The 142899-nt window shown below is 45.1% G+C and overlaps 4 protein-coding genes across 6 annotated transcripts; 2 read left to right on the forward strand and 2 right to left on the reverse strand.

Annotated features, from left to right (window-relative positions):
* Positions 1-2487: 2487 nt before the first annotated feature.
* WNT8B (Wnt family member 8B) lies at positions 2488-23263 on the forward strand. 2 transcript variants are annotated; one of them, XM_521584.7, is made up of 6 exons: positions 2488-2715; positions 18557-18590; positions 19375-19513; positions 20515-20640; positions 21431-21573; positions 21790-23263. In XM_521584.7, the coding sequence occupies exons 1-6, from the start codon at positions 2648-2650 to the stop codon at positions 22333-22335; spliced, it is 1056 nt and encodes a 351-aa protein (XP_521584.2). In that variant the 5' UTR covers positions 2488-2647; the 3' UTR covers positions 22336-23263. The 2 variants fall into 2 exon arrangements, with proteins under 2 accessions (XP_521584.2, XP_024202308.1); XM_024346540.3 differs by lacking the exon at positions 20515-20640 and having other exon boundaries at positions 2632-2715; positions 21790-22422.
* Positions 23264-26166: 2903 nt separating this feature from the next.
* On the reverse strand, positions 26167-58952 carry SEC31B (SEC31 homolog B, COPII coat complex component). Its single transcript, XM_063782072.1, is given in 27 exon segments — positions 26167-27310; positions 27542-27613; positions 28399-28515; positions 28793-28939; positions 29246-29304; positions 29551-29865; positions 30248-30425; positions 34908-35069; positions 35782-35955; positions 36659-36804; positions 37191-37317; positions 37553-37731; positions 38229-38328; positions 38684-38782; positions 39048-39122; positions 41773-42003; positions 44868-45002; positions 45547-45708; positions 45828-45927; positions 46932-47074; positions 47415-47460; positions 47462-47550; positions 48507-48602; positions 48816-49011; positions 55601-55724; positions 56376-56462; positions 58834-58952. Coding segments are annotated over 26 exon segments (3531 nt in total). The 5' UTR covers positions 56455-56462; positions 58834-58952; the 3' UTR covers positions 26167-27130.
* A 4387-nt stretch (positions 58953-63339) lies between these two features.
* On the reverse strand, positions 63340-69253 carry NDUFB8 (NADH:ubiquinone oxidoreductase subunit B8). The gene is made up of 5 exons (NM_001144864.1): positions 69169-69253; positions 68782-68908; positions 66376-66475; positions 65800-65955; positions 63340-63432 (listed from the first exon to the last, which is right to left on the reverse strand). Exons 1-5 carry the CDS (start codon positions 69251-69253, stop codon positions 63340-63342), a joined length of 561 nt encoding a protein of 186 aa, NP_001138336.1.
* A 6042-nt stretch (positions 69254-75295) lies between these two features.
* Positions 75296-93266, forward strand: HIF1AN (hypoxia inducible factor 1 subunit alpha inhibitor). Of its 2 annotated transcripts, none has more exons than XM_521585.6 (8): positions 75296-75517; positions 75794-76044; positions 80013-80161; positions 84321-84466; positions 85321-85427; positions 85896-85959; positions 86518-86628; positions 87473-93266. In XM_521585.6, exons 1-8 carry the CDS (start codon positions 75341-75343, stop codon positions 87515-87517), a joined length of 1050 nt encoding a protein of 349 aa, XP_521585.4. In that variant the 5' UTR covers positions 75296-75340; the 3' UTR covers positions 87518-93266. The 2 variants fall into 2 exon arrangements, with proteins under 2 accessions (XP_521585.4, XP_009457360.1); XM_009459085.5 differs by having other exon boundaries at positions 75306-75577.
* The last annotated feature ends 49633 nt before the right edge of the window (positions 93267-142899 follow it).

The raw sequence follows: 142899 nt of genomic DNA on the forward strand, positions 1-142899 counted from the left end.
GCACATGTATACATATGTAACAAACCTGCACGTTGTGCACATGTACCCTAGAACTTAAAGTATAATTTAAAAAATTTAAAAATTAAAAAAATTAAAAAAAGAAAGTTGCATATTACTAAATGAGAAAAGCAATTTGCAAAATATAATTTATATAATCTCATTTTTGTGGAAAATGTTTATATACATATTTACATATGCATATAAAACCTCTTGAAAGACCATCTAAAACTTAACTGCTGTTATCCTAGAGGGGAGAAGGCGGGTCATCAAAGGGGATTTGCACTATTTATCTCTGTCATGTTTAAGTTTTTATTATAAGAATGTATTAATTTTGTGCAAAACAATAAAAGTAGGCCAGGCATGGTGGCTCACGCCTGTAATCCCAGCACATTGGGAGACCAAGGCTGGATGATCTCGCCAAGCCAGGAGTATGAGACCAGCCTGGACAGAATAGCGAGACCCTGTCTCTAAAAATAAATAGATAGATAGATTAGATAGATAGATAGATAGATAGATAGATAGATAGATAGATAGATTAGATAGATAGATAGATAAACAAACAATAAAAGTCTTAACTTTCTCCTTTGTGGAAGAAATTCTAAGGGGATAGGACAGTGCCTCAATGAACTCATTTTAAATTAGCTCTCCCTTTTTACACAAAAACTGCCCAAATCTGCTCTACCTCCCAATGAATTTTTGCATCCCTTAGGAGTTCTCTAGTCAAGTAAATGGCAAAAACTGTAGTCAGGGAAGAAGTCAAGGCTGAAATCCAGGAGTCATTGCTCTTTATCTTCCTAGAACCTGACTCTTGGCCTCAAATAGACTCTACTGCTCCCTTTCTGAATGAAGAGAGAGGAGGACCTAAAGCTGTTTGTGTAGGAGCCACAACTGACCAAGCTCATCTCACAATAAGGTTTGGAGCCCCAAATAAAGACTTGGTCTAGAAGATTCCATGTGGACAACAAAATTACACAGTTAAGATACTGAGGTGAAGACCCCCTAAATTGTCTGGCCTAAGTAATGGAGAAAGTGAATTTGTGTATTAATTCTTTATTTTCTGGTTCAGTCTAGCCAGAGAGGGTTTTGGAGCAAGAGGAACAAGGTTAAAAGAAAAGAACAAAAACCATTGTCTCAGGGAGACCTTAAGAAAGGTGATGTGGATGCTAAAGTAGAAGGTGTGAAAATAGTTAGAAAGAATGAAGAAGACCTAGTATTCAATAGCACAACAGGGTGACTATCGTCAATAATAATTTCATTGTACGTGGTAACTAAAAGTATAATTAGACTGTTTGTAACACAAAGGATTAATGCTTGAGGTGATGGATACTCATTTACCCTGATGTGATTATCATGCATTCATTGTATGCCTGTATCAAAATATCTCATGTACATGTACTCCATAAATATATATACCTACTATGTACCCACAAAAGTTAATTGAAATTTTTTAAAAAAGATGGGGCTATATGGCCACATAGACATCAGTCTGGAGCCCTTTGAGGAACCCCAGTGCTGTGGCTGAGGCCACCCTCCTCCCTAGGGAACAGAAGGAGCAGAGTCCCAGAGAAGTGTGAGCGAGGGCCTGGGTGCCCTCCTGGCTCCGCCACCTGAGTTTAAGAAAGTAGGGATTTTGAGATCACCTTTGTGTGCCTATTGAAATCTCTTCCCTTCTTCGAAACTCAAATTCTACCTTCTTCAGAAAACCTCCCCTAAATAAGCCTACACTATTATAGGCAGCTTGTAGCTATTTAATACTTTATTAAACTGCATTATTTTATTGTCACCTTACTAGGCTGTAAATGTTGTTAGGGCAGAAATCATGTTTTGGTTTTTAAAAATTTCCACAATGCCTCGGGTGGTGTCGAGAATAAAATAGGCATTTGGTAAGTAATTGTGTGATGAAAAAGTTGAAAGGAAGAAAAAACCATCGGGCTTCCTGAAGTTTCTAGCCTTTCTAACTTAGACAGAGAATACACTAGATGGTAGGACTGCATCCCCACATTCTCAAATCAGAGGGTGGAGGTTCACCTGCACCTGGTGTATTTTTTTCTGAAAAAACAAAACAAACAAAAAAATGCTATCCTGAATGCAAATTCAGTCTCAAAGTGCTACAGAGGACAACCAGGAAAGCACAGTCCTTTCTGGATCCCTTTTGGGGACCAGGCTGTGTGTGTGTGTGTGTCTGTGTGTAAGTGTGCATAGGTGGGGAAAGGTTGTGGTGTGATGGGAGGGGATAGGCAAGAGGGAGGAAAGAGACTCCATGCAGTGATTATGTGGAGGGGATTTGCTATGTCTCTTCCCCCCGCTTCTTTCTTTGTCCTCTTTCTCCTGGTCCCCTTCTTCTGCATTTGTCTGGGAGGATCCTGGAGTGTTCTTTTGATCGACTCAATCTTTCTCTGGCACTTGAGTTCTGATTGGCTGAAGGACTTAGAGGGGAAAAAAAACTTTAATTAAGTAGATAATCTCTTCTTTGGACGTTTGGCAGCTCCATTTCACCTCCCCTTAACTCTGTTTGGGATCGCTTACACACCAAGGAAGTTGGGCTTTGAGAATTCCATCCCACTGGCACTGAGGAGAATATTTCTCTGTCTTGCTCACCCATCTCCCAGTTTTTTGGAATTTTCTCTAGCTGTTACTCCAGAGGATTATGTTTCTTTCAAAGCCTTCTGTGTACATCTCTCTTTTCACCTGTGTCCTCCAACTCAGCCACAGCTGGTAAGTAACCTGGACTCTTACCTGGAGCTGGGAATAGGTAAGTGTATGTAATGTGTTGGGTAAAGCTCATTTCATTTCCAGAAATGTAGGAAGCCTTGAGATCTCTCCTAGGAAAAACTGTTCTATGGGGTAGGGCTCTTCCTAAATTTATGGCTGATTTTAGTGAATCTTTAGGACCCCTACCAATAAAGGACTAAATGATGGGAGCGGGGGTTCCTATTTTTATAAATTGCTATTCCACAAATATTCCCCCAAAGTGATTTGGGGGTAAATGGACAGCAGCCCTTTTCATGAAATCCTGATGTCAGCATTGTAGAGAGGAGGAAGGTAGTTCAAAGCAAGTTCTACCGTGTGTTGAATCTGATCTTGAGGTAAAGTCTGGAGACAAAATTCAATGGGATCTTACTTTGTACTTTCTGACTTTATTTTTTTTTTCAGGATATTCTAAGTAATTGCTCAAATTATCATTTCCTAGACATAAAAAATTTTATTTGAACCACTAAGCAGGCATTGGGTTAACAAACATATTTGAAACCAGATATTTTAGAAATCTAAATGTCTCGAGAAATGTATTTAATTTGTTCAATTTACAAATATTTCTAAATTGTTCAGAAAATCAGATAATGTATATGAAAGTGCTTTGTAAATTATAAACACAAATGCTAAAGAATATCATCACCATTCTCATTTAGCTCTTGGAAACCACATAAACTATCTATACATGCAACTGTTCATTAGCAAATACACCAGTACACAATAACATACAGAATGCAGGTTGCTAGGGTGTTCGGAGTTTCTCTCCAGTTCAGATATGAGCTCAGTCTCTCTCTTCATCAGCTCTCGTTTTGACCATCTATTTAACAAAGATATAAATCCAATTGCTACATAAACTGTTGAGGAAGCAGGAAAAGAAATTTCTTTGCTGAGATAAGCTTCCTTTGAGAATTGAAAATACATTTTTATCATAAATGAGTGTAGCCGTCTTTATTGGAGTGTTGATAGGAAGTATGCCAACTTCATAAAACTATTTGCAAGTTAATACAATAATTTGCAACATTTCTGATTATAAGCAGAGCCACCAATTAGTCCATTTTTAATTGGCATTTTAATTAAATATTTCAACGTTAAAAAAAAAGGTCTCTCTTCTCTCCCCCTCATGAGAACAAAAAGACAAAAGGGAGAGGAGACTATTTCAGAGCATTTCTACTGATGTTCATGGTATTCTTCAGCTGATTCAGTATCAGCAAAAGAGAAACACGAGATTCCCTTCCCTAGTCACCAGGGTGGTGTGAAGAATTGTTCTATAAAAAATACCTTTACTGTGTGTTCCCTTCCCTGCTGGAGGGGGTCATGTTCATTTCATTCCGATACTGACACAGCCACACTGAAAGGTGGCTGGGTTGCTTGTCTGTCCAAATTCAAGTGTCTGGATTCAAAAAGAAAAAAGGAAAAAGAGATGTGAAAGAAAGTTCTAATTTAAAAAAACAGGGTTTAAGAGCCCTTCTCGCCTTGCCTGACTTTGAGGAGAAAATGTACAAATCTCCTTTATAATACAATTAGATTTTAATTGCTTTTTCCTATAAGCCCGAATTTAAATTAAACATTTGTACTTCACCAAGAATCTGTTTGTGGTGGCATTTGAAAAGTGATTTTTAAATTTAACATTAAACGTTGATTATGCTTCTAATGAAACTATCAGGGTTTTGCATAAGGTCATCTTCCCCTTTATGCCATGCAGAGAAATTTGACCAACCACAGCCTTTGAAATGTTTCTCTTAATACTTCATTATCAACCTTTTATGTAAGGACCTCAAAAGCATTTAACAAATAGAGAACCACAATTTCTGCTTGGCTGTTCAATTGTAGGCCTGCCTGAAATTACTATCTAAAAGAGTCCATCTGCAGAAATTCCTGGGCTTGAAAAGGAGAGAATAATGATGACATTCACCTATAATATGCAGTTTTACTAGGTAAATCAGTACAAGATGATTTCTTTGAAAAGTATTTGCCACAGTTTTTTATAGTTGGGACACTTCCAAGGAGAACTGTCTTTTAGTAACTTGAGAAAATTATTTTCTTTGAATTTGTTTGTCTTAATCCTTATGGCTCCAAAGATAGAGAATGAGAATGCATGATAAGCCAAGCAGATGATGATGATTATAATGGTGGCCAGAGATGAACCAATTTGATTTTCCTTCCAATGCACTTACTCATCTGGAATGAGCAGGCCTAGAAAGTGTTTTACCTTAACTGGTTGGCCCCATTTTACTCCAAATGATATGTCATAATGACAGTGGGTCTTACCCAGTTCTGTTCATTTCTCACTCTCTCCCCACCTAACTCAGTCACCAAATCAGAAGGATGCCCTGGGATACAGAAGTAAACTATAGCTCTGCTCTCATTCTTCAACAGAAGTCACCACCTCTACTTCTTTCCAAAGGTCTGCAGCAGGAATTTAAACAGGGTCCATTTCTCTTCTGCAGTAGGGCAAGAATTTACCTAAAATCTTTGGATTTTATGGCAGCTTTTGAAAAACATCATCTTTTGGTCCTCTACATGCATCTTATAGAGTAACCTTTCTATGGCTCTTGAAATCTCATCTGATGATGACATGTGGGACTCCTGACTGGCAAAGGAATCAGTTATTGGAGGAGGGTCTTTGAATCCATATTCTCACCAAGCACTGCATAAAGCTGAAATTATTGATCTCCACACTATGTTCTACTACTTTTAGGTGTATTTTATGAACAATAAAATACAAACTCACTTAAAAATTACTGAATTCATACTGGGGTTCTGTCATAAGTTTTTGCCATGTTGAATTTTTCCCACTAACAGATTAAAAAAAACCATATATGATCAAGTGAAGATCCACTAAAACTGTCATGATAGGGGAGGATTCTCATCCTCAAAGATGCTGGGAATCCCTGAAGTTAAAGAAATAAAAAGTAAGGTGTGAGGAACTGCTTTGGAATCTGGAAAAAAAAATACCAGTATAAAAGAGTGACTTAATAGCATTCTTGGTTCATAAAAAAAAAAAAGTGCCTGATCCATTAAAAAAAAGCTGGGATTTGTGGAGTAGCTCTGAGGTGGGCTAGATCAGCAGCTGCACTGTAGGAAGGTCTGAGGGCTCTGAGACATAACCAGAGAAGTTTAATTCCCAGGTTTATCATTGAAGGCCTCCACAACTTGAGCCCTAGGTGTTTCTTTCCAGAATCTCTATTTCTCTTGTCATGAAAGACAATAACTATTATTATTATAATTATTAATAACAACAAAGGCTGTGAGTATCCTGGGAAAAGACACTTCATTACAGCTCTTGTTATGAAACCAGTTTGTGTGAGTGACAAGAAGGATGCTCTAAGATGCATCTTTGTTTTAGTTTTAGTTTTTGGTGGATGACAACATGACACAAAGAAGGGTCTCCTTTGTGTGCTATTACATAGTGACAAATGAGGCATTAAAAAAGGACCAGAAGAAAAGGAGTTTTAATCTAAACCCTCTCCTTCCATGGAAAGATATTCCTTTTTTTTTTTCTTTTTCCCAGCTGGGAAAATTGGTTTAATGCTGCTCTATATTGGGTGATACTATTATCTCTTGGGACTATTAATAAAATTCCTTTTTTTCTGGGCTCCAACGATGCTTGTCTATTTCCAACAGAAAAGTGGGGGAGAATTCATATGGCTTAGAGAACGAGGTCAATATAATTTTTCTTAGGATAAATCTTTATTTTTCAGAAAGTGGATTTTTTTTTTCTTACTCGGTAAAAGATCAGGCTAGGTTAACAGCTGAGGGAAACACTGAGCTTGGGTCACATAAATAAGATTCCCTATTGCCTCCCACTTGAAATATACCTGCACTCCCAGGACCTCTCAATGGAAACTACCATCCACTTTGGACAGATGCTTCAGTCTCATTATGAGCCAAACTTTTATCGTTTGTTTTTCTCAACCTTTATTGTAAGCCCCTGTTATTGATCATTTCATTTCTCTGTATGCTTCTTAGGTTAGAGTTTTCTCCAAGCCAAGAGAAAATCAGATCATAAGGGGATCATTTAAATTCACCATCATCTGACCAGTCCAAACTCGCTTTTTAAAAATAAACCTATTTTTCGCAACTTCAGCATCCTATGGTACCAGCATATTATGGGGCTATATTCCAGTAGTCCCAATAAGACCCTATAAGAGGGCTAATAGGTCAGTCTTTCTATGCAGCTCCATAGATGAAATTCTTATACTCTCCAGGCCAAATTTACACCACCCTACATTAGGAGGAATTTCCCCTTTATTCAAAACTGCAATTAGCATTTGCTGCTCTAAATCTCAGTCCTTTTTCTGTAGTCAGGTTCTTTAGGTTTATCGTATCACACTTTGAAGGTTCCATTATCCAGGACACTAAGTAGTGAATCAATAGATTGTCCACATTATCCTGTCTGGTATTTCCTCACCTTAATCCAAGGCATCTGGTGGAGCCCAGATTCCATAGATTATTGCTTTTCAGAATAATTGGTTTTGTCTTAAAATTTTCATATTATGGGAAAAACATGTTTTTACAAAGGTTGAGAACAGCATGTATAACAAACCCCAATTACTCAGCTTCAACCATTATCAATCTCTGACCAATCATGTTTCACCTATACTTTCTGTAGCATTTTTAACTGCATATTCTCTTAGTCTAAATCTTCCAAGTACTACCATGGTTCAAAACAGGAAGAAGAGGGATAGCAAAAGGATTATCTGTCCTGTGTCTGAGAGATTCAGGCCAGTAATTAGAATGAAGTTTGGGGAACATTGTACATTTCTCCCATTGCCCTTAGGAGAAGATCAAGAATACAAATTAGCAAAAGGGAATAAGTCATTCAAATACATGTTTGTGTTTATTTCTATTGGAGCTGTAAAAAGGCAGTAGAAATTGACGGTTGGATCAGATTGAGGAGAGAACATTTTACCATCTATTTGGATTTAATTCCATTAAGCAGTAAAAATGGCACTAAAGTGCCAAAGCCTGTCAATTTTCCAACCTTAAGCTGTTCACCTAGTTATTTTACAGGATAATTCTTGGAGTTACCATGTACACCCACCTTCTTGATACTGATATAAACTGGTATTGTTTCCATCGATGCAACTGAGAACATAAATGTTTTCTAAAGTCTATACTGCAGGGACCAAGGCAACAAGATCAGAAAACAAAATGGAATTATCTGCCTCCATAACGACTGTGGAAAAAGTTCCCGTGATCCCAGGCTTTCTGGGAATGGTGGCTTGAGCTGTTCCTTAGCAGCTCTCACTTAGAGACCAAGGAAAGGAGCGTGAGTATAGCTTATTCCTGCCACAGTCCTCATTTAGATGCTAAGTGCTGAAGTGCTTTTCTGTAGCTTAGTGTTTCTCAGCAGCGCTTGCTACAATACATAAAGAAGGAAAGAAATGAGGACAGGGAAGATAGCCTACCACTCTATAAAATATCCTGGAATACAAATGACATATCAGTTGCAGGGAAAAAGATGATCCCCTGAACATTTGTGCTTTGCTTGTGAAGGAATCTGCCTGAGCTTCTTTTGCAAAGATCCATGGTACAGAGTTGTCCTGTGGGCCATTACATGGCCTTTGCTAACAATCGTTTGGCAAGGGCTGGATTTGCGATAATGTGGGATTTTAATATACATTTTAATATAAGGACTACTGCTAAGATTGTCACATCTGTTTAACTTTAAAAAAATTTTTTTGTCAATTGGCTTACAAGACTTGTTTTCTCTTTTCATATTTTAGGGCACTGCATCATTATATAAAAAATTCACATTTATAAAAAACATTTTTAGAATGATTTACAGGGCTGAACTCCCTTTGAAGAAAGAAATGGACTTTAATTTGGTGAAATAGTTATGGGAATATGACCAAAAGCTACGCATTCCTGAATTTTTCTTTCTATACTCATCTTGAAAAATACCTTCCTCTGGCCCCAATCTCCACTGCAATCATTTCTCCTTTCACTTTTTTCTTTCAATGCTGTCCTCCCCAAACCAGTCAGCACTAGCTACTATCATGTCATAACTCTTCACTCTCTGCAATCTGGCTTGTGTTCTATTGCCATACTTAAATAGATCCCTCCACTGATACCAGCTTTGTTCCCTCTTGACATATTTTTAAGTAGGAGGAAATCTGATTTTGAAAGTCTGAATACTTCTCTTCCCTTTAAGACTTCAGATACCTTGTAACTTCTACCTCCTAATCCCTTCCCCTAGTTAAATAGGAAAGCCTGATTTCAATACTTTGGAATAGGTAAGAATTAGTCATGCTTTTCACCCTTGAAAAATATTTGCATTTTAAACTTAACTCTCTCAAATTGTACAGTGAATAGTTCCAAGTTCAATACCCTCAAGTATTATCAGATAAGGTAGTGAAGAAAATTTGGGGACCAACGGGATATTATTTCACAGTTATTAGTAAGACCTACTTTCTGTGTAACTGTGTGTGTGGGCACACGTGTGAACATACCTTTGTGTCTGCTCGTGCACGTGTTCTACAGGTCAGATGTGTGGATGCTGTGGAACAGAGACAGTCACAAGGAAACTCACTCAGAAGAGCTATCTTTAGGCTCTCCCCAGCCCAAGGCATCTTGGGAGTTCTATGAAGTGAAAAGCTGCTGTCAGAACTCATTCTAAGAGAAAGCTGCATCACTGGAGCACCTTCCAGCTATAGCCCCTGGCAGTTTCCCTACTCCATACCCTCCCCTTAGCCTTTAGCCCTTTGTCCTATATGCCTTCTGTGCTAAATCTTCAGATGGAGATCTATAGTTCACATTCATTCACTACCACTTCTCCTTTCCCCTGGGCCAGCACTCCAATTTCGGTAATCAGACGTCTCTCTCCTAAAGTAGACCAAACTGAGCCTCATGACTCAGAGACAATTTTTTTAAGACAGGATCTCACTCTGTCAGCCAGGCTGGAGTGTACAATCCTGGCTCACTGCAGCCTCGACCTCCCTAGCTCAAGTGATCTTCCCACTTCAGCCTCCCGAGTAGCTGGGACTATAGTGTATGCCACCATACCTGGCTAAGTTTTGTATTTTTTGTAGAGACAGGGTCTCATTGGTTTTTTAATATCATCATTATATCCTCTTTTCTGAGCTCCATCCCATTTATCCATCCTTATTATGATTTTTATTTTTATTTTTCGTAGAGACAGAGTCTCACTCTGTTGCCCAGGCTGGTTTCAAACTCCTGGGCTCAAGCAATCGGCCCACTTTGGCCTCCTAAAATGCTGAGATAACAGGCGTGAGCCACCATGCCCAGCTGATGACTCAGAGACATTTTATGGACATTAAGAGATGGGATTAAAGGTTGGGGAGAAGCCAGAAATATTACGTAAAGATTTGTGGGGAAAGTGATGAGAGGCAGAACAAAACAAAATCACAGGGCACTAAGATGAAAGTCCTGGGTGGTAAGAGGAAAATATCAAATTCTGCAGATTCATATTCAGAATGTTTGTTTCTTATTTTCTATTTTATTTTGTTTTATTTTATTTTTTGAGACAGAGTCTCACTCTGTCGCCTAGGCTGGAGCGCAGTGGCGCAATCTCGGCTGACTGCAACCTCCGCCTCCCAGGTTCAAGCGGATTCTCCTGCCTCAGCCTCCCAAGTAGCTGGGACTACAAGTCCACACCACCACGCCCAGCTAATTTTTGTATTCTTAGTAGAGATGGGGTTTCACCGTGTTAGCCAGGATGGTCTCAAACTCCCAACCTCAGGTGATCTGCCTGCCTCAGTCTCCCGAAGTGCTGGGATTACAGGCGTGAGCCACCATGCCAGGCCTGTGTTTTGTTTAGATACACAAATGCTTACCATCATGTTATAATTGCCCACAGTAGTCAGTACAATAACATGCTGTATAGGTTGGTAGCCTAGGAGCAATAGGCTCTACCATATAGCATGGGTGTGTAGTAGGCTATCCATCTAGGTTTGTATAAGTACATTCTATGATGTTTGCACAGTGACAAAATCACCTAACGACACATTTCTCAAAACATATCCCTGTCATGAAGCCACACACTGTATCCCCTCCCCACCTCTGCCTACAGTGTCCTTTAGCATTTGTTTCTCCCTACTCTTTTATACATAGAACCCAGTGTGAGCAGCAACAGTGCCTAGAAAATGTGCCCAGGGGATGTCGTGCTACCCAGATAAAGCAGGGCCTGTGCCCTGGCAGATGTGGTTGTTTTGTGGACATAGAAGCAGTAGGCTGGTGTAATGAAAGGATAAAAAAGTAGCAGAGACAATGTGATAATTAACTGATTGTATTCATGAGTGTGTGCGAAACATCGCTTAGGCCTCTCAGAAATATTTACCAAGAATTTTTCAGGAATTAGGAGTCCTGGATTAGCCAGTGGGAATAAGAGCAAGGGAAAAACGGGCTGCAGAAAAGCACAGCAGGTAGAGTGCATGCTCTAGAGTAGGACTGCCTAGGCTCCAGTCCTGGCTTCACCACTTACCTAGCTGTGTGAGGCTGGGTGGCCACTCTGTGTTTCAGTCTCTGTTTCTGTAAAATGAAAGATATAATAGTTTCTACCTCATATAATTGTGATCATTATATGAACTTAAAATATGTAAAACACTTCAAAGTACATGGTCAGTCCTGGCAACACAATGAGACCCTGTCTCTACAAAAAATACAAAATAAAAATATGCCGGGGGCGGTGGCTCATCCCTGTCGTCCCAGCACTTTGGGAGGCCGACATGGGCGGATCACTTGAGGTCAGGAGTTCAAGACCAGCCTGGCCAACATTATGAAACCCCGTCTCTACTAAAAATACAAAAATTAGCCAGCATGGTGGCATGTGCCTGTAGTCCCAGCTACTTGGGAGGCTGAGGTGGGAGGATTTCTTTTTTTTTTTTTTTTTTGAGATGGAGTCTTGCTCTGTCACCCAGGCTGGAGGGCAGTGGCGCGATCTTGGCTCACTGCAAGCTCCGCCTCCTGGGTTCACGCCATTCTCCTGCCTCAGCCTCCCAAGTAGCTGGGACTACAGGCACCCGCCACCACACCCAGCTAATTTTTTGTATTTTTAGTAGAGACGGGGTTTCACCGTGGTCTCGATCTCCTGACCTCATGATCCGCCCACCTCAGCCTCCCAAAGTGCTGGGATTACAGGCATGAGCCACCACACCTGGCCGGAAGATTTCTTGAGTCTGGACAACAGAGCAAGACCCTCTCTCTAAATAAATAAATAAAAGTACTTCGTGTGCACAGAATAAACACTCAATGAAAAGTATAGTACCCACCCCATGGAGTTGCTATGGAAATTTAAAAAGATGATACAGGTAAAGCACTTAGAAGAGTTCCTCACATACTTGAATAAATGCTAGTTATTATTACATGGTATGATTAAACTTTATATCAGTGTATACACACACACACGTATACTGGACAGCTAACACAAGGAGAAGAAACAATTGTAAAATTTTGACTTGGCAGTGTAAAAGCACAACTAACCACAGTTATTTATGTAAATCGCTTACCACTTATGCCTAATTACTATGAAGCACAATAACAATTATGCACAGCACTAAGTGTGTCAGATTAACTTTGCTAAAGGTTTGATTATAGCACTAACCTCTGTGTACATATGCTCAGTGTTCACTCTGTTACTCTTGTAGTTGATCATCTCCTAATGTGGCACAGTCATCTGCTCACTACACTAAAAAATTAGTGGGAGCACTGGCTTGCCACAGGCTTCCTATATTTCTCAAAATCTTTTTGCAGTTCTTTTTCTCCTTACATTTTCTGCTGCATCTGATGGTCTATCCTTTTTATTTCAAAATCCTTGTATTCAATTCACTTTTATAGGCACTTACTATGTTCAAAGTACTAGATTAGGAACTGGAGGGTATACAGAGATAATTAAGGCAGCCCATACTTAAGTATAAAAGAGGAAAGGGAAACCTTCATATGAAACAGAGAAAAGTTGCTGTGAGGCTTCAAGGTGTGGTGGTTGTGGCTTCTGCACTGGTACTTATTCAAGAATAAGTGAGATTTTTAAATAATAGCTTTATTGAAATATAATCTACATACTATAAAAGGCACCCTTTAACAAATCAATGATTTTTTTTTAGCCAATTCATGGATTTGTGCAACCTTCACCACAATCCATTTTAGAACATTTTAATCACTTCAAAAAGAAACCCTTTATTCATTAGCATTCACTCCCCGTTCCTCCTCCCCTCAGTCCCTGGAAACTGTGAATCTAGTCAGTTTCCATGAGATTGCCTATGCTGGACATTTGATATAGATAGAATCATATCATTTATGGCCTTTTGTGTCTGGCTTCTTTCACTCAGAATGATATTTTCAAGGGTCATCCATGTTGTAGCTTGTATCCAGTACTTCATTCCTTTCCATGGTCAAAAAATATTCTATTATGGGTTGGACATGGTGGCTCATGCCTGTAATCTTGCACTTTGGGAGGCTGAGGCAGGCGGATTGATTGAGGTCAGGAGTTTGAGACCAGCCTGGCCAACGTGGCCAAACCCCATCTCTACTAAAAATACAAACATTAGCTGGACATGGTAGTGCATGTCTGTAATTGCAGCTTCTTGGGAGGCTGAGGCACAAGAATTGCTTGAACCCAGGAGGTGGAGGTTGTAATGAGCCAAGATGGCGCCACTGCACTCTAGCCTGTGCAACAGAGCAAGATTCTGTCTTAAAAAACAAAAAAAAGATGACTCTTCATGATTTTTGTCTGAGCAACTAGGAGGAACAGTCCTTTACTTAGATGGAGAAGACTACAGAAGGGGTAGGCTTGGGTGATGGCAGCGAGGATCAGGAGTTCAGTTTTGGACACGTTAAGTTTGAGGTGCGTATTAAACACTGAAGGAGAGATGCCAAGAATACAGTTGGATATGCAAGTCTAGAGTTCAAGCAAAGGTCTGAGAAGAGCTGGGAGGGTTCAGGAAGTCATGAACCCTTTGAATGGTCCTGAATCTGGGTAATATTGTCAGCAACTTTACAACCTCATGGGAAATGGGAAGCTTGTACCTCCATCTGGGAGTATACTGTTTTACCATGTTCTGTCTATATAGCAGCCTCCATTTGTTAAACAAAATTTATATCTTAAAACAAATTTACATCTTCAGTGTTTGTTAGCATCTTTCCTTCAATCACATAACTGCCACATAGAGGTGGCACCCATACAAACACTTAAATTCCTTCCTTTTTGGTTCCTTTGCATCTTCTCACAATACACACTCACTATGTTTTCTGCAATCTATATTTTACCCCCAAAAGGAAATCATGTCATTGTTTCATTGACCAAGAACAAGATCCTCCTCCTTTGGTACTCACTACAGGACAGTCTTCTTTTTTTTTTTGAGACAGAGTCTCGCTCTGTCGCCCAGGCTGGAGTGCAGTGGCACGATCTTGGCTCACTGTAAACTCCACCTCCAGGGTTCAAGTGATTCTCCTGCCTCAGCCTCCTGAGTTGCTGGGATTACAGGCGTGCATCACCACGCCCAGCTAATTTTTGTATTTTTAGTAGAGACGGGGTTTCACCATGTTGGTCAGGCTGGTCTCAAACTCCTGACCTCAAGATCTGCCTGCCTTGGCCTCCCAAAGTGCTGGGATTACAGGCGTGAGCCACTGCACCCAGCTGAGTCTTTTCTTAATATAGGATATTTTGGATATGAACAAGCCAGCCATAAGGTTCAAATATGTCTGCAAATAACTCGGAGGTTAACAACACAAGTTGGCCGGGCGTGGTGGCTCACACCTGTAATCCCAGCACTTTGGGATGTCAAGGTGGGCGGATCACCTGAGATTGGGAGTTTGAGACCAGCCTGGCCAACATGGTGAAACCCCATCTCTACAAAAATTACAAAATTAGCTGGGTGTGGTGGCACACGCCTGTAATCCCAGCTACTCGGGAGGCTGAGACAGGAGAATTGCTTGAACTCGGGAGGCGGAGGCTGCAGTGAGCCGAGATCATGCCACTGCACTCCAATCTGGGCAAGACAGAGCAAGACTCCATCTCAAAAAACAAACAAACAAAAAAACACAAGTCCCGGGAGGCGGAGTCTGCAGTGAGCCGACATCATACCACTGTACTCCAGCCTGAGCAAGATACAGTGAGACTCTGTCTCCAAAAACAAAACAAAACAAACAACAAAAAAACCAAAAACACAAGTCACTTTATAGGAATGTTGTCCAAATAAGGCCTATAGTGTTGTTCCATGACAGGTGCTCAATTAAGTCTCATTCATTGATCAGTTGGGCTTGACCTGGACATCATACAAATCTTTGCATATTGTAGGATCTTCCAGGAAAGAATTCTCTAGAATCTCTGTCTATTACTCCCTGTAGTTCCGGCTTAGACTCCTTTCACAGGAAGACTCTTCACCCCAGCTATGGCAAAGCATTTTCTTTGTCACTCAATTTGCTTTGTTGTTTTGTTTTCTTTCCTGATAATTTCTGTCTTATGGAAAATGGGAACTAGCTCTGTCAGGCTTGGTAATGCCCAAAATCTTTGAATGTTATTCCTAACATAAAAAGTGCCTTTCTGAGTGGGAACAAGCTCAGGCCCCTTTCCCCAAAGCAAAGGGGCCTGGCTGACTCCTCTGACATGTCTTTAAGGATCAGAAATTCATGTCCAAACCTATAATGGCTTTGGAAATTGTGAATTCATTTAGGTCATTCTGAATTGTATTTTTGTGTTTTGCTGGTGCTACTACACCTGATCAAGCAGTGCTTCTTTTCAGTTGAATTAAGGTTGCCTACCAAGCTTTAAAAAGTAGGCCTTAGTGGCTGGGCGCGGTGGCTCACGCCTGTAATCCCAGCACTTTGGGAGGCCGAGGAGGGCAGATCACGAGGTCAGGAGATCGAGACCATCCTGGCTAACACAGTGAAACCCCATCTCTACTAAAAATACAAAAAAAAAAATTAGCTGGGCATGGTGGCGGGTGCCTGTAGTCCCAGCTACTCGGGAAGCTGAGGCAGGAGAATGGTGTGAACCTGGGAGGCAGAGGTTGCAGTAAGCTGAGATGGCACCACTCCAGCTTGGGTGACAGAGTGAGACTCCGTCTAAAAAAAAAATAGGCCTTAGTTTTGATAGACTTCATAGTATTTTTGATTTTCTAAAATTCTATTACAACTCGTTTAGAATCTTTTTCATCTTCTCATATGGCAGCCTCTTAGTTTGTTAATACTGGTTTTCAAAAACTACTCACATTTTTGGTGTTGTATATGTTTTTTATGAAGAAAGTCAGCCAAGCTCTTTTGGCCTGACAAGAAACTTTCTTGGTCTATTTCATTTCCAATCCCCTTTCTGGTGATGTTCAGCATCTTATTGGCCTTCAGAATTGCAGGGGTACACCAGATTTCATGGAACAATACATAATGATTTCCGTATTACTTTCTCACATTATAATGGAAAAACAAAGATAATAGATAATAGATTCTGATTTTCAAATGCCTATACTGAAGTCATTCTCCAAGTCTTTAGCCCTGCAGATCATGTGTATATGTACATATATATTTAACATTTTATTTTTAGATAATTATGGAGTTGCAAGACATGTACAGGGAAGAAACGTACAGGGAAGTCCCACGTACACTTGCCCCAACCTCCCCCAGTGTGAACATCTTACAACGTTAGTACGATATCCATGAAGCTTATTCAGACTTCACCATTTTTACATGCACTTATGTGTACATGTACTCATGTATGTGGCTTTATGCAATTTTGTCATGTGTAGCCTTGTATAACCACAGTAAAGACATTTGGCCATTCCCCCAAGACTTTCTCATGTTACTCTTTACAGCCACATCCATCCCCCATCCCAAATCCTTGGCAACCACTGATCTGTCCTCCAGCTCTATAATTATATAATTTTTATTATTTCACTATTGTTATGTAAATAGAATCATGCAGTATGTATCCTTCTGAGACTGACTTTAATCACTCCGTAACTTCCTTGAGGTTCATCCAAGTTGTTGCATGTATCAACATATCATTCCTTTTTATTGCTGAGTAATATTCCATGGTATGAATGTACCACAGTTTTTTATTTTTTATTCATTTATTTATTTATTTTATTTTATTTTTGAGTTGGAGTCTCGCTCTGTTACCCAGGCTGGAGTGCAGTGGCGTGATCTTGGCTCACTGCAAGCTCCACTTCCCAGGTTGACGCCATTCTCCTGCCTTAGCCTCCTGAGTAGCTGGAACTACAAGTGCCCACCACCACGCCTGGCTAATTTTTTGTATTTTTAGTAGAGACAGGGTTTCACCGTGTTAGCCAGGATGGTCTCGATCTCCTGACCTCATGATCTGCCTGCCTTGGCCTCCCAAAGTGCTAGGATTACAGGCGTGAGCCACCACACCCGGCCACAGTTTTTTAAACTACCCTTTGAAGGACATTGGGTAGTTTCCAATTTTTGACTATTATTAATAAAGTGGCTATGAGCATCCAGGTACAAATTTCTGAGTGAAAGTAAGTCTTTATTTCTCTGGGATAAATGCCCAAGAGTGCAATTGCTAAGTCATATGACAAGTTCATTTTTAGTTTAGTTTTGTTTTGTTTTTTGTTTGTTTTTTTTTGGGGGGGACAGAATATCACTCTGTTGCTCAGGCTGGAGTGCAGTGGTGCAATCTCAGCTCATTGCAGCCTCGGCCTCCCAGGTTCAAGCGATTCTTGTGCCTCAGCCACCTGAGTAGCTGGCATTACAGGCGCATACCACCATGCCTAGCTATTTTTTTTTTTTTTTTTTTTTTTTTAGTAGAGACGGGGTTTTGCCATGATGATGCCTAGGCTGGTCTTGAACTCCTGGATTCAGGTGATCCACCTGCCTCAGCCTCCCAAAGTGCTGGGATTATGGGCGTGAGCCACTGTGCCCAGCCCATTTTTAGTTTTAAAAGGGGCAGCCAAACCATTTTTCCAAATCGCATTACTTATTTTTAGAGTTTTATTATGACTCAATCCCTAGAGAGATATTCCACTGTTTGTTTACCTCTTCCTAATTAGAGAAGTATCCTTCTAACGTCCCACGGAGTCAGATGAACGTGGATTCAAATCCTGCTTCACTCACTTATTAGCTGGGTGAGCCTGAACACGTTTAACTTTTCTGGAGTCTCAGATTTCCTGTCTGCAAAATAGAGATAATAACGCCTGAGACAGTAAGGATTTAACAAGAACAACATGTAAAATACCGAGAGTAGAGCATAAGGAACATAGTCAGGAGTTAATGCTAGTTCTCTCCCCCACTTCATGGCAGAATAATTAGCAACCATCACTATCAGGTATATGGTACTGGAAATTTTACCTGGCTTTAACAATGCAAGGAAATGATACTACTTTTATTCATGCTTTTTCTACTAAGTTTTGTGTGTGTGTGTGTTTTGTTTTTTTTGTTTTGAAACGGAATTTTGCTCTGTCGCCCAGGCTGGAGTGCAGTGGCGCAATCTCGGCTCACTGCAACCTCCACCTCCCAGGTTCAAGTGATTCTCATGCCTCAGCCTCCTGAGTAGCTGGGACTACGGGCGCCTGCCACCATGCCCCGCTAATTTTTGTATTTTTAGCAGAGACGGGGTTTCACCATGTTTGGCCATGCTGGTCTCAAACTCCCGACCTCAAGTGATCCACCTGCTTCAGCCCCCCAAAGTGCTGGGAATACAGGCATGAGCCACCCCACCTGGCTGTAAATTATCTTTAGTAGGTTTGTTATGCACAGTGTTTCCTGGGTAAAACTAGTTTCCCTTTCTTCCTATTAATGACATGTGCTGAAGTAATTCTTACCACTCTTGGAAGCAGAAACAAGTTGGTGTCTCTGCATTATATTCTGTTTTTGTTTTTTTTTTCCCTTATAGGTCGGTGAACAATTTCCTGATGACTGGTCCAAAGGTAAGAACAAATTCCATTAATTGATATGGATTTCACTAATCTTAGCCTGTTGACTAAAGATGATAAATGCAGATTTTTCATTATATCCACATATTTTATTATGCTGTATATATTACAGATAGATTGAGACCCAGAGGGTGTTAGGGACACATCTAAAACCACATAGCAAACCACTGTCAGAGCCAAGATAAGAACGCAGGAGCACTGAATTTATGGCTAGAATTTCCAGAGCCATAAAAGTCAACAGCCTTTTATAGGTGTCAGGCTGCAAAGTCACACATCCTTCTCAGTGCCCCGTGGTGGGATGCAGTTTCCCATGTTTAAAATGCTGGAATTGTACTACATGATCTTTACATTCATGGGCATTTTCAGTTCCAAAATGTTGTTTTCTAAGATGGTCATGTGATGAGAACTCCTTAAATTTCATGAATTAGGTGATTTGGGCTCATTTTGGAGAGACAGGATAGTATAGTGAAGAAAGGTGAATAAAGGATAATAGGGACTAGAGTCTGATAAAACTGAGTTTCATTTCTAGTTCTGCCATTTGCTAGCTCTGGGACTTTGGGGAAATTACTTTAGCTCACTCCCTGGGCCTCAGTTTCCTAATCTATAATATAGTGCCTATTTCACAAGTTATTTGTGATGTCAAATGAGACAGCATATTTAAAGGCTTACTCCATTATTTTGGAGGGATGGGAGAGTGAGCAGGAAGAGGGCTGTTTGGTCAGTTTAGGGTAAATGCCTCCTAAGTTCAGTCTGAATTTTTACCCCTATGTCCCTACAGGCTTACCTGATTTACTCCAGCAGTGTGGCAGCTGGTGCCCAGAGTGGTATTGAAGAATGCAAGTATCAGTTTGCCTGGGACCGCTGGAACTGCCCTGAGAGAGCCCTGCAGCTGTCCAGCCATGGTGGGCTTCGCAGTGGTAAGAAAAGCCTCAGCCACAGCTCCCTGGACCCTCTGGTCACAGGTTAGAGCCCCAGGGATAGCCCCTTGCCTCCTCGACACCCTTATTCCTCACCTGCTCTCTTCTCTTAGGTCATCTCCCTCTCCAGGATCTTCTCTTTTCCTTTTCTACTTCCTTTTTCCCACCTGTAGAGTTTTTTCTTTCTTTCTCAACACTCTCATTGCTCAACAAATGGATCTTGCCTTACTCCCAATCCCATACCATCCTTGGCCTCCCAGGTGGCTAAAGGTCTCCTCACAATGTAAGTAATATCAGGAGGTAGGCAGGGGTCATAATTCCTCAGACCTCTTAGCCCCTTCCTCAGCAGAGAGATACTGGGCAAGTGGAGAGTGACTTGGAGACCAGATTCCCATGGAGAAGATAAAGAGTGGCCATGCCAGTAAATGAAAGAGCTACCAATCAGAGGTTCTTTTCAAGACTAACTGCACATGACTCTTAGACCCTAAGTGTTCCAGGAGGAAGTGGGGATGGGTTCTTTACAACCTAGCCTCCAGATTCATCTCCCTCCCCATTTCTTCCTCAGGCTCTTTCCAATCTAAATCATTTACAGTCATGTGTGTCAACAGTACCCTAGCCACTTGGTCATAAAATGTGTGACCTGAAAAGACAGGAGGTGAGAAGAGCAGGGCTAAGGCCAGGGATGGGGCAGACCATGGAAGAGGGTAAGATACACTATAAAGATGGGAAGGCCAGGCACAGTGGCTCAAGCCTGTAATCCCAAGCTCTTTGGGAGGACGAGGTAGGAAGACTGAGCCCAGAGTTTGAGACAAGCCTAGGCAACATAGTGAGACCGACTCTCTGCAAAAAAATAAAAGTTAAAAAATAATAATAAAGATGGGGAAATAGGATGGAGCTAGGGAAAGAGGATATAATGATGGTTATTAAAGAAAGGTAGCATGTCTGGTATTTCTTTAAGCTGAAACCCCTCCCTCTAACTCTGGATTTTTGGTTCCTGCTAGCCAATCGGGAGACAGCATTTGTGCATGCCATCAGTTCTGCTGGAGTCATGTATACCCTGACTAGAAACTGCAGCCTTGGAGATTTTGATAACTGTGGCTGTGATGACTCCCGCAACGGGCAACTGGGTGAGTAGTAATGTAGGGATGGGTACCATAGGCCAGCCAACGCACATAAAGAATGAAAAGCCTGGTGGGGGTGAAGAAGAGCTGTATTCTTCTAAATATGAAGAAAATCATGCGGAAGATGGGTGAACGAGTTTGATCCCAAGCCCTACAATGACAAGCCAGGCTAAATGTAGCTTAGAACCTTCTTTTCCCATTGAGTAGTTTCCTTAATTTAAACATAAAAATAAAGAAACAACACTCTGGGGATTCCTCTGTTGCTTCTCTCAAACACAAGGGGAACTTCCTTCCGTGTTGCCTATCCCCGTCTACTTTCCACTCTTTACCTCCAAGCGCCGTCTCCAATCTCCTGAGCCCTCCTGACCAATTTGCAACATCGTTGTTCCATATTTCAATTGTACCCCTCTTTCCCCCTCAATGCTCGAGCTTTCCTCATCTTTTTGGCACCATTTTGTCCCTTCTGGACTTCAATCACCAGCAGGGCACGTGCACCCTCTGCCCATGCGAAGAGGCACTGTTGGCAGAGGAGTGTGCTGGCACCTTGCAAAGAATCCACTCGGCAACTACTTAGGTCGTTGAGCCCTGAGCAGGGGATTGGCTGAACCTGGAAGTGGGCGTGTAAAAGTGGCAAAAACAAATCTAGACGGCAACTGATCTGGATACAGGGCACTCGCCCAACCTTAATCCTCTCCTATCCTGGACCCCCCCCACCCCCAACCCAATTAGAAACAGCAGCCCAGGAGGCTCTGCGCCCGCTTGCTCAATGACCTGTCCTCCCTCTGCACTTTTCCAGGGGGACAAGGCTGGCTGTGGGGAGGCTGCAGTGACAATGTGGGCTTCGGAGAGGCGATTTCCAAGCAGTTTGTCGATGCCCTGGAAACAGGACAGGATGCACGGGCAGCCATGAACCTGCACAACAACGAGGCTGGCCGCAAGGTGAGTCCCGCAGCCCTTGGAAATAGGCAGCTGCTGGCTATATCCACTACCAGCTCCAGGTGCGGACAACTCTTCAGTTCATTTAAAAGATTGGCAAAATGAGGTACCAAGTGGGCTGGCCCAGTAGACTAACTAGACTTCTCGCAACTCCCACAGGGGCAGTTAAACTCGCCACGCGCTTAATCCCGGGCCTCTCACTCCTAGCTCTCTCCCCAGGCGGTGAAGGGCACCATGAAACGCACGTGCAAGTGCCACGGCGTGTCTGGCAGCTGCACCACGCAGACCTGTTGGCTGCAGCTGCCCGAGTTCCGCGAGGTGGGCGCGCACCTGAAGGAGAAGTACCACGCAGCACTCAAGGTGGACCTGCTGCAGGGTGCTGGCAACAGCGCGGCCGGCCGCGGCGCCATCGCCGACACCTTTCGCTCCATCTCTACCCGGGAGCTGGTGCACCTGGAGGACTCCCCGGACTACTGTCTGGAGAACAAAACGCTAGGGCTGCTGGGCACCGAAGGCCGAGAGTGCCTAAGGCGCGGGCGGGCCCTGGGTCGCTGGGAACGCCGCAGCTGCCGCCGGCTCTGCGGGGACTGCGGGCTGGCGGTGGAGGAGCGCCGGGCCGAGACCGTGTCCAGCTGCAACTGCAAGTTCCACTGGTGCTGCGCAGTCCGCTGCGAGCAGTGCCGCCGGAGGGTCACCAAGTACTTCTGTAGCCGCGCAGAGCGGCCGCGGGGGGGCGCTGCGCACAAACCCGGGAGAAAACCCTAAGGGTTTCCTCTGCCCCCTCCTTTTCCCACTGGTTCTTGGCTTCCTTTAGAGACCCCGGTAATTGTGGAACCTAGGGAATGGGGAACCCGCTCTCCCAGACCTAGGGATCCTGAGAGGGAGAGACTGCAATTTCTCCGAAGCTTGCCACTTTCCAGCCTGTTTCTCCAATTCCTCTGTGCTCTCCTAGAGCTCTGTCTGAATCCTCGCAGCCACACCTAGGTCTGAGAACTCAGGCTTTGAGTTACTGATCTTCCTAGGATTAGGAGAACAGGTGTTCCTCCTCCCCTCTCCTAGCAGCCCTAATGTCTGACCTAGCCTATCAAGCCTTAGGCGCTGGAAGAACCCTTCTCAGACACGCAGGACCCAGGTAAAGTCAAAGCTTTGCCCTTTTGCCCACTGTCGGCTACCAGGGCTCACCCACTGCTGCACCTCTCTTCTGCACAGGTCCTCCCCTGCTACCTGCTGAGCCAGATTCCCCAGGAATCTTGAATGCTTTCTCTCCTCTTCTCCCTTTCCTTTCCCAGAAAAACTGAGGAAACTGGCCCCGGAAAAGCATGTCTTTGGGGTTGGTTCCTAGAGGCAGAGGTTGAAGATGGAAGAGGGAGCTCTGGAGTGCTAACTTGAACACCAAGGGTGCTACTCATCCCTGTGGTATCATATCATGAATGGACTTTACTAGTGGGGCAATGACCTTCCTAGACAATAACCCGAGGGACTCCAGATACATACCCCGAAGGTCTAGGAAATACGTTAAGGGCAGATTACAGTCATTTCCTACCCTTTAAAGGTAACTTCTCCCTTCTCCTGACCTACTTCCTCCTAGCAACCAACTTTACCTCTTCTTCTCCAAAGGATCTTTGTTCCTCTGAGCCAAGACTGAGGTAAATAAAGCCACCTTCCTCTTCAGATCCTGGTCTGCACCTCTAGAGGCAGGTCCTAAGAAGGAGAAACTGAGACTCTTCCTTCTCACTAACCTGGTTCTCAAACAGGCAGGATTCAGAGCACTGGATATCTTCCTTCGATGAGTAAACTTCCTGCAATGAAACTGTTGCTTAATAGGAAGTTCAGCACCTTGAACCTTAATTTATTGCAGTCATTGTGATATGTGCTCTTTTTCTAGGTACTGCACTTATTCTTGAGGATATTCGGGTGGGCTGTGGTAACAGATACAACCTGTAGGCTCTCTCCTCCCTCCCATCTTGGCAGGATACCATCCTCCCTAAAGCCTCACTTCCCTGGTGGCCCAAGCAGTTATCTGGATTGAGGCTAAGCTGCCAAGGATTAGTAAATCATCTATTTAAATCTTCTAATACATTCACTCAATAGCCATGAGCTTGCTGCTTGTGGTACTTGAGTCTTCTGGTTTTATTCTCAGAGAGTACAGCAGGGACTTGTTTATGAAACAGAGCAAGACCTTGGGGAGGGAAGAACCAATCCCTGACAGACCCTCTGTAGCCCAAGGGGCTTCCCAGCCAGCTTCCTTGCCCTAGGACAGTCCCAGGTCTGGGGCTGGGCAGCTCTTCTAGAGCAGAACTGGTCAGATGCTAGACGACCTCAACCTTCCTCTCCCAGAGTAGGAGAAAGCAGTGTGGCTGGCTCCAGGTAACAAAAGCCAAGACTCTAGGGGCTCACCTGTAAGAGTCAAGGGTTCCCGTATTCCAAACTAAGGCAATGGCCAGGTCAGATCCCAAACCCTTGGCCTCACCCACACACCTTCTGGTCTTACCAACACTTACTGAGGAGAGAGTTTCCCCTTCCTGACTGGGGATACACTTCCTTTCAGGTGTTCTTAGTGCTTCATTTCCAGCTTTCTCAGCAAAAGGCCCTTCACGCCTTCCCTCTGCTTTTATCTGAACCTCCTGAATCTCCCAACTCACCTTTTCTCCTTAATCAAGAAGCAGCATATACTAACCTACCTGTCCCACTTTGCAGAATTACTTTATAATGTACACGAAGAAAGTTTGGCAAGGTAGCTAGAAAATTTAAAAGCACAATGTTGTAAAGTAAAGCTACATTCTCCAGGTCTCTTAGCATAAAAGCAGAACTATTGTGCTTCATATTTGGTAACTCCAGGTCAGCACTCTAAATACGTCATGCCGCCAGAACATTATTTCATAGGTTATTGTTTTATACCCCCAAATGGATACCAGATTCATTCCAGTTCTACCAAGAAAACACGACTGAGATGCCTTGGATCTGTATTGCTTTTCCCTTCCTTTTGCAATATCCACTTGTTCATTTGTTCATTCAACAAACACCAGAGTAGAGATAGTGGTGAACAACCACCATTGCTGCATCATGGAGTTTAAGTTCTCATCTTACACTCAATTGCCAGGGCCGTGGTCCCTTTACAAAGTAGACAACTCCAGAACTGGTGCTTGGGAAGACATCTTTGAGGTCAGCTAGTCAAACCTTTTGTGTTACAGATTTAAACTGATGCTGAGAAAGATGACTGGCTTCTTCCCCCAACTAGTAAGTTACTGTGGGGAGAGTGCAGAGCACAGGCCCCTTCCACCTCTTGTGTGCTCTTCAGGAGCCCATCTGTCTCAGCCAGAAGACAGAAACAGAGGGAGGTCCTGAGAAGTGACAAGGACATTGGTTGGGGTGGGCAAAACACTGTCTCCTTCCTGTCCCTGGCCTGTGAGCCTAAACACAGGCAGAGCTTTTTCTTTTTGAAAAGAATCGCAGCCTCAACTGGCCTTAGCAGCAGGTTAGGGCAAAGACAGAGACGGGGTCGTCTTCGGCGCTGGTGGTGCTGGCGGTGGTGGGAGGGGAGGGCAGGCCAGGGCACTCGCCTATTGTAGGTCTGGATTGGATGCTTCCACTCATTCATTTCCTTTTAATTAACCCGCATTCCTGGAGGAGAAATATTTATGTTGGCTCCCATAGAGGCAATCCTCAGACTGGAAAGAAGGGGGAAGAAAGCCTGTCTTAGCAAAACAATATCTCTAAAGAGCTCAAGAAGAGAAAATAGGAGAACAAAATGCCATTAAAATAGCCTTCTACCCCCACTGGAGTCAATGAAAACTTCATTTCACATGCTAATCCGCCACTCCGCCCCCTTGTCTTCTCACAACACCTTTTCCGAAAGTGTTTGGGAAAAGTCTTCGCAGTCAGTACACAGCTCCCTGCAGCTCAGACTTCTCCTTGTGTTAGTTCAGGGCCCCAAGTGGGGCTCTCGCTCCAGCAGCGGCTTTTTTCTCCCCCACTTTAATTTAAACAAAGACTTCGGAGTTCATCAACCTCCCACTGAAATTCACAGCTGCTGAACAAACTAATCCCCTCTCCCGGCCTTTCTTCCCTTCAATGGGCTCTTGGCTTCAAAGACACTTTGGGAAAGGACTTTGCTAGGGCTCACACTGCTTCATCAATAGAAGTTAGTGCAAGTATTATCTGAAGAGCAAGTGGCTTTACAAACAAATACTGCCTAACAATCCCTCCCTCCCAAACACACACACATCTAGCCCGCAGACATGATGGGATCTACAACAGGATTAGGGCTAGCATCCCCTGGCTTCACACCCAGTCCCTTTGTATAGCTGAGCTCAGCCCCGAAGTGGGGTGGGGAAAACCCTGGAACTGAACACCAGGCACGGATGAAGGGAGACAATCCCCCCACCCTCAACACACCCAGCAGAGTGACCACAAATGCTGCAAGGAGAGAACCTGATTCAGTGGGACTGGACACCTTCCTTTAACTTTCTTGATTTATCTCTCCCTAAGCCTCTCCCCTGCCTTACTAGGGTGCAGGAAGCAAGAATAAAGAGGACTAGAAAGGTAATGGCAAAATAGAACCCAGAGGAGGCAATGACTGGGAGATGACAGAGGAAACCAAATCGAAGCAGCTTTATTGCACCATTAAGTACATCACTGCATCATATACAGTGCCACAAATGCAAATCCAATCGGAGAAGGTAGCCCTGAGACATGTGGTGGCTGCGAGGGAGAAGGACCCCCAACCCTTGAGGAGCAGCGCTGGAAGAGAATCATTCCTTAATATGGCTCCAATTCCAGAACTGGGCTTTATCATCACAGAAGGAATGGCCTTGGGCTAAGGCTCCAACATAGGTGGAGTCAAGGGCAGTTCCCCATAGGCTGTGGTTCCCCTGCTCCTGTCTCACAGCCTAAGACAGCTTCCGGCAAAAGGCAGTTCATCCCTTTCACCTTCCATCCAACCTAGCCCACCCTTAATAATGCCGGCAGATGAGAAATTCCATTTTAACAGCGCCAAAGTTTCCTCTCTTGGTTCTGCTCAGCACCCATCCCTCACGTCCATGAGTTGTTCAAAGGGTGAACAGCAGTCAGCTCTACCCCAGACCCTGGGCTACAGAGAAATACGGACCTGGAAATACGAAGTCAGAGGCAGGGAAAAGGTAAGGGCAGGCTCATAAACCACAGAAGGGAGAAACAAAAGACCCACATGATGGTCACAGCAGAGGCAGGCTTAAAAGTAACAATCCTGTTCACCCTCTCAGAAGCCACTTAAATAGAAGATCCCTGGGGGAGAAGATATCCTGCCCCAGGTCCTTACAGAGTGTAGTATTAGGGAGAGTGAAGAACTGATTCTATGCCCTGCCTCCAGGCCTGAGAGTGTCTTGGACAGATCCTAGAAGGCCAGACATAAAGGAGTAAAAAGCAGGCACTCAGCTGGTTTGGAGCCAAGCCTACAGCATCACATACCTGGCAGCAAGGAAAAGAGTCGGGAAAAACAGAATCTGTTGCAGAAGTCCCCTCTTCTGCAGGGAGGAGTTATGTAACAGCAGAAGTGGCCTCCTAGCAAGAGAGGCTGCCTGGTTTAGACCAGCAGCTTATGAGCGATGATGAGGACAGCCTTCAGGATAGGCATGAAGCTGGACACCTTGCTGAAGCTGCTACAGCCCGCCACCTGGGCATGCACTGCGAGGCCCTGCTCAAAGCTTCCTGCATCCACACATTGGGCAACCTCATGGAGCCCAGCCACGACATGAGGTGAGAGCTGTGGAGGGAATGACCCTTAGGTTAGTGAGCCCAACCCAGCTCCTACCCTGGCAGCATGGAAGGGATAAGGGAAGACTTAAGTTCTGGGGCCCAGTCCAGACAAGATGCACGTATTTTGTGGGGAACCCAGGTCAGTGACACCTATGGGAAGAAAAGACACTGGGCTTCCTTTGGCCATGGTGATGGTGGAAGTGTAGGAGGCAGTGGGAGCACAGCTAGCTGTACTTACTGTCCCCTCACAGAGCTTCTCATATAGATACTCCAGACGCTGGGCTGCCTCTTCCAGCTTCCTTTTTGTCTTCTGCAGAGAAAGAAATGGATTCCAACCCCAGCCCCTAAGTCTAACACCACACAGGGCCCTAAAGAATCACACCATATTAGGCCGGGCATGGTGGCTCACGCCTGTAATCCCAGCACCTTGGGAGGCCAAGGCGGGTGGATCATGAGGTCAGGAGATGGAGACCATCCTGGCTGACACGGTGAAACCCCGTCTCCATTAAAAATACAAAAAATTAGCCGGGCATGGTGGTGGGCACCTGTAGTCCCAGCTACTTGGGAGGCTGAGGCGGGAGAATGGCTTGAACCCGGGAGGCAGAGCTTGCAGTGAGCCGAGATCGCGCCACTGCACTCCAGCCTGGGCGACAAAGCGAGACTCCATCTCAAAAAAAAAAAAAAAAAAAAAAAAAAAAAAAAAAAAAAAAAAAAAAATCACAGCATATTAGAGCTAGAATGGCTTCATTTCACAGAGGAGGGAATGAAGGCCCAAGAAGGGTAAGTGACTTGCTCAAGCCGACACAGCCAGCAGGGGAATGGCAGACTTCCTCACTCCTGGCTCTACCCTCCTTCCAGTACCCCTGCTGCCTTTAGGTCTCAATGCTGCTGGGTCCTACCACCAAGGAGCTGGACTTCAGACCAGACTCAAAAGTCTCTCCCCAGCTCCACATGGACGTCAATTAAGTACAAGATAGAGACAGCATGTCCAGGAGCAGTGAGAAGAGAGTCACACAAGGAACTGGTCCACAGCTGAGGGGTCCTGGAGCCAGCGAGGGGTGCGAGGAGGGCACTGTGAAGAAGGTTCAGACTTACTAAGTCAGTTGCAGACAGGGAGCAGCGTTGGAGAAGTGCCTCAAAGCTGCTCTTCAAGGACTGATGCTCTGGGGGCAGCTCCTTCCTTTCCATCTTCTCAGGTGGCAGGTGCTGAAGCTGCTGATAAAGAAGCAGGGAGAAAGGCCAGAGGGGCAAGCTGTCCTTCTCATGGCTTCCCTAAGGACTAGTCCCCAGTGACTCACAGTCACACTGTTCCCATTACAGCAGAGTTGAGGAGATGAGCAGCCTCCCTTTCTCTGCAGTAAGGACACCTGGTACCTGCCCCCAGTCTCCCTCAGCACATGCCTTGAGGAATGAGGCCCATCTACCATGACCTGCACCCAAGGAGGGCTGGAAGGTTTCCCAAGGGAGGGGAATACATTGTCCCTGTCACCTGCAGGCTGAGTTCTCCTGGAACTCCTGCGGGAGCATGACTCACACTGGAGACAGGGGGCTGTGAGGGAAGAATCCCTCGTAGCTCAGGGGTGAGGCTCATAACTGGAGCAGTAATTGGTGCTGGGGGCATAAATGTCTCTGGCAGCTAAAGAGACAGAAGGAAAGACACATGAGTCTAACCTGAGAGACTCCATGGCTCTGGTTTTGGGGAGTGGCAGGAATGACAGTGAACAAGGAGACAGAAGAGTGAGTGTGGGAAACTGGGAAGTGAGGAGACTGGTGTATGTGTGTAAGAGGGAAAGAGAAAGAAGAGGGTTCTGAGGAAAGAAGAGTAAGTGGGAGGAGGGCGGGGACAGTCTGAGAAGGGGAAGGACTGACCGAATCCTCTAAGGAATTAGAACGTGGTCATTGGTGAATGTGCGAGGGAGTGGGTAGGGAAAGATGCATTGACCTTGTTCCTCTGGAGGTTTCCCCTGGGGGCTGGGGCTTCTTTCCAGGAATCTTGAGGTCCTATAGGATAAAAAGATAGAGGTTTTTCGGCGCATAGTGAAAAACACTGGAAGTTTTTTATCTGAAGGCTGGAAGCATTCTTGGAGTTGGAGTTCACCATACCTCCCTTTGCAGACCATCTACACTCCCAGCCACCCTCCACCCAACAGGGCCCTAGCCCTCTGACTTGAGGAAAGACTCCCAAAGTAGTGAGACGGGCAGGGGAGGCAATAACCCAGAAGAGGGATCCATGGAAGGAAGACTGACCTGGGTGAGGAGTCAAGATGCCAGTGGTTGGGAGGACACTAGAGCATGGGGCACCTGGGTCCCCTGGAAGGTATGGCACAGGGAAGCTTGCAGGAGGGGCTGGGGTGTGGGAGACCATGCGGTCGGGACCTAGTGGTCTCAGAGGAAGCAGAGGGAACAGTCTAGGAGTCTCAGGCAGGGAGGTAGAGCCAGGTCGCATGATGCCTGGGCATGCCATGGGTAGAGGGGAACCAGGAAGAGGCCATGTCCCAGGGAATCCCACCGGGTTAGGAACTTGCACCCTTTGCCCTCCTAATAGCTGTGGCTGAGATGAAGCTGAAGTAGAACAGAAATAGGTCATTTGTCACTAAACTTCATTTCAGGAGCAACTCAGAGCCTATCAGGGAGAAACAGGATTGCAATAAAAAAAAATAAATGATTAATACATGTATATGGAAATCTATAATTTACAAAATACTTTTAACTATATTCCTTATTTGACCTTCAAAACAATCCCATAGCATTGAAATAAGCAACACAACACTTTGGTATATTGCCAAAGGTACGAAGCCCGTGATAGCATTAGGAATTCAGACTTCAACTTCCAAGCTCCTCTCACTAGACAGACATACAGCTTCCCAAATCCATGCTGGCCATGCCAATTGCTTTCCTGAGACCTCTGTGCTCTGCCCAGATAGATCTTCAGTGACTCACTCACCAGGCCTTACCCCAGGGCTCAAAGGCAAAGGCTGGATGGCCTGGGGCCCAGGTGCCCTGTAGTCACTTATATTCTGTGTCCTGGGACCCTGATAAGGGCTAGGATGGGAAGGTGCCAAGGGCATCGCTGGTGATGACTGAGGGGTGAAAACCCTTGGCCTTGGAGATGGAGTTGGGACCTATGAAGAGAAAAAAACATCAGCTCTTGGAAAGGAAAGAGAAAGGGAAATAACAGAAAACAGAAAAATAATAGGGAAAATTAATGAAACAAAAACTAGTTCTTTGAGGAAAAAAATCAATAAAATTGATAAACATCTAAAAACTGATAAAGATAAAAAGCAAGAAGATATAAATCATCATCAGAGATGAAACAGGGAATATTACAACAGACCCTGAAGCCATTAAAAATATAAACGAATACTACAGAAAACTTTACATTCATAAATCTGACAACTTATCAGAAATGGACCCATTCCTCAAGAACCATAAACTACCAAAACTCAGTCACAATGAAAGAAGATCTGGATAGTGCTATAACCATTAAAGAAACTGAGTTTGTAATTTAAAAGCTCCCAAAAAAGAAATCTCCAGGCCTAGATGGTTTCACTGGAGAATTTCACCAAACAGTCAAAGAATTAATGCAAAGTTTATGTAATCTCTTCCAGAAAATAGAAGGAACACTTCCTAACTAATTTCATGAGGCCAGTATTACCCTGATGCCAGCAACAGAAAAAGATAGCAGAAAATAAAACTACATATCAATATTTCTCATGAACTTAGACACAAAAATCCTCAACAAAATTTTAGCAAATCAAATACTGTATATAAAAAATAATATTCCACAAGAAAGTGGGATTGATTCCAGGTCATACAAAGCTGATCCAATATATTTAAAAACCAATCAATTTAATCCCCTATACCAACAAACTAAAGAATGAAAATAACATGATGACAGAAATGATGCAGAAAAAACATTTGACAAAATTCAACACCGATTCATGATCTAGTACACAAGGTGTTATGGTCTGAATATGCTCCCCAAAGTCATGTGTTGAAAACTGAATCCTCAATGCAACAGTGTTGGGAAAGCGGGACTTTTTGGAAGTGTTTAGGTCATGAGGGCTCTGCCCTCATTAATGGATTAATTCCACTACAAAAATGACTTGCAGGAGTGGGTTTGCTTTCTCTTGCACATCTGCTATCTGCCATGTGAGAACACAGCAGCAAGGCACCATCTTGGAACTAGAGGGTGGAACCGTACCTGCTGGAACCATACCTGCTGGTGCCTTGATCGTGGACTCCAGAACCATAAGAAATAAATTTCTGTTCTTTATAAATTTCCCAGTCTGTGGTATTCTGTTATAGTGGCACAAAATGGATTAAGACACAAGGAATAGAGGGAAATGTCCTTGGTCTCATAAAGAGCATCTGTGAAAAACCTAAAGCTAACATCATGCTTAATGCTGAAATATTGAATGTTTTTCCTCTAAGACTGGAAACAAGGCAAGAACATTCATGTTCACTATTTATTTATTTTTTTTTGAGACAGAGTTTCGCTCTTGGTGCCCAGGCTGGAGTGCAATGGCACAATCTCAGCTCACTGCAACCTCCACCTCCCGGGTTCAAGTGACTCTCCAGCCTTGCCTCCTGAGTAGCTGGGATTACAGGCATGTGCCACCATGCCTGGTTAATTTTATATTTTTAGTAGAGATGGGGTCTCACCATGTTGGCCGGGCTGGTCTCAACTCCTCACCTTAGGTGATCCACCCACCTCAGTTTCCCAAAGTGCTGGGATTACAGGTATGAGCCACCACGCCTGGCTTATGTTCACTATTCTTATTTAACAGAGACTGGAAGTCCTAGTCACTACAATAAGGCATAAGAAAGAAATTAAATGCATATAGATTGAAAAGAAAGAAAACTATCTATTTGCAGATTTGCAGACAGCATGACTGTCTAATAGAAAACCCCATGTAATCCACAAAAAACTTCTATAACTATTCGGGAAAGTCACAGGATATAACCAGATCAACACATAAAAATCAACTGCATTTCTATATACTCACAATGAACAAGTAGAAACCAAGAAATTTGATTTTAAACTGCTGAAGAAAAAAATTAAATACTTAGTAGGCATGAGCTGACAGGTGATATAAGAAAATTAAATACTTAAGTATGAATTGGACAAAATATGTACAGGATTGGTGTGACAAAAATTATAAAACGCTGATGGAGAAACATGCCACATTCATGGACTTAAAGACTGAACCTAGTAAAGATTTCAGTTAGGAACTTGTATTTGAATACTCATAGCAGTGTTACTCATAATACCCCAAATTGGAAACTATCCAAAGGTCCTTCAAAGTTTGAATGGCTAAAAAAATTAAAACTGGGGCCGGGCGCGGTGGCTCATGCCTATAATCCCAGCGCTTTGGGAGGCCGAGGCGGGCGGATCACGAGGTCGGGAGATCAAGACCATCCTGGCTAACATGGTGAAACCCCATCTCCACTAAAAATACAAAAAATTATCCGGGTGTGGTGGCGGGCGCCTGTAGTACCAGCTACTTGGGAGGCTGAGGCAGGAGAATGGCGTGAACCCGGGAGGCAGAGCTTGCAGTGAGCCAAGATCGCGCCACTGCACTCCAGCCTGGGCAACAAAGCGAGACTCCATCTCAAAAAAAAAAAAAAAAAGTTAAAACCATGGTACATTCACACCATGGAATACTACTCTGCAATAAGAATGAGTGAACTACTGGTACACAGAACAACTTGAATGAACCTCAAAGAAGTTATGCTAAGGGAGAAGAGCCAATCTCAAAAGAATACATGTTGCCATCATTCTATTTAAGTAACAATCATTAAATAACAATTATAGAGCTGGAGAACATATTGGTGAAGCCAAGGATGAGGGAGGCAGAATAAGTGCAGCTATAAAAGAGGTAACACAAGAGAGTCTTGTGGTGATGGTAAAATTGAGTATCTTGATTTTGGTGGTGGTTACACACCACAATGTGACAAAACTGCATAAACACACACATAACAATATGTGAAACTGGTGGAGACTGAATCTGAAATCTGAATCCATGGATTGTACTAATGGCAATTTCTTGGTTTTGATAGTGTACTGTGGTTGTGTGAGATGCCGACACGGGGCGGGGTGTTGCTGGGATGCAGGAGACATCCCAATACATTTCTTGGCCACCTCCTGTGAATCTATGGTTATTTTTAAATGAAAAGAGACGGGGAGAGGGAGAGAGAGAGGAGAGGAGGGGAAGGGGAAAAGGGGAGACAAGTGAGAGAGAAAAGGGAGGGAAAAAAGAAAAGGAATTAGGGTGGGGATCGAAGGTGGGACAAGATGAGCCATCAGAGTTTCTGCCTGGTAACTGTATCCAAATCTCCCTGGATTCTGTTCTCCGGCAGCTCTAGCAAGCTTCTGGCCTCACATCTTAACAGTATCCAATCCCCCGGGCACTCTGGCCAGAACTTCTTTCCTCTCCCTCAGTCCCCCCAACCACACACACACCTCTCCAAACTATCAGCAATTCTGTCAGTTCTATCTACTAAGTACTAAGTATTTCAAATCCAACCTCACTGGCTAGCTTTAGTTATTTCATGTCTTCATCATCCCTTACTATAGCCTAACTCCCTCCAGCCTGGCCCTTCCTAACATACAGCTAATTATGTCACTCTTCCAAAAACTGTTCAATAGCTCCTCCCTGTCAAGTTTAAGTTCTTTAGCACACAATGCTAGGTCCTTAGTGATCTAACTCCTACCTGTTGTTCCAGCTTCATCTAACTTCACAGCCACAAATACCTGTGTTGCAGCCCCAATTAAATAATAGTAATTCTCAAAAGGCTTCGGCTTACTCTTGCTTCAGTGCCTTTGTACATGCTATTCTCTGTGCCTGAAACAGTCTTCACTTGCTCATTCCTTTGCCTAAAAACTTTTAATCTTTGAAACTCTGATCAAACATCCGACTTATTCTGAAACACTCCCTGGACTGCCCCCACAACCTCACCATACAGAGTAAACTACTTTCATCTGTGTGATCTTATAGCCCCTTGCCATACCCCAGTCATGGTATTTATGAATTTTACTGTAGCTATTTTTTTTTTTTTTTGAGACGGAGTCTCGCTCCGTTGCCAGGCTGGAGTGCAGTGGTATGATCTGGGCTCACTTCAACCTCCACCTCCCAGGTTCAAGTGATACTCCTGCCTCAGCCTCTCGAGTAGCTGGGACTACAGGCGCGTGCCACCATGCCCAGATCATTATTTTGTATTTTCAGTAGAGATGGGGTTTCACCATGTTGGCTAGGATGGTCTCGAACTCCAAACCTCATGATCTGCCCGCTTTGGCCTCCCAAAGTGCTGGGATTATAGGCGTGAGCCACAACGCCAGGCCTACTGTAGCTATTTTTTACATATCTATCTTTCCACTAGACTATGAGCTACTTGAGGGCAAGTATCACGATTTTTGCACCTTTGTGTCCTAAGAGCCTAGTAGTTCAATAAACAGTTATTTATTATAAAAAGAACTGAATCTATGTTCTATGGAAGTTGGGAATTTTCATCAGTTTTGTTCACAATATATTCCAAGTGCCCAGAACCATGCTTGGCACGTATTATTGAATGAACAAATGAATGAACAAACGAGGTCTTACCTGGTGAGAAGGCTGGGATCCCAATCTGTAAGACGATGTCTCTTTAGAGTGGAGGGTAGCTCCCACAACAATCCGGGGGAAGGGGAAAGGGGGAGACTGTTGGCCCAAGACAGCAGAACCTTGAGCATGAAAAAGTCGATCTCTTAGCTGCTGAACTGGTGGCTATAAGTTTTAATGAGGAAGAGCTGTGTCAAGAAATTAAAACAACCAAGGCCCCAGGTAGCAGTCAAATTTCAGCTGACCCTCTACACCAAGCTTGTCCAACCTGTGTTATTTTGTTGTTGTTGTTGTTGTTGTTCTGTTTTGTTTTGTTTTAGGCTTTTAGCAGCCTGAAGCCATGGTTTTTGGTTTGTCTCTAGTGATAAGTGGAAAACAGGGATGAGGAAGGGGCTTTACTGGCCCAACCAGAAACAGAAACTAAGCACCCACGACTGTATTCTGACCCTTGGACACCCCCGCTCTATACTCTAGCCCCCTTAGAGATGACTCAAGGTTCCTGAATCCCTGCCAAACACTTGCATGCCTCCCTCCTTGCTATTCTTTCTGCTTAGAATGTTCTATATCTGCTGGTAAGCTACTTCTCTTTGAAGGTCCAGCTCAGCTGTTTTAACCATTGGGAAGCCTTCCTTGACTTCTCCAGGCAAAAATCAGTCCCTTCCCTGGACTCCCACAGTGCTCAGTATAAGCTTCTGTTATGGCACTATAAGTCATCAACATCTGATCTTCCCCCAGTAGATTGTGAGGTGCTTAAGGGATTCCATCTTATCTATCCTAGGAGCTTCAGCATTAGCATAGTGCCTGGAATATGGAAGTGCTCAATCAATGTTAGATGACTGAATGAAATGGTTTGCTCTCTCCACATGGCCCCACTTACCTGAGCACAGTCACTGGGTAGAAAGCTCATGGCAGTGGCCAGGCTGCCCTGGGCTGCCAGGAGGTTGGCATACTGAGTGACCCTGTAGGTTGTGGCAGGGCCTGGGCTCACCCCATGAGGACCCCGCAGTTGCTCCAAGCTCCTGTTAAGAACCATCACCTTCTCCATCAGGTCCTGTAAGGACAAGGATGAGGGTGGTAAGACTTCAATGAGGCATATCCTGCTCTCTAAGTCCACACAGCTCATTCAGGGATCTCCCACTATGGGTAGAGATGAGGGCACCTGGCCATACCTAGGTGAAGGCAGCAGATGATGACATGTAAGAACTGTGACAGAGAAGGGCCACCTGGCCTCACCTCCCAAGCTGTTAGGATTGGATTTAACTGGACCCATCTGGGTCTTAGATTTTTGTACATCTCTACCTCTTCCTTTTGCTTTTTTACCCTTTCTGCTTATACATCACCAACCACAGACTCTGTCATACTAATTGTTTCATGTGCAACTTTTGTCTCTCCATGAGTCTGTGACCCCCACTTTCTATGGTCACCCACAGAACACCTGGCAGTTTAGATCCACAGAACTTTCCACAGTAGCTAATAGAAGGGCCAAGCCACAATTACTCAAGTACTGAATACATCTGTAAAACCAAACCTGAAATAGGAAAAAAATTATGAAGACTAACACTGAAGCAGCTGCTGCTTAGTCTTCTCTGAGGGAAGAGGAGAAGATCCCAGACATTCAGGACCTTTCGCTCCTCCCTAACACCGTGGTTCCAGCCTGTCCCAGAAGATTCGCCTCTGCTAGCTCTGCACATCTCCACCACTAGCCTCCTAAGGGCCTGGTGTGGAGTGGCCAGTACCCTGCAGAGAAGGGGTACCTGCAGAGCCATGGGGGACAAAGCCTGGTGGCATTTTGCCCAGCACTCCACCAGCCGCTCCACACTCCCTGAGCACACATAACAGAGTCTGGCTTCGGAGGTTAGTGCCCTGCTGCCCTCCTGTTCCATGCGAGTTCCCAGCATGTCTGCAGAGAGAGGGAAATTTCATTAATGGCACAGCTGCCCTGTGTGCCTCTCCTTCTCCTGTTTGGAAACAGGGAGAGGACCATGAGCCTGGGACAAGTAGCTGCAGTTTAAGACAACACTGAGACTCACCTTGCTGTACAGAGAAGGGGAAAGTTCTCACATCATGGTGTGACAAGACAAGGTAAAACAGGACAACAAAGGATCCCCTCTGAAAGTAGGGGCATGCACTGTGGTCCCTGCCTCCTGGCTGAGCCAGATTCTAGCCCTGACAACATTGCCTGGCCTCCCACAGCTCAGTCTGCTCCTCCACCTCCCTCCTGCATGCATCCTTTGACTCCATGCTGGAGTCACACCATTTCATCCTGAAGCCTGGGACCACACCTACCACAGAGCTCGGGAAATTTCTCTGTGCCTGAGTATGTCAGTAGCAAAGCCAGTGCCTCTCTCCAGTTCTTCAGGCTACAGGTACACACCACATCCTTCCAATTCTTTTGCACAACACAGGCTAGAAGCTGTAATGGGCAGAGAGGGAAAGAGGCCATCAGCCATCCATCCAGCATAGGCAGCAGGATTCCTGCACAGGCCTCCTGTTAGAGCACTGAGTAGGGGCAAGGGATGAGGTGGGGGTGGTTAGAGTAGAAAGAGAGAGGCAGGCAGATACTCAAACATGGGTCCCAAGGTGTGGGTATCCACCTCACAAGGTCCAAGTAATCCCCTCCCTTCTTCTCCTGCATGATGGGCAGTTACCGAGGAGATTTTGGTTTTCTTCTTGGCCAAGTAGCGCTCCTGTGTTTGCTTCAGCAGATCTGTACCCCCAGCCTGGGCCAGGATAATGGCATCAGCAAAGCGCTCCTCCTTCAGACACAGCTCCACGGCCGGACCCAGTTCCCCAAGGAGGAGAGCCTGGCTTAGGAGTCCATCAATATCTGCAGGCAGAAGCATCCCCTGTGCATTAGTTGCTCTCAAACCCCAACTTCCTGCCCCCTGCAGGGCCCACAGCACACCCTCTATATCTCTATATCACTCAGTGTGCTTGGCTCCAAACTAAATCCTCAAGTTTCACTCCTTGGCAATAAAATGTATTTTGGTGCCCAGGTCTAAAGACAGGGCCCAAGACAAGGGAGGGAACTGATGTGGCAGTAGCACAGTGTGAGGTGTGCTTGATCACAGTGGGCAGGGCCACAGTCCTTTCAGCAAGAAGGATAGAAGAAAATCTGTTGGTAGAAGGCCTTCCATAGGAAGGACGTATCCATGAAAATCTACAACCAGAGAGAGCTCTAACTGGTAAGCGACTCACTCAGCATTTGAGATGGTGGGAGGAAGGCACGAGGCAGGGGACAAGAAGGGAATGTCTCAAGTCCAAAACCTCCGTGCCCACCTAGTCCTAAGCAGAGACTCTCTCTCTCCCTCAGGGTCAGGGTACCTTTTGTGATGGGGATCTCCCAAGGAGTCATGTTCTGAGGGACCAGTTCATCAAAGAAGGCTGAGGAAGCAGAGGCTTCCTTTGTGGTGTGTTTGGAGGCCTGTATGAGGAAGGACAGAGGTGACTACTTAGGGATGAACCCAAGACAGACAGAGAGCTGGCTTAGTAGCCCTGAGAGCTCTACTATTTGGCCGTTAATGGGTAAAACTAAAAAAATAGCCAGGTAAGGTTTGGGGAGGGCCATAGTTTATGGTTAAGACACAGCTCTCCACTCCCAGCCCAAAAGCTTAGGAACTCTGTGTCTCACTCTGGTTCTAAGAGAGTGAGGAGTCTGAAGACTTCTACAGACGCTAAACACTTACAGACAGCAAAGAAAAGGGCCAGGAAGGGAAAGATGCCCAAAAGGCAGGTTTCCTGTGTTACCATAGGTCAGGCTGACTGGACTCCTACCACACCTGGCTGCAGAAGGCCTGTTGTCTGTCACTGTTGAGGTCATTTCCCTTGGGCTGAGGACTCTCACCTAGCCCCACGTCACTCTTCAACCATGTGGCCACCTGCAGGGAGAGACCTCTGAAAACCGCTCTTTCAAGCGTAAGATCAAATAAGCATTATCCTCTTTTCCTATCTCCATACCCCACCAACTGTACTCTCTAAGATCCCTGATCTATTTTTTTCTGAGAAAAAAACAAACTCCAGGATGTAAAATGCTCACATATACAATAATAAGGCCAGGAAGAGGTATTCTGAGGTGGTTTACTCTGGCAACATTCTCTTCTTCTCTTCAACAAGTACATGTTTCTGATGTGAAAAGCAGCTTACCTTCTTCTGAAGCTCATCTTTACTGTATCCTAAAAGCTTTAGGAATTTCATTCTGGAGTCTTGCTCTAAGGTCACCTAAGAAACCACACAACACAGAAAAGATTCCATTAAATGAACATAAATGACGCTCTTCCTACAACAAGCTGGGTATCTGTGCCAGTATACCCAATATAGTTCTTTGTACTACTAGAAGTGCCCTCGGCAGTCCAATGCCATCTCTTTTTCCTCCCTGGATCTGACTTACTGATGGGCTATCGGCAGTGTTAACATAGCCCCCTGCCCTTTGCGCATGAGAATTTGACCTTTCATTGACTTCCTAGCTCTGTTACCCTGGTAGTCTGGTGAGAGTAAAATGTCAGCTGTTCCTAGGCAATATGCTTGTGATTGGTAACTTGCATCTGGACTGGAACTATGTAACCTAGAAATAATTAATGTGAACAACATGCTATGCATTTCCCTGATTGCAGTGGCTCTTGTAACTGGACAGATTCCTTGCAGGGACTCTGGAAGCTATGCTTTTAGAATTGGTACAAGAGATATTGGCTCTTGTGGGCAAGAAGCTTCTAAGTCAGGGCAACTTACATACCTGCCTGATGTATAGTCTCATCTCCTTGCACCTGAGCTGTCTCTGGGGGGCTGAAGAAGAGAACTCTGAATTACTGCATGACTGCTGAAAGGGCTCCCACAGAAGACACCTGCCTGATGCTACCCTGCTGTGGTCCCTATCCCGTATCCTTCCGAGGAGACTGCTGCTAAGTGTAGCCTACAGTAGTCTTGTGAGTCTAAATGTTTCTTTTCTTTTTTTTTTTTTAGACAGACTCTCACTGTCTCGACCAGGCTGGAGTACAGTGGCGCCATGTCGGCTCACTGCAACCTCCACCCTCAGGGTTCAAGTGATTCTCCTGTCTCAGCCTCCTGACTAGCTGGAATTACAGGCGCCCTCAACCACGCCCCAGCTAATTTTTTGTATTTTTAGTAGAGACAGGGTTTCACCATGTTGGCCAGGGTGGTCTCGAACTCCTGACCCCAGCTGATCCACCCACCTCAGCCTCCCAAATTGCTGGGATTACAGGCGTGAGCCACCGCACCCAGCCTTGTGAGTCTAAATGTTTCTTTGAGAAGACCTCTGGTAGAAGTTGCACAGGTACAATAAACAAAGTCAGCTTCCCACTCAATGTCCCAAATACCAAGGAGCAAACCTTTCTGAAGCCCCCGTAATCTTGGTTAGCTGTCCCAGGCCCTTAATTTATTCTACACTGAAACATGATTTCTAACCATACCTTTCTCATAGTCTCTCTGGGCACCCTTCTCCTTCCATGCCCTTCCCTTGGAAATGTTCACCACACCCAACCAGGAACCATCATGATGGACAGCTCTTGGGTAGCTTTTAAACCAGAATGCCTGGCCAGGCGCGGTGGCTCACGCCTATAATGCCAGCACTTTGGGAGGCTGAGGTGGGTGGATCACCTGAGTTCAGGAGTTCGAGACTAGCCTGGCCAACATGGTGAAACCCTGTCTCTATTACAAAAAAAATACAAAAAAAAACAAAAACCCCCGTCTCTAAAAAAAATACAGGCGTGGTGGCAGGTGCCTGTAATCCCAGCTATTTAGGAGGCTGAGGCAGGAGAACTGCTTGAACCCGGGAGGCAGAAGTTGCAGTAAGCCAAGATCATGCCATTGTACTCCAGCCTGAGCGACAAGAGTGAAACTCTGTCTCAAAAAAACAAAAACAAAAAAACCCAGAATGCCCTGTCCTATAGGTTCCTCTGTCCTATAGGTACCACTGTCTCCTCTGTTTAGCGGAGTAAAGGCTGAACTCCTGACCACTCCCTCTCTTTCCCATCTCACCATTCCTGGAACTTGTATCCTGCTTATGACAAAAGCATCATTTCTTATTCTTTTCTTCCCACATCATTCTCTGGCTTCACTGTATAGTCAAGATCTTTCTCAAATCCTCTTTCTCTAACTTCCTGATGTCCACCTTCATAAAGCTCTACTATGCCTAAAGCTCAAATTTCAAGTCCCTCTCAGATGCCCTGGTACAGGCCCAATCCTTTTTGCTTTCTTCTAAACAATTCCAAAAATTTGCACAATCATCCCACTGACTGACCAGTCAGCTACTTCCCTTTCTTCCTTCAGATCTCTCACTTGCTCATTTCCTTTGATAGGTATAGTACTCCTCCTGGTGTCACAGGAAACTTGAAATTAAATGAGAACTGGAACTGAACCCATGCCTCCAGTGTACAGTGGCACCTGAACCCTAGGACCCACTCCAAGGACTTGCCTTGGGTTACTTGAAACCAACTCAAAGACTTCTTATGACAATATGTCCTTCTAACTAATGTTTTTCCTTTCTCCTCTTTTTCTCTTTCCTCCCTTTTTTCTTCCTTCCCATTACCTTATCTGCCCTTTGGCATGATACCGTGAAGGTCTTTGCCTTGGCCCTGGTAAAGTACCTAGGACATCAGCCATAGTAGCAACAAAGGAAAACATCTCGTGTATTCCCCATCTTTCCTAGCCTCTTCCCAAATGGCCTTTGAGCCTCTGGTAAAGGGTGAACGTTTTGTGTCCAGATGGTGGGTATAGTGTGGGGGAAAAACTAATGGGAGTTAAGGCCTCTGTAATCTGGGTCCCAGTGTGCTTGTGCTTCTCCTGCAGTTGACAGAGGTTGGAGTTCCAGGCTTTGGGGAGACACTTCTGAGCAGCTAGCCTTCAGGCTTCCCACCTTCAGGAACTGCCACAGCATCTTTTCACTTTGCAGTAAAGCTTGCTGGCTCTTGTTCTGACAGTAATTCAGTAGATTTCCTGATCCCAAGGCCTCCTGCAGCTCAGCTGATCGCATCAGGAATTCAGATTCTGTGGTGACTTGACTGATGAAGACTAGGTGGGGGCAAGGCTGTGGCACCAGATGGGCAGGGGTGCTGGGGAGGCCAAAAGTAACCAGCTTCCCTCCAAACTGGTGAGGAAAAGCAAGAAGGGTAAAGGTTATACCTTCAAGTCAAAAAGTAACACTAAGTCAGATTCACAGAGAAGGCTATCTAATGGCTGACCCTAGGCTAGGAAATAAATAAAATAAGAGAGTTCCTGGGGGGTGGAAAAGGATCAGGAATTTAGTATTGAATTCGTCTCCCTACCAAAACCACTTCTGCACTCTTAGGACCACCCACTTCAAACTTCACCACACAATACTCACCTTCTGCTAACCTGTCCTGGTACCACCATTCTCCCAGTCACCTGGGCTAAATACCTCAGCATTAGCAAAGTCTTCATACCCCCTATAGCCAAGCAACGACAAAGTCCTACCTATTCTTGTTCACTGTCTTTCATGCAGGTCCCCTCCATCCCATTCCCAGTGCCAGTACCCCCAGATTACTAAAATAGTTTGCTAGCCTTCTGTTCTTTTCCCTCCTCTAATTAAGCCTTAGACTATCCCTCTATTGCTTGTACCAACCTGCTGCTATTCAGGAGCCTGTGTGGTTTCACAAGGCCACAGGAAAGAGCTTAAGCTCCCCTTCCTGCAGTGCACAAACCTCTGCAAAATCAGGGCCAAACCTATCTTTCCCAGCATCTCTCTCCCTGCTTGTTTATTATAATTGCTCCACATCCCTAAAATGCCTGGTGTGTTCCTGCTTCTGTGCCTTTACCCACAACACCCCCACCTGGAGTATCCGTCTCACCAAATTAGATGCCTTATATAAAGCATCTGGCACAAAACAGGACCTTAGAAAAACCCTTTTTACTCCAGCAGTTCTCAACATTGGCTGCATATTAAAACCACATGGAGAACAATCCAGACTTGCCAGGCCACACCCCAGACAATACAATCAGAAACTCTGGGGGTGGGACTAGGCATCAGTATTTTTTGAATTATTCAGGTTATTCCAATGTGTATCCAAGGCTGACAACTTTTTTTTTTTTTTTGAGATAGAGTTTTGCTCTTGTTGCCCAGGCTGGAGTATAATGGCGCAATCTCGGCTCACCGTAACCTCCGCCTCCCAGGTTCACTCGATTCTCCTGCCTCAGCCTCCCAAGTAGCTGGGATTACAGGTATGCACCACCACGCCTGGCTAATTTTGTATTTTTAGTAGAGACAGGGGTTTCTCCATGTTGGTCAGGCTGGTCTCGAACTCCCCGACCTCAGGTGATCCACCTGCCTCGGCCTCCCAAAGTGCTGGGATTACAGGAGTAAGCCACCAGCGCCTGGCCGACAACTTTTTTTTTTTTTAATTTTTACTTTAGGTTAAAAAAATTCCAATGCAGTAAATGTCCATGTTTGTTATATGGTAAACTTGTGTCATGGGGGTTTGTTGTACAGATTATTTGGCGTTGATAACTATTGCTTTACTCCCTAACTATTCACCATTTCTTTTCCCAATATCCACCTCCTAATGAACTCTCCCAGTCAGAATTCTTATTTACCGTGACTTCTGCAGCACAAAATCTACACCACAGATTAGTGCTAAACAAAACCATTTTAACTTTTGATTTATATAGTACTTGATAGTTTTACAAAGTGTGTACATATATTCTTATTTGTGGTTCATGTTAATTTTCTGGGCAGGCATCACTATCCCTGTTTTACCGATAAGAACGGTTAAGTCCTGAGAGGTTAAATGAATTGTTCAAGGTTACCCAGCTAATAAATGACAGAGCTATGATAAGAATTCAGGCCTCTTGACCTCAGAATTCTTTACCTCCCTACTTCTTTTTCTTTTTAAGCTCACAGCCTATTGAATGTGTTAGTCTTGCCTCCCCAGTAAAACTGTCGGCTTTGAAAACAAGAACTTCCGCTTTTATACATCTGTTTTCAATTCAAACCTAATATTTAAAGCATTGTACCAAGTGCTTCAGGGCCTTGTCATTCAAAGTGCTAGTCCTCCGACCAGCTGCAAGGACATCAACTGGGAGCCTGCTGAAAAATCAGAATCTTGGGCCTTACTTCCAACTCAATGAACCAGTTTCTGAATTTTAATAAGATCCCCAAGTGATGTGGATGCACATTAATAGTTTGTGAAGCACCGCTTTGGGGATATAAAAATCGGCAAGACATAGTCCCTATCCTTAAGGAGTCTATTACTTAGTAGGGTAATATGCATATATGTATATAAATAACTTTAGTATAGTTAGAATGTATCGTTACCAAAGTATAAGTCTGTGGGATTATAGAGAGAGGTTAATTTTGACTTGGGTTAAAGACAGGCATCAAGGAGGAGATAGTATTTAAGAGAGGGGCCTTGAAAGGCTGTGGTAGCATTCAATGGGCCCAGGAGAGAAGCTGAAGGTTAGGGTACAAGCAGAGACAGGAAGAGTTGAGGAGTTATTTACAAAACAGAAAGAAGTCATATGTAACTGGAACATAGAGAACATATGAGAATGAGACGGAAATGGAAAGGTAAGTGGAGCCCTGTGCAAATTTAGCCTTGTCTATAAAGCAATGGGAGGCTCAAACGTTTTGAACAGAGAAATGACAGAATAAAACGGTTTTTTTTTGGCCTTCTTTGTAGTTCCTTACTACCAGTCCAGACACGTAAGGGTTAGAGAAAAGATGGAATCTCAGGCTATTTCTCCACAACCAAGAGTTCTAAGGCAGTCAGCTCCTTTTAGACAGGACTGGCAGAAGATATAGAATGGGTGAAGTGAAGAGAAGGAAGCTATAGTAACTCTCTCCTTGAGAGGTAAAGTGGGATCCATTCTGAGACAGAGGCAGTGGGAATACGTCTGCTACAAAACTTAGCTCCATGCTGGGCACATGGTAGGCTTCACAAACACACACACACACACACACAAACACACACACACCTATACATCCACTACACTTACAGCAAATGAAACACCTGTTGGTCTTCTAATCCATTTGGGGGGTTTTTTCAGGGGAGGTATCAGTGATGCTTGTGCCACTTGCTCTGGCACCTGCAGTGGTGGGAGAGGCTGGCCTTTGCTGAAGGAAGAGGAGATCTGGGGGGAAAAGACACCTGCATCGCCATCCTAAAGTGGCAGTTTAGTCAGGAACTCCACCTACAAACTCCATTTTGGGAGGAATCCTTGAGACATCCAATTTGACCTAGAAAGGTCAGACTCCCATATTCCAGGGCATGGGGAAGTGAGTGGTAGCGAGGGTGGGACTCCCATGCAAGTAGGCTCTTGGAAAGACTACTACATTCAAAGTCTACAATGGAGTGTGGCACAAAATGGATCTATAGAAGAGAGAAAGATAAGAGTCATACTCTTGAAATAACTGTCCCAGCAAAGGGGTCCCACGGTCCCTGAAATACTACAGGGCCCATCCAATAACAAGAGTCAAGGTGAAGGCCTTCTTCACATTGTGGCAGAAACTGACATCCTTTCAGGAAGATGGGCACTAGGGCAAAGGTGCAGCCCTCCCAAACCCCGGGCCCTGGTCTCCCAATCTCCAATATCTCTGCTTCTCAAGCCATATGTCTCTCTCCCACAAACAGAGACAGCCCCTTCCCTCCAGCATTCTCTACCAAGCCCTTCAAACCTTGTCAGCCTGTCTCATGTGCTGGACTTCCCAGCTCCTACCCATCACAGAGTACAAACTGATCCAGCCGTTGAAGGAGGCAGCAGAGAACACTGAAGGGTCCCGAGGGCACCACTGCACATCAAAGCACCAGCTGCTCTGTGTTGGTAGCTTATATACCACCTAATATGAGGGAACACACCATTAGGGACAGTCCATGAAACCCAAAACACATGGCTGCAGCTGAGATTCTTCTACCCTCTCTCTCCCATCCCAGCATGCCCACAGAAGGGCCAGCCTACCTCACTGCTCCCCAGGTTCCGGCACAAGATCTGGCTGTCCTTAGCACTAGTGAGCAGCAGCTCAGCATCAGCCTGGCTCCATGACACTGACAAGATCCCCCTAAAAAGAGAAGGGAAGAGGAACTAGCATTTGTTGAATGCCTACTATGAGTAGGGTGCCTTATATGTCTTTTATACATTTTATAGGGCATATCAGACCATCCATGCCCTATAAAATGCATGGTCTGATATTATCTTACAAATGAAGAAAATGAGGTTTTGAAAAATTAAGTAACTTTCCAACAGTTGCAGAGTCAGAACCCATACCAAACCTCAGAGCCTGTGCACTATGCAATGTACCACTCTGCCGCTCTTAGATCACTGCAGGATGACCTGCTTCTTTTCACTGATTAGACAGTAGAGATTATGAATCAGTATGAATCACACAAACACTCATCACTATGGGTGCTTTTAGCCCAGGAGGTAGTAAAGACCTAACCATCTAAAGTCCCCAAGGAGGCCAGGCACAGTGGCTCATGCCTGTAATCCCAACACTTTGCAAGGCCGAGCGGGGAGGATCACTTGAGCCCAGGAGATCGAGGTCACAGTGAGCCTTGATCACGCTACTGCACTCCAGCCTGGGTGACAGAGCAAGAACTGGTCTAAAAAAATAAAGGTCCCCAAGGAGATACAAAGGCACCATGGCCCTTTGGTTAGAAAGAAGAGATTGTGGAGGCTGGATAGAGGCCTCCACAGGATAGACAGGAGTCAAGTTGTTTTTATGAAGAAATCCTGGAGGAGGCAAGCTCATCACCTAAAGAAATGAACATTATCCTCATATCAGAGCCTGGAGGCTAAACACTGGTTCCAGTATTTCTCATTACCCCATTCCATTCCCATCTCTGGAATTTAGATGGAATCTCAGCCTCCTCTCCATAACCTCAGGGTCTAAGGGCCTACTCTTGGTTAAGGCTGGAGTAGGTATTGGGTGACTATATGTTGACCGGAATGGCTTTAAAGCCAGGGAGGATGTTTAGTAGCTAAAGTGAGGGATACATTGCCTCCTACCCAGCCCAGTTATATCCACCATCCCCCCAAGGATATGGATGACGTCTGAGATGCTACCTGCTGTGGCTCTCCAGCACCTTCAAGGGCGAGGAGGCAAAGCGCAAGTCCCACAGCTGAATCACGGGAAGTCGATCATCCTCTGAGCACAGCACTAACTGGGTGGCTATGTCAGGATGCCAGGCCAGGCCTGAGCAGTGCATCTGTGAACAAAGCAGATCCCAATGGGTGCTGTAACCTGACTCTTTTGCCCAGTTGAAATGGGACCACTCTGAGAGCAAGTTTTCTGTCTCTTCTGTGACTGGGAACACCACAGGCATCAGAGAGTGATGGCCAGGAATAAGTAAGGAACGGCAGAAGCTTCCAGATCAGCTCTGTTTAGCTTCCCTAAGTTTTCACTCTCAATAGGAAATGTGCTAAGCGGCTGACTCCACATGTCCGACAGCTGAAAGCAGGACTCTGGCCTGGGGCAGAGCAGCTCTAACTGCTAGGCAGGAGAGAGAAGCCAGAGCCCAAGCCTGTGTTCTGGCCTCCAATACTCACCCTGTTGCTGTGATCACTGACTTTGATGATAGGTTCATTCTTCCTGCACAACTGCCTTGCCACTGGGGTGAGCAGAAGACAGAATGTGTTGGGCTTGCCGGTTCCAAGACAGTGCCTTGATGTCCTCTGGAGGCTGCTAAGGCAGGATGGGGACAGAAAGATGACAACTTGTCACCCCCTGGACAAAGTGACATCTGCTGTTCCACTGCTCCCAGCCACCCACAGCAAGTCCAAGAATAGACATGGGGCTACCCAAACTAAGACAGTGTTGCGAAGCTGGGAGTTGAATTTTCCAGGGAGGATCCTTTAGGGTATCAGTGTAGAAGCAGAGGGGATGGCAGGCACATTTAAGTTTTACTCCTACCCAAGGTTTTACTAAGAGGATAGAGTCAAGATTTTAAAAAACAGCCCTCTTGTCTAGGACAAAAAAAGAGGGAGAGAAGGAGGAAGATGAGGGAGGGAGGAAAACAGATACCCAAGACCCCAAGAGAGAGTGAGGCCGAGAGAAAAACCACAAGATGCTATCAAATTGAAACTTAACTTACCTCATGATACTGTAAGCACAGAAGAAAGAGAAAAGGCCAGGAAGCAAAAAGATGGGCCCAGTTACAGATTGACAGACAGGCTCTCCAAGACAGAAGACCAGACCCCCAACTGCATGGCAGAGCCACATACAGGGAGAACAAAGCTGACCCTCCCCCTCCATAAAAAGGACAATGGTATGTCTGGGGTCCTACTCTTGCTCCCTCTTTGCTGGGCCCAATGCCCTACCCAACCCTGCGAAAGCTCTACTGTGATAAACAGCACTCCCATCCCTTCTTGTGGTGTCTTTTGCTCTCCCCAACTTTCATCTGCCTCCCAGAAACTCTTAGAACGAGTAATGAGCACAAACCAACTACCCCATATACACCCTCCACCCACCGGCCATCCTAACTCTTATCCGGCTGGTAGCATGTTAGTCTGTGGAGCTTTATTGCCCTCCAGTGGTAAAGTTTGATATCTCTTGAGCTCCGATTGGCTCCAGAACTCAAGACTTTTACTTAGGAGAATCAGCTGCACACTCCAGGGTTGGGTAGTGGGGGTGCTGCTCACCTGTGACTTGGATCCCAGGGTCATTGGCACATTCAAGTTATTCAGATCCCAAATGAAGATTTCAGAATCGCTGGCCCCTGAAGCCAGGAGGTTGCCCTGTATGAATAAAAGGTGTTTGGAGACATACCACCCTAGGAAGAAACAGAGCAAGAAAGGAGGAAAGAAGCCCAAATTTGGGGCTATCAAAAGCCTCCCCTGAAACAGCCTGGAAAGGGGTCAGAGTTACAGACTGGAGGCCACAAATGAATGCTTCCACTCAGATCTGTTGCTCCCTGGCTTGGCCATGTTTGACTAACTGAAATGTAGTACCTGGAAAGGATTAAAGTCGAGGGCTCTGACAGCCCCCGTGTGCTTCTGTTTCTGAGCAATCACAGGCTCCTTCCCCGAAGACAGGATGTGGGTCATATTGTATAGAATAAGCATGCCATTGTCCTCGCCGCCTGCAATAACCCCGGAGCTTTCCAGAAGCCCACTGCCAAAGCTCCCCCAGACCAGCTTGTGAAACCTATAAAGAGGAGGAACTGGCATCAGTACAAACTTAGGTTCATGTCAGTAAGCACAGGATGGGCATCTCTGTCAGCTTCTGCCATTATGCAGGCAGCCCCACCCCTAGCTGGAACTTGCCTGTCTCCTTCATTTCCCAGACAGAAGGGATGTATCCTCCGCCCAGTCCTGCCCTTTCTCTGAAAAAATGTTTCATCTACGTTACACCAGAAGCCAGGAAGCCACTGCCTCTGAGTTGTGTGGAGGCGTATATATATACATATATATGTACATTTTTAAGTTAACATTGGGGTTATATAGGCTGGTGATATATACTTCAAATAGATTACTTCACATAATCCTCACAACTCAAATAGTCAGGTAATAATAGCAACCACTTACACTGACTGAATACTTGCTATGTATCAGACACTGTTTTAAGTGCTTCAGGTGTATTAGCTGTCTGAACATTTAACAACCTCATGAAGTATTACTATTATTTCCATTTTCAATTGAGAAAACTGAGGCACAAAGAAGTTATAAAATTTCTATACACAGAGGTAGTAATTTTATCCCCATTTTAGGATAAATGCTAGGAAGTAGCAGGGTCAAGGTTCAAAGTCAGGCCCATCTTATTCCAGAGCCTGAGCTCTTAACATCATAAAATACTGTCTCCTATTGAGAGAAAGATCCAAACTCTTCTGTAACTATTAGAAGCAGGCTCCCTAGACCAACAATTCACTCTCAAACTGGAAACGAGAAAAGACCCAATGGCCTCCCCACCCCATGCCTCTCCCATGTGGCTGGCCCACTGGAGTGGCCATGTGGCTGCAAAGGGCCAGACCTGGAGACAGAGGCATGAAAGGATACACTCCCACTCAGGAAATACTTTTCTGGATTTCTGAGGATGCTTCTAACAAGATAATGCCAATGTCTTGCCCCAGAGAAAAAGATCCCTTTGGATCCCTGGATCCCTTCTAGACAAGTTTGGGTCCTCTGCAAAGCCCCTACGGAAGACATGTGAAATCCCTGAAGCCTCATAGGTGGTCTGTCTCTCACTTCATAGCTGCTAGCCAAGGACATTTCCACAGCCCTTTGGAGAAGCCAGATATCACGCCAAATGAGGTTACAAGATCTCCAACTGCAAAGAAATATTCCCTGCGAACAGTCAGCAAAGCAACTGAGTAGGTGATAGGCAGGAACTTGTTAGGCCAGTCACTGGAGCAGAGCCAAGTGGTCAGAGGCAAAGTATGGAGAACCAGCTCAGACCAGGTCAGCATCTGAAGCAAAACAGCAGAGCCAACACAATGCTAGCTAAGAGGCTACTGCCAGAAAGGCTGTTTTCTAAGGTTGCAATGATCTTAATATAGCAGAAGGATGTTTTTCCATACAGGCTCAAGAGGCTGCCATGTCATCCAAGGACTGGAGCTCAGCAGGGGTAGAGGGCATGTCAACTGAGTAGCTAGAGAAGCCCACAGTAGGTCACACAGGAACCAGCGGAGGGTATGTCCAGTGAAAAACCCACATGAAGATGCAGAGGGTGCTGCGACCTCAGCATGGTCGGAACACATGACATACAGAGCACAGTAAAAGGTACCTGAGACCTCAAGGGGGAGTCACCAAAGGGCTGGAAAAGAGGGCAGTTACTTCAGAGTGGCAGTTACTTCAGTTTGCCACATACAGGGTGTGACAAAATGATTTTCTTTCTGTATGCATATAGAAAGCACATTTCTGTGGTTAACCACATCACTAGCAAGGGTAAAGCTGGCGCCTGAATAGGTTGTGATAGAGAGCAAACCTGGGCGAATGGGCTTAACACCTAGGTGGAGTTAAGTGAGGAAGGAGACTTGATGGTTCAGGGTGCTCAGGGAGTGTTCCCATCTCTACTCTGCAAATGAAAACGGAACAAGAGATGGGTGGGTGCGTACTATTCTGCAACTTTCCTGTAAGTTTGGATTTTTAAAAAATAAAAAGTTGAAAAACAAAAAAGGTGGTCTAGCTGGGCACAGTGGCTCACACCTATAATCCCAGCTACTCAGGAGGCTGGGGCAGGAGGATCACTTGTGCCCAGGAGATGGAAGCCAGCCTGGTCAATAAAGTGAGACCCTATGTCTATTTTTTAAAAAAAGAAAGAAATATCTGCTGTATAAATTGTTTCCATGATTTATTCATTCCTTTGGTTTGGATTATTTCATTTTCTTAGTAAGATTCTTTTCAAAAAAAATCCTAGCTTCATGTTAGTGAACTAAAGTGAAAAGAGTTTGTCCACATTCAAGCCAAAATAACTTGGGAAACTCAAGCCTCCCTAGAAGTCAAACAGAGTGATTAAGGCAGTACTCCAAGCTGGAGAATGAATGGAGCATTGGTTGTTTGAGAGGAAAGCTACTTTTCTGAATGCCTACGCATCTATTATGAATCCTCAATTTACAGTGGGAAAAAAAGGTTCAGAGAAGTTAGATAAAGCATCCAAGAGGACAGCAAGTAGCAGAGCTGGGATATAAACTCAGGTCTATCCAACAACTAACCCATGCTCTATTATCTTAATGCCTCTAGAAAGAAGGCAAGTCTTGAGAACAGGAAAACTGAGAGAAGTACACAAATGATTTTTTTCTGCTTGATGTTGTCCCTTACAGAAGGCCCCCAAAGAGAGGACACAGTGCTCCCCAAGTAACTAGAATTGAGATAAAGGTAGAATGACAGAAGACAGATCCTCTACTTTCTCCATGTTACTTGAGGATGGTTCTTCCAGAGGTTATGGGGGCCACTCCAGAGAGCCAGAAACTCAGTGTATAGAGAGGGTAAGGTACAGCAGACCACACATTGGTCTCTCACCTCATTTACCCACAGCAGCTATGTCCTCAGTCAATGATATAAACAGTGTGATATCCTCCCAGAAACCTTTCTTTTTGAGTGAAATTCATCTAACAAACCCAACACTGTTTGCTTCACTGCACATGTTAATCCATATTGATTCTGACTGCATCCAGAGGCATTTATCCATGCACTCTCTTCAGTCTATTTATAGCTTGAGGCTGTCCCTTATCTATACCCATACTGGTGTTTCAGAACATTTTTCTTTCAGTCAAATATTTCTAGGTAGATAATATTTCTCTGATGCATCAAAGATTGAAGATAAGGGGATCTTCAGGATCCAAATTTGGTTGAGGCATGGGTTTGGAGAAAAGAGCAGGCAGAGAATGGGGAAGATTTTGAAAGGTGCATGTTTAGTTGATAAAAAAGAGATATAGGAAGAGGTTTAAAAATGGAAAAATGAGGAAGACTACTAGAAAATAAAAGGGAATAAGAGACTGAACATGAAACCTGAATTCAGATCTCAGCTAGTTTCTTAGAAGTCATCTGGTACAATCTCTTCTTTATACATAAGTGAGGGAACCTAAGATAACTGACTTGATTTGCCCAAGTCACACAGCTCTATTAGTATTATGGCCAATGCTACAGCCCTACACAACTGTGCCTTATGCCACAGCATGCAGAAGACACAGAAAAAAAGAGAGAGGAAGACAGAAAGCAAAGGACGAGTGTCCCTCTATCTGCCCTGATCATCTACGTCAATAGTTTATGATACTGACTGTTGAGCATCTGACCTAACCTAGACTGGAACAGAATGAAGTGGGTGTCTTAGACCCTGGGTGTCTAAGATGATTTCTTCAGAAAGGCCCCAACAGGGCTGTGTCAAAGGTAATCCCTTTGGGATTGAGGTCTTTGGGAATGTGATTTAATCTTCCAACACAGTTACAGAGGTGGGAAAAGAAAGCAGAGATAAAATACTTATCAGTAGGGTTAACTGTACTATTTATTCTGATTACTGGCCCCAAATCCCTACAGAGTGGAGCAGGAGTATGAGGTAAAGTTCATGACTCCCAAATTCAAACTAACAGCTTGAAAAACCCTTAAGACACTAAGACTAACTGTAACTGAAGTGTGGATTTGAATGCTGTTTGGTAACCCAGAAGTTTCCTCTTCTTTTTCTTTTTTTTAGGCAGGGTCTTGCTCTGTCGCCCAGGCTAGAGTGCAGTGGTACCATCCTGTTGGCTCGCTGCAACCTCCGCCTCCCACATGCAAGCGATTCTGGTGCCTCAGCCTCCCAAGTAGCTGGGATTACAGGTGTGTGCCACCACGCCCAGCTAATTTTTGCATTTTTAGTAGAGACGGGGATTCACCATGTTGGCCAGGCTGGTCTTGAACTCCTGGCCTCAAGCGATCCACCCGTCTCAGCCTCCCAAAGTGCTGGGATTACAAGCATGAGCCACCGCACCTGGCTGGTAACCTAAAAGTTTCTAATATCACTCATTCATATAACAAATATTTATTAAATACAAATATTTATTAAATATAATGCCAGGCACTGCTCTAAGTGCCTGGAGATACAGCAACGAGTAAAACATTAAAATCTCGGCCGGGTGCAGTAAGTAGCTCACGCCTATAATCCCAGCACTTTGGGAGGCCGAGGTGGTTGGATCACCTGAGGTCAGGAGTTCGAGACCAGCCTGGCCAACATGGTGAAACCCCATCTTGACTAATAATACAAAAATTAGCTGGGCATGGTGGCGCACACCTGTAATCCCAGCTACTCAGGAGGCTGAGGCAGGAGAACTGCTTGAATGCAGGAGGTGGAGGTTGCAGTGAGCCACGATCGAGCCACCACACTCCAGCCCGGGTGACAGAGTGAGATTCTGTCTCCAGAAAACAAAACAAAACAAAAAGCCATTAAAATCTCTGCCCACATGGATCTCAAAATTCAGTTTATAAGATTATACTGCCTCTTTCTTAAGAACCCTTAGCCCTAAGGAGCCACTACTACGCTGAAGCTGTTGCTTTGCTTGCTGAGGATTAGAACTAGTGCCCCCTCACCCTTTTTTCTTTTCCTATTAGCTTTCTCAGGTTGAACCCCTTTTTTAAGCTCCAGCATATAAACATCTTGAATTAGCTCACCCCTTTGAGGGGACCCTTCTGAAATGTTTGGTTAGGGGCTAAGAGTATCTAATCATCATCAGTAAATCATCAAGTGCCTGCTCTTCAAAGGATACAGGTACTGGAAATACAAAGAGATGTAAAAAAAAAAAAAAACCTGCAAAATAAGAGATGCTCTCATAAAGTGATGCAGGAGCTCAAGAAAGGGAAAACAACAACTAACTTTTCATTATGAAGTTAAACTATGAAAAGAAAGAGGGTACTTCCGCCTCAATATTTTAACTAATCTCTTAGAGGGACCAAGAAATGCACAAGGAGTTCATCAATCATCAGAAGGAATGTTGCCTTCTAGACCAGTAACCTCTAATATAAAAAAAATTAACAGAAATTACACTTTATTAGTAGTATAACAAAAAAGTTAGCCAGGCGTGGTGGCGCGCACCTGTAGTCCCAGCTACTCGGGAGGCTGAGGCAGGAGAATCCCTTGAACCTGGGAAACAGAGGTTGCAGTGATCCGAGATCACCCCACTGCACTCCAGACCGGGCGAGAGAGTGAGACTCCATCTCAAAAAAAAAAAAAAAAAAAAAATAGTAGAGCCAGCTGGCTCAGTGGCTCACACCTATAGTTCCAGCACTTTGGGAGGCCAAGGGGGCTGATCGCTTGAGCTCAGGAGTTCAAGACCAGCCTGGGCAACATGGCAAAACCCCATCTCTTCTAAAAATATAAAAAATTAGCTCGGTGTGGTGGCATATGCCTGCAGTCCCAGCTACTCAGGGGGTTGAGGCGGGAGGATTGCTTGAGCCCAGGAGGTGGAGGTTGCAGTGAGCCCTGATCGTGCCACTGCAATCCAGCCTGGGCGACAGAGTAAGACCTTGTTCCAAACAAAAACAAAAACGGTATAGTACATGTATACATTTATATTGAATATATAACTTGAGTATAATGAATATTCACATTTTTTCTTATGATATAAAAATTTGGAGACCATCGCTTCAGATTGTAAGCCCCAACTTTACAAGACCTTTAGAAGAAGGGCAGAATAATGGAAAGAAGGTAGGCTTTGGACACAGATAGGCCTTGACTTAAATCCTAGCTTCTCAGAGTTTCAGTTCCCTCCTATGTAAAATGGAAATATGTACTTATCACTTAGGTTTATTATGAGGAATAAATAAAATGTACAGAGCCCCTAGCACAGTGTCTGGCATGTATACATGTGCTCAATGAATGATAGTATCTAGCGCTGGAAGCCTGCAAGAGCCATGAAATCCATGAGAACCAATCAGTGTCTAAAAGCAATGAGGAGAGGATCATTCGTTCTCTTCCTTGTTGGCAGAGAGGGTGATATTGTGTAAGGTGTTTATCTTCAGAAGAGCCAAGGGAGGAAGGAGCCAATATCTCTGGGTTCAAAGACAGACCAGGTACACGTGGGTTCAGGCTTGTCTGAGGCATCTCTATCACATGCATTCAGCCTGACACTGCTATTGCTGCTGACTGGAAAGGTGGGGGTGGTTGTTTTTTAAATCCTTTTGCAAAATAAGCCCAGAATTAACTTCTCTCCAACTTGGCAAAGCTCCTTCTTCCCTCACTTGGCTCCCCATGAGCCCTGAGAAACACACACTGCTCCCAGGATTCCACGTCAGTATCTACCCTGTATACCCATCAATAGATCAGACAATACCTGCTCGAGGCAGAAAGGACTCCTTTGTGTTTCAAGTCCAGAGAAGGGTCCCTGAAATCAACCTCAAATATTTCCAATGTGCCATTTGTGCTGAAGGAGGAATCTAGCTGTTGGGCAGATGTTCCTAGGCACAAGAAAAGGCAGCATATGAGCAACAATATATGCATGGATTTCAGGTATAAGAAGGTTAAGGAGTGAAGAAGAGAAGGAACAGAAGAGGGCTGGGTATACCCTTTCTCAAAGGTAACTCCACAAAAGCAAGAAAACATTGGCTGGGCGCAGTGGCTCACGCCTGTAATACCAGCATTTTGGGACGCTGAGGTGGGCAGATCACAAGGTCAGGAGATCGAGACCATCCTGGCTAACATGGTGAAACCCTGTCTCTACTAAAACTACAAAAAAAATTAGCCGGACGTGGTGGTGGGTACCTGTAGTCCCAGCTACTCAGGAGGCTGAGGCAGGAGAATGGCGTGAACCCAGGAGGCGGAGCTTGCAGTGAGCCAAGATCGCGCCACTGCACTCCAGCCTGAGAGACAGAGTGAGACTCTGTCTCAAAAAAAAAAAAAAAAAAAAAAGACGTACCTAACCTTGAGCCATAGTCCTAGGCAGCCCTCAGGTACCCAAAACACCTAATATCTCCTTGCTTATGCTGTGAGCCACCCTATCTTTCTATGATCTGAGAGCTTTCTCTGATGTTCAATAAATAATTCTAGATACTAAGTTTCCCTTCAACTTATGTACTCCCAGTAGATCCTAATTCACAGTGTCACCATACCTGTGGCCAGATACAAAGGGTATTGGCTGGCTGGGCTCCATGCCTGGACAGCTGGCTGCTCAAGTTCCTTCAGCTTCATGGTCTATCCTGTAGGTGGCAGAAAACTGACATGGCCCTCAGCCCACTGAAAATAGAAACCAGCAAACTTAACAGCCAGATCCAGGGAGCATCTGCGGACAAGAGTTCTTGTTTGTCTTTCTCCATCACAAGATAGGGCATTTCAGGGCAACACAGAGTGACAAATACATGACCATCTGCAGATCTAAAGATAGTTCATTCACCCAATTACTGAAATGTAATGCTTTAAACCTCAAATGATACTCAACCACAATGGCTACCACAGGTCCAGTGGTGATAACCATCAAACCAGACAATCTCTCAGTGATTTCTGTCCATTTCCTTGGCTTTAAATAGCATCCATATGCTGATGATCCCCAAATTTATATCACCATCACAAATCTCTTCTCTAAGCTCCAAGTTCTTATATGCAATTTCTTTTTGTTTTTTAGACAAAGTCTTGCTCTGTCACCCAGGCTGGAGTGCAGTGGCACGATCTCAGCTCACTGCAACCCCTGCCTCCTGGGTTCAAGTGATTCTCCTGCCTCAGCCTCCCGAGTGGCTGGGATTACAGGCATGTGCCACCATGCCTGGCTAATTTTTGTATTTTTAGTAGAGATGTAGTTTTACCGCATTGGCCAGGCTGGTCTTGAACTCCTGACCTCAAGTGATCAGCCGCTTATATGCAATTTCCAATCAAATATTTCACTTGGATATAGTAGATACCTAATGGGGGAGGGAACTCCCATTTTAGTCTGTCTAAAATGGAATTCTCTATTCTACCATCTTTTATGGGTTTTTTTAATTTGTTTTTTTCAGAAAGGAGCAAAGTCACAATCTCTTCTGTCCTTCCTCTAGTTTTTTTCATCTTGGTAAATGGTTCCACTATCCACCCAATTGCTCAACCCAGAAGCCTGAAAATCCCTCTTGATCCCTCCTTCTCCCTCATTCTCTTCTAATCCATCATTTAGTCTCCCTGATTTTACCTCCAAAATATATCTTAATCTGTCTACTTTTCTCTATTTTCGCTGCCAAGAGCCTTTTTGATTGTATCATCTCTCACCTGGAGTACTCCAACAGTCTCCCAACTAGCTATCCCCTTTCTACTCAAGCCATTACCCAATTCGTTCTTTACACAGCAGCAGGAGTGAACTTCTAAAATAAAAAATAATTTTGGCATTCCATGCTTAAAATCTTTCAATGATTTCTATCACACACAGAATAAAATTCAAACTTCTTTGAGCCCTGCCCAAAGGCTCCAGCCTACCACTTCATCTTTTAATACTTTTCTCATTCATTGTGCTTCAGCCACACTAGCCTTTAATTTCCTGACATTTTCCTTCCTTAGAGCCTTTACAAATGCTGTTCGCTATACTTTCAATGCTCTTCCCTTCACTTTCGACATGACTGGCTCCTTATCATATCTTTCTGGGCTCAGCTTCTTACTTCCCCAAATAAGTGAACTACCCAATCACAAAAAGCCTCAGTTTTTTTCTTCCTAGTAATTTATAATTACATATTTATTTACATTGACATTGTCAGTCTCTTCCACTAATATGCAAGCTCCATGAGAGCTGACACTGTGTCCGCTTTTGTTCACCATGTTGTAACTAGTTTCCAAACGAATGTCTGGCACATGGTAAAAGCTCGAATGTGGACATCCATTTTAACTCTGTGGTTTCTGATCTAATTCCAATGTATATTCAAGGTCCCATCCCAACAGGCTAGCAAACAGGTAGAAATGATTTTTTAAAAATTACACTGAACTTGAGGAGAAAGCTTGGGACCTACTGTGACCTGCTTGAGTAAGCTAGTCAGATCAGTCTCACCTACAAAAGCAGGAGATAGTATTACTTAATCCCTAAGGTACTTTCCAGCGTGAAGAAAGTTTAAGCCTGCCCATTAAGCCAAGATTTCCAAAGGACCTTTAAACACTTGTGGCTACTATCACGTATCCTGTGACCAGCTCAACACTCTACTATACAGTCACCAGTGCCACCTGCTGGTCACAGCCATTTTAATGTTTCTGGGAAAAGGTTCCCTAATAACAAAAATAGGAGCTGCGATAAGCAGCTGTGCATTTGATGTGCATATCTCAGCTAATTCTCTCAGTGGTCCTATCAGGTAAGTACTACGATTATCCCCATTTTCCAGAGACGACAACTGGCTAGGCCGGGATGTGAACCCCCATCAGCATCAAGAGCCCGTATTTCTAACCACTGTACTAGTCGCAAGTAAACCCTAGAAAGTGTTTTAATCGCTGACAAGTCTAGGAACTGGGAAAATGGGCTCTTAATTCACATTGTTAAGAGGCATCTATTCACAAAAAAAGGGCCCCCGCTGGGGTCAGATTGGCCATGGGGGCGTGAGGGGGAGATGACCAATGAAATGCTCGACAGACCTGCCGTGCAGGAGGGCACCAGCTACCCTTGGCAGTCCAGTCCCTAGGGAGGACGGTCAGCACAGCCTCTTTCCCGCTGTCGCCGAAGCGCGGCGCGCCAGGGTCAGCAATGACAGGCCTTCCCGCCCAGCCCAAACGCAGCGACACCGGACGGCCTCGGCTGGGCCAGGTCAGGACCAAGGCGGATGGGAAGGCGCAAGGCAGCTCTGAACAGGGAGACCCTCATCCGGCTGGGGGTTCCCGTGCGGCAGGGACAGTAGAGCCGGATCCAATTCAAGGGTAGACGTAGTGGAGGCCCCCGGGGCCCGGACCTGCGGGCAGGGCAGGCGCGGGCCGGGGGCTCCGCAGCAAGCGGGCTCCCCTCAGCGCTCTGCCGAGAAAGGAGCAGTGCTCCGGGTCCCCAGCGCAATCTCTGCTACCAGGGACCCCAGACCGGCGGGGCGAACCAACCTGTGCGGAAGACCCCGGACAAGGGTCAGGCGCGGCGGCCGGAGCCGGTCCTCTGGCAGGGCTCTCGCGCGGAGCCGGGCGCTGTGGACGGCGGCTGCGGAGGACCAAAAGCGGCGCGGACCCCGGCAGGGCACCGCCGGAAACACGCTCCGCGGGCGCCGAGCCCGAAACACTGACAGACCCACGGAGAACGTTTCCAAACAGGATTATAGCTTTTAACTGGGCCTCCCTCACCTACCCTGTGATTGCGCAGTGGGTCAGATCTGGACCAGTAAGTTCTGGTCTATTCAGTTTGAGCCAGGCTCTAGGGCCAGTCTCTAGGGCCAGTCTCTGAAAAGGGAAAATACTAACTCATTATCTATGTATTGAAGCGGGAGAAGACCCGGCCCTGGCCCCAGGAGCCCTCAGTGGAATCCATTTAGTTGAAAACGTAAAAAGCAATCGAGGCTGTAAATGGCAGTTAGTGTTGCACTGCAGCCCAGCAGAAACTGGTGCCCAAAACTTGGTTGAATTAAGGGCTATAAGTGTATGGAGGGTGAGACTACAGGGCCAGGGGCTTCCTGAAGTATTTGAGGAACATAGGAGGGGTGTTATCCTCTGGAGCTGCAAGAACACAGGTGATATTCCAGCCGATAATGTATTTTTTATGTTGAAGAAATTGTGCCACTTCCAAATAAAAATGTTCTGTAGACAGGTCGGGTGCAGTGGCTCACACCTGTAATCCCAGCACGATGGGAGGCCAAGGTGGGCATATCACCAAAGGTCAGGAGTTCGAGACCAGCCTGGCCAACATGGTGAAACTCCGTCGCTACCAAAAATATAAAAATTAGCCGGGCATGGTGGTGCAGGCCTGTAGTCCCAGTTACTCAGGAGGCTGAGGCATGAGAATAGCTTGAACCCGGGAGGTGGAGGTTGCAGTGAGCTGAGATCACGCCACTGCACTCCAGCCTGTGTGACAAGAGACTCCATCTCAAAAAAAAAAAAAAAAATTCTGTAGGCAGCTTTAAATCTTAGAAACTAATGCTTAACGCATGAATTCTCTGTATTCCTGCCTGATACACCTCCAAAGATGGGGGCCAGTTATCATGATGGGGCCCAACTCATTGTGACACGACTCCAGTTCCCTTCCATGTGGATTTGGCAATTTTGAAGTTAGACAGAAGGTAATTCAGTGCATTATCTGTGCCTAGCCCATGCTTCCTACCTACTAAGTACTCAAGTATTTCCTGAACTTTTTAGCTGGCACAACAGGGAATGAAGCCTGAGGAAAAGTAAACAGGGTTGAAAACTAAACCTGAGAGAAGGAGGCAGAAGAGTTACTGATGGAATACTCCTAAAGAAATTTGAACCAGAAGCTTAAGTCACAGTTTCGGGTAGGACATGATTAAACCAAATTAAAAGTGCACTTTCTCAACTCACACCTCTTAAGAATTCTTGCTGGGAGCAGTGGCTCATGCCTGTAATCCTAGCACTTTGGGAGGCTGAGGCGGGCAGATCACTTGAGGTCAGGAGTTCAAGACCAGCCTGACCAATATGGTGAAACTACATCTCTACCAAAAAATACTGAAAAAATTGGCTGGGCGTGGTGGCATGTGCCTGTAATCCCAGCTACTCGGGAGGCTGAGGCACAAGAATCACTTGAACCTGGGAGGCAGAGGTTGCAGTGAGCTGAGATCATGCCACTGCACTCCAGCCTGGGTGACAGAGTGAGACCATGTCTCAAAAAAAAAAAATTCTTTTTGGCCTGGCATAGTGGCCCACACCCATAATCCCAACACTTTGGGAGACCAAGGCAGGTGGATTGCTTGAGCCCACAAGTTTAAGACCAGCCTGGGCAACATGGTGAAACCCTGTCTCTACAAAAAATACAAAAATTAGCCAGGTGTGGTGGTGCATCCCTGTGGTCCCAGCTGCTTGGGAGGCTACAGTGAGAGGACCGCTTGGGCCTGGGAGGTAGAGGCTGCAGTGAGCTGTGATCACACCGCTACACTGCAGCCTGGGCAACAGCGTGAGACCCTGTCTCAATAGTAATAATGATAAAGAATTATTTTCACTTTGTATTATAACTGCTGGTCTCCTATGTAATATTTGAAGGTGATTACTTTGTCTTGCTCAGTTTTATATCTCCAGGGCTTATCAGTGTTTGATACATATTAGACACACAGGTGTTTGTTAAGGAAATGATTATCAAATGCTATAGAGAATGAAGACAGATAAAAAGCCAGTGGGGACCTTCAAAGAATAGCATTCCACAAGTATCTACTCCCTGACCTCACAAAAGGTCTCTCACTGCCTACACAACTAAGACTCCACATCTAATTTGAATGAACTTGCTTCTTTTGGTCACATTAAATGTATGCTTTTCTATGGGACAGGTTTTCCGGCAATATACTGTAACTTAAGAATATGTCCCCAAAGGAATATGGGTTGGTTCACTTAAAAATAGACATGAGGGCTGGGTACAGTGGCTCCTGCCTGTATTCCCAGTGCTTTAGGAAGCTGAGGCAGGACTGCTTGAGGCCAGGAGTTCGAGCCAGCCTGGGCAACATAGCAAGATCCCACCTCAACAAAAAATAAGAAACTTAGGTTCGTACATACCAGTAATCCTAGCTACTAGGGAGGTTGAGTAAGGAGGATCCCTTGAGCCCACGGGTTTGAGGTTACAGAGAGCTATGATTGTGCTACTGCACTTCCACCTGGGGAACAGAGGAAGATACTATCTCTAAATAAAACAAAAAACAGATGAATGATAAGACTCTCAAAAACATAGTTTTTCTCTAAGACTGTTATAGGAGTGTGGATGAGTCATTAAAAGTAATCAAAGCTATGAACATGTTCAGTAGTAACTCACTGACTGTCCTCCAATTCATAAATACAGGTAATGTCAACTTATTAAGAAGCTATGATTCAGAAGCTGCTTTGGAATAAGGAATATTCTTATAACGGAAATAAGATCAGAGGCAGTCGCAGCCTTAGGCAGACAGGACAAAAATACTTATCAGTCCTGTAATATACTTGAAACACGTTAGAGCACATTTTTTTTCAAGTAACCACTATTATTAAGGAGTTTTTTTTTTTTTGAGACGGTCTGGCTCTGTCGCCCAGGCTGGAGTGCAGTGGCACCATCTCACCGCAACCTTGACCTCCTGGGTTCAAGGCAGTCTCCTGCCTCAGCCTCTGGAGTAGCTGGGATTACAAGCATACACCACTAAGCTTGGCTAATGTTTTGTATTCTTAATAGAGACGGGGTTTTGCTGTGTTAGTCAGGCTAGTCTTCAACTCCTGGCCTCAAGTGATTCACCCGCCTCGGCCTCCCAAAGTGCTGGGTTACAGGCTGAGCCACCACGCCATGCCAAGGTTTTTTTCAAGACAGGGTCTTGCTGTGTTGCCCAGGCTGGAGCAGTGTTGCAAACATGGCTCACTGCACCCTCCTGGGCTCAAATGATCCTCCCAGCTCAGCCTCCTGAACAGCTGGGACCACAGGCGCGCACTGCTGTGCCCAGCGAATTTTTTGAAATTTTTTTTTTGCAGAGATGGGGTCTCGTCATGTTGCCCAGGCTAGTCTCAAAGTCCTGAGCTTCAAGCAATCCTTCCACCTCAGCCTCCCAAAGTGTTGGGATAATAGGTGTGAGCTACCGGACCCAGACTAGAAAGGTTTTTTATGTGAAATAAATCTTGTTCCAACTTGGAAAGTTAGGAACATTTCTTCCTTGACCCTGTAAATGGGAAAAGGAGCGACCCTTAACACCTCCACACAGCTAAAACCCTTAAGTACCTTCACAACCCAAGTGAAATTAACAAATTAACATTTTGTGCCTAAGTCCCCATCCACCCCACCCTCTTATCCTTTAAATTTCAGAATAAGAAAACAGGGAAGACAGCAGACATCAAGCAGAAAAAAAGGGAAAAGGATGAGGTTCCTCAAGGCAGTGACTATTCCTGGGGAAATGAGGCACAAATAACACAGCGCTGAGTTTTATCAGGGATTTCATTAAGGTTAAATTTCTAGGAATGAGGGAGTCCTAGTTAAAGGACCCAAAAGCCCACGAAGCCTCCTCAGATCTCATAGTGAACCACCCGCTCTGGTTCTTTGGAGGGATCACCGCCTCGTTCCAGGTACAGATTATTGTAAGGATACTGCTTTGGTCCCTACGGAAAAAAACACAGGTCAGCAAGAACATACATTCAGTCAATACCTGGCTACACCCCACTCTGAGTTAACAATCACGCATGGTAAATGGGTACACAGTAGCCTCTGGTCAGACCCAGCTGGGCTAGGAAGGCAGGAACAGCACTCCTCTTCCTCACTCAGCCCAAGGCAGAGAGAAAGCCTAAATTGTAAGAGAAGTGGTGCCTACACTGTGAGAGAGAAGGAGAAAGGGGGAGGGAAGGGGGTTAGGGAGAGGAGGGGAAGGGAGGAAGACAGGGAGGGAGGTAAAGAAATAGAGAAGAGTGTGTTAGAGTCAGAGGCAACGCTTTCTAAATGAGACGATGCATCCATCCATCCCACTCTCTCTCGGGGTCGAGACAGACTCAATCTCCTTTAAGTCACTCAGCCTCTAATGGTTCCACCACTAAAGTGGCCCAGCAAATGAGGCGTGCAGGAGCAGTGGTGGGGGAAAGCACAGAGGAGACAAGGCTGGGACGTGCTTTAGGGGCTGCTGGCTTTACCAACAAACAGCTGTCAGAGAACACAGCTCAAGGGGAGGAGAAAAGGGTGTTGTGCTTACAGAACTGAAAAATGGAAGAGCCACACTGTTTCTTGCTCTCCTTAAGTGAAGTTAGTGCTCACCCTAGCCCTACGTGCATTCTCCAGCATGGAGCCCCTGGGGCTTGGTAGGAAGGCTCGTGTCAGTGCACACAGACATACCAGCTACCTTCAGGACATTGATTGTCTCTGCAGAGGTAGCACTGGGCAGCCAACAGCAAACACAGCAGCCTCCCTGCTTTCAGCTTCTCTCCTTCCAGTACATCCTGGAGACTACTCCTGGATTAATCTTCCTAAGAACTCAGCATTCATTATGTCACTTTTCTGTTCGAAAACCCAAAATGGCTCCCTGCCACCTAGAGGCAGACCAAGTCATCACTGTATCCCCAACCGCTAGTACAGTCTGCATCTGGTACATAGTAGAGGCTCCATAAATATTTGTTTAATTAATGCTTTATTACACCATCAAGTCCAAATCCCTTAGCAATGAAATAAAAGCTGCCCGACCTAACTGACCAACTTACCTCACAATATTTTTTAACACAGTGATTTCCAAATCTAGGTGCACATCAGAATTACCTGGGAGGTTGTTAAAAATACCGCTTCTAGAACCCTACTGTGATGCTACTGAATTAGGAGCACCAAGAAGTGGGGCCTGGGAATCTGGATTTTTAGCAAGTCTCCAGGAAACCAATGCAGCTGGTTATTTAGGAACTATTCTATACCTCTATTCTACTCTAGCTAACTCACCCTCCTTTTCCTTCATTGTTTTCTTTTCTTTTTTTTTTTTTTTTTTTGAGACAGAGTCTTGCTCTGTTGCCCAGGCTGGGGGGCAGTAGTGTGATTTCAGCTCACTGCAACCTCTGCCTCCCAAGTTCAAAGGATTCCTGTGCCCCAGCCTCCCAAGTAGCTGGGATTACAGGCACGCACCACCATGCCTGGCTAATTTTTTTGTATACTTTGTAGAGACGGGGTTTCACTATGTTGCCCAGGCTGGTCTTGAACTCCTGAGCTCAAGCAATCTGCCCACCTCAGCCTCCCAATGTGCCGGGATTACAGGCGCAAACCATCATACCTGGCCGCCTTCATTGTTTTCTCTTGCCCCAAATGTTTTCTCCAACTTCCACCACCCAAAGCCTGTGTGTGTGTGTGTGTGTGTGTGTGTGTGTGTGTGTTAGCATCTAGGTAGCCCTTCTCCTTGACAGTAACTCATACCACTAAGCACATACATTCACTATACACATATATACACATAGATTGTACAGAATTCCCATATATCTGTTCAAATGTTGCTCATGTAACTTATCTAAATTTTCTTAACTAAACTTCCTTAAAGCTAGAGAATTCATTTTCTATGTCCTTTACATTCTCCAAAATGTAAGTCTATGCCTGTAGTAGACACTTAATTGCTTCCAATATACTACAGGAAGTGCCCTTCACATGTCCAACAAAGGATAAGATTTTCACTCAAGATTCCTTAACTGTACTGTGAAAGATCACTTAATGAAATATTGTTAATAAATATAATCCCCAAATGGCAACTCTGGTGACTAGCTGGTTTCCACACACTCATTGCTCATCTAGTCTTCAAGTGTATCTACTCACCCAGACTGGTCCAAGAAGTAGGGGTGGAGAAGTGCTGTGGTACTTGTGGCAGGCCAATGGGTCAAGGCCCTCCTATCTTCCTATCTCCTAAGACTCCAGGAAGCCAAGCTTGGTATTGACTGGATTCCTACCCCAGAGACTTCACTCCCTCAGGAAATGGGGCTAAGCAAGCGTGCCTAAGGGAGCACTTCTCGGATACTCACCACAGGCTGGTAGACAGGGTACACGTCCCCCACCCAGCACATGAATATCATGAAAGCCAGGAAACCGAAGAGCTGCATACACATGACATGCCAAGAAAGAGGTGTGGGGGATGTATCCACACGGTTCCTGTTGTACATGTCTAGGTGCCAGTGCATCTAAGGCAGAAAGACAAATAGCTGTCACATACTACTCTTCCTGCAAAATGCAGGCAAGTCCCCAGTGATTAGAGCCTGATACAAGGCTAGACAGAAGCATTCTACTGCCCTGGGACAATATGCTGAGAACCAGGTCTGAGGCACACTGCCCTACAGGATTAGATGCTGGCCTCTGTCTAGGTTCTGCTGAATAGGGACAGCTCCATCATGGAAGTGCACAACTTTCACAGTACAGAGTTTCATGATTCCCAGACGTCCCATTCAGTGTGCCACATGCAATCTCAGATCTCACATCACTGGACCTTGCTTCCTTGAGCAGGAAAGCTTAGTGTTACTTGGTCAAAGAAGTGCCATCTGAGCTAAAAAATCGCCAAGAAGACAAAGAGAGAAGGAAGGTCAAATGAGATATGGTTCTCTTACCGGTTCACCCCAGTTCAACCTCAGGCCCGGCTGGTCCCAGCTATACCATGGATCTCTCTCATGCTGTGAGCGGTCAGGGAGCTTCGGGTAGTCGCCATACCTGAAAGACAGCAAGAACTTCTGGAAAGGGCTGTGAGCAGCCTCAGACAATTCAGAGTCTCCTCATCTTATAGATGAGAAACAAAGTGACAGAGATAACTGCCTCACCTAAGGACAAAGGAACTAAACCTTAAGGCAAGAGCTCAAGTTCTAGTCACTAAGCACAGAATTAACCATAGAAGTCCAAATTGTATTTAAAAGTTCATGGCAAACTCTGAAATATTTTAACGTACATAAGCCTTCCCTGGGCCAGGTGTGGTGGCTCATGCCTATAATTCCAGCACTTTGAGAGGCCGAGGTGGGCAGATCACCTAAGGTCAGGAATTCAAGACCAGACTGGTCAACATGGCGAAACCCCACCTTTACTAAAAATACAAAAATTAGCTGGGTGTGGTGGCAGGTGCCTGTAATCTCAGCTACTCAGGAGGCTGAGGCAGGAGAATCACTTGAACCCAAGAAGTGGAGGTTGCAGTGTGCCCAGATCGCGCCATTGCACTCCAGCCTAGGCAACAAGAATGAAACTGTCTGAAAAAAACAAAACAAAACAAAAAAACCCAGCTTCCCCAAACTTCTTTCAATAAAAAGAAAAAAAGTCACACAATCGTGTGATATTAGAGATGAAAGGGAATTTAGCAATCAATTACAGTCATGTGCCACATACCATTTCGGTCAATGACGGACCACATACTCGAAGGGGGTCCCATAAGTTTATAATAAAGCTGCCCTATACATATGTACCATTTTTTATCTTTTTCTCTTTTTTGAGACGGAGTCTTGCTCTTGTTGCCCAGGCTGGAGTGCAATGGCACAATCTCAGCTCACTGAAACCTCCGCCTCCCGGGTTCAAGCAATTCTCCCGCCTCAGCCTCCCAAGTAGCTGGGATTACAGGCACCTGCCACCACGCCCAGCTAATTTTTGTATTTTTAGTAGAGACAGGGTTTCACCATGTTAGCCAGGCTGGTCTTGATCTCCTGACCTCGTGATCTGCCTGCCTTGGCCTCCCAAAGTGCTGGGATTACAGGTGTGAGCCACTGTGCCTGGCCCATTTTTTATCTTTTATAGCATATTTTTATGTACCTTTTCTATGTTTAGATACACAAATACCATTGTGTTACAATTTCCCACAGTATTAAGTACAGCAATATGCTGTACAGGTTTGTGGCCTCAGAGCAACAGGCCATACCATAAAGCGGAGGTGTGTAGCAGGCTATACCATCTAGGTTTCTGTAAGTACACTCTCTGATGTTCATACAATGAGGAGATCGCCTAACAACACATTTCTCAGAATGTATCCCTGTTGTTAAGTGACATATGACTGTACTCTGATTCCCTCATTAGATAGAAAATGAAAAATTAAAGTTTAGAGTCTGAATCCAAAGTCACCCAGCTAATTGGAATAAAAACAAAAAGGGTACAGATTAGAAAAGCACTCTTCTCGTAATAACTGTGTTCTTGACCACCCAGTTGGCATTCATCTCTGCGTCTCAAACACCTCATGGGACCTCTTGCTAAGCTGGGTTTTCCCCAACAAATCCAGGTTCATCTGACACTGGCTTCGAACAAGGCTGCTCTTGTCCACAACATAAGAAAAAACAGGAAATGATGACAACTAGACATATGCTACAGAAAATGAGTGTATAACAAGAAGAATAGAAGTTGCTGAAACCAAGATTGAAAGAGTGACATTAGGACAGGAAATAAAGGCGATGATCATCACTTCAGATAATTAACCATTGGGATGTTATGTGGGTATGGATACGGAAGAGTGTGGAAGGGATAGGATAACATCAACTGGAGTAAGTAAGGGGGCTGGCTGTTTAATCTGCTTAATAGTTGCTACGATTTCCACAGCACTAACAGAAAAACATTTTTTTTTAAAGAGACATACACACAAATATAGAGTACTCCGTTTACAAATAAGATTCTCATGACAGGAGTCCAGCTCCAGCCTGGTCACATGCCTGGATGACAGCACCTGAGCGCAGCAGATGCTCAATCTAAATGAAACTCGACGCTCTGGATAGAGCCAAGGAAGGCTCCTGCTATTCGGGGGTCCTCAAGGGAGCCATTAAAACCTCGGCTTCCTCATTTGAGGAAACAGCTTGAGCCAACGAGAAAATTGAAGTCCTCTCAGCTGCAGCTGCTCACCCACCCCCTCCCACCTCCCTCCACAGAGAAAAGCACCCACTCCATTGACTCTGAGGGGTCACGAGAAGGTTCGGGAGAAAGGGTCACAGTCAAGCCACCCAACCCAGCCGGCCTTCTCCCATCACTACTTGGGTGCGAGCAGACCCTCTCTGTCTCACCCCATGCCATCATCCGGGTAAGGTTCGTAGTCTTCCACACGCATATTATACTTCTTGGCGGCGGCGGCCCGTTCTTCTGGGGTCCTAGGATAGGGCCCCGGGAACATGTCCTTGGTCATGTGGGAGGCTAGAACGCAGAAGAGAACAGGTCAGAAGCGAGCCCGCTCTCCAGCCGCTCCGAAGGCTTCAAGTCGCAGGGGCTGCAGAGGTCCGAGCCCGGGACTTCGCAGGATCAGTGCGACCCTCCACCCCATTTTCTGGATATATCAACGCCACCTCCACTCCCTACCCGGAGGCTGCCGCCGCGGCATCCACGATCCCCCCTCCCGATACACCAAATTTCAGGTACCCCCTTCCCACACTGAGGTCTCGCCCGTTCTCGCGGACCTGTCCGTGCGCCCAGCGGCATCACGTTCCGGGATGCCCTTTGCAGCCACTGGACTCCCAGGACCCCGGCCCTGGCCACCGCCATCTTCACCTTCTTCACGTCTCCCTTCTGCACATGCGCAAAGGCCTATCACGGCGGCTGAGCCGGGCCAAACGTGACCGAGGAAGCCGGGAGTGAAGAAAAGCCGAAGGGGCGGGGTTTAAATACGGAGTTGGGAAGCCAAGAGTTGGATAGAGGCTGGGAAGGATAAGCGGGAAGAAGGGAAAACCAGGCAGGTCTCTGACATTTCAGAATGTTGTGTCCTTTTTCTCCCTGAGCTGACTTAGACCCATCCAGGGATGATGGGAACTCGGAACCTGAGCAACTCAGGTAGACAGCTTAACCACCTCCCCCAGGAGCTGTACTAGTGAAATGAGCCTGTCTTACTCTCTTTTCTGGCTGCTTGCTTTCCTCTCCTTCACGGGCACTTCCTTCCATCCCCAAACATGATCATTCTTCAAATTCACCTGTTGGTCTTGCTTGTTCTGTTCTCCAAATGGGTTGATCTTCACTTAGACGCCAGTGCAACACACAATTCGGCCCTGAATTGGCTCCTTAGTTTCAGTCCGTGTTTCCATCTGCATGTCTCAGTCACCTCAACCCAACAAATGTAAAATTAAACCTATCACCAGAGGCAGCTCTCCAGAGACAGCTTAAAGCCTCGGAGTTGGTAGGACTTGGATAAAACAAATTACAAACCGGCCCATAATGAACAAACTCTAACTCAACAGAAGAATTGGAGACATTATTATGTTTGCATATGAATGTTTTCACTTGGGATTTGAATAACTTACACATTATAAATATGCACGTATTTCCAGTGACTTTTCAGGTGACCACTGTTTTGGAGCAGAACCTATTATTATAAACATTCTCAAGTATATATCAGAGCAATAAAAATGCATATAAGCTGGGAGCTGTGGCTCACACCTGTAATCCCAACACTTTGGGAGGCCTAGGTTGGAGAATGGCCGGAGACCAGGAGTTTGAGACCAGCCTGGGTGACATAATGAGACTTCGTCTCTTTTTTTTTAAGTTATAAAAAGTAAACAAATATGGATATATACTATTTAATATATAAATTTTGGGAAGGACTACACAGCAACTTGCTGTCTTGTAAATGAGCATCACTAGTTGATGTTCAGAATAATTGGACAACATCTGCATTCAACCAATAGCAAACCCTGATCCAATTTAGGTCAAGAAACAGAGTTGATCTAATTTATTTATTTTTATTAAGATATTATTCACATACCATAAATTCACCCTTTTAGGCCGGGTGCAGTGGCTCACGCCTGTAATCCCAGCACTTTTGGAGGCTGAGATGGGAAGATCACTTGAGGTCAGGAGTTCAAGACCAGCCTGGCCAACAGAGCAAAAACCCATCTCTACTAAAAATACAAAAATAGCTGGGCATGGTGGTGTACACTTGTAATCCCAGCTACTCGGGAGGCTGAGGCAGGAGAATCACTTGAACACAGGAGACAGAGGTTGCAATGAGCTGAGATCACGCCACTGCACTCCAGCCTGGGTGACAGGGTGAGACTGTCTCAAAAACAAAAAACAAACAAACAAAAACAAAAACAAAAAACCTTTTAAAGTGTACAGTAGTTATTTTTAGTACATTTACAAAGTTGTGCAATCATCATCACTATCTAAAACATTTTTATCGCTTCCGAAAAAACCCATACACATTAGCACGTTGCCCCTACTTCTACCCACTGGCAACCACTAATTTACTTTCTGTTTCTATGGATTTGCCTATCAGACAGTTTATATAAATGGATCATGCAATATGTGGCCTTTTGTGTCCATTTTCTTTCACTTAGAATAATGTTTTCAAAGTTTGTCTGTGTTGTAGCACATATCAGTACTTCATTCCTTTTTGGGCTGTATAATATTCCATTATATGAATGTACAGTACAATATTTTATTTATACATTTATCAGTTAATGGACATTTGAGTTGTTTCTGCTTGTTTGGCTATTGTGAATAATGCTGCTGTGAACATTCTTGTATAAGTTTTTGTCTGGATGTATGTTTTCTATTCTTTTGGTTATATGCCTAGGAGTAGAATTGCTGGGTCATAGGGTAACTCTGTGGTTTAACTTTTGAAGAACTGCCAAATTGTTTTTCAAAGCAGCTGTGACATGTTACATCCCCATTAGCAGTGTGTGAGAGGGTTCCAGTTTCTCCACATCTTTATCAACACTTGTTATTGTCTCTTTTTAGTATCACCATGCAAGTGCCTGTGAATGGTACTTCACTGCAGTTTTCATTTGCAGTACCCTGATGACTAATAATGCTGAGCATCTTTCCATGTGCTTATTGGCCATGGTATACCTTCTTTGGAGGAATGTCTGTTCAAACCCTTTGTTCATTTTTAAATTGGTTTGTCTTTTTATTGTTGAGTTGTAAGGATTCTTTATGTATTCTAGATACAATTCCCTGATCAGATACACAATTCATAAATATTTTCTCTGACTCTGTAGGTTTTTTTGCTTTTTTACAGTATCATTTGGAACCCTGTGTTTATCAGGAAAGGGTGTTGGAGTTTGTCAAAAGCTTTTTCTGTGTCTATTGAGATGATCATGTAGGGTTTTTTCTTTTACTAATATAGTGTATTATGTTGATTATAAATATTAATCAATAAAATATTGATTACTACATGGTGTGTTATATTGATCATTCTCAGATGTTGAACTGACCTTGCATTCCTGGAATAAATCCCACTTGGTCATAGTATATAATTCTTTTATATGGTGTTACACTGAGTTTGCTAGTATTCTGTTAGGATTTTTGCATCTATATTCATAAGAAATATTGGTCTATAGTTTTCTTTCTTTCTTTTTTTTTTTTTTTTTGAGACAGAGTCTCGCTCTGTTGCCCAGGTTGGAGTGCAGTGGTGCAATCTCGGCTCACTGCAAGCTCCGCCTCCCAGGTTCACGCCATTCTCCTGCCTCAGCCTCCTGAGTAGCTGGGACTACAGGTACCCACCACCATGCCCGGCTAATTTTTTTGTATTTTTAGTAGAGACAGGGTTTTACCATTTTAGCCAGGATGGTCTCGATCTCCTGACCTCGTGATTCACCTGCCGTGGCCTCCCAAAGTGCTGGGATTCCAGGCATGAGCCACCGCACCCAGACCAGTGTTAATTTTTTAAAAAATGTTTGGTAGGATTCATCAGTAAATCTATCTGGTCTTGAGCTTTTTTTTTCTTCTTCTTCTTTTTTTTTTTTTTGAGACGGAATCTTGCTCTTTTGCCCAGGCTGGAGTGCAGTGGCACAATCTCAGCTCACTGCAACCTCCGCCTCTGGGGTTCAAGCGATTCTCCTGCCTCAGCCTCACAAGTAGCTGGGACTACAGGCGTGCACCACCATGCCTGGCTAATTTTTGTATTTTTGATAGCGATGGGGGTTTTACCATGTTGGCCAGGCTAGTCTCGAACTCCTGACCTCAGGTGGTCCCCCCCCACCTCAGCCTCCCAAAGTTCTGAGATTACAGGCATGAGCCACTGTGCCCAGCCTTTTCTTTTCTTTTGAGACAAGGCCTAGCTCTGTCTCAAAAGGCTGGAGTGCAGTGGTGCAATCTCAGTTGACTGCAACCTCCACATTCCGGGCTCAAGTGATCCTCCCACTTCAGCTTCCCGAATAGCTGGAACTACAGGTGTGCACCATGCCTGCTAATTTTTTTTTTTTTTTTCTTTGGCTGGGGGGATTTGGTAGAGATGGGGTTTCTCTATGTTGCCCAGTCTGGTCGCGACCTTCTGGGCTCAAGTGATTCGCTTGCCTCTGCCTCCCAAAGTGTAGGGATTACAGATGTAAGCCACCATGCCCAGTTTCTGGGCTTTTCTTTATGGGATGTTTTTGATTCCTAATTCAATCTCTTGTTACAGGTCTATTCAGATTTTCCATTTCTTCTTGAATCAGCTATTATAGCTTGTGCCTTTCTAGGAATCTGTCCATTTCATCTAGGTTCTGTAATTTTTTGACATACAATTATTTACAGTATGTCCTTATATGCTTTTTTTGGGAGGTAAAGTCAGTAGTAATATCCCTGTTTCATTACTGATTTTAGTTCTTTTAATCTTCTTGATCTTAATTTATTTCTTTATTTTTAGTAAGACAGGATCTTGCTCTGTCATCCAGGCTGGAGTGCAGTGGCATGATCATGGCTCATTGCAGCCTCCACCTCCCAGGCTCAAACAATCCTCCTACCTCAGCCTCCCTAGTAGCTGGGACTACAGGCATGCACCGAGCTAATTTTTAAAATTTTTTGTAGAGATGAGGTCTTGCTATGTTGCCCAGGCTGATCTGGAACACCCAGGCTCAAGTGATCCTCCTGCCTCAGCCTTGAAAAGTCCTGGGATTACAGGCATGTGCCACCATGCCTGGCCTAATTTATTTTTAATTCCCAAGGTTATGAATTAATACATTCTTGTAAAAATTCAAACATTCAGCCTGAGCAACATGGCAAAACCCTGTCTCTACAGAAAGAAAAAAAATTAGTCTGGCATGGTGGCGTGTGCCTTTAGTCCCAGCTACTTGGGAGGCTATGGTAGGAGGATTGCTTGAGCTGGGGAGGTGGAGGTTGCAGTGAACCAAGATTGCACCACTGCACTCCAGCCTGGGTGACAGAGTGAGATCCTAGCTCAAAAAAAAAAAAAAAAAAAATTCAAACACTGCAGATAAAATGAAAGCCTTGATTGCCCCCTGCAGCCTCAAACACTTCCACAGAGGTAGCCCTATTATCGGTTTGGTGTAGCATGGTTACTATGTAGCATAATTACATAGTTAAGCCAGTGCATTCATTTCTATTACTGCATAACAAATTACTATAAATTTAGCAGCCCAAAACACCAATTTATTTTCTCACATATTCCGTAAGTCCAGGTACTGGTTGGCTGAGTCCTCAGCTCAGGGTCTTATCAGGCTGAAATCAAGGTGTTGGCTGGGTTAGCGATCTCATCTGAGGCTCCGTGTGTGTCCTTTCCCAAGTTCAGTGGTTGTTGCCAGAATTCAGTTACTTGCATTCGTAGGATTAAGGTGCCCACTTTCTTGTTGGCTGTCACCCAGGAGCCTTTCTCAGCTCCTAGAGTCCACCTGCCATTTCCTGCCATATGGCAGTTTGCTCCTTCAAGGTGAACAGGACAGCTGTGCTGTGGCTTCAAATCTCTTAGATTCTGTTTCTGACCTCTAGCCCTGATTTAAAGGGCTAGAGTGATAAGATGAAGCCCACCAGGATAAATCACCTCTTTTTGACTGCCTTAAAGTTAATTGATTAGGGACTTTAATTACATCCTTGTCATATAAGCTAACCTAATTACAGGAGTGATGCTCTATTATATTCACAGTCGTGTTTTCTTTTAAGGGGAGAAATGTACACAGGATGTGTACACTGTAGGGTACAAATCTTGGGATACATCTTAGAATTGGGCCTCTCACAGCCAGCCATAAGAACTGTCCAAGTAAGCAATAGAGGTATTAATATGGCCTTTTATAATCAGTATAGATTGTTTGAAAATGTGAGATGTCCATGGTTGGCCACTAATAACATTCGTTTCACGGCAAACATATATTCAAGTAGGAGAGATGGTGATATAGGCAGAAAAATCAAATGATGCTAAACAAAAGAAAACTGTCCTTGATTTTGAAAGAATTCAACTTGCTGTATATCTTTTGCCTAAGCCTTCAGTCAGCCTTTGCTCTACATCTACCAATGTGATCACTGCTTTTCCTTCTGACTTCTTTAGGTGGGTCAAGAGTTTGCTTTTCTCCCCATTCATGAGTGTAAAGTTTAATGCCTAACTGAACTTGCTTCCTTCTTTGACTCTTGTGTAGACTTGGGCACATGGGGCAACTTTTTTTGTGTTTTGCTCTACCAGGTCATCCCTATTCCATGGGACTAGTGTCTAGCCCCATTTCTTCAGCAGTAGAGCCTAGGATGTAGAGCTGCATACTATCATTAGGAGGCGCACCCTCAGGCCTCGGCTCCGCGTTCTTTATGTCTCTGGACCGCTCTCTCTCGCAGCTCATCTCTATGGTTTCCGTTGTGTGTGTGGTGTTTTTTTTTTTTTTGGTCCGGAATAGGCGGAGCTTCCGGTTCCGGTGGGGGCCGGCCCTGGCGGCGGAGATGGCGGCGACAGCGGCGGAGGCTGTGGCCTCTGGCTCTGGAGAGCCCCGGGAGGAGGCTGGAGCCCTCGGCCCCGCCTGGGATGAATCCCAGTTGCGCAGTTATTGCTTCCCGACTAGGCCCATTCCGCGTCTGAGTCAGAGCGACCCCCGGGCAGAGGAGCTTATTGAGAATGAGGTGGGGGGCGGGGCCGCGTCTAAAGGGAGAGGAGGAAGGTACCCGGTTGAGAGGTCAGAGGTGAATGGTGAAAGAGATGGGAGACTGGCAGGGCTCTAGACTAGGGCCTATGGGAAGATGGAGAGAAAGGCGAGGAGATACGGAACTTGAGGGGTTCGTGCTGATTAACGGGAGAAATTATTCTGAAGTTGAGAAGTAGTTGGGATCATGGAGGCCAACCCACCGGCTCCTTGGCTTTACTTCATTTGGTGTTTTTCACCTGTTGTTTTCATTTAGGAGCCTGTGGTGCTGACCGACACAAATCTTGTGTATCCTGCCCTGAAATGGGACCTTGAATACCTGCAAGAGAATATTGGCAATGGAGACTTCTCTGTGTACAGTGCCAGCACCCACAAGTTCTTGTACTATGATGAGAAGAAGATGGCCAATTTCCAGAACTTTAAGCCGAGGTCCAACAGGGAAGAAATGAAATTTCATGAGTTCGTTGAGAAACTGCAGGATATACAGCAGCGAGGAGGGGAAGAGAGGTAAATTCCCAAAGCTTAATTTTCTGTTGGATTTAGGGCACTCATTTTTCTTTCCTATACTTGTTTGAAGGTGTGGCAGAATTGGGTCAATTAGAGATTGGCCTCTCCCATCTCTGGATTCCTGTTGAAGGAGTAGTCTGGTCTTCCAGCCTTTAAGGGGTTTGAGTTCTTAGTGGTTCTTGGTGCTACAGCCAGCTAGTTCTGTAGCTTGAGGGATGAGGGAATGATTAAACTTGAGCTATGAATCTCTGGGTTCCCATCTTCTTCCTCATAAAGAGTTAGTTGCCTAGAAGGGTCAGGCAGGTGAATGGAAGGAGTAATATCGTCTGTGTGAAATCAGTGATGAAGCTGAAGGCATAAGCCTTGTTCAAAGTGAGAAGCCAAGGCCGGCGGGGGTGGCTCATGCCTGTAATCCCAGCACTTTGGGAGGCGGAGGCGGGAGGATTGCTTGAGTCCAGGAGTTCAAGACCAGCCTGGGAAACGTGGTGAGAGCTAGTCTCTACAAAATTAAAAACTAAAACAAAAAACCATGGTGAGAGGTCATTACTTGACTCTGCTTGCTTCAGTTTTGGAGTGCAGTTCTAGGGTTGCGAGATATTCCGATTTTCAAGAGAAGTTCAAAATCAGGATTTTTATTTAAAATCTTTTGACTTTAAATGGAGCAACTAAATCAAATTTAAAGAAAAAAAGTTGCAGGGGGCCAAACAAAAATGTTTGTCACTGGATTTAGCTCTGAAAATGCCTGTTTGTAGCCATTGTCCTTAAGTATTGTGATGACTGAGGATAGTTGAACCTGAAAAGTTGTATAGTTTGTTGTGATTCTGCAGTAAAGAAGGTCAGGATTCTCTAGCTTAGGGAAGATCAGATTAAATTTGTTTTTCCTATCACAACAGCAACACAAGACACACAAGACAGTGATTCTTCCTCTCTGCTTTTATTCCTGCTTATGAGGACAGCCTCTTATGTAGGTCCCAGACAGTATTCAGTCCCACACTATAACAACTGCCTCTGGGGAATTGCTTTTGCTGAGTACTTCACGGTGAATGACCCTCTCGCATTTGGTGTCCAACCCTGGGTTTCTCTCTAGTCTCTTGCTTCACTCACTCCTGTTCCTGACTCCTTATCAGCAGTCTGTGGCTAAGTGAATGGATTTGAAATATCTTTTTTTCTTCTTCTTAACACTTAGCAGCTGTCATAATGATGGGATTTTTGACCAGAAGAGTTTCCAAGATATGAACTGTGGTCGATCTGTCCATGATGTCTTAATATATTGGTTCAGTTATCTCATGCATTAATTTTCAAAAATTTAACACAGTATGTGTGTGCACACTGCCATATACACACACCCAACATTGAGAGATTGATTTAAATGATGCTGTTGGAGTGTGTAATTCCATTGAATGAACATATACCCAAGAATAAGCATAAGATATGTGAATCTTGTGGTTCTTCAGTCGCTTGAAGTTTCTTGTGTCCCATAGTGAGAGCATTTTGCATAAGAATGAGTGTAATCTGTACTTTATGGGTGATTAAAGAGTTTTCAAGGAAAATCTTTAATTGTTTGGAAGTTTTACCCTATCAGCTGACTTTAGCACCGACCAGCTTCACCAGTCAGCTTCACTTCAACCTGATTGGACAGGTTGTGGTGACTATGGGGTGAAATGTATTAGGATCCTCTGAGCTATTTTGAGCATTAACCATTCTGGTGTAATCATAATATTGTTTAGATTCATATATGGGGAGTATCACTGACTCTTTCAAAGTTACTTGCATATTTTTTGGGTGAATATATAATTATTATCTTTGGGGAGCGTTGCATTGAGTCTTGAGGATTTCATGTTCCTACAAAGGTAGTGTTTCCAACTCATCAAGATTTCCTATTAAGGCTGGGCATGGTAGCTCACACCTGTAATCTCAGCACTTCGGGAGGCAGATCACCTGAGGTCAGGAGTTCGAGAGCAGCGTGGCTAACATGGTGAAACCCCGTCTCTACTAAAAATACAAAAATTAGCTGGGCATGGTGGCACGTGCCTGTAGTCTCAGCTACTTGGGAGACTGAGGCAGGAGAATTGCTTGAACTCAGGAGGCGGAGGTTGCAGTGAGCCGAGATTGTGCCACTGCACTCCAGCCTGGGTGACAGTGAGACTCCGTCTCAAAAAAAAAAAAAAAAAAAAAAAAGATTTCTGATTAACATTGCCTTAAACATTGTGATTCTAGGCAGTGAGATGAGATGCCTTTGAACCTTTCTTTTTTTTTTTTTTTGAGACAGGGTCTTGCTCTGTCACCCAGGCTGGAGTGCAGTGGCATGATCTCAGCTTACTGCAACCTTCACTTCCCAGGCTCAAGCGATCCTCCCACGTCAGCCTGTCAAGTAGCAGGGACCACAGGCATGTGCTGCCACCACCATGCCCAGCTAATTTTGTGTATTTTTAATAAACTATTTATTTATTTAAATACATAAGGTTTTGCCATGTTGCCCAGGCTGGTCTCGAACTCCTGAGCTTAGGCAATCCACCTCCCTTGGCCTCTCCAAGTGCTGGGATTACAGGCGTGAGACACCGCACCTGGCCTCTTTGAGCCTTTTGAAATAATGATCTCAGGACCAGGACAGAGATGCTTCTGTCTTTTTTTTAGGTTTGCACACTTATTAAATGTCTCTTGTGGGCTTGTTCAAGTGTGTCTGGGTTTTCATATCTCTTAAGTAACTTATGACCTTCCTCAGGTATGTTAGGAGCCTGAGGCCTTTACCTAATAAGCTGTCTTCCTTACTTTAGCTGTAGAAGGCTGCAACAGGATAGGTGGCTGAATCAGTTAAGATAAACTAGGCTTCAAGCCAGAGCTCGGGCTAGAAACAACAGAGGCTTATTTCTCACTTACTACATGTTGATCATGGGTAATGTCATATTCTTTACATCATCTTACTCGCTCTGGCACCCAGATTTCCCCAGCAGCTACTATCTAGAACTTTGGAGTTGCTGTGGCAGAGGAAAAGAGATGTGGTAGTGGTGACTTGTTCTTAAATTACAGTTGGAAACAACACAAGTCGCTTCTGTGGACATTTCCTTGGCCAGAGCAGCGTAAATAAGCAAGCCTGGCTTCAAGGGGATGAAAGAAAACTCCCACACTGAGGGAACCAGCTCTTGGTGAACAGTAATACAGTTTACCACAGTGGTCATCAAGGGCCAACGGAGTTGTCTCAGGCTCTGCGAGTCTCTGGAGTAAGACTGATTCATCATTCTAGGGTCTGTGGATAGGCTTCTAGGAGTCTGAAATTGTGTGAAAGTTCTGGGTGTATGTGCATTTTTATGGGGAACCTCCGTGGATTCTTTTATTTTTATTTATTTATGTATTTATATTTTTTGAGATGGTGTCTTGCTCTTGTCACCCAGGCTGGAGTGCAATGGCACGATCTCAGCTCACTGCAACCTCTGCCTCCCAGGTTCAAGTGATTCTCCTGCCTCAGCCTCCTGAGTAGCTGGGACTTCTTCTCCAGGTTCTTTTTTTTTTTTTAATTTTATTTTTCATCTCACCCTCCTACTCTTTGGATTCTTAAAGGAGTCATTCTGTGACCCAAAAAAGGTTAAGCATCACTTCTTTAAAGAAAAAGTTTGGGGGCCAGATGCACTGTCTCACACCTGTAATCCCAGCACTTTGGGAGGCAGAAGCAGGAGGATTGCTTGAGCCCAAGAGTTTAAGACCAACCTGGACAACATATTGAGACCTTGTTTCTTTAAACAAAACAAAGAAAAACCAGTAAATTAAAAAATTTGGTGTTGAACATAACTCAATGAAGGATAAGTAAGAATTCAGTTGTATGAGAATCCATGTTGGCTAAAATTTGCCTGACTACATCTGTTCTCTGTGGGAGATTCTGGTATGGATTTGGGCTTGGATTTTCAGATGTTGAGAGGCCATGCCAGGGGCTGTGTGTGCATGCACTAATAGGATTTTCTTCTTGGGGAACATAGGTTGTATCTGCAGCAAACGCTCAATGACACTGTGGGCAGGAAGATTGTCATGGACTTCTTGGGTTTTAACTGGAACTGGATTAATAAGCAACAGGGAAAGCGTGGCTGGGGGCAGCTTACCTCTAACCTGCTGCTCATTGGCATGGAAGGTAAGAAATCTTTCAAAAGCAGCATGGCTTGGAGTCATATGAACCTGATTTCTAATCCTGTCTTCACCGCTTATTAGCTCCATGACTTTGAACAAGCCACTTCACTTTCTTAAGCCTCAGCCTACTCAGTTGTAAAAGAAACATAATAGGGGCTGGATGCCGTGGCTCACGCCTGTAATCCCAGCAGTTTGGGAGGCCAAGGTGGGTGGATGATGAGGTCAGGAGATGGAGACCATCCCGGCCAACATCATGAAACCCCGTCTCTACTAAAATACAAAGAAAACAAATCAGCTGGGCATGGTGGTGCGTGCCTGTAGTCCCAGCTACTCGGGAGGCTGAGAGAGGGGAATTGCATGAACCCAGGCGGTGGAGGTTGCAGTGAGCCAAGATCACGCCACTGCACTCCAGCCTGGCAACAGAGCAAGACTCTGTCTCAAAAGAAAGAAAAAGAAACATAATAGGGCCAGGCATGGTAGCTCATACTTGTAATCCCAGCACTTTGGGAGGCCAAGGCAGGAGGATTGCTTGAGGCCAGAAGTTTGAGGCTGCAGTGAACTATGATTGCACCACTGCACTGCAGCCTGGGCAACAGAGTGAGATCCTATCGCTTAAAAAAAGAAAAATGGAAAGAAATGAAACATGATAATGTCTTGTAAGTAGTTGTGAAGTTGTGAAGATTAAATGAAATAATGTATGTCGAGTCTGTTTTTGTTTGTTGTTGTTGTTTTGTTTTTTTGAGACAGAGTCTCACTCTGTTGCCCAGGCTGGAGTGCAGTTGTGTGGTCTCGGCTCACTGCAACCTCCGCCTCCCATGTTCAAGTGATTCTCCTGCTTTAGCTCCCAAATAGCTGGCACTACAGGCGTGTGCCACCATACCCGGCTTATGTCGAGTCTTTAAGCTAGTTTCGTGTATTCTAAAAAGTTCCCTTTTCCCTTCCTCAGCTGTTATGTGAGTGTGTATACTGAGATATTAGGGACCTCTCTGAAATACAGACGTGTGATGCTTAATGTCAGGGATACGTTCTGAGAAATGTGTTGTTAGGTGACTTCATCATTGTGCAAACACCATAGAGTATGGTTACACAAACCTAGATTGTGTAGCCTTCTATATGCCTAGGCTATATGGTGTAGCCTCTGACTAAACCATGTACTACATGGTATTAGCATATTACTGTGCTGAATATTATAGTCAATTCTAACACAATGGTAAGTATTTGTGTATCTAAACATACCTAAATATAGAAAAGGTATAGTAAAAGTACGGTATCAGATACTGCAGGAAAAAGGTGACAAAAGAAAAAAGTATATAAAGGTTAAAAAATGGTAGTTTGGGAATTTTTTTATTGCCAAAAAAAAAAAAAAGATAAAAAACGGTATACCTGTATAGGGCTGCTCCATTATAATCTTACGGGAGCACTATCGTAGATGCAATCTGTTGTCGACTAAAATGTCATCATGTGGCACATGACTGTACCGCTTTTCTCTACTAGATCTGTCTATATTCAGACAATTTTTATCCCTGTGAAAGAGGAAAAACTTATTTTTTTAGTGTAAATTCAACTTTATTATTTTTATTTTTATTTTTATTTTTTTGAGACAGAGTCTCGCTCTGTCGCCCAGGCTGGAGTGCAGTGGCGCGATCTCAGCTCACTACAAGCTCCGCCTCCCAGGTTCACGCCATTCTCCCACCTCAGCCTCCCAAGTAGCTGGGCGCCCGCCACCACACCTGGCTAATTTTTTTTGTACTTTTAGTAGAGATGGGGTTTCACCGTGTTAGCCAGAATGGTCTCGATCTCCTGACCTCATGATCCACCTGCCCCGGCCTCCCAAAGTGCTGGGATTACAGGCGTGAGCCACCGCGCCTGGCAAATTCAACTTTATCTTTTAAATAGATAATACATTCATGGAGTTCAAATTCAAAAGGTGTAAATAGGTACATAGTGATAACCACCCCTGTCTCTTAGCCTCCCAATTTCCTCCCTGGAGGTACTGCATATTATTAGTTGCTTGTGTTTTCTGCTAGAGAAATTTATGCATACACTAATAAATATGTGAATGTGTTTTTTTGTTTTTTTGTTTTTTTTCTTTTGAATGAAAGGAGAGGCCCTTAAACTCCACTCAGGAGAATGAGAGCTTTTTATGAGGCAGGGTCATTGTCTCATTCTTATTTTTATTTCTCGCAGTAGCTCAATGCCAGGCCCATGGTAGGTACTTAGTAAATGGTGAATAACCTGGGTTGAACAAGGAAACAGAGAAGTTATTTATTGTCATTCACCACTTAGCTCCTTGGTTTCTTCTTGTTTGATTGTCTGTTCTTCAGATTTGGATCCTTTGCTGCTGGTACTAATAAAGATTTCCAGCCATGTGGCTTGTGAATTGACACCACCTGCCTCTGTTTTTGTTTTTGTTTTTTATTGAGACAGTGTCTCACTCTGTCACCCATGCTGGTGTGCAGTGGCATGATAGGGCTCACTGCAGCCTTGACCTCCCAGTCTCAAACGATCCTCCCACCTCAGCCTTCCAAGTAGCTAGGACTACAGGCGTAAGCCACCATGCTTGGCTAATTTTTAAAGTATTTTTCTGTAGAGATGGGGGTCTCCCTATGTTGTCCGGACTGGTCTCGAACTCCTGGCCCCCTCTCACCTTGGCCCCCTAAGTGATCCTCTCACCTTGGCCCCCTAAAGTGTTGGGATTACAGATGTGAGCCACTGTGGCTGGTCTTACCTGCCCCTTTGAAATCAACTCTTGGTTGACTTGCCAAGAAAGAGCCAGTTCTGGTTTACTTGACTCTTTTTTTTGAGACAGAGTCTCGCTCTGTCGTCCAGACTGGAGTGCAGTGGCGTGATCTCAGCTCACTGCAAGCTCTGCCTTCTGGTTCACACCATTCTTCTGCCTCAGCGTCCCAAGTAGCTGGGACTATAGGCGCCCGCCACCATGCCCGGCTAATTTTTTTATAGTTATAGTAGAGACGGGGTTTCACCGTGTTAGCCAGGATGGTCTCGATCTCCTGACCTCATGATCCGCCCGCCTCGGCCTCCCAAAGTGTTGGCATTACAGGCATGAGCCGCTGCGCCCGGCAGTTTACTTGACTCTTATGTCTTTCTGTTGCCTGCGTTTCCTGTGGTAGGGTGCATGGAAGTGGATCCCTCAGGTAGAGATGAGAGAGCAAGTCTCCTTTGAGGATGCACGTGGACTCTCATTACTTAAGAAAGCATCTGTCTTGGCATACCCAGACAGAGCTGGGGAAGATTGTCTAAATTCCATGCCTTGCAAAAGTGTGTGTTCAACTCATGGACTGTGCAAAGGCCAAAGAACAGACGTGGTCCTAGTTAGAAAGGAGTAGATGGAACATACACTAGGGCACAACTAATTCAAGGTGGCATTTAAAATAATGTGCCATATTTAAATTATACAACACTCTCTTCAGTCATCTGTTATTCTTTCCTCCAATGAAAATCACTTGCACCAGTGAGCCCCAATGTTGCTTTAAGAAGTGTTGTCTTGGCTAGATGTGGTGGCTCACGCCTGTAATGCTAACACTTTGGGAGGCTGAGGTGGACAGGTCACTTGAGCCCAGAAGTTGGAGACCAGCCTGGGCAACGTGGTGAAACCCCATCTCTTAAAAAAACATGTATTGCGTTCGTTAGGTGTATTGAAGTGGGAGGAAAGGTTGAGAATCTTTGAGTTCCACAGAGCTACCCAAAATAAATACAGAACTACATAATCATACAACTTAGAATGACTGGTTAACTCCTCATGTATATGTTGTTGATACCAGTCATTTCTGTTTTGCTTCCCTTGAATTCCTGCCGTAGTCAAGAAGAGTACACGGTATACACAGTTGATTACCCTACCTGATTTTTGAGGATCATTTTGATGTGCTGTTGCTTCCAGTAAGGGCAGCAGCCTTTATTTAGGGAAGTTGACTTAGCTAATAGTGGACCCTTAACCAGTGATGTTTGCTAGAGTTATTACCATACAAGCTTAACACCTAATTTTCTGAGAGTTGTAATTGGAATTTCCCTGATTCTGCCTAAATTTTGATTTGGAACTTTTAGCTGGGAGGGCAGGCTGGGTTTCTCTTTAGCACTGGGTCCTATATTCCAGCTTGTGCAATAGAACCACTGCTCTGCATAAGAAAATGCCTTTCTTCTTACAGGAAATGTGACACCTGCTCACTATGATGAGCAGCAGAACTTTTTTGCTCAGATAAAAGGTTACAAACGATGCATCTTATTCCCTCCGGATCAGTTCGAGTGCCTCTACCCATACCCTGTTCATCACCCATGTGACAGACAGAGCCAGGTGAGCTTGTGTGGTCTGAGAAGGGTATAGAACTCTAGATTCTAGTAATGCCTAGGCTGGAATGTCTTTCCCCTTCCCCGTAGTGATATGCCAGGTTCGGATTACAGGCTGTTCTTGCCTTAACACACCAAGAGGGTAATTTCATTGTAGCTCACATATTCCAGGCTCCCTGGAGTGGCCACCAGATGTTTGTAAGTATAACTAGCCCCACAGAGCTAATTCTCAGGACAGACACTGTCATTGATGCTGATGGACTCTGGTTACTCTGTTTGATTGGCTTATAAGTTTATGGAACAAAATGTGTATGTCTCCATTGGATTTAATCATTGTTTGCTTTTGTCATGGATGCTATTTCTTTTTGATAAGAAGGGTGAATAAAACTGAGCTATGTTATTTAATGTATTTCCTGGATCTAAGTGAGGTATGTGGTTAACTGTGGCCAGCCAAAGATATCCTTTCCTTTCTTCAGAAAGCTGTCTAGCTACTTCATGTGGGAGTCTTTGCTGGTTAGAATATGTTTTTGGGAAAAGTTTCTGAAGGTTTAGGTGGAGGATAATTCCTAATTCCTCATATCCTCAGCTGTGGAGTAGGTCGTCTGACCTCAGGAGCACTGAAGCCTAGGATTCTTTTATCACTTAACATTCAAATGTGGACTGTCTTATATTGTTCTCTCTCAGGGTTTAATGTGCATTATATCTTCTGCTGGATATAAATTCCAAAGACTTTTTTTAAGGCATCGTTTTTTTGGTTTTTTTTGTTTGTTTGTTTTTACTGCCAAACTGGCATATAGTAGTTTTACTGGTGAAGATTTGGTGATTGACTGATATTTTTTTTCTTTCTCTTGAACCTCTTAGGTGGACTTTGACAATCCCGACTACGAGAGGTTCCCTAATTTCCAAAATGTGGTTGGTTACGAAACAGTGGTTGGCCCTGGTGATGTTCTTTACATCCCAATGTACTGGTGAGAAGGGGGCTAGGGCTGGGGGCTTTTTGGGAGCTTTCTTTTCCATTCCCCGGAAAGCCTTGTCTGTGTCGCTTCTGAGTTATGGCATGATTGGTTTTATGTGGTCTATAGGAAGGTTGGCATATCCAGACATGAGCGTACTGAACCTGTGGGGGATAGTGGGGGGAATGATAGCCCTGTCTCTAGGACAGGATGACAGTTCTTCAAGTCCAAAGAGATTCCGGAGGCTTGAGCCTAGAAAAACTGTTCTTGGCTCTTTGGTATTTAGAGACTGAACACCAGTACCTCTAACCCCCAAGTGTGTGTTTTTTTCACAGGATGAGTGTAAAGATATTGTCTTCACTATTTTCTGTAACTGGACTCCACCTAGTTTTTCAGCCCAACCCTGCCGCCCCCCCGCACTTCGCCCCTCCACCCCCGCCAAAAGTATCAGTAGTAAACAGGAGCCTGTTTGTTTTCTTGCAGGTGGCATCACATAGAGTCATTACTAAATGGGGGGATTACCATCACTGTGAACTTCTGGTATAAGGTGAATATGGTTTGCTTTTTTTGTTTTTTCCAGATGGAACTGGCTCTTGGGTGAGGTAGGTATAATAAATGATTTTGGATGGGATGGTTGACTATCCCTGGAAGTGATTGTCAGGTGTCTGGGGAGATGAAAGGGACAGGATTGAGTTGGGTTTCTTTTTTTTAAATATATTTTTTGAGACAGAGTCTTGCTCTATTCCCCAGGCTGGAGTGCAGTGGCGTGATCTCGGCTCACTGCAACTTCTGCCTCCTGGGTTCAAGTGATTCTCCTGCCTCAGCCTCCCGAGTAGTTGGGATTATAGGCACACACCACCATGCCTGGCTAATTTTTGTATTTTTAGTAGAGATGGGGTTTCACCATGTTGGCCAGGCTGGTCTCAAACTCCTGACCTCAAGTGATCCACCTGCCTCGGCCTCCCAAAGTGCTGGGATTACAGGCCTGTGCCACCGTGCCCGGCAAGAATTGGGTTTCTTAGAAGGGAGGATGGTACTAAGAACAGTAGAGTGACACTGACGCCTGCTGCTAAAGGCATTTCCTGAGCTACTGCTTCCTTTGTAGGGGGCTCCCACCCCTAAGAGAATTGAATATCCTCTCAAAGCTCATCAGAAAGTGGCCATAATGAGAAACATTGAGAAGATGCTTGGAGAGGCCTTGGGGAACCCACAAGAGGTAGGTGACTGCCCCAAGGTGGCTCATTGGGTGGGTTGACCAAGGAAAGTCAGGATCAGAGCGACATTCTTTACAGCTTCTGTGTTTCAGTATCTGGTGTCCTCTCTCTCCATAGAGGTTATGGGTATGTTCAGAAAAATTCTTGTTTTCTGGTGATAGCTGGGCTTGACTGGCAGATCAATTATAATTAGTTCCATGCTAGTAGTAATGTTCCCCATGGGTATTATGTACCATCTGGGGACCCCCTGAGGGGATTCTTCTGGAACAGGAAGCGAGCACTAACACATCTCCTTGCACTTTCCCAGCTGTGCCAGGGCTGCTGTAGGTAATGTTGAGAGACCTGCTTCCCATGCAGGTGTGCCAGTGGCGCATTGGGTAAATGGGGGAGGTTTGTATTTGTAGGGTTCTTGCTTGCCTCTTGGAGGTAACCTCAGCATCCACAGACACCTGTGGTGTTGGGAGATAGCATCAGCCCCAGTTGCAGGTGATCATTTTTTGAGGATATGGAGGCAGTTAACATTCTGGAGAAACATGCAGACACTCTTGGGTGTTCGGGGATTATTAGCTTCTCTGACCATGTCTGTCCGTTTGGGGCAGATTACGGTAAGAGACAGGGTGTTGTGCGAGAGAAGAATAATAGTACAAGATGGACCCCTGAGGGAAAGGCTATGTCCCAGAATACTGGGTTGACCTTCAGGAAGATAGGTGATTAGAGGATTCACAAGATTGTATGAAAACATTGTCTCTGTCCTTGGCTGGACATCTGATGTCTCCAGACACACCCTGTCCAATTCCAGGGCCAGGGAACAGCCAGTTCTGATTGGCTCCTCATGTTTCTTTACAGGTGGGGCCCTTGTTGAACACAATGATCAAGGGCCGATACAACTAGCCTGCCAGGGGTCAAGGCCTCCTGCCAGGTGACTGCTATCCCGTCCACACCGCTTCATTGATGAGGACAGGAGACTCCAAGCGCTAGTATTGCACGCTGCACTTAATGGACTGGACTCTTGCCATGGCCCAGGAGGCAGGTGTTCGGAGCGAGGCAGGGCAGTTGGCACTCCACTCCTATTTGGAGGGACTTCATACCCTGCCTCTTGTGCCCCAGCACCTTCTCTCTCTGCCCCCCGCCTAAAGTCCTGCATTCAGTGTGTGGAGTCCCAGCTTTTGGTTGTCATCATGTCTGTGTGTATGTTAGTCTGTCAACTTTGGAATGTGTGCGTGTGTGTGCATGCACACGCATGTATGTATCTGTTCCCTGTTCCTTCTGGGTCAGGCTGTCACTTCCGGCTCTCAGCCCTATCTCCTGCAACCTCAGTGCCTCAGCCTGAGAGAGAGATGAGATGCTCTTGGACTCCCCACTGCATCTGGGCTGCAGGGCCAGAGCTAGTCTGACCATTAGGTCAGTCTGCCTCCTGACAGTTTTTGCGTAGTCAAGCTCTAGGCGGTATGGGAATGGCTACCGGGAGTCTAATGGGGTGAAAGAGAGGGGAGCCTTGCCTTTGAGAGCCTATATAGCCTTCCTGTGAGAGAGGATTAGATAGGGTTCCAACTGGGCCTACAAGCTCAAGCCATACGTAAAAGGACCTTGGGACATAAGAACCAATGATTGTGCATAAGTTCCAAATTAGAGACACATACAGTTTCTCTCTTTCAGCACCAGCTCTTGCCCCTATGCTGGGTACCAAGGGAGTTCTCCTAGCTGTGGCTTCTCTAGGTTCTAGGGGTGCAAGCCTCTGTGTGTGTGTGTGTGTGTGTGTGTGTCTGTGTGTGCGTATCCACACTAGGGGTGCAAGCCTGTGTGTGTGTGTGTGTGTGTATCCACACTGGCCAGCCTCCCTACTTACCAAGGTTCTCCACTGCTTACCTTTTCCAGTGGGACAGTACAGTGTGAGCCCCTGGGAAGTACTGCCTGACCTATCCTAAGCTTTTACACTTGGATTTTAGCCATCATATGTTGGCCGGGTCTCACTGCAGCCTGCCCGAGGCTAACTGGCTAGAGCCTCCAGGCCCTATGATGCTCCCTGCCCAGGCCATATCCTTTATTCCTGCTGAGCTTCCTGGCTGAATAGATGAAATGGGGTCAAGCCCAGGCAGCTCATTCACTACCTGTGATCCACCTCAGGGCACGGGCAAACACATAGGCTTGCGTCTTAAAGCCAGCTCCTCTGCCAGACCCCGTTGTAATGTGCCACAACACCCTCAATAGTCAGGGCAACTGGTAGAGCATGGAAGTTGAATTTCCTTTTCTGTTAGGAGCTACTCATGGGAACCCCTCTCAGGGCTGCAGCTTACAGGTGGGCAGCTGTGATTGCACAACTTGAAGGGCCATCATTCACCTCTATTCAGTGGGAGTGGGGTCCCTGGGATTGGGCAATGTGGTGGCCCTGTGTCTCCTCACCTCTGCTCCTGTCTTCATCACCTTCTCTCTGGAAGGGAAGAGGAGTTGGAAGGTCTCTGGTTTTCTTTTCTTTCTTTTTTTTTTTGCCAAAGGTTTATTTCCAGCATCTGAGCTCTGGCTGTCACCCCCGAAGCTCAGTTATAGTGCACTGATGAACTGAGAGGATGCGTGTGGATGTGTGTGCATGCCTGAGTGCGTTTTTTGGGGAGGGGTGTTTATTTTTAGTACCCCATTCAGGGGTTCTCTGATGCAGTGTGGATGTGAAGACATGGTACCTTCTCAAGTGTAGCTCTTTCAAATATAGTCAATGCTGGGAAATGTGATTGCAGTGATCTCTATCTCTCCACTTCTTTTGGGAAAGAGGAGCACAGGAGCGGAGGAAAAACTTGGCCACAGTCACACTTGGAAAGATAGTAGATTATTTTCGTTCTCCTCAGCAGGTCTGCTGTATTCCTCGCTCAGCGCTCAAAGATGTGGGTGATGTGTCAAGGAGGCATGCACTCAGCTGGTCCTTGCTGAGTTATTTGCTGACACAGGTCTCACTAAGGTGGCTGAGGGGTGGGAGGGAGAAGGCTAATCTTGGAACCTTCACAGGATTGGCCTTGATCCTTGGGTAACACAAGAGTGATTCCTGATTTTTAGACACCTAATATGTGCCTAGTGCTTTTCTCTTTGTTCCTCACTATCCTGCAAGGTAGGTATTCTCACTTACAGATGAATAAATGGGCTCAGAGAGATTAGGTGATTAGTGACAATCAGTTGTAACTTAGCACTGTTTGGCTGCAAACCCCTTGCTCCTTCCTTTCCACCAAACTATGTTGATTTTCCTTCCTTACCTCCCTCCTTGTACCACAGGTTCTGTCCTCAAGATATCACCCCACTGGGCAGTATCTGAAGGCAGACCCAGCCCAAGATGGTGCAGAATATACAGCTCAGGGTGAAAGTTCTTCTGGGCTCCTGCTAACAACGTCTTGGAAAAACTGCCTGGGAAGCCATATTATGAATTAGTGCTAGAAGAAGCTGTGGGGGGAACTGAGTTCTATGTCTAATTGCATTACTTATGTGTCCTTGAATAGGACCCATAACTCCTCCCGGCATGCTTTTGCATCTATAGAACTGAAGCTGTAGTTCTAGATGGCACTAAGGGTCTTGGTTCATATTCAGCTGCTGCTTCCCCCCAAGGAAAAGATGAGGTTTTTCCCCTTCGATTACCTTTTGAGGGATGTTTAGGCTCAAATTCTGCTTGCCACAGAGGAAACATTTCTGCTGTAGTTGTTTACCTCCATCCTAGCTGGCAGTGTGGGACACACAGCAAGTGAAGGTGGGGGTTTGGGCCTGTATAGAGGTCAGCTACGCTGCAGGCTCATCTATTCACACCAGCAGGTACAGAGAAAACTAGTGTTTTGTAAAATCAAATATTTGTTGGGGGTTGGAGTTCTGGGGTTGGAGGAGGGGCTGTTCTGGGCATCAGTTGAGCAGATGCCCAGGATGCCTGGGGGAGACCAGCTTCCCCTACAAATCAGAGCTCTAAATTACAAGGTTTTTACCAACGTGAACAGTTGGGGGAAGTCGTCTGCTCTCATTTGCGTAATGGTTTTTGTCACTGGTGATTAGACACAGGATGAAGGAAAAGAAATTTGACAATTAGGAATGAGCGATCATTAATCTGAATCTGTTAGGAGACAGAGAGGGGAAGGATCCTTATCAGTGGGCCAGCCCAGTATGGGGAGACACTCCCTCCCTCTGCCCCCAGAGACTCCTGGGCTACATCCTCTTTCAGTATTGCCACAAGTGGGCAGAGCTTGTATTTCTTAACAAAGACTAGGGACCCAGTTGCCAGCCTGAGATGGATATAGGAACAGACATCTTTGGGCATGAGCCAGCAAAGATAGAAATAGATGAGTGTCAGGTACAAGCTATAAGGCAAAGAATAACAGTGGAAAAGTTTTGACATGTGTTTGCCATTTGTGGAAAACGTTTTTGTAATAGTCAACACCCCTGATAGCCCACCTGTGACAAGTACTTGTTACATTCCAGCACTGTAGGGCGTGAGGAAAATCTGGTCCTTATCAAATCCCAGGAGCTTCTGCTTAGTTGGGGAAGAAATTACATGAAGCAACCAGAGGTTATAAGGCCACACATGTATGTCGTGCACCCCGTGTGGACAAGATTAGGGACTGTTGAGAGAGGAGGAAACCAGTAGAGAGCAAAGCTCTACCCAGGCTCCTTGTAAGCCTCTGGGCTCCCCCGAGAGGGCCTCACTACTCTACGCTTCCTAGCAACGTTGATGTCCCCACAACCCCACATCAGTGCAGCTGTGGCTGTGTGGAGGGGCTCTGAGGCCTCTGAGGCCAGATGTGTAAACAGGGCTGAGGTTCAGTAATAGGATGAGTCTTAAGGTGTGGAGCAGCCCACCTTGGCTCTTCCCATGTCTCTGTGTTACTTCTCATATTCTGCTGTCCTTTCAAACTTCAAGGACAGTATTAATTTATACTAGTATTTCTTCCTCAGTTTTGTGACTTGAATGCAGTGAGTGCCTTAGATGAGAGGATCCCTCAAGGTTGAAGGAATGCGGGTTGGTGGTTCTCTCTTTCAGAATGGGAACTTCCCAAAAATGGGGCTGCGTCTCGCCTCTCAGCAGGTTCCCTACCTCTGGGTCTTCCACCCTTCAAAATCTGGTACAGAATTTAGCAGGGGCTACAGGGAATGACCCTCAGGGACCAGTTTCACCCAGATAGGGTAGATGATGAGGTATGCCTAGAAGTAGCTCAGGGCTCCAGAGTCTGGCCTTTCAGCTGGTATCTTACTCCCCTTTGAGACCTTCAGCTGCTTGTCTTCCACTGCCTGCATACTTCTCTGATGTCTTCTCAAACTGTTGGCTCTAAAGGGATGTTCCAGCCTCCCTCTCCAGAGCTGCCTGCAGTTTCCCTTATTCAGCTGTCTCCTGCCTAGTCTCTCCAGCGGCCTCCTTACCAAGACCCTTTTTCCTAAACAGTTGTCCTTCCCTCAGAAACTCCATGGCTGCAAGTGTTGAATAGACTTGTCTTTAGGATCCCTCTCTCTGGTCATCCCTGATCATCTTAGGGCCGTCTCCCTTTTCTGATTTTTGACAGCTCTGTTTATTTTGCCCATGGCTAGTCCTCTTGTTTTGTGTCTGCTGTGTGTTCTTGCCCTTCCATTGTCAGTTCTGTGCATCCTGGTTCAGCTTGTCTCACTGTGGTAGCCCCTTCTGCTTGTCTTCAGCCATCTTGGTTTAATCCTCATAGGTCATGGATGAATGGAGCCTTGCTGAGCACTTTGAGGGCATTTCTGTTGGGCACAACCTCAGAAACGGGAAGTCTTGAGGCCTGGGGGCGTGTGGTCAGTGAGGCCTCCAGAGGTGGGTTAGGGGTGGGCACCTACAAGGGCCAGTTGAGGGGAGAGGTGCAGGGGTTGCTGAGGAGACTTTCTGAGAATGGTGTCAGGCCCGGGAAGCTGGTGCGGAAGAACTGAGCTGTCAGAAGGAGATACCAATATCCCCTTTGCAGAGTGGTGATGGGCATCAAACATGACGTGGAACATGTCCCCTTCATGGAGAGTTTCCATCTAAATGCATCTGTGTGCCTTAGGGACCAGTAGTTCAGGGGTGGTGGACTTTTTTGAGTGTCTCCTAATTTCTCTGAGGTGTCTTTGGCTCTGTGTCACCAAATGTGCCTGACCTCTGCATCCCAGTGGTTGCTGAAAGGGAAACAGTATATTGCGTAGTCAGATATCAGGAGTAGAGATCTTAATGAGAAAGGCCCTGGCAGCTGGAGAGATGAGAGGACCTAGTGGTCAGCTTATACCCAGACTATCTCTTCACTCCTCCAAGAGTTTGAGTCCCATAGCTGATTAAAGAATTTACATATGGGCTCCCCCCTGCTTTCCCACTTAAAATCTATTCTCATATTTTGGGAAGGAGCATATGTCCTTTAACTTTCAATGGTAAACAATCTAGGATAGTGTTTAAAGGCATGGATTTTGGAGTCACATATAGTTGGTTTGAATTTCTAGCTTCACTACTTACCAGCTGGGTTTGACCTTGGTTGATTTACTTAACCTCTCTGAGCCTCAGTTTCCTCAACTATAATAACATGGGTGGAGGGAGGCATGTTGAAAATATCTACCTCAGGGTTGTTGGAATAACTGAAACAATGTTTGTAAAGCTTTAGCACAGTGCCTGGCAAGCACTTAATAAATGGCTGTGGTGGTGGTGGTTGTATTTATTATGTGATTTATTCAGAAACTTGGTTTCAGTGATCTCTAAACAGATTTCCAGTGGTTCTTTCTCTCTCAAGAAAAGCATAGGGAAAAACGAGAAACACCTTGGATAAACCATATTGAGTTGAGGGTAGACAGAAGAGTCTAGTACCTAAACTCACCCTAGAGGAAGAGAAACAGGAAGTGTCTTATGCCTCTTCTGCCTGGGCAGCCAGACTTTACTTCTGTACTACCAGCCCAGGGCCTTGGGTGAGAAGGTTTCAGGTCTGAGCTCCCCTTGCACTGTGTGAGAGGCCGTGGAGCCGAATGAGCCCTTATTACACCTGGAGAAGCTGTTGTCTCCTCACACCATGAAATGCAATAGCAGTCAAATCAGGCCCCTCTTGATTCAATTTTAGTCCATGCCTTTCCATGTATTTAAATTATATAAGTGTTGGCCAGGTGTGGTGGCTCATGCCTGTAATCCCAGCACTTCGGGAGGCTGAGGCAGGAGGATCACTTGAGCCCAGGAGTTCGAACCAACCTGGGCAGCATAGTGAGACCCCTTCTCTTAATAATTTTTTTTGAAAATAATTTTTAAAAAATTACAAATATGGACCAGACACCTGGGAGGATTACCTCACGCCTGTAATCCCAGCACTTTGGGAGGCTGAGGTGGGTGGATCACCTGAGGTCAGGAGTTTGAGACTATCCTGGCCAACATGGTGAAACCCTGTCTCTACTAAAAATACAAAAATTAGCCAGATGTAGTGGTGGGTACCTGTAATCCCAGCTACTCAGGAGGCTGAGACAGGAGAATCACTTGAACCTGGGAGGCGGAGGTTGCAGTGAGCTGAGATCACGTCATTGCACTCCAGCCTGGGTGACTACAGTGAGACTCCCTCTCAAAAAAAAAAAAAAAAAAAAAAAAAAAAAAATTTATGAGTATGTTAAGATTGTTCTAGGGGAGAAGGGCAATCAAAATTCAGAAAAATATGAGTGGGATGTTAATAGCTACCATTTGTTGAACACTTCTGTTCCAGGCACTGTATTAGTTCGTTCCCGTGTGGTGCTCTCAGATCAGTAGGGGAGACAGGCAGGCAGTTAGAATTATGGTGTATAGAGGAGAAACATCGCACCATGTCCAGTTTTTTATGGTAGGCTTCCTGCAGAAAGTGATAAGTCCAAGCTGATATGTGGAAGATGAATAATTAACCAGGGGTTGGGGGGTTTCCCCCTTAGCTTCTCTTTCTTCCAGTCCAACAGTCCAAAACAAACACTGCTTCCCAATGCCTAAGGGTTTTGTCGTACCTTACTCCAGGGAATGGGTGAGACAGTAGATCCCAAGAAGAAAACCCTTTGGTTAGTCACAGAAATCTGAAAGTCTTGGTTGCTGGCTCAGATTTGTCCTGGAGTGGACGTAGATTGGACTTGCTTATTTGTAGCCCTCCACCGTTCTCATTTGTGTTCTGGCCTCTGGAGCCACCCTGCCAGACCCTACTTGGAAGAAATGTTGAATCAAGCTACTCAGACTTCAGCCTGAGATGTATTATGGCTGGCTGGAATTCTCAGCCCTTTCCACATCATGATCCCATTAATCTCTTGGGTCTATCCCCACCCCCAGCCACCTCTCCTCCTCACTATAAGCCAAGTCTCCCTGCAGTTCTCTATAAATACTCAGATCCTCTTGCCTCAGACCCTGGTCCCTAGCCTTGTGGGTGAAGAAGATACCTCTTTAGCTTGTGCCAACCCATCCCTCTGGGCTACAGGCCATTCTGTAGTCACCTTGCAGTCACGTCTTTCCTTCTAGATAACTGGCTCTGGGCCTTGGAAACCTTCTCTTTGGCTCTAGCTAATTTTGCTGTTTTATTCCGTTTACTTAAAACCTATTCACTTGGTCATTGAGGTCAGAACTATCAGGAAAGCTGTGCTCCTTAACCCATCATCTAAGCTAAGCTTGGGCCAGGTTTTTATTACCTCTTGAATATATATAGTGCAATATAGTGTAGTGGTTGAGAGTGGAGTCTGCATACCTGGATCTGCCGTTCTGCATGACTTTGGGCAAATGACAAACTGCCCGAAACTTGACTTGTTTTTATGTATGGGGAAGACATCATTTACATTGTCAGGGTAAGGCTTAGCAGAATGACCGGTCCATAGCAAGGGCTCAGCCTTTCTGTGTCTCTCAGTCTTTACCTCTCTTCCCCATCTAGCTTTCTGACTAAGTTCCTGTTTCTAGTCTCAGGGCATATCTAGTTGTCAGCTCCTGAGCAGAGCAGAGGTATAAGTGTCAACTCCTGCTCGTGTTACCAGTTCCTACCCCTGTCAGTAACCTCTGATGCTTACAAGGATACTATCACCTATGCCATCAGTGGGGAATGACCTTCCAAAAATATTTTTAACAATACTAAAAATACCTGAAACATACTGGGTGAAAATAAGACATTGGAGCTGCTGCTCCCCAAGGAGATAAAAGGACAGTTCCTAAAGAGGCATTGAAGGTTTGTATGAGCCAGCAGCACAGTCAGAAGGCAAGAAGGAGACCCTGGGATGTGTGCAAGGATGCAGGAGACGAGATTGTCACAGAGGCTGCCATGCTAGTAAGAGTCAGAGGTTACTGATGGGTAGAGATTGTCACAGAGTCTGCCTTGCTAGTCTAGAGGTAGGACCATGGATTTAAGAACGTTGCCTCCAAATTTTTGAATTGTGAATTTTTGATCATATTATTTGAACAAAACCCCACCTACAGTCTGCATGGTCATTGTTCTCACAAGGGTTTGTGTGATGCACTGACAAGAACAGAGGCTTTGGAGGTGACTCCTGGGTTTGAATCACCATTTGCCACTTGCTAATTCTAACCTTAGGTAAGTCAGTGTTTCTGGGTCTCAACCTCTTCCTCTGTGAGGGGTAGGAAATAGCACATAACTTGTAGCATTGTTATAAGGGCTCGTGATAATGTTTTTAAAACACCTGGCTCAAGCACTCAGGAAAATGTTTTATTATGAAGACCAAGTGTCTCTGAAAAGTGTTTCCTTAGTGTCTGGAGAGAAACTACAGCAGCGAGGCTTTTCTGATCCTACTCTGACTCTCAAGATAATGGTGCTTGAAGTGAAATCACAGAAGAGATGACTGGGGCAGGAAAAGCAAGATGGAAAAGATAAAGTTGTGGAAGGGACTGAAAGTCCATGAAGTGCTGGGCTGGGGACAGAAAGGGTTTAATAGGGCAGGGTCTTGAGGAATAGGACAGAGACCTTGGTTCTGGGTTGCCATCTGATTCCCAGAAGAATAAAGGAAATGGGGCAGGAGGATGTCTGTGGAGGACACAGTGTGGTTGAGTGGAGAGAACACAAGCTTCTGGCCAGTGAACCTAAGTGAGAATGTCAGTGGACTTTGCACAGGCTGGGTGCCTTTGGGGGTGTTCATCTCGCTATGCTTTGGTCCCCTCATTTAAAAAAATTGGTTAATAATATGACGACCTGCCAATGTGTGTGGAAATACTATGTAAACTGAGTACTATATAAATGCTGGTTGTTGAGATATTGGGAGTGGGGGTTTCGGGAGATTTTGTTTGTTTGTTTTTTTGAGATGGAGTTTTCACTCTTGTTGCCCAGGCTGGAGTGCAGTGGCGTGATCTTGGCTCACCGCAACCTCCACCCCCTCCAGGTTCAAGCAATTCTCCTGCCTCAGCCTCCCGAGTAGCTGGGACTCAGGCGTGCGCCACCATGCCTGGCTAATTTTGTATTTTTAGTAGAGATGGGGTTTCTCCATGTTGGTCAGGCTGGTCTCGAACTCCTGACCTCAGGTGATCTATCCGCCTTGGCCTCCCAAAGTGCTGGGATTACAGGTGCGAGCTACCACACCTGGCCCTGGATTTCTTAATAGGTCCTCTTATGTGGCTATTGAGAATGAATGAGACAACTCAAGTGAAACAGTTAATTCAGAGCTTAGTGCCTAGTAAGTGCTCAATAAATGTTAGTTTCTTTTCCTCCATTTCTTAGGAAGCATCGTTTACCCAGCATAAACAGGAGGACTCAACTGTGCATGTCTTAGTGTGAACAAGTAACATCAGATTTCCCTTTTCTGAGGAGAGATCAGTTCTGTAAGAGGGAGCATGAGTGTGAATGGGGAAGAATCATGGAGAAGGGAGCAGGACTCCACAGTACTGGAGATGGAGTAGGGACCTCTGGGAATCGTTGGCATGGGGGTGTGGTGCAGAAAGGGTGATGCTAAGAGGTGAGAGTCTCAAGAAAGAAGATGGGTGTTCTAGAGGGGAAAGCTAAACGATGATAGGCAATGAGGAGCGGAGGACAAGAGCCTGAACTAAGGGTGAGGAGGCCAGCATTCTGTCAGGAGAACCTTAGGAATTGTGACCAGAAGTCAAAGTTGTTACAGCAATCCTGCATTCAACCAGGTTTCATCTGAAAAACTTAAGAGTTGCTAGGCACAGTGGTGCACACTTGTAATCCCAACACTTTGGGAGGCTTGAGTCAGGAGGAAGCTTGAGGCCAGGAGTTTGAGATCAGCCTAGGCAGCATAGTGACACCCCATCTCTTGAAAAAACAAACATTCTTAAGAGCGGTGGTTCACCTAGAAATAAAAAGCAGAAATCATCAAGATGAGAAGACATTTTGTGTTTTGACAGCCAAGGAAATTTGCCACTGAGACAAGGTATCTGACAGCCTAGATGGAATTCTAGACTTCTGTGAGAAAGTGCAGTTAGGCCCTGAATAGCGTCAAACTCAGGGATGTGAGCTGACTGACTGCCTTTTTATGTAATGGAGGCCATGTGATAGGGCTTTATGAGGCCACAAATAGCGCTTTCTGGGTCCTTTCACAGTCTAGTCAGTGGCCCAACCAACATATCTGGTTGTTCTGCAATCTCAGTCATCTGAGAAGATAACCTCCAAAATACATGCAGTGGCATCAGTTGTTTCCTTGGTAGGTGTGCATCTTTTAATGATGGAGGACTTAGGATGAAGAACAGGTGTTTTTAAAAACATCAAACCCCCACATCATTACTATTTGCTGTAAGGATCTACGCAGTTTGTATTTTAAGTCCTTGACTTATGGAAGAGCATTTGTGAGAGTAACAGGTTTGCTTTGTAATGCCAACTAAAAAGTGTGTATTTATACTCGAATTTTAAGTTGAAATTTTGCTAAGTTTCTTTTTTTTTTTTTTTTTTTTTGAGACGGAGTCTCACTCTGTTGCCCAGTCTGGAGTTCAGTGGTACAATCATTGCTAAGTCTCTCTGTAGTTTTAGAACATTTAGAACGACTTAAGAGTTCCTGTATTTATAAACTTAATTTATTGGAAATATAAGTACTTGATCAGGTTTTGTCTTGGTCAGATAAATTAAGTACTTAAGGAAATCAAATACATTAATCATATAAATGCCATTTAAGTGTTTAAAGGAGTTTAGTTAAATGTAAGTTGGATCAAACATTAAACTTGTTTTATAACCAAAATAATAAGATTTGTTAGCAGAACTTAAAAGCTTAGAAAAGAGATAGGATTTTGGATATGTAACTTTGAAGAGGTGAATAGTTTGCTCTTTTTTGAGACAGGGCATTGCTTTTTGATGCAGGCTGGAGTGCAGTGGGGCAAGCATGGCTCACTGCAGCCTCAACCTCCTGGACTCAAGTGATCCTCCTGCCTCAGCCTCCCATGTAGCTGGGATCACAGGCACATGCCACCACACCTGGCTAATTTTTTATTTTTTGTAGAGACAGGGGCCTCACTTTATTGCCCAGGCGGATCTCGAACACCTGGGCTCAAGCAGTCCTGCCTCAGCCTCCCAAAGTTCTGGGATTACAGGCATAAGCCACTGTGCCTGGCCTTGAATATATTTTTTAACCCAAGTAATTTATGAATATAAATTGTTTCTATATAACCCAAAGTCACTCTCATTGACATTAAGAAACTCAGAGAGTGGGTTCTAAATGTAATATTACCACATACCCAAGTCACTTAGCCTCTACAAGTACCACGTAACTAGCAGCTGTTAAAAGATGGCCACCGCTAGTCCAGTCAGGGCCACAGACATGGTTTTGTTTGGCCAATACAAGTTTTTGAAAGTTTTAAAAAATTGACAACATTAAAGATCAGAAACTTGCACCTAAAAAGATTTCTCTCTTTGGAAAGTCCGATCTGGCAGTAATGAAATCGCCTTTCCCATGTGACAGCAGTTGGCTGGAGCTGAAGAGCAACTGCCCCCTTGGCTGTGTTCCTTTCAGTTTGTCAATCTCCACTCTTCACTGTTGTACCCTAGATCTCACTCACGTGACCTGTCTGGCCCACATAGATATTTGAGGGTATGGCCCTGAACTTGAGGCACTCTGGAGTTGCTAACAACTGATGCTGGGCAGCCTAGAATAAGGGCTCAGGAAAAGTGTAGGCCCTACCTCTCTCTGTTCACATCATTCCCCCCTCCAGCCAGGCTGTCTTCCCAGCTGACCTGGCTCCAGGACTGATTCCAACCCCTATAGCAACTGTGTAAGAAGTCCCCAGGCTCAGGCTTCTCAGTGTTCACTGCTCTTGTCTGTGACCAGGCACTTTGCCTAGGCTCTGACCTCATGTCTCAGTCCTTTTGAACATTCTGGTCACCTGCCTAGTTTGACCGCAGCCTGACTTTGGTCTGTGAGGGGTCCTGGGCTCTCTGCTTTATGCAGCCACCATATCTGATCTTTGTGATGTGGTTGTGAATCTTCTGCTTCCATCTCCACCATCACTGTCCACTGCTTGGGCAATATGGTTGCTCAGCTGAGAGATTGGCAGCCCAGATTGCTAAAGGTTTAGGAGACATGAAAGGTGAGTTTGGAAGTGTTTGGATTTTCAAAAGGAGGACAGAGGCAGAAGCCAACCACAGTTTAAGGAGGCAGCTAGTAGAGGGCTTTTTAGGCAAGGGAGGCCACTGCACATTTATAGGCAGAGAAGGTGGCAGGAGAGAGAATTTAAGAGAATGAGTCTCAGAGGAGGCATAGGATGATGGGATATGAAATAGCAAAGACACACCCAAGGTGATCCTGAAGCTCAGAAATATTAAGTCATGCAGGAGGGGGCACCATTGGAAATATAATCCCCTAAAGTTATGAGTAAACAAATGATGGTGGGGTGTGGAGGGTAGAAAGAAGGCCTAAGCTTGATGTGGGGGCCACAGCCTGGGCAAGAGAAATTTCCAGCAAAGCCTCTGACAAATTTCTGACAAAGCCTCTCATGTTATCTAGTTGTGGCAGAAGCATCTGAACCAAATGGCTGGGAAGCTTGGTGAACAGTCAGACCCAGTGAGGGTTGATTAATGGATCCATGTCAGCCTAGACTAGAGGGAAGTCTCCAGCAGTATGCCTTAGGGCTCAGTCTGGGCCTGTGTCCTCTCTGACATTTTTATTGACAACTGACCGAAGCAGCAGGCTCATCAAGTTTGCAGGTGATAGAGCTAGGAGGGGCAGTTAATACTTTGCATGAAAGAGTCAGGATTCAAAACGATTTCAACAGGCTGGAACACTGGGCTGGAACCAACAAGATTAAACTTAACAGGGATAAATGTAGAGTCCTGCACTTAGGTTAAAACAAAATCAATGACATAAGTACCGGTTGTGGGGGCTGGCCCAGCTTGACAGCAGTTCATGAAGAAAAGACCTGGGGGGTTTAGTTGACTGCAAGCTCAATATGAGTCAACTGTGTGATGTGACTGCTAAAATCCTAACACAGCCATGAATTGCATTAACCAAACGGAGCAGCCAGATAAAGGGAGGTGTTACTCCACTGCTTTTTGAGATGGTCAGGCCACCTCTGAGCACTGGGTCCAATTCTGAGGTCTTTTCCCCTGCTAAGGTCAGTGACAAATGAGAATATTTTTGATAGGAAGCCACCATGGCAGTGGGCCTGAATACTGTCCGAGACTTGCCAGTGATTCTATGGTGCTGAAATTTCTGGAATGAAGGACAGGAGTCTGTAATCTGAACCCAGGCAAAGACTTTTATCTGGAGCATATTTCTAGGATTTAGGGGAAAATTTGGGGTCTGCATTTCCTCACTTCCTATGGCTGCCCAGAGGCATTGGGCTGTGACTCTCATCCCTGGCCTTCCTGAGGTCATGGGATTAGCGATTAGTTAGACGGGGTCTAGGGTAGAGGTCAGCCTGAGGGGGCGGCTATAAAACGAGTCATTGAGGTGGGAGGAAACCTGGAAATTGGGACCTCACGCACCATATTTCCCGCGCTCTCCCTTGGGACGTGCCGTCCCTGCTGCAGTCGCAGCGTGGCGCCCTCGCTCCACGCAGGGATCCTGAGCCAATGGCGGAAGCGGAGTGCGCGGCGAGGTCGCAGTTGCGTTTCTCGCACTCCCCACTGCGGGGAGCCCGTGGGCCCCGCACTGCAGGGAAGCCGCCGGCCCAGGTCTCCTGCGTGGCAAGAAGACGCCTGTGGTGTGGAAGAACCTCGCCCGCAGCCCAGCACGCGTAGAATCCAGATGTGGCTTCCGCTGGAGCCACGTGTTCCAGCCTGAGCGAAGTCGCACGTGGCCTCTTGGCCGCGGAGCCCATGGCGCGGGGGGCCACTCTTCTGACGCAAGGGTCTGTGGGGCCGCGCAAGAGCCTGGGGCCCCCGACCTTCCACCGACTGGCCGTGGGCTGGCCGCAGCCCAGCTCGGCTCTGTCTCGAGTTCCTTCGCTGTTCAAAGCAGAGTGGCGGCCACGTTCGGGGGCACTGGGGCGAGGGGTCGGGCGTCGGACGGGGCCCTGGGTCTGTACCGTTTCGGGCTCGCCGGAGGGGCTGCAGGCCGGGCGGGTTTCGGGTTCCACCGCCAGAATAATTCGGTAGTTCTGGATGGGGCCCAGGAATTTGTATTTGTGACCAGTTTCCCAGGTGAGTCTGAGGTCCGTGGTCCTCTGACCTCGTTTAGGGATGAGATCTCGTCCTCAGAGCCCGGGGCGGGGCTGCCGAGGACACCGGCTTGCTCTTCAGGCAGCTCTGGCCCGGGTGGCGGGAGGAGGCGGCCGGGGCTGGGATCCGGGCGCACCCTGGAAGCTCCAGATGGGCGTTGGAGACCTAGGGCGAGATGAACCGAGGACCGTCCATGTGTGTGGGTGCCGCTCAGGAGCGGGGAGGTGGGGGTGTGGCTGGACGGGCGTGTTGAGGGTGATGGATTGCTGCAGGGAGTGGACTCAGCCTACTGGGAGGAGTGGGAGAGGGGAAAGAACTGGAGGAACGGCGGAGTCCGTTGGCCTTTTCTTGGAGAGCTGGAGATGGAGGTTGGTTCTGTCCTGATGGGGGCAGGAGGACGGGTAATGGAGGCTGCCATGCTCAGTGAAGCCCCATGGGGGCAGCCATGCTTTGTGGTTTGTGGTGAGGCACTGAGCCCCAGGATACTGACTATTCCCTTTTTTGGAGAAAGAGGGGAAGAGGATGCTCCTTAAGAGCTTCTAGGGGAACGTTTCTGCCTCCAGGGGGTTTAGGTGAACAGTGTGTGTGTGTGTGTGTGTGTGTAGGAAGGTTAGCATATTGGAGATTTTCAAGGGAGTTCGTCTCCAGGACACTTCCCTCACCCCTACATCCACACACAGTATCTTATGATCCTCTTGGTTTCTCTTGGGCCTCAACTCCCCAAAAGGGGGGCACTCTTGTCAGCAGCTCACAAACATGTGGATATCTGCTAACTGAAGACACTCTGAAGACTTTCCCAGAGAAACGTTATAGAAGGAACCCTCAAATTCCAAATCCTTGAATATTGGAGCTGGAAGAGAACTTACAAACCATCTGATGCCGTCTTCCCCAGTTTGGCCTTGGAGAGTAGACACCTTAAGTGAAGGCCAAGCTTCATAAGCCTCTGAGGATCCCAGTACCTGGTGTGGAGACAGGACTTGTGCATTGCCTAGAGAAGGGAGAGACACAGCAGAGTCAAGCGGTGGGTGGTGAGCTTTGATGGTGAACACCTGGGAGCTCAGAGGTGGGTAGGAGCCTATAAAAGAAGGCCCCTTGAAGGAGGGAAGCTAGAGCTGCATCTTTAAATGGGGAAAATTTATCTTTTGTGTTTTTCCCCCTGATTATGAATTTATGAAAATGAAGAAAAAATATATTGGGGCCGGGTGTGGTGGCTCACACCTGTAATCCCAGCATTTTGGGAAGCCAAGGCAGGCAGATCACTTGTGGCCAGGAGTTTGGGACCAGCCTGGCCAGCATGGTGAAACCCTGTCTCTACTGAAAATACAAAAATTAGCTAGGTGTGGTGATGCATGCCTGTAATCCCAGCTACTTGGGAGGCTGGGGCATGAGAATTGCTTGAACCCAGGAGGTGGAGGTTGCAGTGAGCCAAGATTGTGCCACTGCACTCCAGCCTGGGCAACAGAGCAAGACTCTGTCTCCAAAATATATATATATGGATGGAACACTGTGAGTGGTCTTCAGGGGAGCAAAGCTACAGAGGCCTGAATTTCCTGAGGTTTGGAGGGCAGTGAAGAGATGAAGAGGACAGCTCTGACCATTGTTGGAGCACAGTGAGCGCGTAGGGCAGAGGGCTCTGGCTGCAACAGAAAGTATCTGGCAACAACAGGAGGTATGAGGCTGGAACCCAGGGGAAAGAAACAGGGTTGGGCTCAGCTTCATAGAGGTAGTGAGGATTAGGCAGATGAGAACACCCAAGGAGAAAAGGAGAGAAAAGAGGGTTTGGGGGGAGGGGGGTAGGTGTGAACATGCCTGAGAGTCATTTCCCAGGTAAATAGGAGTGGAACTGAGGGTGGAGTTCAGTGAGAGGGAGGGAGGAAGAAGGACACAGGAGGAGTGGGAACCAGGGTCACCTCTGAAGAGGGGTTTGAGTGCAGGAGACAGGAGTGAGGCCCTAGTGAAGGTCATTAGATTTGGGGATGAAGAGGTCAGCAGAATGGTAGGGGTTAGAGGGTGAGTTGGTGGAGAGGAAATGGGGGCATCGCAAGTGTAAACTGCTATAGGTTATCCGTTGAGAAGTACACAAAGGACTGGAGACAGGTTGGGGTTTTGAAAAGGAAACTGCAGCAACGCTTTTTTAGCCAGGGGAAGAGGAGCAAATCTGTAGACAGAGGACATAGGAGATGGGGCCACTGGAGAGGGGGAGATGGAAGCTACCAGAGAGAGCAGACACTTGAAGGAGCTGAGTTCCAGAGGGAAGAGGGGACAGGGCCTGCAGGAGGTTGAAGCCTCAGAGAAATGGGGAGGAGAGGAAGTCATGGGGTTCAACCTGGACCCAGGTTTTGATCTCCTAAAAGTAAGAGTAAAGGTTGAGGTTGGCTTCTTCAGGTAAGGGTGGCCAGGGTGAGGCTGGGCTGGACGGACACAGAGGGAGGGGTGGAAGTGCTGTTGTGAAGAATTTGGGAGTCAAAGGAGCAATCTAGGCGTGTGATGTACTGCCTGGTAGGGCGGAGGTGCAGTGCAGCTGGGCTGGGATTTGCCTTGGGTGAAGCTGATGCTGCATCTTGGGGCAGGATGGAGTAAGCAAGCCATGGTCTGACCTGATTACAAATGATAGGCTCAGTGCCAGGCTGAGGGGCCTAGGGGCCAGGACACGATGAGGACGGTGAGGGGCCTCCCTGGGGAAGGGAGGGACAACTGCCAGAGCCTAGGCCAGGAGGGCCCGATAGATGAGTATGGGCAGCCATGCAGTGTGTGGGGTCAAAAGCCTGGACCCTGGACTCAAGAGCCTGAGTTCAAATGTGAGGCATTGTCATTGTCATGATTTTTAAGTATCTGAGGTAGGCTCTGAGTGGAGGGAAGGACAGGAGGAGGTACAGAAAGGGAGTGCTTGCTTCATGCCAAGGAGTGTTCTATATTCACGAGTCCTTTCTAAACCACCGCGAACTAGGTACTGTTTTATCATTTTACAAATTAGGAAATTGAGGTTCAGAGAAGGGAAGTAACTTGGCCAAGGTCACACAGCCAGTTGGTGACAGTTGGTTTTCGAAGGGCTTTTTTTCTGTTGCTTTGATAACAGTCCCTTCTGAGAAGTGGCTCCAAAGTCTGACTTTCTGCTATGCCTTTTCGTCAGCTACTTACTAGGTAGGTGACCTTGGGCAAGTTACTTAATTTCTCCCTCAATTTTCTCATCTGAAAAACAGGGATAATAGTAACACTATCTCATAGGGTTGTAATGATAATGAATGAATATATGTAGAGGATTTGAAAAAAAAAACAGTGTCTAGTACATAGAAAGTGCTGCTTAAGAGGGTGCTGCCATTGCCAGCATCCTCCTCCTCCTCCTCCTCCTCATCATCATCACTCCTTACAGCCTCCAGCCAGAAGCTAAGGACTTACAGGCAGGTGAAAGAAAGTCCTGAGGCATATTAGTCATTTAGAGAAGGTCCCATGGGGAAAGGCAAGAGAGTAGCATCCAACCAGTGGTTCTCAACAAGGACATTTTTGCTGTAACAGTGGCCTGGAGGAACTACTGACTTTTTTTGTGGGGGTAGGGAGAGGGAGCAATGGGGTGGGGCAGCAGGGAGTTACTGACTTTTGGTGGCAGGAGCCAGGAGTGTTAAAAGTGGTCATTCATACCCAGTTGAGAGTGTGGAGAAGTTCAGCTGGAAAGGGTGCTTGGGATTTAACTCCTCAGAAGAGTTGCAGCTCCAGCTATTGGAGCAGCTGGAAAAGGTATGGAAATGAGCTTGGAGGTCTGTGAGGGGCTGGAAAGAATCAGACTTAGGAGGGGGCAAGGCTTCCTGGAGGGGAGGGTGGGGGTGAGGCAGGCTGAGGGATCTGGACAGTAAGCAGGGGCAATAGAGAGCCATGGGGTTCTGGATGAGGGACATGATGTATTTGGGGAGATCACTCATGCAGCCAGGGAAGAGGTTGGGTTAGAGAGGGATAAAAAGGGGGCCCATTTGGGGATTGGGAACAACCCCTAAGGCGGTAAAGACACCTGGGCTGGTCTGGGGTTTGGGGTTGGAGCATGCAGATAAAAGACCACACTGAGGCACATTTGAAGGAAAACTCCGTGTGAAGATGAAGGAGTGGTGAGTGGGCTGGGCTGGCCCTAGCAGGTGCATGACCTGGGAAGGAATTCTGGGAGAGGTGGGCTGGTCGGGGACTCAAGGTGATCACAGTGAATTTCAGGTGATGCTGGGGAGTCTGGGAGCTGTCTAGTGAGGGGCTAGAGATGCCAGTTGGAAGTTAGGACTGAAGTACCAATTTGGGAGTCATTTTTCCACATCTATTGAGTACCCCTGACACTCAATACACGTATAAAATAGGGCCCCTTGGAGGGTCATTCCTATGGGGTTGCTAGTTGAATTTGAAGTCTTGCTTACAGATGAATTTGTCATAGGAAAAAGCGGAGGGGTAAAGCACTGGAAACCTGCATCCTAAGCCTGGCTGGGCCCCTTCTGCATAGCGAGGGAGTGAGGAGAGAGCTGCTGGGAGAGCCAGCGAGAGGTTGGAGAACTAGGAGAGGGCATTGCCAGTGCTGCCGGCTGCAGGGAAGAGGCCTAGGAGCTGGCAGAGTAGCAGGGTGGAAGCCAGGAACAGTGGAGCTGCTGAGGGTGAAGATGACTCAGGGGCGGGAGGAATTTGGGAGTTCAAGGAGAGTGGACCGAGCCGTGGTTCAGGAGGCAAGTTGAAGAGGGTGTGTACATGAGAGCGGGGCGGTGGTGGGGTGCGGAAGCACTGAGGCCTGCAGAGGGGAAGGGAGCAGGAGAAGAGCGTTTCCCTGAACTAGGGTTCACAGGGAACCACCCCCAACCTCAGCCAACCTCAGGTCCAAAGTAGTGGATTTCTCCAGGCTCTATTCTCTGACTTCCACCTCCCCGCAACACACACACTTGACCCCCAATTTGAGGCTATTTCCTCTGCCATGGCCTCAAGGAACATGGAGAAAAATAGCCTGTGTCCTCACTCATCTGGCTCCAGGGGATTCCCTGCCTCCTCTGCCCTCAGCATTCCCTTCCCTAGGGGAAAGCTCTGCTCCCGTAAGGTGACCTGACTTTAGAGTTTTTCCTATTTGCCATCCTCAGTGCATATGGGCTTTCAAACAGTGGGTGGGCCACCCTGCATCTCCCACTTCCCCCAGTCATCATCTGCCACTGCTATTCGGGCCCGACTAGGCTTTTCTTGGCTGTTGCTTTGATCGCAGTCCCTTCTGAGAAGTGGCGCCCCGACTCCCTCCCCCACCAGCTCCCTGGTCTCTTTGAGTCTGTCACCGGAGTTAGGAATCTGCATGGGATGTTGAAAACTCCTCTCCTCTAGGAATCCTCCTCCAATTGGGCTCATTCAATTCTTATTGCTCCTTTCCTCGGTTGAGTCTGCAGATATGGAGTCCACTTAGATAACTTTGCAGATAAAAAGCGGCTCGTGCTCTGCTCTCTGACTGGGAACCATTTTTGCCTCTATTGCATGGTAATATTCTGTAAGGGAACTAGAGCTCACCTAGTCCAGGAGTTTCCAAGGATATTTTTAACTTTAGAACCTTCAATTCTGAATGTACACACACACACACACACACACACACACACACACACAGAGAGAGAGAGAAAAGCAGAAATACGTTGGCTGAAATTTACCCTTGCTCTAACCTTTACCCATAGCAGCCCTAGACACTCCTGAGAACCCTTAGAGTTCCACGGAGCACATTCTGAAAGCCCAATGTCTTCACTTACAGATGAGAAAGGCCCAGAGAAGTGAAGGGACTCTCCCAAGGTCACACAGCAGGAGCAAAAACTCAGGATTCCCCCAATTCCCAATTCTAGCATTCTAGGATTTATTAACATCCAGCCAAGCTCTCCCTCTAGTGTTTTTTAAAAATGTAATTTGTGTTTTTCATTCATTCACACAGCAGATATTTACTGAGCACCTACTATGTGCCCAGTACACAGTCTGCCCTTAAGACTATTAGGTACAAGTCCTAGGAGTCAATGGGAAGCAAAAACAGACACTGTCTGCCCTCATAGGGCTTTCAGTCTAGTGGTAGGGACTGAAAAACTTCATGTGTGAGAAGTGCCACAAAGGAGAGATCAACGGTATGATAAAGAGGGCTCATTAATGGGGGATTTAACTTAGTTAGAAAGTAACCCACGGCTGAAAGCTAAAGGTAAACTAGGAGAAGAGAGAAGAGTGTTCCAACAGATCCAGCAGCAGCACATGCAAAGCCCCTGTGGCAGCAGGGAGTGAGATGGGGTGAAGGGGTGAGAGAAGGCTGGTGTGGCTGGAGCTCCAGGAGCCATGGCCAGATGGGCAGGCAGGGGCCACATACCAGATGGGCTGTGCAGGCTGTTAAGTAGTGCTGGGGCTTTATTCTAGGATTAGATTTGTGTTTCAAAAAGATGTCTCCAGTTGCAAAGGGTAACTGAATGCCCTGTCCCCAACCCTGACGGAGGTGGGTTCTTTTCATTCTGTCTCCTTCTTTGGTCTGCTTCTCTGACTAGTCGCGTTCTGCTTGGGACATTCTTAGCAGGGCTTGTTTCCACTTTTTGTGCTGTATCTATTTCAGCTGTAAGGTACATATGTGTGTATCTTAGTCTGTGAATGTATTGCCACTGTATCATTCAATAAATATTAAGTTATTAAGTGCCGCTATGAAGCAGATACTGTCAAATTATCATTATGGGCAACGAACATCATGAGTGATTGTGTGTCTGTGTGTGCAACGTTGGTGAATTGTGTCGTGTGTGAATGTGTTAACCATGTGCTCTAAGTGACTGACCACATGGGTAGCTGTGTTCTTGTATGGTTGTTGGTGTAAGTCTGTTGTAGGTGTCATTACGTGTGACTGTCATAGTGGGTTTTGTGTGTGACTTGATATGACAGCATCACGTGGCTGAGGTGGTGTGTGGTTGTGTGTGTTACTGTGCAGTGTGAATGTACGACTGTCAGCATGTGTGCCCTGAGCGGGTGACACTTGGTGGGTGTGAAGCGTCTGTGGGTGGCACCGGAGACCCCATCTCCTGCTGTAAATCCAGAGCCGAATGAGCTCCCCCCAGACTATTGGGGGCGCTCTTCATGGCCCCTGGGATGATTAATGCAGGCAGTGGAGCCTCTCTGCATGGGATGTTGGAGAGCAGGAACCTCCCCCGCAGAGCTAGAGGGGAGATGGGGGCAACCTGGGGGGCCAGGGCTGGCCAGACGGGGCCAGATTAATAAAGAGGGACTTGGGGGAGGGAAGGCCAGGGCGGGCGGCTGCGGCGGGAGGCGGCCGAGATGAAAGTGTCCCGGCTGGCGGGCAGGCAGGTGGCCTCTCCTGGCCCTGTCAGCACTTTTTAATGTCCCCTTGGTTAGAATGTGTGGGAGGAGTGGGGTGAGGGAAGCAAGAGCTCACCTTTCCCAGGCCCTGGAGGAGCGGGCCGGGTCAGCTGCTAGAAGTGGGTTTTTTTGGTGGGGCGAGAGGCACGCGTAGGTGTAACTGAGAGGAAGAGCCTGGGCCATGCCACCTCCCTCTCCCACTAAAACGTCACCTTAGCTCAGTCTGTCTTGGACAGGCAGGATAGGGCAGCAGCTGGGGAAACAGAAAAGCAGAAGGGACGTAGAAAGGGATGGCTCTGTGTGTGTGTATTACTGTCCAGGGTGTGGACTGGACGTGCGTAAATTAATGCATGTGAGGCTGAGTGCCTAAGAATGTGTGAGCAAGGCAGTGTGTGTGTGTGTGTGTGTGTGTGTGTGTATTCAGCTCTCTGTGTGTGGGAATTTAAATGGTAAAGCAAGAGACTGGGCCCTGGCTTGGCCTGCTGTTCATGTTCGGCTTCGAGTAGGGCATTTATCCGCCCTGTGCTGTGTTGCTTGTCTCTAAGTCGAGATAAGGGTGTCTGGTTCACAGGATGAGTGTGAGTCTTCAGTCGGTGGAAATGTCTGACTGTAAGTCTCTAAGTATGCAATGTCGTTGTTAATAATTGAATGCGGGTGTGTTGGGTGACTGTGATGATGTGGATGTGTCTGGGGGCCTGGGGCTCTTTGTGGGTCAGTCACAGTGGGTGTCTGGGTGAGAGGACAAGGCTGTTAGTGTGAGCTCTGTCTGCTGTGAGTCCATTGTGAGTGGACAGGTGTGTAGATGTGTGTTTGGCAGTTGTATTGAATTATGTGGATGTATTGGTGTGGATCCGGAAGTGGTGAGTGTCAGTCTTTGTGTGCTTGTGAATGTCTGTGTCCTTATCATTGTGTGTAACTATTTGCACTGGATTCCTTTGTGTCTCTTGGGGTACATCCGAGTTGCCCTGGAGACTGAGATGGAGTGTGTGCTGGCTCTGTGGGGGATGTGTGGGGATGGGGTTGGTGTGTCTTTGTGCCCTGTGTGTGTCCCAACATGAGTGTGACTGAATGTGCCTTTGTCTCAGTGTTGTGAGTGTGATGGCATGTGTGGTGCCTTGGTGTGGCTGTGTGTGGCTGTGTGTGACTGTGTGTGACAGCGTGTGTGTGTGTGTGTGTGTTTGGTGAGCGGCTCTGCTGCCTTAAGCACCTTTCGAATACATTGGCCACAGCTCATTGAATCCTTTAACAATCTGACTCTGCTCTTCCTTCCCCGTTTTTTCTAATTCAGTTCCTCTTATTACAAAAATAAAAAATAAAGCGCTGCCCCTTTCCAGTGGCTGGCCCTACGGAGCCCCCGCCTCGGGACCAGCCTCGTTTCACTCCATTTCGGAGAAACGGGAAGTCGGTAATTTTAAAAAATATTTTCTACTTTATTTGGGATTTAATGTTCTTACAGAATCCTGCTGCCTCCCTCTGCCCCCCCACCCATCCACCCCCAGCCCCGCATGCAAGAGGTGTAATGGCCCGTTCAGCATATTAGGGGAGCCGAGTGCGCGCGTGTGTGCACACTTGGATAAAAACACACAGAGACCCGCAGCAGACACACATACAAATACACAGCAGCTCAAACGTATACTCAGACACGAACTCAAGCACTCTACCCTTATGCCACTCAATATTCACACTGAAACACCATACAAAGACAGAGACCCATTCCCAGATACTCCAAAGGGAAAGAGAACCAGGAGCACTGTCAGAGGAGAACCTCTGGAGACATGAAGGAGGCAGGTGGTCAGAGATAGGAGAAAGGAGAGAGACATGTTCACGGTGAGAGACAGTTTGGAAGCAACTTCTATGCTGTAAAGGAATGTGAATTGAGTAGTCCAGGGGAATGAGTCGGGGGGTTGATCCCTGGGCCAGGTGTGCCCCATTTTGTACAAGGGAACACCGTATGGTCAAGAAATGATTACTCAAGGTCATGCAGGGAGTCGAGAAGATGTGGGGCTGGGTGCAGTGGCTCACACCTGTAATCTCAGCACTTTGGGAGGCCAAGGAGGGCGGATCACCTGAGACCAGGAGTGTGAGACCAGCCTTGCCAACATGGTGAAACCCCGTCTCTACTAAAAATACAAAAATTAGCTGGGCGTGGTGGCGGGGGCCTGTAATTCCAACTACTCAGGAGGCTGAGGCAGGAGAATTGCTTGAACCCAGGAGGTGGAGGTTGCAGTGAGCCAAGATCGTGCCACTGCACTCCAGCCTGGGTGACAAGAGCGAAACTCTGTCTCAGAAAAAAAAAAAAAAAAAGGTCAGGCGCAGTGGCTCACGCCTGTAGTCCCAGCACTTTGGGAGGCCGAGGTGGGTGGATCACAAGGTCAAGAGTTTGAGACCAGCCTGGCCGACATGGTGAAACCCCGTCTCTACTAAAAATACAACAATTAGCTGGGCATGGTGGCATGTGCTTGTAGTTCCAGCTACTCGGGAGGCTGAGGCAGGAGGATCACTTGAACCTGGGAGGCAGAGGTTGCAGTGAGCAGAGATCATGCCACTGCACTCCAGCCTGGGTGAGAGTGAGACTCCCTCCCCCCCTCCCCCCAAAAAAAAAAAGAGTAGATGTGGGAACAGAAATAAGGAATCCTGTGCCCTCCTATGGGGGCCTCAGGGCACTAAACACTGTGTGTATGTGTGTGTTTTTGTGTGTGTAAGATGTGCTTTTGAACGACACTGGCTTAAGTGCCATCCACATACTAGGATCAACAAATGTTTGCAGAGGCTGGCAGTACCTGACGCGGCAGTGTATATCTGCAAATGTATATTTGAGGACTTGTGTGTACGCACGCATGGGGGGGATCATGCTTGTCCTATTCGCTTCCGTATCCGCATCACTTAACAAAGGGCTTGGCACATAGTACTCAATCAATATTTATCCAAGCATGAATGAATGAATAGAAATCCTCAGGGATTTCAGGTATAGGAGGGCCTGATCACTGGTACAGACCGTGGCAGCTCAGCCTCTGGGTGGGGCCTGGGAAGGTGAGACATAGTAACTCTGGCCAACTTGCTGCCATCGCTGTTGCTATGAGGGGCCCTGTGGTCTGTGCTCTGTCTAAGGTAATGAGTTTCATGAGTTATTTCAGACCATTCTGTGTGGTGGGCATGGGGAGGGGGAAGGAAACAAAAGACCTGTCCACTTGTTAAACATGGGACAGGTAAGGGAGAGAAGGGCAGTAGTGGACGGAAACTCAAGATGGATAGATAGCGACAGATCGGCATACTGACGAAAGACACCAACTGGTGGATATATTTATTTCTAGGTAGACCAAAAGACAAATAGAGACATAGATAAATAGATGTACAGATAGACACAGACTGACATGAATAGGCAGGCAGGCAGACAGTCCTGAGGAGTGACTGAGAGATAGACCAACAGACAGGCAGACAAATCAATAGACAGACAGATGGACAGCTGGTTGCACAGAGAAGATGGATGCATAGCTCAGGACACAGAATGGAGCCAGCTCTGCTGATGGCCTACCCCGCAGCCAGGCCCCACATTCCATCGTTCTTTGTTAAGGAACCCACTTTCATGGGTTTGAAGTCCAATGCTTTGGAGAAAGTTAAACACTTCACTTGTCCTACAGGTGACTCTTAATTGTTCTAGGAAAATCATGGTAACTCCATTCATCTTGGATGGATGATTTGGGAATGGACATATGATACAACTTTTTTTTTTATATACAAAGTTTTGCTCTTGTTGCTCAGGCTGTAGTGCAATGGTGCGATCTTGGCTCACCGCAACCTCTGCCCCCCGGGTTCAAGTGATTCTCCTGCCTCAGCCTCCTGAGTAGCTGGGATTACAGGCATGCACCACCACACCCAGCTAATTTTGTATTTTTAGTAGAAACACGGTTTCTCCATGTTGGTCAGGCTGGTCTTGAACTCCCGACCTCAGGTGATCCACCTGCCTCGGCCTCCCAAAGTGCTGGGATTACAGGTGTGAGCCAGCACGCCTGGCCTATGATACAATTCTGACCATCGATATGTGGGAGGTAGTCTATTACGAAGCCTTTTGGGAAATTTTACCGCAGTCTTAAAAAAGGATAGATGGAAGGGATGTGCCCCTTTCCTCCTTCTGGATTCTTGACTTTGCTATGTGAAGATGTAATGTGTTGGGTTGCTCCAGCCTTTTTGACACCCTGAGGTTCAGCCTGAGTTCAAAAGCTGACATGCCAAGGATGACAGAGAAGAGATGTGAAAGGAATCTAGGTGCTAGTGATGCCATGGGGCCACATTAATCAAAGAGATAAACAGGTAAACTGAGGAGCTGACAGTTGGAAAGATCATCAGACTCTGAGCCCCTGATGTTTATGTTTAGCACCTGTTACATACTTGTTTGTATTGACTATGTTATTTTCTAGTTTGGGAAAAACATTCTGTCTCTGTGTCTCTGTCTCTGTCCCTTCCTCCCTCTCTCCTCTCTCTGCCCCCTTCTCTCCCTCTTCCCCTCTATTTTCCTTTTCCCTCTCCCCTACCCTCCCTCTCTGCCTCCTCCTTCCCCATCTACCTGCTCCTGTCTCTAAGAGTCCCCATACGCATGGCTTAGCTCTGCCTCCCATTATAAGGCATTTACTTGTGTGTCACAGGCTGCCTCTGAGCAGGGCCTGGGTTTGGGATGATGAGGGGAGAGGCTGGGAACCATGTGAAGGCAGAGTACCTCCTTCCACCCCCTACCCCATGCCCGGCGAGCTCAAGCAGTCTTTCCCCCAAATCCATCAACTTAGTCCTGGCCTAGGGTTCTTTTCCTGACCACCCCCTCTTCCTTCCTGCCAGGATTCCAAGGACCTGGGGTTATACCTCTGAAGTAAGTCATTTTTGAGACCTGTTCACTTTTCAGGCTTGAGTCCAGCCTTTGGACTTGCTTTTTTTTTTTTTTTTTTTTGCGATGGAGCCTCGCTCTGTTGCCAGGCTGGAGTGCAATGGCGCGATCTTGGCTTACTGCAACCTCTGTCTCCTGGGTTCAAGCGATTCTCCTGCCTCAGCCTCCTGAGTAGCTGGGACTACAGGCACCTGCCACTGCACCCAGCTAATTTTTGTATTTTTAGTAGAGACAGGATTTCACCATATTGGCCAGGATGGTCTGGAACTCCTGACCTCAGGTGATCCACCTGCTTTGGCCTCCCAAAGTGCTGGGATTATAAGCATGAGCCACTGCGCCGGCCGGGACTTACATTTTTGTTATGGGGCATGGAAATGATGGCAAACAGATGGCCGCAAGGGCAGGGAGGACCACCAACCCCCCACAAAAAAACTTGGCTCTCCCCGTTTTTGTGTTCATCTCAGTTGTTGGCCACTTTATGAATCTCTGAGTCTCTCAATTCAACAAATAAATATCAAGCTTTTACTCTGTACAAGGCACTGGCTGGTGCCATGGGAGACAAATGAGAAATAAGACACATTCCTCTTCTGGAGGAATCTTCTCTTTTTCTTCTTCCCTTTGTATGTATCTCTCTTTGGGTGTTTCTGTCTTTCTCTTAGTCAAATGATCAAGAAATATTCATAGGATAGGCTCTGTACGCCATGTATTTGGGCTTGCTTTCCCCCTCTAACTCCGCCCTCTCTCCATGCCATCAGCACTCTCCCTGCACTGTCCATCTCCAGGTCCCACTTACACTGCAGCAAGATGATGAGAGTTACGTGCTTTCCGAGAACACGAAACCCCGAGGGACCGATGACTCTTTGATGGTCCCCTTCTCCTTTCGCCCAGGATAATCAATCTGTCAGGGGACCAGGGGAATGTAGGAGATGACTTCACAAGCATGCAGGCAAAGGGTGACCCCAGGATATATTCCTCCTGGCTGTTATGGCTTCCCTCCTCATCTTTGCCCCCCATCTCCTGTTGCCTGGCTATTCTTTCTGAAGCATTATTCCAAGCAAGTGCCCCACTGGCAAAGATGGTTCAGTGTGGCATTCCAAGCTCTGCACCATATGGACCCAACTCACCCCTTCCAATTCCACTACTCCCACCCCCCACAAGACCTTCAAGACTGGCCACCTTCCCTGACAGCCAGCAGTTTCCTGCTTCACCACCATCCACATTATATTAATACAGCTTTTAAAGCCACGTTTAGAAGTCACCTGTTCCAAGAAGTCTTCCTTGATGCCCCTACAAGAGGCTCCAACTCAGATCCACAGGCACCAAACACGCCCTTTTATGCCTGCATACTGACCTGCCGGCAACCAAGGTTGACATCAGTACCAACAAGTTCATGGCCATGTCTTGTGCTTTCCACCCTGCCCTGGTCAGAGTTCGAGGCTCCTCCGGGCTCGTGGACAGCTCACCCCCAAGACTCTTTCATATTCTGAGTTCCACACTCCCCTGGGCCCCAGTGTGTCCAAGCAAGCCCTGGAGTGTCCTTTGGGTCATGGCCCCAACCTGTTCCCTCAACCTTCTTCATTACCTGCCTAGACAGTGGCATCTTCCTTCCTCCCCTGCCCTGCCCTTCATCCTCCTCCTCCTCCTCAACATCAACAAGTTTCCTTATAACCTACTATGTGCAGGGTATAGTAAATTACAGTAGTGGATCTTCACTGAGGACTTATCACATGCCAGCCTGACCTATACAATCTCACTTCGTTCTTACAACAACCCTAAGAGGCAGGCACTATTATTATTCCCATTTACAGAGGAGGTGATCCCATTTCACAGATGAGGCCCTCCCACACCTAGATAACAGACTCTGGAGCCAGACTGCCCAAGTTCTAATTCGACCTCTTTCTAGCTGTGTGACCTCGGGCAAACTACTGAGTTCTGTGATGCACAAATGTTCCTCTTGCTCCAGGCTCCCATTCTTCCCCTTCTTCAGCTCCCTGGACAGGCTTTCAGCTGATGTTTAGCAGACCTTTGAGACCCGTAAATGACGCTTCCTCAGGGTCTTGACCCCTAGACAGCTCCTTGAATGTGGCTCTCAAGGCTACATTCTACTTAACTTCTCTGTGTCCCATTTCCTCAAGTGCAAAATGAGGTTAATACTAGTATGTACCTTGCAGGATTGTTGAGGACCGAGTTAGAATAGACTGCTTAGAACAATCCCTGGCATAAAGTCAGTACTATACAAGCAAGAGTTACCATTTTATTATTATTTTGGCTCTGTGGACTCAGGATTCTCAAGTTTAGAGGAAAAGAGCTAACAGGTACCAAGTGGCCTCTGCGTGCTGAGGGTCTTACAGATGGTATCTTAATGAAAAACAAACCAAATCCTCATGAGAAGGGATTGTCATGGCATCTCTTCCACAGATGAGGAGATGAAGGCTTCAGGTAGTTAAAGTTTCTTTCTTTCTTTCTTTCTTTCTTTTTGTTTTTGAGGCAGAGTCTTGCTCTGTTGCCCAGGCTGGAATGCAGTGGCCCGATCTTGGCTCACTGCCACCTCTGCCTCCCAAATAGCTGGGACAACAGATGTGCGCCACTATGCCTGGCTAATTTTTGTATTTTTAGTAGATGGGGTTTCACCGTGTTGGTCAGGCTGGTCCCGAACTCCTCACCTCAGGTGATCCGCCCGCCTCAGCCTTCCAAAGTGCTAGGATTACAGGTGTGAGCCACCATGCTGAGCCAGGTATCTAAAGTTTCTTACCCAAGGTCTCCGCCAAGAAGGAGAAGATCCAGGAATTGAACTCAGATTCATTTGCTTCTAAAGTCATGCCTTTTCTAAGACACAGTGCTATTTCTTTGATGTGAGGATCAGGGATTGGGATTTGGAATTTGGAATTCAAGGATGTGAGGTCCGAGAGTGCTCATGCTTTGGGTGTTTGTATTATCATAGCTGAAAGCGGTGTTAGTGTGAGTAACTTGTTTTCAGAGTGGTCCCAGTGTGTGACAGGGTGTTGAAACCTCACAGATTCAAGGCTCTGGCCTCATGGTCTAGTTTGGGGGTTACTGGGGGTGTGGCTTGGGAGTACTGGAGGACAGCAAGAGTCACCAAATTAATGACTCACCTGGGGCCAGGAAGTCCAAGGCCACCTGGAGATGAATTATCTGATTAAGAAGCTGTGAGCAGGTGAATCGATGAAGGCAGAAGTTTTGTCATGTATTGCCCCATGTTTAAAGAGCTACCCCTGGGGCTAGGGCTCATGGGGGACTGCGCCTTTCTCCGGTAGCATCCCAGCTCTTTATCAGAGTCTGCAGGGAGCTCAGAGCCTAGCTGGGGGGACGTGAGCACTGGGGGCTTCACAAGGAAGCAGATTCTGAGATGGAGATTAATGTGCAGGGAGCTCTGGAGATAAGAACCTGTGGAAGGGAGAGGAGGGAGTCAGGTTGGGCCAAGACCTGCCCTCTGGGTTACTCTGGAGCTGGAATGGCCCTTCAGCTTTTTCCCAAGTTGTGGCCTGAGGGCTCAGCTTTTATACTCTGACACTGATGGGTCAGGGATAAGGGTGGGCCCAGGAAGTGGGTATAACCCTGGGCCAGGGAGCTTTCTTCCGCTGAAGCCATTCTCCTATGGGAGGTGACAGCTGAGGCCTGTCTGCTAGCACTCTGAGCAACTGGTGATAAGTCCCTCATTGAAGGGGATCTGAGTGGCATGTTGTAGTGTTCACCACAGGCACCGACCCAAACTGGAGAGAGCAGAGCATCAAAGAAGGTTTCAGTGTGAGACAATGCCTGGGCTGAGGTTAGAAGAATGAGTAGGGGTTACACAGGCCACAAAAAGTCAGGAGGGGAGACAGAGAGAAAAGGGAGTTTCTGGCAGAAAGACCAGTATGTACTAAAACCCAGAGGTAAAGATGGCACAGGAGAGGTGGATAGGTCTGCTGGGCTAAAGAATTTGAGTCGTTGTATTAAGGGGATGGGGAGCCCATAAAGGATTTTAGGACAATATATGACATAATTAAGATTTGCATTATGGAATAATCCTGGCACTGCCACTTACTTACTAGCTGTGTTGCTAACAACTTACTTAACCTCTCTGTGCCTTGATCGCCTCATCTGTGAAATGGGAATAATAATAGTGCCTGCCTCTTAGGGTTGTTGCAAGAATGAAGTGAGATTGTATAGGTCAGGCTGGCATGTGAAAATGCCCTTAGTGAAGATTCGTTACTGTTATTCACTGTAACAGACTGGACTGGGGCTAGAGGAGACCACTGGAAGGCAGAGTTTGAAGCCTACTGCTGGGTACTGCAGAGAAAATGAAGGCCACAGCTAAGGCAGAAGCAGTAGATGAGGCCAGTTGAAAAGCTCTCAAGAGGGAAAACTCACAAGACTTAGCGACTGCTTAGATGAAAGGGGTGATGAAAAGATGGCATTCACAATGACTCCCGGGTTTCCAGTTTGGGTGGCTGCCTCTGGGAATACACAAATAGATTTGGGGCAGGGAGATTTGGTGAGTTCATTGTAGATGAGTTGAGATTGAGATTCTTGAGGAACTTCCAGCAGGAGATGCAGATATTCCGAGCTGACCTCTGAGGTCTGAATGGAAAAAAGAAGTGCCAGTGTGGTCAAGGGAGCCCTGGGCCTGGATGAGGTCACCAGGGTGAGTGTGTGGGAAGGAGGGGGTGTGGGCTGCGGATGGAGCTGTGACAACACAGTCATTAAGGGAGCATGTGAGTGAAATAGAAGAGTCCCTAGAGAAGAGGAGGAGACCTGGAGCTGCTGTTGGCATGAAAGCCAAGGAAAGGAGGAGACTTGAGGAGGTGCCAGCCAGCATGGCTCAACGCTACAGAAAGCAAGAAAGAGAAAGGTGGCAGAGTCTGCCAAAGAGGGCAAGAGTTTCCTGGTAGCTGACTTTGAGATGAGCACTTCATCAAAGTAGTTGGTGGTAGGCAGGTTGTGACGGTTTGAAGAATGAAGCTGAAGCTGAAGGTTGCCCATTTCTGAATGGACAGACCTGTGGATAGAGAGATTCCCAGGGGTCCATGTTGCAAGCAGTCCAAATGCGGTCTTCCCAAATGACCTTTACTTGTGCTCCTTCTCTCACGTTTCTGGCCACAGGCTGCCTTTTATCTCTGTTCCTGCCCTATCTCCTCTACTGGTCTGTAAGCTCCTTCAAAGGAGGATCTTCATCTGCCTTTCCCCTGTGCCAGTGTAGAACTGGTGATCAGCAGTTGCTTGGGGAGTGAATGAATGATCTATGTTGAGACCATGAAGCAAGTTCCCTGGTTTGCAGACTGGTCAGTCAGCAGAGAGGGAGTGAAACTATGTTCTGGAAGAAGATGTATGATAGGAAGATGGGTGGCTGAGAATACGGGAAGGTGTGAATCAAGAAACTTAGGGAAAAATAAACACAGCTGACCTCTGAGCAGAAGTTCATAATCTTTTTAGATCCTGGCCCTCTTGGAGATGCCATTGTAGATAATGGACACTTGCTCAGAAAATACATCACATTCTTACCCAGTCTGCACATGACTTTAGGAGTTTCACAGAACCCGCAAGACCCACCATGGACCTGCCCAGTTGGTTCATGGATTCCAAGTCAAGAATGTGCTTTCAAACTTGGAGTGCCTACCAGTCCTCTGACCTTGGGTACATCACTTACCCCCACTGGGCCTCTGTTTCTTTATGTGTAGGATGAGGAATCATGAGGTTGAGGTGGAGGTGGAGAGTGTAAAGACACTAACAACTTTGCCAGTATCTGGTGCGGGTATTTTAACTACCATAAAGATTCTACCCTTTTAGTGGGTAGAATTTATCTCCATTTTGAACATAGAGAAAGAGAGACTCCGTTCAAGAAACTTGACAAAATATACACATGGGTAAGTAAAGGATCCAGATTCCACCCAGGTCTCTCTGACTCCTAATCCTGGCGCTTTCTTATTGACTGTGGGGCCTACCAGGCCAACATTTTCCATGTTTGTCTGCTCATCTTGACATGGTTAATGCACTGATGAACATGAAAACTATTTGGAAACTAGAAAGCAGTTATGCAAATAGAAGGTATCCCATTGGTGTCATCACTATTGATCACTCTGTATCCTGAAGTCCCTTCTTTGGCATCTGTTACATTCCTTCCCCTAACCCCAGCCTGCTACTTCCTTGTTTCTGTCACCTGTTCCTCCTTCTCCTCCAATCTCCTGAGGGTGGGTTTTCTCTAAGTCTCCACCTCTTGCTTTCTGTTCTTTACTCTCTAAATCCCCTCTTCCTACAACTTCAACCTTTGACCTCCAACCAGGTAACTCTCAAGTTTGTACTCTAGTCCAGAGCCTTATTTCAACCACCTGCTGGGAGTTAGCAGTTCTCAGACTTTACTGTGTATCAGAATCACCTGGAGTGTTTGTCAAAACACAGATTGCTGGGCCCTAATCACAGAGTGATTCAGTAGACCTGGGGCAGGGTCAGGGAGTATTTTTTACAGCATTATTAACATATCATTGATATATAATGAACTGCATATCTTTAAAATAAGCAATTTGATAAGTTTTGACATATGAATTCATCCATGAAAACAACACCACAATCCAAATAGTGAACACTACCACCATCCCCTCGGAATCTCCTTGTTCTCATTTGTAATCCCTTCTTTTCTCCCCTCAACATCCAAACCCATCTCCAGGCAACCATTAACCTGTTTCTGTCACTATATGTTAATTTATATTTTCTAGGATTTTATGTAAATGGAATCCTATGTATACTATTTATTGTTTCTGGCTTATTCTATTCAGTATAGTTATTTTGAGATTAATCCACATTGTTGCATGTATCAATAGTTCATTCCTTTTTATTACTAAGTAGTTATCTATTGTATGAATATACAACAATTTGTATTCCTGTTCACCTGTTGATGGACACTTGAGTTGTTTCCAGTTTGGGGCTATTACAAATAAAGCTGCTAAGAATATTCATGTCAAAATCTTTGTGGTTTTATTTCTCTTGGGAGAGGAATGGCTAGGTCATATAGTCAGTATATGTTTAACTCTATGAGGATCTGCCAGACTGTTTTCCAAACTGGTTGTACCATTTACACACTCACCAGCAATGTATGAAATTTCAATTGCTCCACATTCTTGTCAACATCTAGTATGGTCAGTCTTAAACTTTAGCCATTCCAGTGGGGATGTAGTGGTATATCTTTTACTTTGCATTTTCCTAATGAGCAATAATATTGAGCAGCTTTTCAGGTGCTTATTTGCCATTCATTGTCTTCTTAGGTTAAGTATCTATTCATATCTTTCGCTTATTTAAAAAGTTGGATTGTTGTCTTTGTACTTTTTTAATGTGTTCCTTATGTATTCTAGAACACAAGTGCTTCATTGGATATATGTTTTGCAAATAATTTCTCCCTGTATGTGGCTTACCTTTTCTTTCTTTCTTTCTTTCTTTTTTTTTTTTTGACTGAGTTCCCTCTGTTGCCCAGGCTGGAGTGCAGTGGCATAATCTCAGCTCACAGCAACCTCCGCCTCCTGGGTTCAAGTGATTCTCTTGCTTCAGCCTCCTGAGTAGTTGGGACTATAGGCATGTGCCACCACCCCCAGCTAATTTTTATATTTTTAGTAGAGATGAGTTTTCACCTTCTTGGCCAGGCTGGTCTCGAACCCCTGACCTCAAGTGATCCACCCACTTCGGCCTCCCAAAGTGCTGGGATTATAAGTGTGAGCCACTGTGCTCAGCCACCTTTTCATTTTTTAAAACAATATCTTTTGAAGAGCAAACATTTTAAAATTTAAATCCAATTTATTGATTTTTTTTTTAGGTGTGTGCTTTTTAGGGTCACTTTTCTTTCTTTTTTTTTTTTTTTTTGAGACACAGTCTCACTCTGTCACCGAGGCTGGAGTGCATTGGTGTGATCTTGGCTCACTGCAGTCACTGCCTCCCAGGTTCAAGCGATTCTCCTGCCTCAGCCTCCTAGGCAGCTGGAACTACAGGTGTGCGCCACCACATCTGGCTTTTTTTTTTTTTTTTTTTTTTTTTTTTGGTATTTTTAGTAGAGGCAGGGTTTCCCCATGTTGGCCAGGCTGGTCTCAAACTCCTGGCCTCAAGTGATCGACCTGCCTCAGCTTCCCAAAGTGCTGGGATTACAGATGTGAGCCACTGCACCCAGCCTGGGGTCACATTTAAGAAATCTTTGCCAAACCCATCACTAAGATTTTCTCCTATGTTTTCTTATAGAAGTTTAATGGTTTTAGCTCTTATATTAGGTCTATGATACTTTTCTAGTTAATTTTAGTATACAGTGTGAGGTAAGGGTTGAGGTTTATTTGTGTGTGTGTGTGTTTGCACATGTGTATTCAGTTGTTCCAGCATCATTTGTTGAAAAGACTATCCTTTCTTCATTGAATTGCCTTGGTACTTTTTCAAGAATCAATTGATCATCTATGTGTGATTTTATTTCTGGACTCTATTCTGTTCCACTGATCTGTTTTTCTGTCTTTATACCAATATCATACTGCACTGCAGTATCTCTATAATCTTAAAATTAGGTAATGTAAGCCTTCCAACTTTATTTTTCAAAGTTGTTTTTGCATTTCCATATACACTTTAGAATCCATTTGTCAAGTTCTACAAATAAAAAAAAAAGCCTGCTGGGATTTTGAGATTGCATTGAATCTGTAGATCAATTTAGCGATTATCAGCACCTTAACAATATTGAGTCTTCCAATGCATGAACATATTTCTCCATTTATTTGGGTCTTCTTTTACTTTCTCTCAGCAACGTTTTATGGTTTTCAGGATACAGGTCTTGTACATTATTGATTAAATTAATCCCTAAATATTTAATTTTTTCTTTTTTTGAGACAGAGTCTTGTACGGTCACCCAGGCTGGAGTGCAGTGGCCCATTCTTGGCTCACTACAACCTCTGCCTCCTAGGCTCAAGCGATTCTCTTGTCTCAGCCTCCTGAGTAGTTGGGATTACAGGTGCCTGCCACCACACCCAGCTAATTTTTGTATTTTCAGTAGAAACAGGGTTTCACCATGTTGGCCAGGCTGGTCTCGAACTCCTGGGCTCAAGTGACCCACCCGCCTCGGCCTCCCAAAGTGCTGGGATTACAGGCCTGAGCCACTGTGCCTGGCCAATATTCAATATTTTTGATGCTGTTGTAAATGAAATGTTTTAAACATCTCTATTTAATATCCTATTGTTTATTGCTTTAATGTATGGATATACAATCTGTATTTGTTAAAACACACTGATTGCTGGGCCCTAACCCCACAGTTTCTGATTCAGTAGGACTCGCATCTAATCTATGAATTTTCATTTTTAACAAATCCCCAGGTGATGTTGATGCTGTTTGTCTGGGGACCACATTTTGAGAACCATTGACATAAATGTTTTGCCTAAGCCTTTTGTTCCAAACCAAGCTCATCGCCTTGCCTCAAATAAGCTCTTCTACTGATTTCCCTCTTTCCAGAAATGGCCCTACCATTCAATTCCATGTCCATTGGTCAACTGTCTGAAGTTTTCCATTGAAAAATCAATCTACGGTTTACTTTAACACTCACATCCAATCAGCTGCCAATCTAATAATACACTCCTGAAACATGTCTCCCCTCTGTCCCTTTCACTTTCTATTGCATATCTTCATCACTTCCCCCCTTGACCAGTAACATTGCCTTCTAACTGATCTCTCTGCCTCTGATCTTTCTACTGCAATCCGTTTTCCACACTCCAAGACTAATCTTTCAAGTCAGCAATTTGCATCGTACCTGTCTTCTGCTAAACAATCCACCACAGGGCTCCCACTTCCTACTGAATTAAGTCTAAACTCCTTAGTCTGATTTTGCAGAACTTTCCAGTTGCTAATTCAGTATCCATTCTCCTTTTCATCTTTGGTAATAGAACTCATATCTTATCTAAAGCAATATGCCCAGATTTTTAAGAACTTTATTTCTCAGCATCCCTTGCAGATAAGTGCCCATGTGGTTAAGTTCCAGCCAATAAAATATAAATATAAGTTGTTAGGTACCACTTCCTGGAGGATTCTTTAAAAGTTCCATAAAGAAGGTAGATAGTTGGATAGATTGCCTGTCTTTCCTTTCTTTTTCCTGCCTGCCTGGTGTGCTGGAGCTCCAGCTCCATCTTGGACTATGGGCCAGCCTTAAGGATGGAAGCACTTGCTGAGGATCTACAGAGTCTGGGTTCCTGGTGACAGTAGAACTGCCACACGAATCCCAGATTGTCAAAGTCTGAACTTATTATACCAGAGAAACATAAACCCTTATGTGTCTAAGCTATTGTAATTTGACTGCTTGTAGTCAACTCTAATCCTGACTTATACACCTTATATCCAAAGCTCTAAATAGTAGCCCCAGCATACTTTCCAGCCTCTTCTCATTCTATCCCTTACAAATACACATGTAGCCAAACTTCACTATTTGTTTTCTAAGAAGACAACTTTTGCTTTTCTGTCTCTAAGTTTTTGCTCATCTCATGCCCATTCTCCATGTCTATCTATTGAAGTGCAACTCAGATGCCCCTTTCTCCAAGAATCCTTCCTTGATTCTTCTACTCAAATGTGATTTCTCCTCTTTCTGAGCTCAGAGTATTTTGATTGTATCCTTCTTGGCACTTAGAGTCTGTCAGAATTATCATTACTTTGCTGCCTATTCAGCTAGATTTTCAGTTCTCCTTATGGTGCCAAGCACAGGGTTAGTGTTCTATAACGATTTGATGCAGTAATGCATGAATAAATAAAGGAATGAATGAATAAAAACAGAAAGTGAACATTCTTTTGCCCCTCATCCTGTGTACCCATTCATCTTAACCCCTCTAAAGAGACAGGTGGAAAAGGTTCCCACAATTGATTAAAGAGAAAAGAGAAGCAGTAAGCACAAAGTAAGTCACGGGGACACCTCTGTCTGCAATGGACAAGGCTGAAAAAAAATTATTACAGTTGGCCCAGCCTGCCTTTTAAGAGCAACAACTAATATTTACTAAGCACTTGCCATGTGCTGACACCATGCAAAGTGATTTAAATGCACTATTTCATTTAATTTAATCCACCAACAATCTATGAAATTGGACTAATCGGGCCACGCGCGGTGGCTCATGCCTGTAATCCCAGCACTTTGGGCAGCTGAGGCAGGCAGATCATGAGGTCAAGAGATCGAGACCATCCTGGCCAACATGGTGAAACCCCATCTCTACTAAAAATACACAAATTAGCCAGGTGTGGTGGTGCATGCCTGTAGTCCCAGCTACTCAGGAGGCTGAGGCAGGAGAATCACTTGAACCCGGGAGGCGGAGGTTTCAGAGAGCCGAGATCGTGCTTCTGCACTCTAGCCTGGCGACAGAGTGAGAATCCGTCTAAAAAAAAAAAAAAAGAAAAAGAAAAAATAAAGAAATTGGACTAATCTCTCCCATATTTTGTAAGTTAGGAGGCTGAAGTTCAGAGGGATTAACTAACTTATTCAGGGTCGCAGAGCTTGAAAGTGTCAGAGCTGGAATTGGGACTCAGTCCTGTCTGATTGAAGCCATGCTCTTAATTGTGATCGAGTGTCAAGCTATATGAGACACAGCTGTCTGTCCCACTGAGTAGTGAGGTCCTGGCTTACAGGAGCCATGACCTGTTTATTTCTGCTCACCCTGCAGAGCCTACACAGTGCCTGCTATGTCCTGAAGGATCAGCAGAATGATTGGCATGAAAATGATCAAAAAGAGGTTTCCATCCTGGGAAGATGGAGTAGACATACTTTCTCTAGTCTTTCCACTAAGTACCACTAAAAACCCTGGACAATATGTATAAAGCAAACACAAGAAGACTCTGAGACATGTAGAGAAGAAGGCAGACCAGCCAGAGACCCTGGAATCTAAGGAACAACATAGTGGTGAGTTTCCTGGATTTTGTTTTTGCCTCACCTCATGTATCCCAGACTTGGAGCAAAATAAGCCAGCAACCTGGAAATGCTGAGTACAGACCCCACCCCACCCCTGCAAAATAAAAGCCTCAACAAAAAGCCTTCTCTCTGTAGTCAAAGGGCTAGAAAGTGGGTAGCCTAGAGAGAGTATTTTTAGACAATAACCACTCTACTCCAGTCAAACACCACAGAAAAACCTGTAGCCCCATCCCCATTCAGGCCAGCAAAGGCTGAGTGATTAAGTGGTGAGCCTTAACTTCTGCCCTCACCAGGCTGTAGTAAGGCATGCCAGCTCCCTGCAGGGTATTCAGGGAAGGCCAAGTAGAGAGCCTGGATGTTCATCTCTGCTTGTGGGAACAAAAGTCAGTGGAGACCATGTGAGAAGCCTGTACTCTACCCTACCCAGCAGTGATGAAGCACCCCTTCCTCTACATCACCGAGAAGGCCTAGTAGAGTCAGGAATTTACACACACACCCTTGGTGTCAATGGAGGCCATATGGGTAGCAGTAACAAGGCACTGCTATCCCTCACAGCTAGGGAGGTATCAGTGGAGACATTGGTTGGGAGCTGGAACTCCTACCTCTGACCAGCAGCAACAAGAAGAGAGGCCAAATGGGAAATCTGAACTTCTATCCTACTGTGATCAGCCCCCTCACCTGCTAGAGCGATGTCAGAGGAACTCAGCTAAAAAAGAAAGTTTAAATAAGATCAAGAGTCTCATAACATACCCAAAACATCCAAGTTTCAATTAAAAATCACTCATCATACCAAGAACCAGGAAGATCTCAAAATGAATGGAAAAAGACAATCAATAGATGCCAAAGATGTTAGAATTATCTGACAAACATTTTAAAACAATCACCACAAAAATGCTTATAAAACAATTATGAACACCTTTCAAACAAATGAAAAAAGAGTCTCATCAAATAAACAGAATATATAAAGGATAAACAATAGAAAAATTAAATTGAAAAATATAATAACAGAAGTAAAAACTTTGATGGATGGACTCAAAAGCAGAATGAAAAGGAAAGAAGAAAGAACCAGAAAACTGGAAAATGGAACAATATAAATTACCATATCTGGACAACAGAGAGAAAATACACTGAAAATAGACTGCAGGACTATGATAAAAGATCTAACAGTTGTGTCATTGGAGTTTCAGAAGAAACGAGAAAGAGAGCAGGGCTGAAAAAGGACTTAAAGAAAGAATGGCAAAATTTCCCCAAATTTGGCAAAAGATATGAATCAATAGATTCAAGAAGTTTTGTGAACCCCAAACAAGACAAATGCAAATCTGTCCTAAGACCATCTTGTCCAACTTCTGACAATGAAGGTGCAGAAAAATATCTTGAAAGCAGCTAAAATGAAATGACAGCTTACCTACAGGAAAAAGACAATTTTAATGATAGTGGATTTCTCATCAGAAACCATAGAGGCCAGAAGAACACAGTGGTGACACATTTTTCTGAAATAAAAGAACTGTCAACCTAAAATATTCAGCAAAAATATCTTTCAGAAATGAAGGGGATAGAGCCACTTTGAAAGATAGTTTGGCAGTTTCTTACAAAATTGAACACACCAATACCATACAATCCAGCAATCACATTCCTTGCTGTGTACCCAAAGGAGTTGAAATACACAAAAACCTATATCGAATGTTTATGGCAGTTTTATTCATAGTTGACAAAACTTGGAAGTAAACAAGATGTACTTCAGTAGGTGAATGGATAACCTGTGGTACATCTAGACAATGAAATATTATTCAGCACTAAAAAGAAATAATTGATCAAGCTATGAAAAGATATGAAGAAAACTTAAATGCATATTACTAAGTGAAAGAAGTCAGTTTGAAAAGGCTACATACTATGAAATTTCAACTATATGACATTCTGGAAAAGGAAAGTCTGTGGAAAGAGTAAAAAGATCACTGGTTGCCAAGGGTTTGGGGGAGGGAGGGATAAATAGGCAGACCACAGAGGATTTTGAGGGCAGTGAAAATACTCTATATGATACTATAATGGTAGATACATGTCATTATATATTTCTTCAAGCCCATAGAATGCACAATACTAAGACTGAACCCTAATGTAAATGATGGACTTTGGGTGATAATGACGAATCCATGTAGGTTCATTTATTAGAAAGAAAAAAAGGGAAATGAGGGGAAAATGAAGACATTCTCAGATGAAGGAAAACTAAGAGAATGCATTACCAGCAGATTCACCCTAAATAATGGCTAAAGGAAGTTTTCTAAATAGAAAGGAAATGATTAGAAAAAATATTGGAACGTCAGGAAGGAAGAAAGAACACAGCAAGCTAAAACTGGATAAATACAATAAACTTTCCTTCTCCTCTTAAATTTTCTAAATTGTGTTTGACTATTGAAGCAAAAATTATAACACTATCTGATGTATGTAGGGGCAATATGTAAGGCAATTATAAATAGATGAGGATAAAGGGATGTAAAGGGAGATAAAGTTTCTACAGTTCACTTGAACTGGTAAAATTATAATGACCAATAGACTGTGATAAGCTCTATATATATATATATATATATATATATATATATGTTACAAAAGCTATATGAAGTGATACACTCAAAAACAATACAGAAAAATAAAAGTAGAATTCTAAAATATGTTCAAGTTACCCCAGAAAGGCAGGAAAAAGAAAACAAATAAAAAACAGAAATAACAACAAACAAAAAATAAAGTGGCAGACTTAGGCCCTAACATAATGATAATTACATTAAATATAAATGGCCTATGTACATAAACTAAAAAACATAGCTTGGCAGAATTGATTGATATTTATGATCCAACTATATGCTGCCTATAAGAAACTCACTTCAAGTATAACTATATAAGCAGACTGAAAGAAAAAGGGTGGAAAAAGATATATCATACAAATGTGAATCAAAATAGGAATGGCTACATTAATATCAGATAAGGTCTACCTTAGAGCAAAGAAAATTATCTCAGATGGAGAGGGACGTGATGTAATTATAACAGTGTCAATCCATCAAGAAGACATAACAATCCTAAACGTCTATGCACCAAGCAACAGAGTTGCAAAACATGTGAAGCAAAACCTGATAGAACTGAAGGAAGAAACAGACAAATACATAGTTGAGGACTTCAACACACCCTCAACAATTGATAGAACTAAATAGATAGAAAACCAAAATAACTCAACAATACCATCAACTATTAGGGTCTCATTGACATTTATAAAGCACTCCATTCAACAACAGCAAAATACACATTTTTTCCAAGTGCCCATAGGACATATGCCAAGATAGAGCATATGCTGAGCCATTAAACAAACTCAGCAAATTTAAAAGAATTGAAATCATATAGAGTGTGTTCTTTGACCACAAATGGAATTTTTAAAAAATTGAATTGATAATAGAAAGATTGCAAGAAAATCTTCAAACACTTGGAAACAAAACAACACACTTGTAAATAATCCATGGGTCAAAGAGGTAGTCACAAAGATACACTAAACTGAACAAAAATGATAATACAACATCTTAAAATTTGTGAGTCATAGCTAAAGCAGTGGTGACAGGAAAATTTATAGCACCAAATTAATGCATTAGAAAAGAAGAAAATTTCAAATCAGCCATCTAAGCTTCTACTTCATGAATCTAGAAAAAGAAGAGCAAAGGAAATCCAAAGCAAGTGGAGGAAGGAAACAATAAAGAAAAGAGCAAAAGCCAACAAAACTAGAAATGTGAAAATGATAGAGAAAATCAGTGAAATAAAGAGCTAGTTCTTTGGAAGATCAATAAAACTAATAATCCTCTAGCAAGACTGACAAAGAAATAAAGAATGAAGACACAAATTACCCATATCGAGAATAAAACAAGAGATATCACTACAGACCCTGCAGACATCAAATGGATAATGGAATACTATGAAAAACTACACATATAAATATTGACAATTTAGATGAACTGGACAAATTTCTTTAAAAATACAAACTACCCCAACTCTCCCAACAGGAAATAGATAATTTGAATAGCCCTCTATTAAGGAAATTGAATTCATAATTTAAAAACTCCCCAAAAAGGAAATCTTCAGGCCTATATGGTTTTACTGGAGAATTCTAACAAATGTTTAAAGAAGAAGAAACAACATTATGTAATCTCTTCCAGAAAATAGAAGAAGAGGGAACACTTTCCAATTAATTTTATGAAACTAATATTACCCATCATCAAAGATGGTATGAAAAAAAGAAAAAAAAGAAAATTACAGACCAATATTCTTCATGAAAATAAATGTAGAAACACTCAAGAAAATACTAGCAAATAGAACCCAGCAATATATAATAAAAATTAGATACCATGAGTAGTTGGAGTTTATTCCAAGGATGAAAGGCTGATCCAATATTCAAAAATCAACTAATGTACTTTACCCTATTAACAGACTAAAGAAGAAGAATCACATAATCATATCAGTTGATGCAGAAAAAGCATTTGACAAAATCAAATTGGAATATCTAAACCGGTGCCATAATACAAGAAAAGGAAATAAAAAGCATAGAGATCAGGCCAGGCACAGTGGCTCACACCTGTAATTTCAGTACTTGGGGAGGCCGAGGCGAGTAGATCACTTGAGGCCAGGAATTCAAGACCAACCTGGCCAACATGGCAAAACACTGTCTCTACCAAAAATACAAAAATTAGCCAGGCGTGATGGCAAATGTCTCTAGTCCTAGCTACTCGGGAGACAGGCACGAGAATCGCTTGAACTTGGGAGGTGGATGTTGCAGTAGGCTGAGAACATGTCACTGGACTCCAGCCTGGCAAGATTCTGTTAAAAAAAAAAAAAAAGCATACAGATCAGAAAAGAAGACATTCTTTTCTGCTGAGAAAATCCAAAGGAATCTACAAAAAAAGTTCTAGAACTAAAAAGTGAGTTCAGCAAGGTTGAAGAATACAAGATAAATATACAAAAACATCGATTGTATTTCTACATACTAGCAATGAACAGATGGACACTGAAATTAAAAATGAAACACTATTTACAATCACTCAAAAGTAAAATAAAATACTCAGATGTAAATACAACAAAACATGCAGAACTTGTATACTGAAAACTGCAAAATGCTGATGAAATAAATAAAAGAAGATCCAATAAATAAATGAAGAGACATACCATATTTACAGATTGGAGGACTTAGCCAAGTGCGGTGGCTCACCCCTGTAATCTCAGCACTTTGGGAATCTGAGGCAGGCAGATCGCTTTAGTCCTGGAGTTGGAGACCAGCTTGGGCAACATGGTGAAACTCCATCTCTACAAAAAATACAAAAAAATTAGTCAGGCATGGTGATGCACACCTGCAGTCATAGCTACTCAGGAGGCTGAAGTGGAAAGATCATCTCTCCACAGCCCAAGAGTTCCAGGCTGCAGTGAGCCATGATCATGCCACTGCACTCCAGCCTGGGTGACAGAATGAGACACTGTCTCAAAAAAAAAAAAAAAAAAAAAAAAAATTGGAAGACTCAATACAAGATGTTGATTCTTCCCAAGTTGATATACAGGTCTAACAAAATTCCTGTGAAAATCACAGCAAGATGTTTTGCAAATATAGATAAGATTATCCTAAAATTTATCTGTTAAAGGCAAAGGAGCTAAAATAGCTAAAAACAATTTTGAAAAAGAAGGATAAAGCTATAGTAACCAAGAGATTGGTAGAGGTATATACACATAGATTAATGAAACAGAATAGAGAATCCAGAAATACAGCCACACAAATATGCCCAGCTGATTTTTGGCAAAAGTACAAAAATAACTCAATGGAAGCAAGATGGTCTTTTCAACAAATGGCTCTGGAGCAAGTGGATATCTGTAGCTACCCCCTGCCCCCACCCCCACCAAAAAAAGGAAAAAAACCTCAACCTAAGGTCTCACACCTTATTCACAGTTTAACTTGAAATGAATCACAGGCTGGGCGCGGTGGCTCACGCCTGTAATCCCGACACTGTGTGAGGGCAAGGTGGGCAGATCATGAGGTCAGGAGATCAAGACCATCCTGGCCAACATGGTGAAACCACGTCTCTACTAAAAATACAAAAATTAGCTGAGCGTGGTGGCACATGCCTGTAACCCCAGCTACTCAGGAGGCTGAGGCAGGAGAATTGCTTGACCCAGGGAGTCAGAGGTTGCAGTGAGCCGAGACCACACCACTGTACTCCAGCCTGGTGACAGAGCAAAACTCTGCCTCAAAACAAACAAACAAACAAAAACCAAACAGCAACAAAAAAATTGAATCACAGACTCAAGTGCACAAATGTAAAATATACAACTATAAAACATTTAGTAAAGAACATAGGCAAAAATCATCAGAATCTAGGACTGGGCAAAGAATTCTTAGACTTGACACCACAAGTATGAGCCAGAAACTGGGCATGGTGGTTCATACGTGTAATCCTGGTGCTTAGGGAAACCGAGGTGGGAGGATTGCTTGAGGTCAGGAGTTTGAGACCAGCCTTGTCAACACTGTGAGACCATGTCTCTAAAAAAAAAAAAAAAAAAAAAAAAAAAATGAAGATATTAAATTTTTTAAAATAAAAATTTTTAAAATAAAAGCACGATCCATATAAGGAAAAATTGATGTATTGGACTTTATCAATTTTAATATTTTAGCTCTATGAAAGACTCTGTTAAGAGGATGAAAAGACAAACTAGAGACTGAGATGAAATATTAGCAAACCACATGTCCAACAAAGGACTAATATCTAGAATATATAAAGAATATTTAGACCAGGCACAGTGGCTCACACCTGTAATCCCAACACATTGGGAGGCTGAGGTGGGTGAATTGCCTGAGACCAGCCGGGGCAATATAGTGAGACCTCATCTCTACAAAAAATTTTAAAAATTAGCCAAGCCTAGTGTTGCGTACCTGTAGTTCCAGCTACTTGGGAGGCTGAGGTGGGAGGATTGCTTGAGCCCGGGAGGTGGAGGTTGAAGTGAGCCATGATCATGCCCACTGCACTCCAGCCTGGGCAACAGAGTGAGACTCTCTCTCAAAAAATAAATAAATAAATAAATAAATTTAAAAAGACCATTTAAAACTCAACAGTAAAAACAAAACAAAAACCAATAAACCAATTAGAAGATGGGCAAAAGACATGAAGAGACATTCCTCTGAAGAGGATATATACATATGGCAAATAATCACACGAAAAGGTGTTCAGAAAAATTAGCCATTAGGATAATTTTTTTAAAAAACCCAGTGAGATATCATACACACCTGTTGGTAGTGGGATTGTACCTATGAAGAGCCACTGCACTCCAGCCTGGACAATATAGCAAGACCCCATCTCTTAAAAACAGAAAAAAAAAATGTAAGTGACAATCCCAAATGCTGGGAAGAATGCAGGCATGGTCACTGACACATTGCTGGTGGGGATGTCAAATGGTATAGTCACTTTGGAAAATAGTTTGGCAGTTTCTTAAAAAAATTAAACATACACTTATCATAGGATCCTAGATGTTTATAATGATGTCCTCACAAAACCTGTACACAATTGTTCATAGCAGCTTTATTAATCATAACCCCAAACCGGAAACAATCCTGATATCCCTCAGTGGGTGAATGGTGCATGGTGGTACATCCATGCCAAGGAATACTACCCAGTAATAAAGAAGAATGAAGTAATAGTACATGCAGTGACCTAGACCTAGATTCTCCAGAGAATTATGCTGAGTGAAAAAAGCCAGTCTCAGAAGGTTACACACTGGCCGGGCGTGGTGGCTTACACCTTTAATCTCAGCACTTTGGGAGGCCGAGGCAGGTGGATCACTTGAGGTCAGGAGTTTGAGACCAGTCTGGGCAACATGACAAAACCTCATCTCTACTAAAAATACAAAAAACTATCCAGGTGTAGTGGTGTGCACCTGTAGTCCCAGCTGCTTGGGAGACTGAGGCACCAGAATTGCTTGAACCCAGGTTAAGGTTGCAGTGAGCCGGGATGGCATCGCTGCACTCCAGCCTGGGTGACAGAGTGAGATTTTTTTTTTATCAAAAAATAAAAAATAAAAAAGGTTACGTATTGTATGGCTTCATTTATATGATATTCTTGAAATGACAAAATTATAAAAATGGAGAACAGATTAGTGGTTGCCAGTGGCTACAAAGCGAGTGAGGGCTAGGCAGAAGAAGGTGTGGCTACAAAATGGCAACAGGAATGATCCCAGTGGTGATCGAAATGTTCTGTACTTTGGCTGTTATTGATGTCAATATCCTGCTTGTGATACTGTGCTCCAGTTTTGTAAGATGTTACCATTAGGCAGGTGAAACTGTGCAAAGGGTATTGTTTTATTTCCTGCAACTGCACATGAATCTAAAATTGCCTCAAAATAGAAAGATTAATTTTAAGAAACAATAAAAGAAAATTAGTACAACTTGTTTTGCACAAGTTCTGCATAGACCTCACCCTGAGAGATGGAGCACAGCTGAAATAGTATATCAAGAATCAAAAAGGCTGGGCATGGTGGCTCACACCTGTAATCCAAACACTTTGGGAGGCTGAAGCATGTGGATCACTTGAGGCAAGGAGTTCGAGACCAGTCTGGCCAACATGGTGAAACTCCATCTCTACCAAAATACAGAAATGAGCTGAGCATGGTGATGCATGCCTGTAATCCCAGCTACTTGGGAGGCTGAGGTAGGAGAATGACTTGAATCCAGGAGGCAGAGGTTGCAGTGAGCCGAGATCGCACCACTGCACTCCAGCTTGGGAGACAGAGCAAGATTCTATCTCAAAAAAACAAAACAAACAAAAAAAGAATCAAAAAAGGTTGAAGTAAATGCATGTATGGAAATTCCCAAAAGCATTCTGTGATCCTTGAGGCTCCCCTTTAATGCCAGGGAAAACAGCTATTTCCCCTCTAACACTCTTGGAGATTATGTCAATACTGGGATGTGGGCGTAAGATTACAGGCATGAGATTACACCTGTAATCTCAGCATTCTGGGAGGCCAAGGCAGGAGGATTGCTTGAGACCAGGAGTTCAAGACCAGCCTGGGCAAAAAAGTGAGACCCACATCTCTACAAAAATAAATAAACAAACAAACAAATAAATAAATAAATAAATAAATATAACAAAATTAGCCAGGCATGGTGGTGTATGCCTGTGGGCCCAGCTATATGGGAGGCCGAGGCAAAAGGATCACTTGAGCCCAGGAGGTAGAGGCTGCAGTGAGCCGTGTTTGTGCCATTGCACCCCAGCCTGGGTGAAAGAAAGAGACGCTGTCTTTAAAAAAAAGAGGCGGGGGGGGGGGGGATCTGAAATTAAGGGGGCCATTGGACAAAGCTAGAAGGCAAGTCTTCAGTTTTTATGCTGCAGGAAGATTTGAAAGGAGCTGTGGGATAGATGTGAGGGAGAGCAGAGCCGGTTTAGAGACCAGCCCATCCAGGAATCCTCTACAGCCATTGCTCTAGTTAGGCATCCCCTCCCCTCTGTCCCATTAACCTCCATTATAATCCAGTAAGATCAATAACTTTCTTATCAGTTTCCCTCTCTAAACCCTACGTTTCTGGAGGGCTGGGGCCACTTCACAGTTTGCCTTTACATACCATAAATTTTTTTTATTTTAACTTAAAACAAATAAAGGAATATTTGCTGTCCACTTTGTTCATGTAGGACCAAGACCTTTCTTTGTGTATGGATGCACTGATTGACATTTCACCATCATCTTTCTTTTCTCTCTCTCTTTCTTTCTCTCTCTCTCTCTGTCTCTTTCTCCCTCCCTCCCTCCCTTTCTTTCTCTCTTCCTCCCTTCCTTCCTTCCTCCCTTTCTTTCTTTCGTCTCTCTCTCTCTTTTTTTTTTTTTTTTGACAGAGTCTGACTTTGTCGTCCAGGCTGGAGTGCAGTGGCGCGATCTGGGCTCACTGTAACCTCCGCCTCCCGGGTTCAAGTGATTCTCCTGCCTCAGCCTCCCAAGTAGCTGGGATGACAGGTGCCCGCCACCATAGCTGGCTAATTTTTGTATTTTTAGTAGAGACGAGGTTTCACCATGTTGGCCAGGCTGGTCTCGAACTCTTGACCTCAGGTGATCCACCTGCCTCGGCCTCCCAAAGTGCTGGGATTACCGGCATGAGTCATCACACCCAGCCTCATCTTTCTTTAATGAGCTACACCCAGAATGTGCTGACTGCCATTTTCAGCTTTGATTTCTTCAACATTGATTGGGAATTGGAAAGTATTTGAGAACCAATATGAGTGAAATTCCTAGGTTTTTTTTAATGATTGTTCCTCATCTTTTCCAGTTGTCTCACCAATACATAATTTGATAACAAAAACTTTAAGCAACTTGGTGTTATGGAATCTTTCCAAACAGCAACATTAGTTTTGCACTTGTATTTTATTGGTTTATGTAACATTTAGTTAAATTAGATAAGAATAGTATGTGCAGCTGGCATAAACAGGCTGCGTTAAAAACAAATCACTCTGGTCGGGCGCAGTGACTCAAGCCTGTAATCCCAGCACTTTGGGAGGCCGAGGCGGGCGGATCACGAGATCAGGAAATCGAGACCATCCTGGCTACCACGGTGAAACCCGGTCTCTACTAAAAATACAAAAAATCAGCCGGTCGCGGTGGCAGGCGCCTGTAGCCCCAGCTACTCGGGAGGCTGAGGCAGGAGAATGGCATGAACCTGGGAGGCGGAGCTTGCAGTGAGCGGAGATCGTGCCACTGCACTCCAGCCTGGGCGACAGAGCGAGACTCCGTCTCAAAAAAAAAAAAAATGACTCTGAGTACGCATGCAATTCAACCAAATGGGGGAGCACAAGCGCACGGCGGCCCAGCCCATGAACGTTTGATGAGCCACAAGTGTTAAGTCAGTATGTGTAACAGAGGATTGATGGTGTCACTTAAGCCAGTGAGCCAGGTATGTGCAGGTTGTTTTAAAAGTTCTATTTTAATAATATCAATAATAATAACTAAAACTTATTGAGTGCTTAGTCTGTGCCAGGCACCATACTAAATGCTTCTATATGTATCTTTAAAAAAAAAAAAAAAAGAGATGGGGTCTCGCTCTCTCACCTAGGCTGGAGTGCGGTGGTGCAGTCTTGGCTCACTGCAGCCTTGGCCTCCTGGGCTCAAACAATCCTCCTACCTCAGCCTCCTGAGTAGCTAGGACTATAGGCATGTACCACCATGCCCAGCTAATTTTTGTATTTTTTGTAGAGATGGGGTCTCACCATATTGCCCAGGCTGTTTTTGTTTTGTTTTTGTTTGTTTGTTTGTTTGCTTTTGAGACGGAGTCTTACTCTGTTGCCCAGGCTGGTTTTGAAGTCCTGGGCTCAAGCAATCCACCTGCCTTGCCCTCCCAAAGTGCTGAGATTACAGATGTGATGTGAGCCACAAATCTGGCTTTTTTTTTTTTTTTTTTTTGAGACTAGGTCTCATTCCGTTGCCCAGGCTGGAATGCAGTGTTGTTATCACAGCTCACTGTACCCTTGACCTCCCAGACTCAAGCGATCCTCCCACCTTAGCCTCCTGGGTAGCTGGGACTACGGGTACATACTACCAGCCTGGCTAATTTTTTTTTTTGTATTTTTTTGTAGAGACTAGGTTTTGCCATGTTGCCCAGGCTGGCTTCTATATATATCTAAATTAATCATTACCTGAAGAGAGTAGGATCATCCTATTTTATAGATAAGGAAACTGAAGCTTAATGAAGTTCCATAACTTTCCCGAGGTCTCATAGCTACTAGATGGTAGAGGCAAGTTTCTTCTGGCTGATTCCAAAATCTATGTTTTTGTGCACTACACTGTATTGTTTATAATATTTATTTTATCAATGAACAACCAACGCAAGTATGCAGAGGATAGGTAAAGGCTTGGATGTTGGAAAACATTTTCCTACCGTCAGAAAAGTGTTCCTCAAAAACCAACTGGCTCATTCTTAGCAGTTTCCTGAGGTGAGAGGATATTCCTAGAGGGGTTTGGGGTGTTTGGGGAAGCTTACACTCTGCTGGGACATGTCGGTCCTTGTCTTCTATATCGATTCCAGACATCTGATTACAATCACCAGTGGCCTCCCTTTAGTTCAGTCCTGGCTTCTTTTATTTCAACTGAATCTGGTTGGAATTTTTAAATCTTAATTACAAAATTAAAAAAAAAAACGACAAAGCTACACTTTCAGTGCCTGGACTCATAACCCCAACATACTAACAGCTGAATCACCAACCAGCTTGATTGCCAAGGCTTATGGGCCAGCCTTCCATTTCAATCTCTCACCTCAACCCTGAGCGAATCAAGCATGGCAGATTCAGGCTGGCACCATGGCCGGGCTTGGGGAGCTCCTGTTCTTTTTCCCCAGACCTCCTTCTTAGCTGTACGCCACCCCCACCTCTGAGTATCTGTCCTCCGGGCAGCTGTGCACCCCTCCACCTCAGAGCTGCCAAGCCCCCGAGCCTGTGTCTCCTGGTGAGGAAGCAGAGACAAGGTATCAGCAGGCTTAGCCTCCTGGTTCACTCTTTATCCTTAGAAGAAGAGGCCCTGCTCTCACCCTGAAGCCATTTCTCTCTGCCCTGTTATATCCTGTCACCCGAAGCACACCTCCTGTCCAGAGTTCCAAGTGAGTTTTCTGGGAGAGCTTGACTTCAGGCCCCAGCTGATATTTGTGTCTGCTCTGGCCTCTGCCTTGTGCCCTGCAGATAACCCTGTGCTCCCTGGAGCTCTCAGTCTCCTGCTGGATCCCTTCTGTGGTCTGGAACAGATTCTTCAGCTACAGAAAGTTGTTCCTTTTGCTCAAAATACCCTTCCTTCTTACCTTTTCTTAACCAGGCTACTTTTTTTTTTTTTTTTTTTTTTGAGACAAAGTCTTGCTCTGTCGCCCACGCTGGAGTGCAGCGGCATGGTCTTGGCTCACTGCAACCTCCGCCTCCCGGGTTCAAGCGATTCTCCTGCCTCAGCCTCCCGAGTAGCTGGGACTACAGGCATGCACCACCACACCCGGCTAATTTTTGTATTTTTAGTAGAGATGGGGTTTCGCCATGTTGACCAGGCTGGTCTCAAACTCCTGACCTCAGGTGATCCACCCGCCTTGGCCTCCCAAAGTGCCGAGATTACAGGCGTGAACCACCACGCATGGCCCCGGGCTACTTTTAACTATCCTCTGGATCACAGCTCAGATGTCACCTCTTCTAGGAAGCTCCCCCAATCCCTCACTTGTGTTGAGTGCCTTTTCTCTGTGTTGGGTGCCTTTTAGCTCTTAAAACTCTAGACTGAAATTAACTCATTACTTGTATGCCTCCCCGCTCTGGACTGTGAACCCTGAAAACCTATGTATGAACCCTTGTTCACCAATGTGTTCCCAGTACCTAATAGGGTTTATCATGTAGTAGGTGCTCAATAAATGTTTATTTAATGTATTAATTAATCAATGATTAAACCTCTTCTCATTTGAAAGTCTAAGTTACTACCCATCATATTTTGTCTGCTGTATATAGTTCTGTCTCCCTGGTCATGTGTAGAGCAGAATGACTCATATCCCCTGACTGTCATGAATGAACAAGTGCAGCTCACCCAGCCACCCACCTCTTCAGTTCTCCTAATGGATGTGTTCTTCACGGGGTCCTAGAAACCTTATGGCTTCCTATTTCTAGATTTTCCAACAGCGAAAATACTCCATATAAATGATACATACGTCGGAGTAGACTGAGTTATGTGGCTGTCACAACCCCCATTCTCAGCAGTTTAAGGTAAGGAAGGTTTTTTTCTTCCACTGTGTGCATCCTGGCTAGGCTGCTTTGCATTGTCACCAACCAGGGACCCAGGCATTGCTCTAAGAAGTCCTATGGTTTATAAAAGTTAAAATCCTGTTTACATTTGTTTAGCCTTCTGTTTCCCAGATTATGTGACCACAGAACGCTTTTCTCATGTAATACCTATTTACATCCCATCTTAGTCCTTCTGGACTGCTACAACAAAATACCGTAGCCTGGGTAATTTAAAAACAATGGGAATTTATTACTCACAGTTCTGGATGCTGAGGAGTCCAAGATCAAGGTGCCAGCAGATTTGGTGTTTGGTGAGAACTTGCTTTTTGTTTCAAAGGTGATGACTTCTTGAGGTATTCTCACATGGCAGAAGGGACAGGGCAGCTCCCCTCAACCTCTTTTGTAAGGAAACCAATCCTGTTCATGAGGTAATCATCTTCTAAAGGCCCCATTCTTAATACCATTGCACTGGGGACACACACGTTTAGACCATAGCACATTATATGGACCAAGCTTTGTCTTAGTTCATTTTCTGCTGCTATAGCAGAATACCACAGACTGAGTAATCCATAATAAACTGAAATTTATTGGCTTGCAATTCTGGAGTCTAGGAAGTCCAAGACTGAGGGGTTAGCATCTTGCAAGGACCTTCTTGCTACTCACCTCATGGGAGAAGGGCAAAGAGAGGTTGAGAGAGAAAAGGGGGCTGAACTCAGCTTTTTATGACAAACCCAGTCCTGCTATAACAGCATTAAATTCATTCATGACTGTGGTACCCATGACCCAAACATCTCCCATTAGGTCCCACCATGCAAGACTACTTCATTGGGAATCAAATTTCTTTTCTTTTCTTTTCTTTTCTTTTGAGATGGAGTTTAGCTCTGTCGCTGAGGCTGGGGTGCAATGGCGTGATCTCTGCTCACTGCAACCTCCACCTCCTGGGTTCAAGCGATTCTCCTGACTCAGCCTCCTGAGTAGCTGGGATTACAGGTGCCTGCCACCACACCTGGCTAATTTTTGTATTTTTAGTAGAGACAGGCCAACCATGTTGGCCAGGCTGGTCTTGAACTCCTGACCTCAAGTGATCCGCCTACCTCGGCCTCCCAAAGTGCTAGGATTACAGGTGTGAGCCACGGTGTCTGGCCTTTATTTCACTTTTTAGGCCAGTCATGCAGAGATAGCACTGGCTCTGCATGAGGTGGCCCTGAGGTCTATGTCTTTACTGGCAGGGAGGCCTCTTTATTGAAAGGAGACCTCTTTATTGAAGGGCTGTATAGGATCATAGTTAAGTGCTCAAGCCAAGAGTCTACCAAACAAGTTCAAATCCCATCCCGGCCACCACTAACCAGCTAGGTGGCTTCTAGCATGTTACTTGACTAACCCCTTTGACCCTCTCACTCCTTATTTGTAAAATGGGCTAATCATACTAACTTCATAGAGTTGCTCTTATGATTGAATTAGTTCATGTATGTGAAAGTATCTGACACATAGTAGTTGCTCAACAAATATCTGTATAATTGATTTTTTTAAAATGGAGATAATAGGCTTCCTTTTATTTTGGGATAACCTTGGGATATACTGAATATGGGAGTTAAATGAGGCTCAAATCCTTAATAACAGAGTTTATTGTATATGAAAGGCGTTGAGTCCCTGTGTGATTTGCAGACATTGAAGATGGTACAGAGGAGGAACAAGTGCTGGGGTCCTTCTTGATAACAATGCTGATGCTCAGAATGACACTTTTACAGCTGACACTTCCACCTTCCAGACTGTACAGGGGACTTCTGCAGGTGGTGACTTTTCTGGGAGCTACATTCCTGGGAGCGGTTGCCCAGTGTCCTCCCAGGTGGATTATTATATGGCAGCCTTGAGAGCCACATTCGAAGGGCTGTCTAGGGGTCAAGACCCTGAGGAAGCAGCATTTAAGGGTCTCAAAGACCTGCTGAACATCAGCTGAAAGGCCTGTCCAGGGAGCTGAAGAAGGCGAAGAATGGGAGCCTGGAGCACAAGGAGTATTTGTGAATCACAGAACTCAGTGAATATCCTTGACTACTTGTAGGGCTTCCAATCCAGGGCAGTGTGGACCTTTGTGGGATCCTCCATCTGCTTTGGGGCTTGATGTACTCTAAGAATTTTGCAAACTTGAGGTAAAGACATACCTTAAGTTTTCCTGGCTTTGCAAGTAATCTTTGCTTGAAGATGGGCCTGCTAGAAATGGATGGTAGGTTCAATGGGGTCTCAGGGAAAAGTGGACTATGGTCTAATTAATGACTGTCAGATATTTTTACTCTGACCCACAGCCCAAAATACATTCTGCATGGTGACCTAGCATATATACACATACACACACACACCTGAAACAAAAGTTTTATTAGGCAGTAGCTATACTTAACATATGTGATGCATTCTGGTCTTTTATTTTCTATTTTATTCTATTTCATTAAGTTGATTTCATGATATGCTAATGGATTGCAACATGTATTTTGAGAAACGCTAGTCTAATAGATGACAACTTGTCCTTGAAGGTGATTGAGGAAGATGTTGTCCATGAATAATGAAATTCAGATGAGCAGTGCCAAAAGCTGAGCAACCTGACTGTGTACTTTAAATGCTCATAGCAGATACAGAATCTGGTTTTCTGTCATTCCTAAACATTGAGATTGGAAATAGTAAAAAATAACAGCAATATGAAGAATAGCAACATTTACTGAGGACCTACTCACTTCAGACAACTGTGCTAGGTACTTGAGTGGAATAAAAATATGAATAGAAGGCTGGACACAGTGACTCATGTCTGTAATCCCAGCACATTGGGAGGCTGAGGCAGGTGGATCAGTTGAGGCCAGGAGTTCGAGACCAGCCTGGCCAACATGGTGAAACCCTGTCTCTACTAAAAATACAAAAAAAAGTTAGCTGGGCATGGTGGCGTGTGCCTGTACTCC

This window comes from Pan troglodytes, chromosome 8, assembly GCF_028858775.2.
Source record: "Pan troglodytes isolate AG18354 chromosome 8, NHGRI_mPanTro3-v2.0_pri, whole genome shotgun sequence".
Lineage (NCBI taxonomy): Eukaryota > Metazoa > Chordata > Mammalia > Primates > Hominidae > Pan > Pan troglodytes.

What these genes read in the sequence shown, in the direction of transcription:
- WNT8B (XM_521584.7), top strand. Translation starts at nt 2,648, where the DNA reads ATGTTTCTTTCAAAGCCTTCTGTGTACATCTCTCTTTTCACCTGTGTC. An exon ending in CCATGGTGGGCTTCGCAGTG is followed by an intron (nt 19,514 to 20,514) that starts GTAAGAAAAGCC and finishes GGTTCCTGCTAG; the next exon opens with CCAATCGGGAGACAGCATTT. An exon ending in CTCCCGCAACGGGCAACTGG is followed by an intron (nt 20,641 to 21,430) that starts GTGAGTAGTAAT and finishes GCACTTTTCCAG; the next exon opens with GGGGACAAGGCTGGCTGTGG.
- NDUFB8 (NM_001144864.1), bottom strand. Translation starts at nt 69,253, where the DNA reads ATGGCGGTGGCCAGGGCCGGGGTCCTGGGAGTCCAGTGGCTGCAAAGG. An exon ending in GGTTGAACTGGGGTGAACCG is followed by an intron (nt 65,956 to 66,375) that starts GTAAGAGAACCA and finishes TTTCTGCCTTAG; the next exon opens with ATGCACTGGCACCTAGACAT. An exon ending in ACCCTGTCTACCAGCCTGTG is followed by an intron (nt 63,433 to 65,799) that starts GTGAGTATCCGA and finishes TTTTTTCCGTAG; the next exon opens with GGACCAAAGCAGTATCCTTA.
- HIF1AN (XM_009459085.5), top strand. Translation starts at nt 75,341, where the DNA reads ATGGCGGCGACAGCGGCGGAGGCTGTGGCCTCTGGCTCTGGAGAGCCC. An exon ending in ACCCGGTTGAGAGGTCAGAG is followed by an intron (nt 75,578 to 75,793) that starts GTGAATGGTGAA and finishes GTTTTCATTTAG; the next exon opens with GAGCCTGTGGTGCTGACCGA. An exon ending in GCTGCTCATTGGCATGGAAG is followed by an intron (nt 80,162 to 84,320) that starts GTAAGAAATCTT and finishes TTCTTCTTACAG; the next exon opens with GAAATGTGACACCTGCTCAC.